This window comes from Cupressus sempervirens, chromosome 4 (assembly GCF_028749045.1).
Source record: "Cupressus sempervirens isolate cs-2001-9-10 chromosome 4, ASM2874904v1, whole genome shotgun sequence".
Classification (NCBI taxonomy): Eukaryota; Viridiplantae; Streptophyta; class Pinopsida; order Cupressales; family Cupressaceae; genus Cupressus; species Cupressus sempervirens.
This window is the reverse complement of record NC_143121.1, coordinates 368,518,830-368,663,008: the sequence shown is the minus strand read 5'-3', so window position 1 is coordinate 368,663,008 and position 144,179 is coordinate 368,518,830. Positions and strand designations below refer to the sequence as shown.

The 144,179-nt window shown below is 36.4% G+C and overlaps 1 protein-coding gene and 1 long non-coding RNA gene across 3 annotated transcripts; both read left to right on the top strand.

The window, feature by feature from the left end:
* Positions 1-27,289: 27,289 nt before the first annotated feature.
* LOC149561603 (putative glutamyl endopeptidase, chloroplastic) lies at positions 27,290-137,304 on the top strand. Of its 2 annotated transcripts, XM_089825201.1 has the most exons (15): positions 27,290-27,531; positions 27,693-27,923; positions 46,338-46,542; positions 46,716-46,826; positions 48,242-48,287; positions 48,402-48,511; positions 48,635-49,138; positions 49,400-49,525; positions 66,151-66,447; positions 66,565-67,023; positions 85,804-85,869; positions 134,850-134,910; positions 135,012-135,161; positions 135,269-135,406; positions 136,503-137,304. In XM_089825201.1, the coding sequence occupies exons 2-15, from the start codon at positions 27,818-27,820 to the stop codon at positions 136,803-136,805; spliced, it is 2,682 nt and encodes an 893-aa protein (XP_089681327.1). In that variant the 5' UTR covers positions 27,290-27,531; positions 27,693-27,817; the 3' UTR covers positions 136,806-137,304. The 2 variants fall into 2 exon arrangements, with proteins under 2 accessions (XP_089681327.1, XP_089681326.1); XM_089825200.1 differs by lacking the exon at positions 27,290-27,531 and having other exon boundaries at positions 27,597-27,923.
* Positions 114,910-118,024, top strand: LOC149561604 (uncharacterized). Its single transcript, XR_016363449.1, has 2 exons — positions 114,910-116,962; positions 117,365-118,024. It is a non-coding gene; the product is annotated as an uncharacterized LOC149561604 (long non-coding RNA).
* Positions 137,305-144,179: the final 6,875 nt, after the last annotated feature.

Genomic DNA, 144,179 nt, shown 5'->3' with positions numbered 1-144,179 from the left:
AGGTTGAAGTGAATGTGGATACTTATGATCAACAATTGCAGTAGGGTTCTTCATCAGTTGCAGGGATAGACAGTTCTTTGGGACAGGTTCTTCAGCCAGTTGAGTAGGTTTCAGAGACATCACTTATTCATGGGATTCTTTCCACACACAGCAGAAGTGTCTCATTTGTACCCTTGGCATTATTTCTTCCTAAGGGGAGGAACACCATTCTGCAGTCTTGGATCAGCTTCTTCATTGGAGCATTCACTGTTCGACATTCTTCTTTCTGGGGGGGAGCCCATCCTGTCTCTCTTCCTCTTCTCATTATTCTCTTATGTATATATTGGATGTATGTCATAATGGGGGGGTCTTGATTGCTCCATCCATCAATGCATCCTGCTTTATCTCTCTTTTTGGGGGAGGGTTTTTCCCATGAGGTTTTCCCTCTTTCCCTGCTTTATGGGAGATTGCATTTCATTATGTACATGGGTACCTAAGATGGCCTAGTAGTCGGGACCCATATTGCATTTCATCCTAGATTGCATAAGCTTAAGGGCATTCCCCTAACTTGCACTTAAGGGGGGGTGTTGGTGTAAATAAGTATTTACTTATTACACTTACTTAAGTTTTACTTAGGTTAATGCATTATTTAATTATTTTGCATTATTTTATTATTATTTTAGGTGAGACACTTAGGAGTTTGTGAACTCTCATTGAGTTACACAACTCTAATTATGCACATGGTGTCTACAACACAGGAGTATGCATCATTCACTGAGTTGTCATGATGACAACATAGTTTTCCGCACTCCTCATTTAGCACATGTTGTCTACTCCACAGATTTGTGTGCTACACCATTGTAGTCTTATCCTCACATCATCGCACTTAATCCCGTGCTTAATGGAGGATAATCCATATCTGGTGGACATGTGCCTGGTTGTATGACATATCATAGTGCTAACTTCTAGGCATTCTAGAAGCTCTCCTGAGGCCTTTATATTCAGGCACTCCTAGTGTACTCTTATGTTGGCTGTATCCAATTATTGAATGAATATTGTCATTCTAATCATACTCTGCCTATTTTGGTCTACTGTGTGCTATTGTTGAGTTCTTTAGTTCTTGGGTGAATTCTGGCCTAAGCCAAATTCTTACAGTCCTACATATCTTTTAGAACAAGTTATGGAACAAAATCTTCCATAAGAGTGGAGCCTCTAGCCCTCAATCATATAGAGACCTACACTCCTAGTCCCATAAATATGAATTGCACAATTCATGAGCTAGATGATAAAGTAACGACACATGAGCCTATTGCCTCTTTGGCAGAAGTGTATGAATACCCCTTGGATGAGTGGGCTATTTATTATCAATTTGATCTAGTACAAAAAGAAAAGGAGATAGGTCTTAGAACCTATCACATATTTGAGGATAATGCTCCTATTCCCAATCTTATAAAAGAAAAAGAAAATACAAATGAATTGAGGAATATTTTCTTTGATGGCTCGAGGAATAAAAATGCTTAGGGGCTAGTGTCATGCTCATTTCCCCTGAATTGGAGAAATGCTATTTTTCTTTTAGGCTCCAATTCAGTTGAACTAATAATGTGGTAGAGTATGAACCTCTGATCCAAAATCTCCAACTTTTGCAAAGAAGAAGCATCAAACTCTTGAAGGCATTTGGAGATAATGAGTTGGTTGTGAATCAAGTAAGGAATCAGAATGTCACAAAGAACAACCTTCTCAAGTCATACAAGCATAGAATGTGGGATATACTTGAATATTTTCAAGCTTTCAATACTTAGAATGTCCCAAGAAATAAAAATAAACATGCTGACAGGCTTGTAACCATTGGTGCTCATCATGATATACCAAAGTAGGTTACTAATGAAAAGAGGCAACAAATCAAAAAAATTGTAAGGCCTGTTGTCCCAGATAATTGCTCGAATTGGCAAGTGTTTGATTCTAATGTGCAAATTGTCAATTTCTTGCAAAATGAAGCATAATTCTCTGCTAGAAACCAGTCTAAGATGCAAAGTCGGTATGGAGACCAGATTATGAACCTAAACTCCAACAAATTGCCTAAAGATCTAGTCACCTTGGAGGGCATATTCAACTCTGATGATCAAGCAAGGGGCAAAGGTTTAAATCTTATTGTAAGGAAGGATGACTACACACTTGTCATTGTTGCTAATGGGAGGACTCTCAACTTAGGAAAGGTGTGCACTAAGATTGAACATGAAGTTTTTATTAAATTATGTCAAGAATTTAATGATTTTATTGCTTGGACATATGAAGACTTGAAGGTTTTTGACCCAAGCTTATTTCAGCATACCATATATTTAAATGATAATGCAAAGCCTATTAGAGAAAAATAGAGGACAATTAACCATAAGTTTGAACCATTAATGAGAAAAGAATTGTTAAAGCTCATACAGGCTAACATTATCATATGTGGAGATGTTAGACTAAGTGTAGACTTTAAAGACCTTAATAAGGCTTCTCTTAAAGATCATCATCCCCTTCCTTCTATGGAACAAATCCTATCCAAGGTTAGTGGTTCAAAAAGATTTTATTTCTTAGATGGGTTGTTAGGCTATACTCAAGTGTTAGTCTAGGAGTCAAATAGACATAAAACAACATTCACTACCAAATGGGGTACCTATTCTTATTGTAAGATGACATTTGGACTAACCAATGCATGTGCCACATTTTAAAAAGCAATGGACATGACCTTCAAAGGTGTGCTAGAGAGGTTTTTGTTAGTGTATCTTGATGATATAATTGTCTTCTCAAAGCATGCATTAGACCATTTTGATCACTTTAGACATGTATTCATTAGATGTAGAGAGTGTGGTGTGTCCTTGAACCCTAAGAAGTGTGTGTTTACCACTAAAAAAGGAAATCTCCTAGGACACATTGTGTCAAGAAATGGGGTAACATTAGACTCAGAGAGCAAAGAGGTAATTCTCTCTATCCCACTCCCCATCCATAAGAAGGGATTATATAGCTTCCTTTCTAGGATCAACCTTGTAAGAAGGTTCATCCTTAATCTCGCCTCCATGGTGAAACCTCTCGCAACTATGTTAAAGAAGAACCTGATGTTCACTTGGACCAAGGAAGGGAGGGACAAGTTTGATGAAATCAAGCAATCAATTGCATATACTCCCACTCTTGTCAACCCCAATTTTGACAGAGATTTCATCCTCTACTCTCTTGGAGGAGAGCTAAGCATTTCAATTATCCTCACACAATTGAACAATGAGAAATTGGAGTAGCCCATTGCTTTCTTTAGTGATGGCTTAAGGATTATGAGGGAAAATATAACTATGTTAGAGAAGTAGGTCCTTGTTGTTGTAAGGGCTCTCAAGAAATTTAGACACTTGTTGTCTCATAACAAGATCCATCTCTTGGTCCCATGTGCTAGTGTGAAGGAGTTCTTGTTGAACAAGGATATCAATGAAGAGAGAGTTGGATGGATTACTAAAGTCATGGAATATGACATTGATATCAAGATCATCAAGCTTGTTAGAGGCAAGGGACTGTGTGAGTAGATGGCTTCATCCTTTGAAACACATGAAGAGGTTTCCCTCTTAATTCAAAATGAGCAACCAACGAAGAATAAAGATCGGATTGATTGGTTGCAGGACATGACTACCTTTTTTATAGAAGGAAGATATCCCCAAGGCCTAGATAGAGCCAAGAGAAGACAATTTAGATTACAGGCTATTACCTATGTCTTGGTGGATAGGATATTATTTAGAAATGATTCAAATGGAGTTCTACTAATGTATATACAGACTAACCATATTAGCAAGTTGCTAAAAGAGTTTCATGATGGCCCTCCAGGTGGTCATTTCTCAGCCAAAATTACTGCAGTAAAAATAATGAGGGCTACCTATTATTTGCTATTGTATTCAATGATTTTCATAAGTGGGCGAGAAAATGTGAGAAATGTGCTTTCTTCTTAGGAGAGCAAAGATTGGTTTCCCTTCCTCTCCATCCCATTTAAGTTGACCAACCTTTTGCTCAATGGGGCTTGGATTTTATTGGTCCAATAAATCCACCCTCCAATGTTGGTCACAAATGGATTTTGGTTGCCACAGATTATTTTATGAGATGGATTGAGGCAGTGGTTTTGAAAGATGCAAAAGAGGTTTCAGTGGTTGAATTCGTTGATGGAATTGTGACAAGAGTTGGTGTTCCATAAACTATCATATCTAATAATGCCAAATATTTTGTTGGAGCTCATATATGCTCTTGGGCTCTAGAACATGGGATATATTTGAGCACTTCCTCAAATTATTATCCCCAAGGGAAAGGCTTGGCTGAATCCTTTAACAAGAACCTCATCAAGATCATGAAGAGGATAATTGAAGATAATCTGAGGAGTTGGCATGCTAAGTTAAAGACTGCCCATTTTGCTAACAGAATTACACCCAAGAAAGTAGTAGGGAATTCACCTTTCATGTTGGCATATGGAAGGGAAGCAAGGCTTCCTATTTCACTAGAGTTCCCCTCTCTTGAACTAGCTCATCAATTTGAGCTAGAAGAGAATGATCCTATGGCAATCTAGTTAGTAGAATTAATTGGGTTAGAAGAAAAGAGACAACAAGCTATGCATACACTTGAGGCTTGTCAACAACAAGTCAAAAGAAGTTTTGACAAGAAGGCTGCATCCAAAAAATTTAGAGAGGGAGACCTTGTTCTCAAGTGGGATGCAGATAGAGGTAACCTAGTAGGCACTCCAAATTTGATGCTATGTGGAGTGGTCCTTATGTTATCACCATTTGTAAATAGGCCAATTTTTTCCAACTATCTAGGTCTAATGGTGATATTCTACCAATTCCAGTCAATGGAATTCACCTTAAGCCTTGCTTCTAGAGAAGGTTAAGGTTTTATGTACATATTAGAAGTACCTTTCCTATTTTCAATAAGCACATGAGCACAAGCATCCTTGTAGAGGATAGCAAAGTTTTCAAAATTTTGTAGTCGCAAAGAAGAGACAAGGTTCATTTTTTGGTGACTCTAGCCCAATGGATTGCTCAAAGGTCACTGATCTCATGCTTAGCAGGAAAGCATCCCCTCTGAGTCACCAGAAATGCTCACCATTTTTGCCCCTCCTCCCAAAATCCAATTTTCAAGGTGGCAACCATGTTCATGTTCCTTGAACTATTTGTTCTCACTATGCAGGCCAATGGGATACGATAAAGTCTTTTGACTTTTCTTTTAGCCTTAAGTGTCTTAAGACTTTCATATCGAAGGAGTATTTCAATGTTGCGACAATGAGATCATTCTTCTTCCTATAGCTATAGGTAGGTAAGGGTAACTGTCAATTAAGTCATGATCATATGAAATGGTCAAAAAAAAGATAGCGCAAATTTGCAATTTGATTATCAGATGTTTAGTTTCAAGTTATGAAGGTGTGACTAACTAGTGAGAGCAACATCACAGGTGGTTAGGCCTCACCCATGGTCAAGGTTGTGATGTTGCATTTTGCTTTCATTGCTCGTTCATAGGTTTAATGCTTGAGTTAATATTTCAAGTAGCGATGTTGTGATCTTCCTCCTTTTTGTACAATCACTGATGTTTAACTCATGGTTAGGTCTGCGACATGGTGAAAGCCTCTTGTGCATGTGTTCACAAGGTTAAAGGCTAAGAATAGAGTTAGGGTCGCAACCATGTGAAAAGGTGGACACGTGTCATGGTAGGCCAAGTCAATCCCAATTATTAATTGAAAGAATGGAGAATAGTTGAATCAACTGTACTCCATCGATGAGCTCCAAAAGTTAAGTTGCGACTATGCGAAAGTCAACACCCCAATCAAACACAATTAAGAACTAACTAGCATTTAAGCTGCGAAGATGTGTTCTTCTTTGTTCACAGGTTTGTAGAGGGTTAAGATCTACCCTAGGTTAGGGTCATGATGACGCGATTATGGTTGAGAGACTACCTTTGCAGGGTTGTAGGTGTCCATGTTGCAATTCATATTTGAGTCGTGACCATGTGAAAGGCAATGTATGCAGTGAAGTTAATATTGATTACAAGGTCACAAACATTTAATGTCAGTCAAGGATTAAGCTACAAAGGGGTGACAAATAAGACTTAATTATCTTTGCACCATTACACAGTTAAAAGAGTAAAGTGGAAACAAGTTATGAATCAGTGATAAACATGACATGAAGCTTTCCTAGTTTGTAGGGTTAGATAGTTAATGAAGGAAATATGTCGCAAAGTCAGAAAACAAGGTGATGAGTATAGTGCAACAGACAATTAAATATTTGGCAAGGTGGTAGAATGCTTTAGTGTTTTTGGTCCACGTGGTAGGTTTGATAATCAAATTGATGATATATTTGATTTGACGTGTCAAAAACACTATCAAAGGCATCTCTTTGATGTCAAAATAATATTTTGATCATTTACAACTACTTTTTGATGATCTCTATGCTTGTTTGATACAAAGGATACTCCATCACCACTCTGAGTTAGCTTTCTAGCTACCTATGTAGTTATAGCCATCATTTTTGTCTCTTCTAGGTCACAATTAGTATGAAAGATATTATTTCTACATATGGCCATGCACTCAATCAAATCTTCTTTGGATTAGCAGTGATTGTTCTCTGAGAATTTAATGGTAGTAGCTGAACTTTGGCTTAAGATAGAAGTTTCTTAAACTATAAACTATAAAAGTTTGTTATGCTTAAACTATAAAAGTAAGTGTTGTAAACCCTCCAAGGGTTGGTCTTTTCTCTGATTCTATAGTAGTTGTATTCTATGCTCTACTACTACAATTTTCCTTTGCCTATGAATGAATACAATTCTCAATTGTATCTCCTTCTTCCATCAATATATCGTGCAACATCTTCTTGCCTTATATTGGTGCACTGCTTTCATTCTTTGGTTATATGTTGTGTCCATTTTATCTCTAAATGATATATAGTGAAGTTCCTTCCTTATACCATTTCATTGATTGTTGATCTATGTATGATCATTGAGTCATAGCTAAGATAGAATCTATGTATCTGAGGATTATATTGATGAACTATGCTTCCCTGAGCAAGGATAAGATTGAACAATACTATTTGGTGTATCACCCACTCATAGATTAGAATAGGTAGTTTGCTTTCATGCATTCCTTCTCCCTTTTCCTCTCAAGAAATAGTTAGGTGTGTCATGATAGTAAGGAAGTAGGCATTCTCTAGAGACTCAATCTCTAATTGAAAAGTCCCACACTTTCGAGATTGTTTCCATGTTAAGGTAAAAACTTTAGGGAAGGGTGCAAACTTTTTGTGTCAACAATAATCATCATTTTCAACAAGATATAATTTTATTTGAGATGTATCTTGAATAAAACAAGAAGTAGTGTCAAGGGTGTGATCATTAATTTCTAAGGAACTCTTAGAAGAAGGACAAACATAACTCATCAAGCCCTCATCTATAGAAGAAATTGTCGCAAATATAATAGGAGTAACTAAGAGGGGAGGGGTGAATCAGTTACCACAAAAATAAATCTCAGATCCCTTAGATGCCAATACAAATCAAAACATAAACTTTGCTAAAATTATATTTTGTTGTAATTTGGTGAACACAAAGGCACTCGGTTAGCACTAGCAATTTATTGTCACTCGGTAAGCACTAAAATATCAAATGTAACTCAATAAATATTGAGCATTAAGATCTTATGAAATTTAGTGTGATTAACCTTAATTAACTTATTTGCATACTATAAGAATTTGGCTTAGGGCAGAATTCACCTAAGACCAAGGATCTCAAACACAAGCACAACAGTAGACCAAAGAGAGAGTATGATTAGAATGACAATATATTCATTTAATATGCCATATATGCCATATAAAGAGTACACTAGGAGAGCTATATATAAAGGCCTCTGGAGACCTTCTAAAATGCATAGAAGTCAGCTTCATGATAAGTCCTACAACTAGGCATGTGTCCACCAGATATGATTTATCCTCCATTAAGCACAAAAATAAGTGTGATGATGTGAGGATAAGCCTACAATGGTGTATCACACAAATCAATGGTGTAGACAACATGTGCTAAATTAGGAGTGTGAATAACTATGTTGTCAACATGACAACTCAATGAATGATGCAAACTCTAGTATTGTAGACACCATGTGCTGAAATAGAGTTGTGTACTTCTGTGAGAGTACATAAACTCCTAAGTGTCTCACCTAAATAAATAATAAAATAATGCAAAATAATAAAATAATGCATTAACCAAGTAAACTTATGTAAGTGTAAATAATAAATACTTATTTACACCAACACCCCCCCTTAAGTGCAACTTAGGGGAATGCTCTTAAGCTTACAAAATCTAGAATGCAATACATGATGGGTCCCATCTACTAGGCCACGTTAGGTACCCATGTACATAATGATATGCAATCTCTCATAAAGTGGAGAAAGAGAGAAAACCTCATGGGAAAAACCCTCCCCCAAAAAGAGAGATGAACTGATGTATTGATGGATGGAGTAGTCAAGACCCCCCCATTATGACATAAATCTAGTATATACATAAGAGAATGATGAGAAGAGGAAGAGAGACAAAATAGGTTTCCCCACCATAAAGAAGAAGGCTGACCAATGACTACTCCAATGAAGAAGCTAATCCAAGACTACAAAATGGTGTTCCTCCCCTTAGGAAGAAATAATGCCAAAGGCACACATGAGATGCTTACACTGTGTGTGAAAAGAATCCCATGGATAAGAGATGTCTCTAAAACCTGCTCAACTAGCTCAAGAACTTGTCTCAAAGAACTGTCTGTCTTTGCAACTAATGAAGAAACCCTCTACAACTGTTGATCATAAGTATCCACAATCACTTCAATCTGTAATGACTAATTATGTAGAGAATGAGCAAGAGGGTCAAATGGATCCCTTGTGACAACTAAATAAGGTGTTGCTACATCAAGAAGAAGAGGCAAATCATCAATACTATCCCCTAAATCTATCATTGTAGTTGGACCTAGAAGACTGGATGTACCCTACTACATTGGACCTATCACTGTGGCTATGTATGCATGTGGATTGAATTGATGTAGTGACCTTTCGCTGCAACTGTCGATAGAACCCCAAGTGTCTGAATCTATTGAAGCACTATCACTTGTGTCACTATCAATTTCCACACGATATGAAGTGCAGAGAGGATTAGAGGACAAGCTTGGTAAACTTTCCTCAAAGTGTACATCCTTCTCCACAAAAATATAATGTGTCTCTAGATCCAACAGTCCATATGCCTTCACACTATCTTCATAACCAATGAAAGTGCAAGGCTAAGTTGATTGTGCCTTGCGTCCCCTTGAAGCTATCTTTGCCCATGTAGGACAACCAAAAACTTTGAAGTGTGTCACAATAGGTTTTCTGCCGCACCATGCCTCAAAAGGAGTCTTGCCATCTAAGGCTGGATGAGGAGACCTATTAAGAATGTGAGTGGCACTACTAATTGCTTTGACTTCTAATGATGGATCTAGAGACTTGGCCTTTATCATGCAACTTGTCATAGACTTAAGAGTGTGGATCCTTAATGCTACAACATCTGTCTTATGCAGACTAAATGTTGGCAGAGTTTGAAGATCAATTCCCTCGAGTCTACAAAAGTCTTTAAGTCTTCTATTCACATACATGCTTCCATTATCCATTCTTAGAACTTTGATGGCTTTCCTAGATTTCTATTCAACATGAGTCTTGAAGGCTAGAAACTTGTCCAACACTTCATTCTTATTATGAAGAAAGTAGACCCAAGTGTATCTTGAAAAGTTATCAATGAAAGTAAGTATATAGCGACCCTAGCTGACTGCAAAAGGACCTACAAATACCATGTGAACCATCTGTAGAACACTCGGTGCTCTTGAAGACTTCCCTTTTTGAAACTTCCCCTCTGGATGCATATCCACTAAATCTGTTGAACATTCATAGTGGGAAAAGTTGATTTGAGGTAGACCTTTGACCATTCTATTTATGCAAAGCTGTTGAAGATAGTAGAAGGAAATATGTCCAAACCGTTGATGCCATAATTACATTGTTGAATTGGATTGAGATAACAAAGCCAAGGCCATTGAAGGAGACTTGGGCACAAAATGGAAGAAAGAGTAAAACCTTTTGTTATGATTCACTTTCCCAACTACAACCAATGAGTCATCTTTTAGACTGTGCACCTATACTGAGTTTCAAAGGAACTCAACTCTATGTCCATCTCCGAGGTGAGTGATTTGGTAAATTGATAGGAGATTTGAACTTAGGTTTGAAACATAGAGAATATCTTGAAACTCTCCATTTTCCATTTCCATTTTTCCTTTTCCTTCAACTTCCATTTTGGTATCATCTCCCACAAAGATGTGTGGTACCTTTGATTGCTTCAATGAAGAAAAATCTTCCTTTGAAGAACCCATATGATATGAGGCACCTGAATCAAGTATCCATTCCTTTGAAGAGTTTGAATTTGCCATGAGTGCTTGCCCTTTACCCTTTGAATCTGAAGAAGACCCTTTATCCTTATGAGCATTAGGCAATGGAACATTATGTTTCTTCATGATGTTGGTTAACTCATCAATCTTTTTAAGATAACACTCATGCTCTTCATGACCCATTTTCTTGCAATAGGCACACTTTTTATTCTCCTTATTATTGTACCCCTTCTTGTTGGAGTTTGAGGAAGACTTGCCTTATTGATTGGATTGTGGTGTTGTCTTTTTTGCATCCTTTGATTTTTTCTTCCACTTCTTCTTCTTACCATTTCCTTTATTCAAAGATTGTCCAGCTAAATTTTGAGAACCCTCATTGTTGGCCACCAATGCTTTATACTTAGGTGATTTGAGAATCCCCATCGATTTCAACTTCTTTTCTTTAGTATCCAATAGATTAGCATATTCATCAAAAGTGACTTTCTTATAGGTAGACCCTAAGGTAGTCTTTGAGGTATTAAAAGAAGATACAAATGTGGAATATCCAATGGCAGCTTGTTATGTATGAGATAGATCAATCTTTGATCTTTGATAGAACTCCCACAATCAATAAGCTTTGTCCTTAGTTCATTCACCTTGATGATGAAATCTTGTATTAAATCAAATGACTTAGGATCTAAGGAGACAAGCTCATCTTCAATTTTAAAAACATCCTCTTCAAACACTTTACCATATAGGTTTTTGAGGATATCCCAAGCTTCCTTGGATGTAGAACACTTCTTAATTTGATACATGATCTTGTCATCAACCCCCAAACATATATCACCTAGGGCTTTCCTATCCATTGCTACCCAAGCTAAAATATCACTTGATGATACATAATCACCTACTAGTTTAGGAAGAGTACCATCTACATATTGTGAAAATCCATTATGCATTAAGTGATACCACATTTTGATGGACCATGTAGCATAGTTATGTGGAGTTAATTTTAGAAACTTAAAATTTCCCATAATGCAGAAAATGAAAGAAGAGTGCAGAAAAGAGAGAACACAACACCAAGAACACTCCCTACCCTTTCATTAAATCAAAAAACTCCCCCAAAAGAGATGCTTTTGGCACTTTATCAGTAGTGCGATTACAATGGCCACTTGCCAATTCTGACCTTCATGGACTTCTGATTTTGCTTGTTACAACCTCTTAATGAAATATAAATATGGAACTTTATAATGTGCTACTATTCTAAAGCAATACAAAGAAAAGAAAGACCCTATTTCTAAAAGTGACACTTTTGTCCATGCAACCCTACAATCTAATTTCAGATCTGGAAAGTAAATAAAAAATAATGCACTTTCAAAAAAAAAGAACCTTATTTTGACTCCAGATGTGCTTGTACGAAGCATTTGAAGTTGCAAATTACAGGATTATATAGGTACAATTGCCAAAAAAATGCAATTTTTAAACAATCCGTGCACCAAAACTAGAAAAGAGTTGCACCACTAAAAAGTTTAGAAAATTCTACCCAATTTCAAAAAAAATTACACCTGATTTGGAGTCTGGATGACTGAGATATGGCCTCTCGAAGCCAGACTACAAAATCTAAAATCAATCTAGAGAGGGGCTGCATCAGTAAAAGACGAGGTTAAATTTGAGGGTCATGCAATCATCATAGTAGTTCAAATTGGCCATGCAAGGATGGTCAAACAATAGTCAAATTTAGACCAGTGTATTGATGACATCAACACACCTTCAAGCTTCTGATGATGTCATTCGTATGGATGATGATGGCATTGTACAGATCCATACGGTCATATTGTACTGACTATACAACCATGCACAACAAAAAAAGACATGGCAGGCCTATGTGTACTGCTGACTCGGTGCCACGTAATGCTGACATGTACGACAACTGGGTACTGATTGGGAAAATGATTCAATGCTGACATGGTGTTGTGTCGGCAAGAGTGACACATGGTGATTTATCCTTGGTCCATGTAAACTTTAACAGTGAATGGAGGGCGGCCGCATGTAAACAATTTGAAGCACTGCATGGCGCAGGCTGGTGGAGGAGACTTGCTGCAGGCAGGGTCTATATCTACCACGTGTACTCCGTAGTCTACATGGTGCAATCCATGTAGCTTTTGCATGGATTCAAAATGCACTGGAAACTTTTTTCTATGGAGCCTGATATTAAAGTCTGTGGTTGTCGAATTTGAAATGTAAGCCAAGATTCCTTGCCATCGCTAGAAGTTTTTATGTAGTGGTCAAGTTTTCAAACGATGGTCAGATTTGTGTGGGTTTAGTCCCACATGTTGCGTGGGACTTCACTCATCATAACACTATATAAATAGCAAAGCTCACAATAAGAAAATAAAATGTGTGGGCACTAGTATGGTGAGAGTCCACCGACATTCAATGTGCTTGGCCACGAGTTAGGTTCGCCAAAATGTGGTAAGGCCAGTGTAGTTTTCTGAGGGGCACAACTAGATTATAAGCTAGATTATTTGTATAGTATGGCCTAAATTTGTAGAGTAAAATGCCCGCTGATTAAATAATTAAATATACCCTACAAAATAATAAACCTCTAAAATTGTAGAGTCGGGATCTAACGACCCGATTCTGCAAAAAAAAATTCTCTGACTGGGGAAAACAGCAGAATAATTTTCCAAAAATATAATTTTGAAAAATGCAGAGAATGAAAATAATTTAAATCCAAAAATAAAATAATTAGATCAATTAAATAACCATACTCGAACTGCAAATTGGGGCCTCCGGGTTTTGATTTGCAAATTGTTTTTGCCTCACGATCAACTTTCACCCAACCTAGGCAAATTTATAGTCAATCTTCATCTAATCAATGCTTTGAACGCAATGGAAAGGTCAAATCTAGCTCTAGACACTCCCAATTTATGTAGATTCTCTAGATTCGAGTCAAGGTGTTGAAACATGAATGGTCTCGAATGGCTATGTGTAAAGAATCTCCCTCAGCTTTGATACCATGTAAGAATTTGGCTTAGGCCAAAATTCACCCAAGACCAAGGAACTCAAACACAAATCCAATAGTAGACCAAAGAGAGAGTATGATCAGAATGACAATATATTCATTCAATATGGCGTATATGCCATATCAAGAGTACACTAGGAGAGCCTTTATATAAAGGCCTCTGGAGAGCTTCTAGAATGCATAGAAGTTAGCATCATGATAAGTCCTACAACCAGGCACATGTCCACCAGATATGGGTTATCCTCTATTAAGCACAAAAATAAGTGTGATGATGTAAGGATAAGCCTACAATGGTGTATCATACAAATTAGTGGTGTAGACAACAAGTGCTAAATTAGGGGTGTGAATAATTGTGTTGTCAACATGACAACTCAGTAAATAATGCAAACTCCAATGTTGTAGACACCATGTGCTGAAATAGAGTTGCGTACTTCTGTGAGAGTACACAAACTCTTAAGTGTCTCACCTAAATAAATAATAAAATAATGCATTAACCTAAGTAAACTTAAGTAAGTGTAAATAGTAAATACTTATTTACACCAACACATACACATAAAAGAAATAGCATGAACACAAGTGAAACCAAGATTTAAAGTGGAAACCCAATTTGGAAAAAATCACCAATTGCAACTAGTTACTGTTTTTCACTCTTCTGAAGTGAGCCAACCTTATTAAAGGTTAAAAAACACACTGTTAGGTGTGACCCTATTAAAGGATTTAATCACCCTATTAGGAGTGGCCTTGTTAGAGGTCTTTAGACACTTCAATCTAGAAATGCCACCTTGTCAGAGGATTTACAAATAGTTGTTAGGCTAACTATGTTAAGATATTTGATTCAGCGCTACAATGGTTAAAGCGTAACAATGACTTGATCTAATATCTGATGCAACTATCTTTGTTGAATCAGATCTCAATTCTATATTTAATACTTGATCCTTTTTTATCAAATAAATCTTTGCAGCCCAACAAGGATATTCTGCTTATCCTTCCAATTCACTTCCTCTAAACATCTTCTTATCTGCACACACTCTCACACTTTCAATCCCACAACTTGACCTTATATTTATATCATATACATTATCAAGCCGACTTTAATACAACTTAAAATAATTAACATTCATCTCCTTAGTTGGCTAGAACCAACAAATAAATCCATTAAACTCAATATGCCAAAACAAGAATTTTTTTTGTTAGTAGACCTTGCTTGGTAGACACTAATTAAAATAGATTTTCCAATGTTAACTAAGTGAACTTGATTAACACTGCAACTTCATAAACTTTCTTTGGTAACCAAGTGACCTCGATTAACATTGGTTACATGCCAACTTTACTTTGTCTCCCGAGTAAACTTAGTAGACATTGTCTTCTGCAAATTATCTTTGGTAACCGAGTGAGCTCGGTTAACACTCGTTACTTGCCATCTTTCCTTTGTCTCCCAAGTGAACTTGGTAGACTGTCTTCTAAACGTGGCAAAAACCAGAATGCTTTATAGACACTGACTAGTGAATATATGACATTTTGTGTAACATCAAAGACAATATAAAATTGATCAATTGTTTTCAACAATCTCCCTCTTTGTCATTGATGGCAACACATCATGTCATAATACAATGAATTTTTAGATAAAAGTACAAGTAAGGATAGTATCCTTAGTTTGATTTTGATTCTCCTTCATGAGAACTCTCTCTATCAATGTGAGCTCCCTCTTACATCAATCTCTCCCTCTAGAATGATTCTGTAATTTTAGTTTCTCCCTCTATCAACAAACTCTCTAACTTTACACTTCATCAAACTCTTCCTTTTTAACATCTTCACAGCAACCTTTCTCTTTACAATATATAAGTGATATGACATCAATCTCTCCCTCTTTGACATCCTATGCCAAAGACAATATTTAGTAAATTTTAATATACCTAATGTATACATTCATATACAATATGCCCTTTCAATACTACATCAACTTGGCTAATCTTCAAGAATACTCAATTGATGCACCACTAAAATTTGTTTTTAAGCTTCAAACAGGGGAATGACCCCTAGCTTACCTCATAGATACAAAAAGGCATCCTTATGTAATGGCTTGGTGAATATGTTTGCAATTTGTTTTTTAATATCCACATATTCCAATCTCACCTCTTTGTCTTACACCAATTCTCTGAGGAAGTGATATTCATTGCAATGTGCTTGGTCTTGATATGTATCATAGGATTCTTTGATATGTTAATTGAATTGGTGTTATCATAGAAGATAACCATTGAATTCTTGATTTCTACCTTCATGTATGTTAACAATTGCTTGAACCAAACAATATTGGAATAATTGACTACTGCTACAACATATTCTACCTCTATTGTAGACTAAGAGATGCAATTCTTCTTTTTACTTGTCCAAGACACTAGTCTCTTACCAAGAAAGAATGCCCCACCATTGGTGCTCTTCCATCCATCAATGCTTCTTATCAAATCAACATTAGTAGAGGCTTTCAAATCAAAGTTACCTCCTTTCTTGTACCATAATCCATAATCTTCAGTACCTTTTAGATATCTCATGATTCTCTTTATTTCCATCATATTATTTTCTTTAGGATTAGCTAAAAATTTTGCCACCATATTAACTATAAGAGCAATATCAGGCCTAGTCTGTACTACATCCTGCAATTTTCCAATCATAGATCTATATGTGATCTGATCCACCTCTTTGTAATCATCATTTTTTGAAAGCTTATGTCCATAGACATAGGTGTTCCAACTAGTCTTGAGTCCTCCATTCCAAACTTCTTTAGTATCTCCTTGATATACTTAGATTGAGTAATGTAGATACCATCTTTCTTCTAGTAAATTTGCAAGCCAACAAAGAATTTGATCCCTCCAAACATTGACATCTCAAATTCCTTACTCATTTCCTTAGAAAAGGATTTACTCATCATCTGCAAAGATTTCTGCCAGTCCTTCTTTGATGTAAAGATAGTTGTTATCATTTTTCCTTTGAAAACAATCTTGATCAAATAACTATGAAGTCTTTCATACCAAGCTCTAGGAGCTTGTTTGAGACCATATAATGCTTTGTGTAGTTTATAGACCATATCCTTTTTGCTAGGATCTACAAAACCTTCAGGTTGTTCAATGTAGACTTCCTCTTCTAGAATTCCATTCAAGAATGTAGATTTCACATCCATTTAATACACTTTAAATCCTTTATGTACAACATAAGAAAGTAAAGTCCTAACACCCAATCTTGCAACAGGGGCAAAATTTTCACCATAATCAATACCTTCCTCTTGAGAGTAACCTTTGCATACTAACCTTGTTTTATTTCTTAAAACCTCTCCATCTTCATTCAACTTGTTTATGAATACCCACTTTGTGCCAATCACATTCTTATCCTTGGGTCTAGGATCAAGAGTCCAAGTCTTATTCCTTTCTATTTGTTCAATCTTTTTATTCATCACTTCAGTCCAACTTTCATTGTCTAAAGCATCTTTAACAATTCTAAGTTCAAGTTTAGTAAGCAACATGTACATTTCAATTTGTTCCCTGTCATTGTACCTTCTGACTTGTCTTTAATAATATGCTTAGGTGCATGGTGCTTTTTGACATATCTTGAAAGTGTAGATACTTTAGATTTAGAGCTTATTCCACTCACCTCACCATGATCTTTTACATCATGCTCAGGTCCCATTATCTGTGACTTGGGTCCTTCACATTTTGACTCAAGTTGCACTGGCTGCAACTTGAGTGCTTCTAGAGATTTTGGGGACTCAAGAGGTGAAGTTTTCTAACTTCTAATTGGATTAGGCAATGTATTAAGTTCAAAGCAAACAAATTTTATGTAGTCTTTAGGTTATTTATTGCTCTCTTCTTCACTCTTTTCTGCAAACTCATCAATCTTCACATGTGCACTTTCTATGATTTTATGAGTGGACAAATTCAAACATTTATATGCTTTACTTCTACAGGAGTACCATAGGAATATGCCTTCATCATTTTTGACATGAAATTTACTTTTCCTAGACTCCTTCAAGATATAACATTTGCTATGAAATACTTCTGGAAGTAACTTGCATCGGGTTTATAGCCATACCATAGTTCATAAGGTGTTTGATGTGAGTCTTTCCTCAGCTATACTATGTTTAAGGTATGAATTATTATATTGATTGCTTCCTTCCAGTATTTGATTGCAACATTATTTTCTATCATCAAGGTTCTTGCACAATCCATGATAGATATGTTCCTTCTTTCTGCTATGTCATTCTACTGAGGTGTACTAGGGGTTGATGCTTGTCTTTTGATTCATTTCTCAATGCATAATTCATTGAATTCATTTGAGTGGAATTCACCTCCTCTATCTAACCTTAGACACTTTAGTTTCTTTCCTGTCTATTTCTCAACTCTAGCCAAATACCATTTGAACTTTTGAAAAGCTTCATATTTATATTTCAAATACATTACTATCATTATTCTAGAATAATCATCAACAAATTAAATGAAATACTTATCTCCACTATAGCTGTCTATGCCAATGGGTCCACAAAGGTCTATATGAACCAACTCAAAGACTTCTTTATAATGATAGTTCTTGCTTTTGAAACTAGTCTTTCCCATCTTTCCAATTTGACAATTTTTACACATGCCCATATCAGGTTTCCTCAGACTAGGAATACCTCTCACTCTTTAGTTTTTTCTTATCTTGCCCAGGTTATCAAAGTTCACATGACACAATCTTTTATGCCATAACCAACTTTCTTCTACTTGAGCAATGAGACATGAACTTTCACTTAGATCTAGGTAGAATAAGTTACCTTTTGTTTGATTACCAAACCCAACTAGATTTCCTTTTCCATCTAGCATCTTGGTATTCCCATTCATGAATTCTACCTTGAACCCAATGTCATTCAACTGTGCCACACTCAGTAGATTATGCTTCATTTCTTCAACCTAGTAGGCATTATCACATTTGAGTTCATTGGTTAGTGAAATACAACCTTTTCCTTTTATGCAACAAGGTTCATTATTTCCAAATCTAAGACTCCCACCATCATAATGTTCCATATGTTCAAAATTTGATTTATCACTGGAGTCATATGGTGAGAACAACCACTATCAATAATCTATGTATCACTTTTGCTAACATGAGAAATAAGTGCCATCTTATCATCTTCATCATCAGATCCATCTTTTAGAGCAATATAAGCCATTTCATCATTATCACTACTACCATAATCCTTAGTCATGAAACATGACTTCTTACCTTTATCTTTGTAGTCTTTGAAGCTTTTGAAATCCTTCTTGCCTTTGAACTTGCACTTTTATTTTATTCTTTGCATTCTCGGTTTGGACACCTTGCAGCAATGTGACCAACTTCTTCACAAGAAAAATAGATTAGAGGAATTTTACTTTTGTACTTTACTTTGCCTTTGGGGTATTTCCTTGCAAGAAGGGCTTCAATGACTTAAAGATCACTATCAAAACTTTTCTTCTTCACTTTCAAATTGTTTTCCTTTTGATTTTCCACCTTTCTTCTTGAGTGAAAGCTTGGCTTCAAATGCAGACTCAATGCTTTTGGAATTTGGAACATAGTTGTCATAGTTATCTAACTCAAAGGTTGTCAACCTTCCCACTAGAGCATCCAAAAATATATTACTATTGGGATTAGATCTTATCTCTTCTAGTGTAGATATTCTAATTGTGTAAATAGGAATAAGGGTTCTGAGTACCTTGTTAACCACTGTCGCATCATTAATTTCTCCTGGAGAGGCTTTGATTGCACTTACACTTGCTTTGATTCTTTTAAAATATTTCATAATATTTTCATTCTCTCTCATCTTCATCTAATCAAACTAGCCTCTAAAACTTTATGTTTTGGCTCTCATCACATTGTCATCTCCTCCATAGACATCCTTTAGTTTGAACCACATTTCATGAGTAGTAGCACAATCTTTGACCTCATCAAAATCAGCATAGTTAAGATTAGATTCAATGTCAATCATCATAATGCTATGGTTCTTCTTTTCAACAATCTCTTCCATAGTCAAATTTTCAGTAGGAGCTTTATACTTGGCATTCAAATACTTCAGATCTTTATCACTAATGGTTGCCATATATAGCTTCATAAGTTCCTATCATGCCTCAAAGTTATCTTTGTTCAACTTGGGAATCTCTCTCTTGTAAGACATCTTGATCTTTAGCTTAGGTCCTTGAAACCTTCTCTACAAGCAACAAATGCTCTAATACCAATTGTTGGAAATATAAGAGGAGTAACTGAGAGGAGAGGGGTGAATCAGTTACTACAAAAATAAATCCTAGATCCCTTAGATGCTAATATAAATCAAAATATAAACTCTGGTAAATTTTTTTTTTTTTAAAACTCAAGTTAACATAGAGGCACTCAGTTAACACTAGTAATTTACTATCACTCAACAAGCATTGAAATATCAACTACAGCTTGGTAACTATTGAACATTCAAATCTTATGATATTTAGTGTGATTAGCATTAAAAGAAATAACATGAACACAACTAACACCAAGATTTAACGAGGAAACTCAATTTGAGAGAAACCACCAATTGCAACTAGTTATTGTTTTTCACTCTTATGAAGTGAGCCCTGTTAGGAGCCAACTCTATTGAAGGTTAAAAAATACACTGTTAGGTGCGACCATGTTAAAGGATTTAATCACCCTATTAGAAGTGGCCTTGTTAGAGGTCTTTAGACACTTCAATCTAGAAATGCCACCTTGTTAGAGGATTTACAAATAGTTGTTAGGCTAACTCTATTAAGATATTTGATTCACTGCTACAATGGTTAGAGAGAAACAATGACTTGACTTGATTTATAATGCAACAATCTTTGTTGATTCATATCTTAATCCTGGCTTGAATACTTGATCCTTCTTGATTAGATAATTCTTTGCAACCCACAAAGGATTTTCTGCTTATCCTTCCAATTCACTTCCTCTAAGCATCTTTTTATCTTCACAGACTCTCACACTTTCAATCCCACAACTTGACCTTATATTTATATCATATAAATTATCAAGTTGGCTTGAATACAACTTAAAACAATTAATATTTATCTCCTCAGTTGGCTAGAACCAACAAACAAATCCATTAAACTCAATATGCCAAAACAAGAAAATCCTCTGTTAGTTGACCCTGCTTGGCAGACACTAACCAATATAGATTTTCTTGTGTTAATCGAGTGAACTTGGTTAACACTGTAACTTTGTACACATCCTTTGGTAATTGAGTGAGCTCAGTTAACACTAGTTCCATGCCAACTTTACTTTATCTCTTGAGTAAACTCGGTAGACACTCTCTTCTGCAAATTCTTTTTGGTAACCGAGTGAGCTCGGTTAACACTCATTACTTGTCACCTTTCCTTTGTTTCCAGAGTGAACTCCGTAGACACTGTCTTCTGAATTTGGAAAACACTAGAATGCTTAGTAGACACTAACTAGTAAATATATGGCATTTTGTGTAACATCAAAGACAGTATACAATCGATCAATTGTTTTCAACAGGAATATCAATTAAATGCATAGGAAAGTGGTTGATCATTAGAATCAATAACTATGTCATCATCTAATGGTATATAGGTTTCTTCACGAGGAAGGGAGTAATTTTTGTCCTTATCCAAGGTTTTATTCTAAATATTAGGATTATCCATGTTAGGAACATCATTACTCACTAGGGCTTGATCAACATTATCTTTAAAAGGATGAGTCTTAATAAAAGAACACATTGAAGTGCCATCATATGCATGAAATAGATCATCTTGATGATCATGAAGAAAGCTTGAAAATAAAGATAACCAAACCATGGAAAGGAAATGCAAGGACTATGAAAGAAATGAAATCTAATAATGTAGGATGCAATATTTTTTTATATTTTCACAATACAAATTATATTAAATTCAATCTATACAAAAACAATGAAATACAAAAGGAGATATAAATGCCACTAATGCATACAAAGCATACAAAGTAAATCTAGATGCATAGAGAAGCAATACAACCCTAAAATCAAACAAAGGAGAGAAAGTTTTAGGTTCACCAAAAATTTTAGTGGTGAAATAGAAGTGGTCAATAGGACATAGCCACCATTTTACATTGACATTCAATACAAGAGAAAGAGGGGTTTCCAAACATAACTCTCAATATAACTCAAGTTAGACAAGCAAAACCCAAATGTAGAAAGGGATACCAATGCTAAACCCAAATTACATCAAGGAAGTATGCAACCAATTCCTCTTTCATGAAATCTAAAGTTTGACTAAGGATGTATAGATGTAAATATAAAATTGAACTAATTGATTAAATGAGAAGTGTAAGCTAGATCTAGGTGTTAGGATTAAACCACGGACAAAAAATAACAATTACATGCAAATATAACCAATAATAGAAAATAATAGATCACATAGAAAAGAACACAAGGCACCAAGATTTAACGTGGTTCACCCAATCCCTAGGCTACGTCCACCAAATATCAAGTACAATATTATTACAATCCAGTGATTACAACCTGATTACAATTCATAATCCCTTATAGCTCAATACCACCGCAAGAACCTATTTCGCATCACCACTATGAAACAACCCTAACCCTAAGCCCTTTTATACAAGTATTAAACCGCTTTAGGGTTACTACATGTCGGCCATAAATTAGCCATTACTTTAGTGGCAAATCTACGAATAGTACCAAATTAATTTTTTTTTGGGTGATGAGCCCCAAAGAATTTATGAAGTATGTACAGTACTTTCCTGATCAGTCACCACATACTAACACTAGGTGCTAAACATATGCAATCATCCCAATTAAGATATAGAAATAGGTATAGACTAAAATGTGAAATGAATAATAAATGCTCTCCTCAAAATGTGCAAGTGAATAAAACTTTTCAATCCAAAAATCATGGATCTAAACTTGTGATAAAAATTTTGACTATGGATTCATGATCACAACAAAAAACCTAGAAAATGTTATTTTTCAGGCCTTCAAGAAGATGTCGACTTGGTAGTAAAGTATCTAGACACTTTATGACAAAGTCACCATGTCTCTAGGACACAATAGAAAAGTTGACCCAACATTTTTAGAAAGTCTCAGGGATTAGTTTCTAGATCTGTGGTCACAATCTAGTTGTCCTACTTTTGCACATAGTAAAACTTGGTTTTTAGTTTGGTATGATGAGGGTTTGCCTTGGTCAAGCCTTATATCAAGGAATTAACCTTGAAATTGAGATGTAAAAGTAATGATAAAGGAAATGCTAACATGTATTAGGATTGAATATATCAAATGAAAGATACTTATGCCTTTGTAGATGCAATGAGATTTATTATGTGATCAAGTATGCAAGTGTAATAGTCTTGACTCAAAGAAACTAAAGAAGCCAAAACCTCATGAATAGGATTGTATATTACATTCCATGTTGAAGATTGAAAGAACAGGAATTCTTTGAATGATAGATCTCCTCCTTAGAAGGCAAACTACACTACCACCTGGAAGGAAAAAACTTGTTGAAAGAAGGGAATGCTTGAACTCGATGAATGCTTGAAGATGCTTGTTTGAAGTCTCATGAGTACATGTATTCTTACTCTTGATTACTTGTGAAATGATGATACATCTTTATGTGTGAAAATGAAGAGCTCCAAGCCTCCTTATCTACTATTTTTTGGGGATAAAAAACAAAGTAGGCCAATTGGGGAGCAAGAGTAAATAATTTAGAAACTTGAGACACTTTGAGATCAAAAATTAAAAATCCTTAAAGAATAGGTCAACATATTCACAAGGAAGCCTTAAAATAAAGGTCCTCGAGGTCTCTGAGAAGGTATAGAAAGAATCTTAAAAAGTTGAAATTGTAGGTAGTTATGAGAAAAATGTGACAAAATAGCACCTAAAGGATCATGTTGGAAGATGAGAGAGAACTAAGAAATGTGAGAAAGATTAGAAAGAAAAAAGAGAGACCAAAATCACACTAAATAGGGCTAATAGGTCTCAAAATGAAGTGCTTCCATTTTAAGATGATACAATTACAATTACAAATTTGTATAAGGATTTTAATATGGTGACATAATGGTTTTGTTTTCTTCTTTCATGAACTTACGGGAGCATTTCAAATGTGCATGTAATCAAGGAAGAGTAGAAATGAATTTATTTATGTGTTTTACCTATGAGTAGAAACTAGATTAATTCTTGGACAAGTGTACATGCATATTTACTTTTATATACCAATTTATGATTCATCTCCCATATACATTAGTGTTAGTTCTATATTGTCATATATGAGATATAATTGTTTCATTGTTGCAACAAATCCATCTGATCCACTAGTTTTGAGCAACTAGCCTTCTTGCACTGGGTCGACATGCTCTACATGTCAGGTTGAGCCCCAGGGGAGAAAACCACTCTATTGCTGGGCAAAAAAATAATTATGGACCACACTCACATCTCGATATAGAAGACGAAAATATGTTCAATGACATAAGGAGACATGGATATCATAGTTCATATTTTTATATCATATATTCATGACTCAACCTTTGGTACTTATTATATTCAAAGATGTAAATTGTCATTCTATTTGTTGTATATTTTGCACTTGATAATTGACTAATAGGTTGACACTCTGTTTAGTTCCTTGATGTAATTTAAACTAATGCTACTTGCAATCATGTACTTAAGGTGTATTTAACAATTTTGGTCAACAACTCAAATATTTTATCATACCTTGTGTTTAAACATATATTTGACATGTAAGTAGAAAAATGTATTTTATTATCATGAATTAAATGATGAAATTTCTTTGATTAGCCAATATGTTGATTTAATAATTGACTTGATTGATCAACTTTTCCATGTTTTTAGCTAAATGAGTTTATGTGGAAAATGTTGTAGAAAACAAATCTTTACAATATTAATATTTTGATTATAGGAAAACTAGTTTTGAAGGGACTATAAGCCCTACAATAGTTTTAAAAAAAAAATTTAGCTAAATATTTTAGAAGCTAACTATCAACAAAAAAACAACTAAAATTTATAACAGAAATAGGGAAATCAAGCCCCAGATAACTTACAAAATCTTTACCAAACTATGATTATTTTACATGGTTTCCTTATTAATAGTACAAACCTTATTGACTATGCTATCAATTGAGGTAATCACCCTATCTTTTCTCCTTAATTTGGTCATAGGTACAAACATAGATGCCATCTCTTTCTCCTTTCTAGCTTTACCTTTGTTGTCTACAATGTCTCTATCCTTCTTTAACACACCTTTGTTAATGACTTGAGCTTTCTTGGCCAACTTCACACTGACAAAGGGAGATGCATTTGCTCCTTTAGATATAACCTATAAATCTTCCACCTATTTGTTCTTGAGGCCCCCAATGGTATTATCCACAACCAAATTACCAACAATAATAACATCTCTTAGCTTTTCCTTAATCACCCTAATGGTATCCTCCAACTTTTGAATGCACTCCTCGTGATCTTCCTTAAGATATTTGATCCCCTTAGCTAAAGCTTGGTTAGTAGACATTGTCTATACTTTAATTCAAAAGAGTCAAATTAACTTCATCTTTCAAGTCATTAATATAAATGTTATATATAAAAGAAGTTATTATTATTAATAACAAGCATTATATTTTCGAAGCTAAAATACAATACAATAAAATAATTTTTAAGTATGTGTATCATTAATCTTATTTGATTTATCATTGAGTGTCTATACATCTTACAAGCTAAAAAGTAAAACAAAAAAGTTCATAAGTGAATACAATATTAACATTATACCATTTTGTTCATCTTTGAATGTTCATGCATCTTAGTAATTGTTTTCAAATAAAAAACATACTCACTTGTTTATAAACTTATTCATAATGTTTGAACTTACAGTAAAACCAATCATTACAATTAAATGGAGAGACATAATTGATGACAAATGAAAAATGAAATTGATATTTTAATGAAATCAAGGATGAAATCGCATCATTTTAAATGTAAGTTTGACAAGTGGAAGATACCCAAGGAAGTTAGAGCCCGATTGGTTGCTGGAATACAACTAGAATAGTCATTGAAAATTAGAATATTTGATTGTATTATTTGTTTGGTGCATGGAATGAGAATTGGGAATAGGAATACGTATTCCATTTTAGCCCCAAAATGAGTATATGTCCATTCCCAAAAATACATATTATTGGAATGGATAATAGGAATATCTAGGGTTGCTCCAACTGTAGATATGCCATTGTCCCACCTCGTAGTAATTTCTCACGAGTTGTAGCAGTAGGCTTTCCAGATCCGTTTTCTCACTATTCCTGATGACCTACCTTCTAACCATGGGCGAGTAGAAGTGATCACTGAGATTTTTTAATATAAATTATTTTTTTTCTTTTTTTTGTTTGTGCAGCCAAGAAGCAATGAGCAATTCAAATAATTGAACTAGGACATCTACCCACACAACAATATAGAAGTGTTGTTTCTAGTTCTACGTGTAACAAAACATTGAAAACTTCAAATGACACAAGCTCTAATGGAGGTTCTATGTGAGAGTTGCTTGAATTCTTGCCAAGTTGTTGATATATGTAATGCCCTTTTCTATATCTGTTGCATGCAATTATACAGGTTTCTTTCCATTATTTGTCAAATATTACCTTTTATGGCCAAGATGATTTGTACCTATTTACATACTTTCATTCTTGTTTGACAAGCCAGTGGTTTTTTAGTTTTCCAAGTTTGACAAGAAGAGAAGTTTGGCATTTTTTTGAGTTGTAGCAATAGTATTTCTAGATCCACTTTCTCACTATTCCGGACGACCTCCCTCCTGACCATGGATGAGTAGAAGTGATTGTTGAGTTTTTAAAACTAAAATTGATGGTTTTGGGGGCGAGCTACTATGCTTATTGGTAGTTTTGTGCTTGTGGAGGGAAGCCATTTTATGCAAGTGTTTCTTGAGGGATTTACAAAACCAATTGGGGATCGGGGAAGGATTGTGCAGCAGGCGCCTTAGTTGAAAGTTTTATCTCATCCCTTTGTATGAATTCCCAAATACATTTTAGGAGAATCAAACAAGAATGGGATTGTCATTTTCCATTCTCATTCTCCACTCTCACTCCCATTCCTATTTTCCATTCTAATTTTCTATTCCTATGCTTGTAACCAAATGAGCCCTTAGGGAAGAGAGAAGTTGCATATAATGTGATAAGGATGTGGTGGAGACGGAATGCCACTTTACCGTGGAATGCATAACTTACGAGGATATTTAAATTCAATATGAAAACAATTGTATGTTGACAACATGCACCATTTATTTGATAAAGATAAGATTAATTAGACAACTACCTTCCTTGTTAAGATCCATATCAAACAATTGACATTAAATGGAATTTTAAAATTAATTTAAGATTGACATTTCTTGATCTCTTAAACCATTAAGTCTTGTGAGCATTATTAAAACCATTCATCCATTCAATAGAAAATTAACTTATAATACTAATGAAACATCATAATACATTTGTAATTACTAGATGTATATGAAAAATAGACACAATTATTAAAACATATTAAATTATCTTTTAAAATGATAATCAATAATTAATTATATCTTTTTAATGTAACTTTTTAATAGTTTATATTTTTAACAAACACAATCTACCATCTTATAACTATTTAACATGTTAAAGGATAACTTCTTGACTTATATATAGACTTAGGTATCATATTATAATTTGTTTATTTAAAGTCAATAATAGATCTCTACATGTAATCCAATTATTTTTATTAAAAAAAAAAAAAAACAAATTTGACAAAGCTAAGACTCTCCCTCGAGCACTAAATGACAACCACATTGTGGAAGATTTAGAGGCTATATATACATGCATTAATATTAGATGATCATAATATTCATAATAAAACGAAGGAGCTGCTGTGAGATAGCCGCCAAAAGCAAAAAGGTCAAAATACATTAGAAATCAGTGCTTATCTAACAATAATTTGATTGAATAAAAAATGATATCTATTTATAAGGGTAATTTTCTTATTAGAAGGTTATTTAGTTTTGATATAAATTTATACCGGCTAACTCGTGGTCTGCAATCCCGTGGGAATTGGCAACATTTTGGTGCATCACACGTCAATAAGGTAAGGAATTCTTAAAGTCACCATCTGCACATTCCCAATATAGGCTTATTCCCTTACGGAAAGATAAAGACTCAGTATATAGTAACATTCCCAAATGCTGGCACCAAAGGTGTACAGATTCTCAGTCCGCTCATGCTCCTATCCACTATCTCCTGTAACAGGATCTTGGATTGGAGGGATATCCACTTTACAAAGACAGGCTTTGGCCTTCACAAGGTTTAGTGGGCCTCCCTTGAAGCTGAGAAAGTCTATACATCCTTTACCAGGCTGGTCAAGAGAGGACAGGATGGATTCCTCCAGGGTACGTTCCATGCACAGCCTTGTGCCCATTTCAGGTATTGAGGATGCAAAGGATGGAAACGGACGTGCAGCCCCATCTTTGGAAGAATCAGGTAAGAGTCTATTGTGCAGAATCTAATTAATTGTTTCTCTGACGGATGGTTTTTGCAAGAATACATTCCAATTTTTGCTGGTTCTCTTGATTTAACGTCACCTGAGTTAGGTTATTACAGTAGATAAAGATAAATGTGTAATTAATGTAATTTTGCAGGGGACACGGTAGAAGGAAATATGATTAATTGTTGCTTCATCTAAGCTAATCATCTAACAGTCGTGTCTTTTTCTTTTTAGAAGGCTTCGATTTCATTATGTCGTTCTTGACAGCCGATTCCTAATTTTACAATTGTTTTCTAGCTCTTCTGGTTTGAATGCTCTTAGGCGTTTTGTAGGCTTATGGACCATGGCTTTCTTCATTAATTTGTTTTTCCAATTATGGTTACGGCTTTGTTGAATATTATTAGTTTATCAGGCCTACATAGATTATCCAAGCATTCCTTAGGCTTTCATCAGATTTCTAGTATTGCATAGGCAGTGAAAACAATCATTTTTGACCCGCTTTGTTTTATAATTCTTTTTATAATAAAGATGAAATTCATCGGTCCGTGATAAAGTTACCACAAGAAAGAGGCCTTTAGATCCTCTTTAGGAGGAGACAGTATAGAGTCAAAGTGGCAAAAATCTCAAAGGCAAAACCTCTTAACAAAATGTGAGAAAATCTTTAGTTATGTTGAGTTATTCTGGAAACTGACTGTGACCTGGAATCAAAGTGGGCATTAGATTTAGAAGAGTGATCAGATCGTTATGTCACTGTATGGCTTACACGGAGTACACCACGGCAGGTAAACCATGTTGTACCAAGATTCAGAAATGGGTGCTTAGAAATTTTGCAAACACTTGCATCTGTAATTGGAGAAAGTAAAAGCTTTCCTTTAGACTTTTTAAGGAAACAACAAGAACTGGAATTGGAAACGGTTGAAGCTTGTAGAGAAACTTTTGTAAGTGGCACAAGAAATTTTTACAAATTCCTTTAAAAATAATACTGAAAAGTACTGGAATTCTCAGGAAACCTTAGTTCTTGGATGGAAAAATGTATTGAAAACCTGGACATGTGTATCTAACCTGCTGGAAATGTCTTTGAGTAGATAAATAAGTTAGACATCATTCTTAGTCAGGCTTTTTCTCTGGAGTCCGCTAGAAATCCTCTTGTAAGGGAACAAAAAGAGAAAAAGTTCTTTTCAGTTGGGATGAATGAATAGAATGGCTACCTAAGTATAAGTAGCAAATGAGAGGCACTGAAATCATTCGTGAATGAATCAAAACCTTAATGAAATGAGGTATGTTGTCACTGCCAACTGAAAGGATATTCTTTGTTTTTGCTCTTTATCTTTCAAGAGGATAACTCTAGAATTAAGCAAATTTTCTTTTCTCTGGTAAATGAATAGGCTAGCTATGGAAAGCAGATTGTGAACATTGTCTGTTATTCCATTTAAAAGGTGGGCATCCCAAGCCCAAGTAAATTGATCTGTTCAAAATACAGTTGATGCTATTCGTAAGCAGCAAGCAATTGAAACCATGCAAGTGACACAGACTGTTAAACAGTCAGACGACTTGGAACAGATTGTTCTGAGTGAGAAGACAGAGTCCAATGGAAAATTAAAGAAGTTCACTTTTCCAGATTCCCAGGCTGATGTGGCTATTCTTCTTGTAATCATGGAAATCTTGTTCCTAACCCATCAGGAACAATAAAATGTAATGTTTGTAACATCTTGTTAGGACTCCCTTCATCATAGGAGAACCCAGTACAACACACTGTGCCTACTTGTCTGCATGCACATTTCTTCAAGTTGGTGGATGGCACAATTTAGTGTGATAATTATGGTTATAGTCAGTTCCTCCTTGTCACATAGCCATGATGCTTTCTGGACACCAAACACCATTCACTAGTCCAGATATCACTGACGAAACAGATACAGAGGTACCAATTTCCTCTGTAACTTCACTTATTCTAGGACGTATTCCACCATGGAAGGACTTTATCCACTTTGATCCAGAAGTCACATTCAAAATTGAGTATTGGCCACAACATGCCTCTACAATAGGCCAAATCGATGCTCCTAATCCGAGTGATTGCTCAATCTGGCAAATCTTTCTATCCACTAGGCGATGTTGATTCAAGCTGATGCTGTCCAACAGCAGACACGGGAATGCCTTGCTCAAGCACAGTTTCATGCCTCCCAACAGCAAAATAGCCATGATATTCTGTAAAATCCTGGATTTTATAGGACAAATTCCAATATTGTTCTAGGATCAATTTCTAACTCTGATGTAATTACCAGTAATTAACCCCAGACAGAATTTATAAATTCAAAAATACAGATTTATCAGATACAGTCAATTGAATCCTGAATATGTATTAAATTGATTTATATAATTGATCTTACATATTAACTCAGAAATATGCACCTGGAGAATCACACAAATACGTTGGAAGTGCCAGATAGTACAAGGTTGCTGTCCTGTCCTTCTATGTTATGGCTTCTTTTTGACGAAATAGGGTTGTCCTTACCATGGTCCCAGGAGCAGGTATTCTTGTTGACACCAATGCTCTAAATGCACTCGGAAGTATCCTGGAAACTTATCCGCCAGCTTTCTCCAGTTCAATATCAAAGGCCGTTTTACTGCTTCAGATTTCTATTACCGGACATTCAATCAATACATGCTCAAGCTCTTTGATTCTCTGATTACTCATCTCTCAGGCTATTAGATTTCTGCGATCATGGTGTGTCTCCATCTGAATTTCTCAACGTATGATGAATTGACTGCTCCTGTCAAAAGCCTTCAAAACACAATATTGTATATGTATCCATCACCATTGCGGAGACTATGAAACTTCGTGGCACTATGCTGACATGGATTCTACTTCCACAGTTATGTTTCTTATTCCATCCTAGCATATGTCCTGAACCAAAACATCGGACAGAGGTATTTCTATACCAATGGCACCAAACTCTTAATTTCTGGTTCACCGGCCCGATACATACACTGGCAATAGAATTGTTCTGTCACTGTTCACCAATCTTCGTAATCCTTGACTGTTAATAAATACTTCTCACCCGTCTGTCTCCACTAGGCCAGACATAAATACTCTGATGAAAGGAGTTATTTGTTTCTTGGCCACTGACCAACTTTGATGAAACACTCAATTCTTCTCTTTTCTGCCTTTCCTTTCGGGGATTGTCTTATTTAAAGTTTAGAATTTGCGTGGAAATCCCGTAAACTGCACAACTTCCATCTTAAGTAAAACAAATTTTATTAAATAAAAGTAAAACAACTTAACTTAATTAATAATTCTATATTAGTTTTAATTATTTTATACTAATATAAAATAATTAATATATGCAACTTTATTAATTGTCTTTATTAAGACAATCTGGAGGGATATTACATATTCTTACTTTTCTCACTACTCTTGAGAAACATCTGTCGAGACTCCAGTAACTGGAAAAAACAGTTACATACAGATTATGCAGCCTTCATGCTAACTATAATCAATTCAAATCTTCAGCAGAAATATGGTGGGTGTTCAAGCCCAATTACACCGATCTGTTCAAAATACAGTTGATGCTATTCGTAAGCAGCAAACAATAGAAACCATGCAATTAATATAGTCTGTTACTCAAACAGTTAGACAACTTAAACAGGTTGTTCTGAGTGAGAAGACAGAATCCAAAGGAAAATAATAAAAGTTTACTTTTCCAGATTCCCAGGCTGATTTGGATAGATATAAAAGCAAGCATGATAACTAGGGGTTACACATGAGATTTCCACCAGCCAAAGAAAGGAGTTTGATCCTACAACTGGTACATGATATGATTCCTCCATTAATATGGTCAAGAAAGAAGGTAGCAGTTCAGGTGAACTTCAGCCTTTCTTATCAATGACACACCATCAATGGTTAGTTATGATGTGCACAACCTGTTTGGAAATAGAAGAAACAACCGCTTTCAGAAAATATATTCCAGAAGAAAGCGGTTATAACTCACCTGTAACACAATCTTTGTTCTCATACCAAATTTACAAGCTGTGGGAATTAGAACACAAATTACACAACAGATTGGTTGTTTGACTCATACATCACACACTATAAAGATTCTGGGTCTGATTTCTGATAATCCTGAAAGGATTAGAGCATACTCTCTACCAGAATGCTGTCCTCGATCTTATGTACTTAAGAACTGAATGCCTAAAGACTGAATGTTTTCTTAGAAAGATGAGTTCTCCTTTTATAACCTCCTGGGCGGATTTCATCTTGTTTTTAGATTAAGATCATTTTGAAGTCCATCGTTGGATTTTGGACATATAGACTTTAACTTTTAAGAGAATAAGGCACAGTTATTAAAGTGACTGCCCACGCAAATCTTAGAAAGGATTAAAAATTCAATCCTCAAGTTATACTGTGCATGTGCATGCTATTACAATGAAAATAATGTTATAAGTTAGAAACATTGATAAATTAAATGTTAGAACTTTAATAATAAATCCAACAATTTCTTATTTCATTGTCAGTGTGGACCAATCATCATCAAGGAGTTTTTGTTTTATACTTCTTTTAGTTTCGCTTGCATTTGACCATCTACCCTTCTCTAAATTAACCATCACTAGTTGTAAGGCCTCCTGGACATTATTCATCCTCTATTATGAAATGAAGTAGTTGGCATATGCAGTATCTACAGACTTGAGGAATTCCTTTCCTGAAAAATTCCTAAACAAACAAGTGAAGAATGACAGTTGCAAATGAACATCTACACATCTCTAGTCTCTAACAACACCGCTTTCACCCAATCAATTTTCCTGATGCCCTTATATGTATTGTTCAATGGATGAACACAATGTAGAGCCTATAGAAAGTTGCTTGTAAGCACCTTCCACCATCAAGTTGACTAACTTACACACATGGATATCAGTTTGAAATGATTTTGGTTGTCTTGGTCATTTCCAGAGGTTTTGCAGAGTTAGGGAGGGTCTCAACAACAACCTTATTTCATAAAATGTTCTGAAGAGAGTGGGGAAACCTTCTATATAGTTGTGACTAAAAGATGTGCAAATCATGTCTCCTGTAGGTTTGTTAGCACGATGACCATTGAATAAGGGTATTAAAATATTGTAATGTTTCTGTAATGGCAATCTTAGTTGGTATAGTTCATTTCTGATTCCAGCTTCTGTTGACGAATGTTTCATTTAGACACATTGTCATGTAACATCTTGTAAATAGAGCCTTTTGACTCTATTTTTAATATCAATTTATAATAACACACAGTTAACCTTAGAATATTCTCAATCAAGGAATTGGTGTGTAGCTATTAGTCTTTATGCGGAACAAATGAGGGACCAACAACTATCACATCCTTGAACCCTTGTTTAAAATAGAGAAAATGCACCACATGAAATGCTATGGCATAAGCATAAAAAACTAGCATTGGAAGACTCGACCACCTCTCTTGATTGTGTGTTAAAAATATTTGCAATATTAGTTGTTCTTTACTTTCCCTTGGAAGAAGTTGAATTCTCCCCACTTGAATCCCAACACATGGTTCTTAAGGCAATGCCACTAGTTTGCATGCTCTCCAATGGAATTCCCCTCTTTCTTGCTTCCCCTTTCATATGCAATGTGGTTGGCTCAATCTTCTCAGCTGGATTTATAGCCATAGTTAAAAAGTTCAACTTGACAATAACTCAACTAGCCCAAAATTTTGAAAACTTGGGACTCGCTGAAAACTCAGAAAAAAAATGGTATAAATCAGCACTTTTATTGAACATTTGAAAATATGTAATTTCTTAAAATATTCTTAAAAATACACACATATGCACCGAATTTGTAGAAGATATACTGATATGATATTTTCATCATATATAAGTCAAAGTTCTGAGTTAAATGCATAGCAATATGAATTTAGCAAATTAGTGTAGAGTCATAGACCAAAAAAAGTGCAACATTTGAATAAATTGAGTTTATTACACATCAAAGTCTAGCTCCGCAAAGCAATTGCAACCTCTAAATATGTATTAATTTCAACTTTCAGTATTAATGAAAACTTGAAATCACAAGCTGCATCTATGGCTAAAGCTCAAAAGAGATTTTTGGTGCTGGGTGGGTAGTGCTGGAGTAGTTGCAACATCCCTAATAGGTGTCTCAACAGATACCTCATTCATAGCAATAGGTACCTCAGCAGGAGCTTGTGTTGGATGACCAATCTCACATTCCTCCTTATGTGCTGCCACTTTTGCATCCCAATCATCTAGCTCCATATTTGACTCAGCTTGGTGGTCATCAGTAAAGAAAGGATTCACATCCACATCATCACCATTAGGAGCAGAAACCCAATCTGCTGATTATGAATCAATGCCATCCAAGTAAAGTTCTTTATGTGAAGCCTGCCCTTGTAGCTTCTTTTCATGCAATCAAAGGTTATATTGCAGATACACAAGGTCATTCAAGTGTTGTTGAGTTAATGTATTGTGCTGTTTTGTGTGAATGGCCTAGAAAATGCTCCAGTTGCACTCACAACCAGAAGCACTTCAAGGTTGTGATAATATGCAGATGGCAACCTTTTGAATATTAGGCGCTATGGCCCCATAATCTTCCCACCACAAATTTGCAAGGATAAAATGCCATTTATAACCTGGTAAAGATTTCAAAGTGAAATAAAATTAAACACATGTTCTTTTTTACTTGGTTGCAGGGTGTCTAACCAATGTTAGCAATCAGGTGAAGAAAAGAATGGTTCCTCGACCTTCTATAGCTCTCTTTTTAACTCATCAAGTACTAGATCTCGAAGTTGCTTATCATAAACTAATCTTAAAATAGATGTGTCCAGGCTAACCTCATAACCTCTGCATCTGCTCTGAAACTTTTGGAGAAAAAGCTAGGGGTCAAGTAGTAGGCAGTAGCACGAATAGTTCAGAGTTGTACAAGTGCTGAATGGCCTCTTTTGGCCCTATTTATGGCCTCATAGATACCCCACATGTTTTTTATCCCCATCCACCATTCACAAAATTCTCACCAATGCTTCCGACACCTAGATGTAAAATTTTTAACAAAATCAGTGAATTGCAATATTAGAAAATTAAATATTAAATCACCAATTGAGGTTTGAATTTTACATTGATGATCTCCATCATCTTGGGAAATCTAACATCAAAAATGGCCTTTACGACCTTCTCTTGTTCATGGTTCTTGACTTTTGGAGAAAAAGCTAGGAGGTCAAGTAGTAGGCAGTAGCACGAATAAGTCAGAGTTGTCGGTTCTACCTATGATTGACTTTACCCATACAGGTGCTGAATGGCCTCTTTTGGCCCTATTTATGGCCTCGTAGATACCACACATTTTTTTAATCCCCATCCACCATTCACAAAACCCTCACCAATGCTTCTGACACCTAGATGTAATTTTTTTTACAAAATCAGTGAATTGCAGTATTAGAAAATTAAATAATAAATCACTAATTGAGGTTTGAATTTTACATTGATGATCTCCATCATCTTGGGAAATCTAACATCAAAAGTGGCCTTTACGACCTTCTCTTGTTCATGGTTCTTGACGTAAGGACTCTCTAACCATCTTTTCTTACAATCATTTGCTTTAGGTTGGGCATTGTAGCTAATATGCTGTGCAAGGTGAGAAACTAGTAGCAAAGCGTGACCCTTGGTCAAACATATCATTACCATCAGTGTGTTCTTTCATAAGAGTTAGGACCTCTGTGTGGTTGTAGATGTACTTAGTGATATTTCTATTATCTTCAACCACCTTCTTCATCCAACTTAGTTTTCCTATGTCCTTAAGGAGCAAGTCAAGACAATGGGCAACACAAGAGCTCCAAAATAAAGTTGAGTGCCTAGCCATTAGAATTTTTCTGGCTGTCACATATGTTGTTGCATTATCAGTCACAATCTGGATGACATTATGCATTCCAACTGCCATCTTCACCTTATCCAACATGTTGCACAAAGTCTCTATGTTTTTCACTTGATTAGAGTCATAAACTGATTTTAAGAATACTAACTGTCCACTTGAAGTAGTTAAAAAGTTGATGAGTGTCATATTCTTGCTGTCTGTCCACCCATTGGATATAATGGTGCAACCACTCTCTCCCCAAATTCTCCCTTGGTCTTCTACAAGTCAGTGAGTGTTTTGGATCTCATCTTGTATCAACCCCTTACTCACTCATAACGATTTTGGGCCTTGAACTCCTTACGTGACACAGTCATTGCAGTGACCAGTTGATCCCAATATGGACTACAGAAAGTATTGAAGGGAATATTGTAGTGCCAAAATCTGGCAACCACCAGCTTTGCCTCATGCTGCATCTCTCTTGTTCCATGCAGTGCCTTGCAATCAAGAGTGAGCACTGAGAGTGTTACTTAGAATCCTTCAGGTATATTGATGCAACCATTCTTTTCCCAAATTCTGCTTTGGTCTTCTACAAGTCAATGAGTTTTTGACATCTCATCTTGCAGCAATGACCCACTCACCTCATAACGATTTAGGGCCTTGAACTTCTTACCTGACACAGTCATTGCAGTGATAAATTGGTCCCAATACGGACTACATAAAACATTGAAGGTAATATTGTTGTAGCACCAAACTCTAGCAATTGCGGACTTTTCTTCATGTTGCATCTCTTTGTTCCATGCAATGTGTTGCAATCTAGGGTGAGCACCAAGAGTTTTATGTAGAACCCAAAACATTGACATAGTTTGCCCACATTTCCAATCCTCATATCAATGGCCCAAGGGAAGAAGAAGCCTCCGCACCCATTTGCAACCCTATAGAACTGAAATCTGCTATTGGGGCTGCCTTTGCCTCAGCTATCCTTTTTTTCCCCTCTTCTTTTGCGCATATGTTTGAAAGGCTTGCTAATGCTGCCCTTGTAGTTTCTCCGGGACAGCTGTTATATGGTATAATATCATGACATTTGATCTTAGCAAGTTAATATTTGAGCCGACTTATGCTCCCAGTCATCTGTTTAGTGCAATGGTTACAATTGACTTCTTCTCGATTTGCTCATGGTGTCCCATGTTTCCAACAAATGTCCTGCTTTCTGCCATCAGCCATCTTCTTTTACTAAAATAGGTAGAGAACCTAGCAAAAGTGAGACAAGGTAAATAATTAGAGAATATGAATAATATTCAGTAATATTTAATATGATAAAAAATCTAGACAAATAAAATGAATACATTTTTAGACAAGATTGTCATGAACTACTCCCAAACCTGAACTAAGAATACATATTTTAGACATGATAATCATCTACCTGGCAAGTTGACATTTCATGTAAACAAATTGTAGTCGTAGTTCTTCTCTAACAAGGTCAAAGATTTTAAATAGCAAATTTTACTTTCTTTACTGATTTTAAATGGTGTTTTTTATGTAAAACAATTGTCTTTACTTTATCTAATGATTATGAACAGTATTTACTGACGTACATATTTATGTTTATTATTTAAATATGTAGCAAAAAAAATGATATCTATCCCATTTGCATCACAGAACTATTTGAAATTGTGTACCCGATGTTCATGAATTTTGACAGAGAACAAGCTCTGGATTTGTTTTTGACAATTGGTATATAAAAGCGATGGAAAGCAGCAGTTGAAACGTAGAAATTTCTTCCAGTTTACATTGGCATCTTTCCTATTGCTCTGGTTGCTCCTGTAGTGCTCTTTTCTTTCTCTGTTGCAGCCTCCAAAAGTGAAACATGTTGCTAAACATAACTAGAGCCCTAAAAAACACATCTATCACTTTGTGTCCCTTATATTTTGTTTACTGCTGATTTTCAAAGAGAATATTAACAAATTTAGCTTTTTTTTTCCCTCAAAAATGATACCGCGATGTTTATGAAATATTGGCCTTGATAAATTTTGTGATTAAATCTTTTGACCTGGTGATTTGCAATAAATTGTGATATCTGTGATTTTTTCTATGTTCCATTCCTCAAAATAAATAAACTCAAGTATAGCAGCCATTCCCTGCTCCCCTTTAATTTTTGTTTTTTTTTCTTATCTTTGCATGTTCATGATGCAAATTGTAGTTTTTGGGGTTACATGGGCCTTGTGCATAATTGAGGACTTTAAAGGGCATTTAAACATGTTAGTTGAACTTGCTGGTCTTGCTACACTCCTACTCCCAAAAGGATTCCACATGGCAGTGATATTTGAAGAGCACATGGTTATAGTGGGGGAATGGGGAAGGTGTGGGTAAGGGGAGGTCAATCAGTATAACAATGAATTTTACCAGTTTAACCTTTTATTTCTCACAATAGCACTAGTTGGTAAAATTGACAATTATGAACATGAGAACACAATAACACAAGTTTACATAGAAATCCAATGCAGGAGAAAACCACGGCAAATAGTTGCTTTTATATAATTTTTCGTTTACAATGTTCCTAGGCACCAACCCCTAAGTTTATGAGCACCAACTCACTGGAAAAAGCCACTCCCACAATTTGTAGGCACTAACCTACTGGAAGCACCAGCTTCAACAACTGTTAGAGGCACCAAACTTTTATTCAAATTTCCACCTTAGTAATGTTTCTTCTCTAACAGATGATGGATATCTTTTCATTCACAACTTCTCTTCTTCAATCTGTTATTATGCTGATAAAAAAAAGTCACAATACTGATCACAATCTCCTCATAAATCTGTCTATGCAGGCCTTCATAAATCTGTTCATACAAGCCTTCATAAATATTCAATATAAATCTGCTTGATGTTTTCTTTAAGACTTCACTTTCTCATTTCAAATCGGCACCTGTTGTCAAATCTGCGGTTATTTCTCTCTATAAAATTCTGTCACAGATTGTTATAGATCTGCATGTAATATATCTGTTGGTGCATTTGATATTTCTCTATCACACTCACACACTTGTTTCTTATTTACCCATATCTACACCTGCTCTCTTCTTCAAACACAATCTATATTTATGCCTTTATCTCCTAATAGTCATGCCTTTTCGGAATAGACATTTCATTAAGAAAGTCTTTTAATCCTCATACTCACTCTACTTTTCCACACACACCTTTCTCTGAATGATTCCCAAGCTCTATATAGCATTTATGTCAAACGGTCACACCCTTTAAATAAATGACATGATTTCTTATTTCATTGCGTCTCTGTTTTAAATCACATCTCTGAAAAGCATTACTAATATTTAAGAAATCATAGTTTGTTTTAGAATGTTTAGTGAATACAGTATCAAACGTCTTGGCCGATTAATTATCAACCAGTTATCTTCAATATTAATTCCTGCTTATATTTTTATGCAATTATTGTTGTCCTTGATTGCTACCGTAAGACACTCAAATAAACCACTTCACAGTACTTGACTATGCTTCTGCATTTTGCATACACGTCAACCAAAACAGAAACCACACCACCCTGCTTGCTTAATATTAAAGAAATTGTAGTTTGTTTTAGAATGTTTAGTAAATACAGTATCAAACGTGTTGGCTGATTAATTATCAATTAGTTATCTTCAATATTAATCGCTGTTTATATTTTTATGCAATTATTGTTGTCCTTGATTGCTACCATAAGACACTCAAATAAACCACTTCACTGTACTTGACTATGCTTCTGCATTTGTATCGCTGCCTTTTGACTTGTATAATTGGTTATTATTTGCCATCATAAATCCCTGTTCTTAAATATTAATTTGACTAACATCACCTTGAGGCATTGTCACATGTTTTCCTTTTCTAATATTTGTTAGTTTCCTTGTAATTACTGTGATTAATATAAGCCTTTACAAATTGGATTGCTGTTATTAAGAAAGTCTCCATTATCATAATCATTCAGGGAGTTACTTCTTTACTGTCTTGACATTGGAATGAATTGGTCTTCTCCACAGTTTGATCACTGGCATTGTAATTCTTTAAGGTGTAGCTAACTTGTCTAATTGGCACTTTATTTCCATTGCATATAATCCCCACTTCTTTATTAAATTAATCAATGTCTTTCGTAACTCCCTCACTGTTAATATTTCTTTTTTCTCAAATAACTGCTTCCTTCATTGTGTGGCTGACTGAGAACACTGTTGAGTTGACTATTAGATTTATGATGCTGCAACACACTCACTGACTTTATCAGTATTGCTGCTCTTTTATTTATCTGCTATCGTTGCTTTCCTTAAGTCTTCTTTTATGTTTGGAAGATCGCTGCAAATGTTTTGGCACTGCCTGTATGGTATGTCTGTTTCAAGTGCAAATCTGAATGTATATATGTAGGAGTAGAAGAGACATGTCTCGTGAAGAGACTTGTCTCTGTGTTAATCAATATTGGTTATTGTAAGTTATTTTCATTAGACAATATCAACAACTACACACACACACATACATGTACGTACATACATACATACATACATACGTACATACATATATATGTCTAATTGACGGTTAATTAGATGTAACAATGTTTACCCAATAAACATGGAGGGATCGTCTCTAGATTAATTCAATTTGGCTTAAGGTACAACATCAACACTTCCTCTTAGCTAGGGAGGATAAACACATGGTTAGATATTACCTCAATGTAATATCAAGTTGGCATGATTAAGAATATCTTTGATTAGAAGAAACTCACAATTTAGATATCATCTCATGATATCAGGAATAATGGCCTTAGGATATCAACTATCAAGTGACATGATATTCACCAAGTACTTTGAGTAATGGCCTCAAAATATCAAGTCACATTGAGCACTAAAAAAAGTTCATAGATAATGTATCCTCAATAATACTTACGATAGAAACATTCATGGTCTGTATAAGGAACTAAATACACCATGCAAGCTATCATCTATCATGATCTGCTTAGACATCATAAGATGTCCATCACAATAGAAGGCCATGATATGTTTAAGGAGCTTAATCCATCATGCAAGTTATAATCCATCATGATCTACTTCAACATCATAAGATGTCTATCATAATGGAAGATAAAGTTATTGAAAGATTGTCATCTTTAACTTATGCAAATACAAGTGATAATCATTTGGAAGTCATCACTTCCTCATGATGTACATAAAATCAGGTAGTCACACACATGGATATTCATACTCTCTCTAAATATCAATCTTTTGAGCTCCTCATCCAATGTTGCCTTTGATGAAGTGTTAAGACTCCCCCTGAATTTGATATCAATCTTCCTTTTCTAGCAATAACATCCCTAGAGAGAGAAAAAGATCAAGGCAAATAGCTCTTATAGTATTTATAGAAATAAAAAGAGAGAGACTACAATGAGTAGATAAATGAAATACTTAAGGATAAAAATACTTATCTACGCATCCTTAACATGAGTTGCTCCAAAGTTGGTCCATATGCTTCAAATTGTTATCCACCTTTATTTCATTTTACCATCTAGTATTTGTTTTAGATACTCCCGTCTTATTAATAAATTCACACTATTACATTATTACCAAAACAAAATTTATAAACTTATTATTAATATCTCATTGACCTTTTGGTCCTTATAACTTAGCCCTTTATTATTAATTCTTCTCACATTCATTATTGTTAGATCTCAATATTATTTGTTAGACTCCCTATTTATTCCTATGTTGTGTTATGGGGATTTCAATACCTTTATCCTTTTCTTATACACTCCTTCCGTCTTCGATGATAGTGACAAAATATATTATGGGGTCAAACTATTTCATTCGCCGTGCTTAATGGGTCTGATGATCAATGTGGTTGACGGGTTTGAATTTCTTTTATAAATCTTTCTTCCTTGCTAGTGGTAATGTTAACACTTGTCTATTTATTATGCAGAGTAGCATTTGTTTAATTTTACACTCTTCTTTAATTTCTTCCATTGTCCCATGCAATGACACTTGACCTGACACTTTCAATTCTTACAATATATATATCCAACCATGTGACTCTTTTCTTAAATAGTTGATTGTTAACTTTATTCTCTGAAGGACCCTTGTCTTATGTGGCAGCTGGTCTAAGAATTATTCGCTGCCTTTTCCTCCTTTTACTGCCCACTATGTGTTTGTGTTTACAATAGGTACCTCAATATTATAGTTCACATGTGACTACTCTTAGTTGTGAACGTGTTGTTTTAATGGTCAATAGGTAGTTCACCCATGATATCATCAACTACCGTCTCAGAAGCATGCCAAAGAGAGAGAAGGTAAAAACCTAGAGTAAGATCACCAAGGCTCTATTTGTGCATTTCAATATTACTTCGACGCAAACTTGTAGCGATTTTTACAAGAGAGAGAATGCTTGCAGGATCAGGTGTATTATTGGTTTTATAGACTGATATAATGTATCGTCCCTTTTGTTTGGATAACAATCTACTTTTTGCTTGATGTTGATTACAATCTGCTAATAGATAAAGTTTTTGTAATCTTTGATTTCTTTGATCCTTCTTTCTCACATTTGCAGCTTGGCTCTGATACCATGTTGAGGAGGATCACTACAAATTTATTGGCACTGCTTGTACGATATGTGTTTTCAAGTGCAGATCTGAATGTAAATATATAGGAGTAGAATAGACATGTCTCTATGTTAATCAATATTGGTTATTGTAAATTAATTTTTAGTAGACAATATTAACAACAATATATATGTGTGTGTGTGTGTGTGTGTAATTGTTGATTAATCAAATGCAACAATGTTTACCCAATAACTATAGAGGGATTGTCTCTAGATCATTTCAATCCGATTGAAGCTACAACATCAGCAGTTCTTAAGCGGTTACAAATCTTGTATTAATCGCTTTTCTTTTAATACTTTTCAAAAATCATAGATTGATTTATTAAAGACATTCCTTTGTTTATCGATGGCTCCCATATGTCATTGTTGTTCATCCATATTACACGTTGTTTGAAAGACCAATCTTTGTCTTTTTTTCTATCTTGTCCTTTGAATCATAACAAAAAGGAATCACATCCTTGTATTATGCTGATGTTTTGTGTAAACTTGTGATCACTCATTTTATTGCTGCCTTTTTTTTGTCATTTTCTTTCCCCAAGGGACATATTTGAATGGATAATATGGGTCAAAGGGGTCATAGGGTGACTTATGACCCCCTTTGACCCATTAAACGACGACATATGTCCCTATGGGTCCTAGGACCCCTAAGGACATATTCGAATCGTTCATATCGGTCAAAAGGGGTCATAGGGTGACTTATGACCTCCTGTCATGTTACTCGTTTTCTATTGCTCTGGAAATACTTGCTCACATAAGCTTTATGAGTTGCTGTAGAGGTGCACTTCAATTGATACATTGTTTCCAAACATGAATCACTGTTCAAGTACATTGTTCTTTCTGCGTCTTCAAACCACCGTGGCTGATCATGGGCTTGAATTTATCTTAGTTAATTAGTAATTATCATAAGCACAATTTTATAAGAACATTTCCATGCATATTGCTATCATATTCAATATTGTTGTTTAATGCTTGATTATTTATAAAGAAATCATTTCTAAGTCCGCTCTTTCACATACTTTGTCTTACTCTTATGAACTACGTCGATTACTATCTATCTTAATCAAAGTAACGAGAATCAGAATCGGATCGGAATCAGCAAGGCCGAATCGAATTGCGAATTGGCCATGAAATGACAAATTAAAAAAACCCTTGAAATTTAGAGATTTTAACAATTTAAAACTTATTTCATGCACCCTTTATTGAATATAACTTAAACACACTATAACATCATCAAGTAGAAGCTAACATACATAAACATGGAACATAAATGATAAATCCATCACATGTGTAACTAAGTTACATGTAAAATGTAAATTGTAGCTGAAGTAAACAGAAATCATAGGATCATAATGAGTCAAATCATAGAATATATGTAAGATGAAGATTCATAAGACATCGAATCATAAATGTATGTAAGATGAATATCCATGAAACATATGTCTATTAGTATCTGTAAACAAAATGAAAAAACAAGGCTCTAGCTCAAGCCTCCTCATCATCCTCAAGCTCGGCTGGTTTTTCACGATTCACAAAGGTGATTTTGGCAATTTATTGCATGAATTGCATGGATTGGCAGTTCATGCGATGAAATTGCTGATCTGGTTCACCGATTAAAAAAAAATCAGAAACCATGAATTGAATCACCAAACTGGCGATTCAGGCAATTTCATGGCGATTCTCATTACTACGATCTTAGTACTTTGACGTTGCCTTCTTAAAAATAAGTTCAACTCTCTTAAATCCTTGTTTGCTCAAGACAATGTGCATCATTGTTGACTCTAATTTATATAGATATAAAGCTCTTTGGTACTCACTTTGACTTCACTGATTTGCAGTCTTGGTTTTGTATGTGATCAAGCTATTGAGATGCAATTAATGTAACATTCTTCGTCATTAAACTTGGACAAATACAGTCCTTAACTGATCTTCCTACCTTTGACATCAATGACATTATTTCCAACATTTGATGGCTTTTAGTCTAGTTCATTGTTGTATTTGAACTTCGATCTCTTCACTCTCACTACTCCCATTGCTGCTCATTGTTTGTTTTTGTTAAGAATTTAAAACACAGCTGCAAGTTCCAATAGAAGGAAAACAAATCAGAATGTCCTCCCTCTGTGTATTAAAAAAAATGCAAAAGGAACTGAACAAACAAATGGTGAATGAAGAATTTACCTTAAATCTTGTGGATTTGATGCTCTAGTCACTATTCTTTTCCTTATTCACTGATGTTCTTCTCTTCCTGCTCTTCTACACAAGTCTTAGAATGTAAAAATGAGATTTTTTTTTTGGAAAGATCGTGTTTTTGAATTTAGTTCTTTTGAGGGTTCTATTATGTTAAAGGCTTTGTTGCAAGGGTTGAGAAGGTCCTTGTGGGTCTACCGATCCCTTTTTAATTTAGAAGTTTTTTTTTTTAAATGCACTTGAAATTTTGTGTAATGATCCCTTTTTATATACTTGTCATATTATCATAATAATTGCCAATTAGGGATATTTGTGGTATGGGATCATTAAACATGTTATCAAATTTGAATTTTAATCATTTGACTTATGCGAAAATCCCATTACTTCCTCTAATTACTAAGGTCATTCTTAGATGGTAAATTTAGTGTGCGAAGGTCGGGTGAAATAAACTACATGCAACATCTGTCAAGGCCTAACCATAGTATTGGGATAATCTACCATGTGCCCAAAATTACTTTGCCTTTACCCTACACACACTACGTATCTAAAAATACCTTAGTACAGAGTAAGAGAGAATTTTCATATTAAAACAAATATAAACTAATTCCATATAATTTCAAATTCTTATAATTTACATTTTATATATAATTGCATATAGGTTGGATATCAACTAGATTCATTATTAAACTTGGTCAAAACTGATTGCCAAAGGGGATGTATGCATACCTACTGATGTAGGCAGCTTTAGTTAATAAACTGTCTTCCTTAATGGGCTGCCACACTTGTCGTTGCCACATGATTGACTTGCACTTTCAAAGGTTTTCCAAACTTCTTCCAATTCGCTGGTCAAGACCCTTGCCTCGTGCTACGAAATTGATTTTTTGGTAAAGCAGTTTTAACCTTGCTTATTTATTTCCACGTTGTCCTGTATTTCAATTTTCGATGCCTTTGATGTAACTATTTTCGGGTATTAATATGTGCTGACGTGCCCTTCCCATATCGACGTGACCTCTAATTTGGATGTTTAATATAATATTAATATTGTTGATTGCTTAGCTTATGTGGTTTTATTTAGTGATTAGAGATTATTATGTTATTTAGGAGTTATTAGTAATTGTGTATAATCTATGTGTAATAATAAGCAATTGTTTATCAATTACTTATAATAATATGTTTAGTAATTATTTTATTATTTTAATGATGATGTCAATATAATTGAATACGACTTGTTTCTTATTAGTTATTCATATTGTCCATCTAATGCTAATTGATTATATTCCATAACCTATTGATGCACATGTTCATAAATGTATTCTTTTGAGTAATTTATTTTATAATTTATTCGTATGTGTACAAATTACATGGTATGCTTAATAATAATTAAACAAGTATACATGCATTAATATCTTAATTATTGTCTCGTGACATGCTGTTGGGTTGTAGGGTGGTTAGCTGTACCCCAGCATCTCCTAGGAAAATAAGGGCATCCTTGGAACATTTTCTTTCCTTTTCTCACATGGGGACTGGTGGGGGAATGTTTCCTATCTGTCCTTAAAATGTTCCCTATAGGGGTTGGGGCAATTATTTCAGGGGATGCATCTCTGGCGAAGTTATTCTTTTGATATCTCTTAAAGAAATGAAGTATGAGTATAAATATCTTTGGATATTTTCATTGAATTCTTTTCTTTTTTCCTCCTATGCCATCAATGTTTTTTAGATTTACTATATAGTTTGGATTATGTTTTAGTTGTGATTTCCTATATTCATTTACTTTGTGCAGAGTCCTCTGGCTATCGTCTTCCTCCAGCAGATCTAAGAAAGATTGTTGATGCACCCCCAACACCTGCTCTGTCTTTTTCTCCACAGAGAGATAAGATTTTATTTCTCAAGCGCAGATCTTTACCTCCTCTCTCAGATCTTGCAAGACCAGAAGAGAAGCTTGCTGGAGTTCGTATTGATGGCAATTACAATGCAAGAAGCCGCATGTGAGTTATTTTGTACTCACTCTTTCTAAGAATACAATCTTTTCTGCTTGCATTAGGTTTGTGAAGATAGGGTAATATTATCTAATCAACAAGCAATTCTACATTCTTGATTAACCCTGGCTTTTGATATTTTATCATCACTGTTGCTGTTTATTGTACAAACTTTATTTCAGGTCATTTTATACTGGGATAGGAATCCATAAACTGATGGATGATGACACTCTAGGACCAGAGGTAGAAGTCTTTGGCTTCCCAGATGGTGCAAAAATAAATTTTGTTAGTTGGTAAGAGATTAATGGTTTCAATTTTTCCACTCTTTTTGTTTCAAGAACTTCTACCTATTACAGTGAATGCCATTGTAGAGTTTCCTTCTACCTCATTTTTCGCTGTATGTTATTCTAGGGTCTTACTATGATAAATATTTCTATGTATGATGTGTCATAGACGGAAGCAAATATTCACATGGGATAGACATGGAAGTTATCACACAGTAATACATTTTGTTGATAAATATACACTGGATTTTAAAGGGAACAATGCTTACATTTGCATCTGACACACATCAATCACAAAGTAGAGTATTGTCAGTGAGACAATTCAGATTAGTATCTTGGTTTTATTGCATCTGTGTAGCTAAATTGAGGCAAGTAGCTTTTAATAGAAACATGATTGTGTTGTTTGATAGTAAGAGTAGGACTGTGCATAGAGTTGACATTTATTTCTTGTTACATGGAGTATACATCTGTCATTCTCAAAAAAATACCTTGAATTTATTTGGATATTTTAGCTTTTTATTACTTGAAGTTTGAAACTCATTTCCAACATAAGTTGCAATGTAACTTTACCTCCTTCCATACATATCACAACGGAAAGTGCCCAAGCAGGTTTACATTCAAGTAGGCTTTACAAAAATACATGTAACAGTTATGATGCATCTTGTTTATGTTATATATAGTAGAATCTTTTGTATCTTGGACAAGCTTTCCTGTGTGTGACTAATATTTTAGTCTGACATTGTTATAAGTCTTGGATTGTTGGAATTCAATTATATATTTTACACGGTAATATGCCCAAGCTCAGAATATATTCAAATTTGTTTATCATATATATACATTAGAATCTTCTATATCTTGGACAAACATTCCTGTATGACTAATATTCTAGTCTGATGTCATTCTCAATTTTAGTTTATTGGAATATGATTATATATTTCGCACGAGTGTAACCATACATACAAGCATGTCTTACAAGAAAATATGTAACAGTGGAGATGTATCCATTTAAAAAAAAACTTCTACAGAATATTCTGTATCTTGGACAATTTTCCCTCTGTGTGACTAATACTCTTTTCTGATATTGTTATCAATTTTAGTTTATTGAATTGTCATCATCTATTGTTAGTTAAATCTAATCAAGGAAAGAAGATTTCTAGAGTGAATATTTCATAAGTTGATTGGTGCATTTGAACAATAACGATTGTCTTTTTTTCCTTCGAAATCTTAATCTCATCAGCCTTGTTAATAAGGTCGTATGATGATGTGATGTTTGTGAAAGTGAAGTGAAGCATAAAGATGATTGTAATTGTTAAAGAAATTGAAAGTTTTAATTGGTGATAAGTACAAATTTAAAGGGGATTCAAAGCATATTAATAATTTAAGATACTTTTCTCTTATTTTGTGCATTTACCTCTCTTTCATAGGTCACGAGATGGGAAACATCTATCTTTCAGTATTCGGTTTGATCAGGTCGAAAACATTTACTTTTGCAAGCTTATGTGCTTTCAGATTTCCTTTACATTTCTATTTACCTGCTAATGCAGATTATGGGCTTTTATCTTAATGTCTGAATGTGTTTTAAAGGAGGATAATACAAGCAGTAAGTTAAGCCTTTGGGTTGCAAATGTAGAGACTGGCCAAGCCAGGCCTTTAACTGGCACAACCAAATTCAACATAAATGCCGTTTTTGACAAGTAAGTCTTCATTAAGCAGGCATTAATCAACTTATTTAACAGTGTTTTCTATGATGTTGTCAATAGGCTAGTTAATTGTGTTAAAGACTAATTATGACAAGCCTGATCCTTTTCATGTTTCAGCTTTGTGTGGATTGATGACTCTACACTAGTTGTATGTACGATACCTTCAACTCGCGGAGAACCTCCAAAAAAGCCGTTGATTCCATCGGGTCCAAAGATACAATCTAATGAGGAAGAAAGTATAATACAAGTGAGAACATATCAAGACCTTTTGAAAGATGAGTATGATGCAGATCTGTTTGATTACTATTCAACATCGCAGTTACTTTGGGTCAAATTAGACGGGACAACAAAAGCTATAGGACCACCAGCTGTGTATACTTCAATAGATCCTTCACCTGATGGGAAATATTTAATGATCTCCTCCATCCATAGGCCTTACTCATTTATCGTACCTTGTGGAAGATTCCCAAAGAGAATTGAAATATGGACTTCAGATGGGAAATTTGTTAGGGAAATATGCGATCTTCCTCTTGCAGAAGACATTCCCATTGCTTTCAACAGTGTTCGGAAAGGCATGAGGTCTGTCCATTGGCGGCCTGATAAGCCTTCGTCACTTTACTGGTATTTTCACAATCTTTACTTTATCTGTACAATTCTTTCACTTTTTCTGTGAAAAGATATCTAGTTTTCTGTGTTACTGTCTTCTTGATAACAGGTACTTTCATCTAGGAGAAACCGGTGTAATTCTCTTTTTCCTTTTTTTCTTTTTTAAATTTCATCATGGAGAAACAGGGGTGTAATTCCCTTTTTTTTGTTCAAGTTTTGCATCATACAAAATGTCAAAGTTTCTTGTGTAGCTCTTGATTTTTCGTCTTTCAACAGGGCAGAGACACAAGATGGGGGTGATGCAAAGGTTGAGGTCTCTCCTCGTGATATTGTCTACACACAAACTGCTGAACCACTGTCTGGGGAACCTGAGGTTCTTCATAAGCTTGATCTCCGTTATGGGTGCTTACATGATCCCTTATTTTACTCATTCATTCGTACAAGCTTGTTTATAAATTTCTAATCAGTATTTTCTTCTATTGGAAAAATATTGAAGGCTTAGTTATGGAAAGAAACACAATACATAATCATATATGATCAAGCATGTATTTCCCTTTGCTCTTGGCATTATATCAATTGGAATAAACTCTTGATTCCAAAACATCAATAATATACAGAATTTGGACAATGTTTGCTTGCCTCTTGGTTATGAATGGTTTTGTGTTCTTAAATTCCGTGTTTATTGGATAAATTATTCTCAATATCAAGATGGCTGGAAGATTATGTGAGCCATAAGCAGGCATTGATGTGCACTTTGTACAGGACTTATTTTTTTTGAAGTGAGATTTCCAGAAAAAACTGTAAAATACTGCATGTCCAATGATTGGCTTGGAGTTTGAGAGAAAAAGTTGTGGCACTAGATCATCCTCAATATCAAGAATACTTAGTAGTGTTTTGTATGCAATTACCACAAATGCTTTCTACAAATCAAACTATTTATTAACCTAACATATATTAACCTAACATATTGTACACAACCTTACAACAAAATAGTAATGAAGTAGACAATTAAGAAGGCTCATGGAATGAAAGTCTCATACATGGAGTTATCTCAGCATACAGAAAAAGGTCTACATGACCATCTGAAAATATACCCCCTTTCAATTTTCTAGGGTGCAGATTAGCAATGAGGAGACTGATTAAGTTAAAGGGAAGGTATTAAACAAAGTAATTAATAAACCTCTCTCTTGTAATTAATAACCACAGGGTGCAGGCTCCAGGGATAACTTTTAGAAACCCCCCTTTGGAAAAATGTATAAAATTTTGGCGAATCAAATATTAGTTCAGGGGAAAATAGTTAATTTATATTGGCGAATTAATTTTTTTGAGTAGGAAAGCAATTAATTTTATTAGCGATTTGTTTTCAACTGTATGAAAATTCTATAAAATCTTGACGAATCTTTCATTATTGACGAAAATCATGGACAAACGTATACATACCTAGAAACTGTGATTTTATTATTATTATTATATGGATCCTAATTGATTATCAAACTTGAAGGTTAAATTTGTTAATTCTATTTAACTGTGATAACATACTGACCTGAACAGCAGATTGTACAAGATCATGTCAAGTATGGATATCCTTATGTAGGATTTGCCTCTTTTAGAACCCTATATAATTAACCTTATTGGCGGCTTATTTAGGAGCATTTATTAATGTTCAGTTTGCATAGTTGTTAGTATAATCACTATCTAATTATACTTCCTAAGAGACGCCAATCTTGGAAGATTATTATTTGTTTGTTCATAAGGGCCGACCTAGAAGAGTCATGTCCTTTTTAAGGACATGCCTCTTAGGTGCAATATAGAGATGAGGTAAGAATGAGAATAGAGGACACACAAGATACAATTAAGTCTGCTCCTCTACATTACTGCCTTGTACGATTTATTGCAGGGATAAGAATATTTCCAGAATAATTATTATATTATTAGTTACACTTCATATACAGGTCTGTATATTCAAGACCATCTTCAGCACTTAAGAAACGTATCATCACAGTCTGATTTATAGCAGAATTTGCAGAAACTTTACATGTTATCAGAGCCTAGTTGTCTAACTTAGGCTCTGCAAATTAACAATCAGACCCGAGGACAGGTTTGATGGAAAATAACACTTAGTTGCTTGGAAATTCAGAATCATCATGATTCTTGAAGACAATGACGTAAAATAATATGTTGATAAAGAATCCAAGTAACCTGATGTTGATCCTCATAAAACTATCTGGAGTAAAGGAAACAAGAAAGCCATCCAAATCATATTAGATGGAGTGAAAAATGAAATATTACCTATGCTAATGGAACATCAAACAACATTTAATATGATGAAGGCATTATTAAATGCATATGAGGTTAACAATGCAACTAGAACCCTTGCTTAAAAGAAGCAACTAAATCATATACAGAATCATAGATAAAGAAGGGAGAATCTATGAATTCATACTTTGTAAGGGTGGCTAGTCTAAGAGATGAACTTTCAAGTATAGGGACCATAATTGAAGACAAAGAGCTAACACTTAAGGCTATAGATGGGTTACCGGATTCATGAGAAACATTCTCACAAGGAGTAAGTGCTAGAGACTGTTGTGAGGTTTTCACACATCGCCCCAAAATCTTGGGGACCCCCTTTTTTAATCGCCTTTAGGGCCAGTGGAGAAGGTTAGATGTATTTTTCACCCGGTTTCAACTTGATTTTCTAGAGCTATCAGTTCTATCCTTAGGCCGAATAAGTTCAAAATTGATTTCAACTTGGCAGGATAAGATTGTGAATTTTGTACTTAGACGATTTCTTTTGAAAATTTGGATTTAATTGTAAATTTGAATGATTTTCAAATAAGGAAATTTTTTGTTAGACTTAGGTTCTTGGAAAATCTTATTTTTTTTTGGTGAAATAAAATTTAATTTTGTAAGATGAGGTTAAATTGCAAAATCGATTTTTACTCTAGAGGCAATTTTATTTTTTGTCATAAAATTTTAATTATTTAGCAAAATCGATTTAGAGGAAAATTGCAAAAATTGGCTTTAATAGATTAAATTTGCCTTGAAAGCTTTTGGTGTTTAATGAAATTGGTAAATTAATATTAAGAAATGGCTTTTGGTTAGCCAAAATTCAACTTCAAGGATGTATTAATTAGCAAACCCTCATTAAATAGAAATTTTTAGCATCCCCAAGGCACCATTCAATTTCGTTTTGCAATTTGTGGTTAATTAGTAAATTAAAAGTGCAGTTTTCATTTTAGAAAATTAAAATTTTGGCAAAGTATTTAAAGTGGGCCACTAACTTAGCTTTAATTTTGGTTTTTTTTTTCTATAGGACCAAGTCGGCCAGCCTGGGAGGAAGGTGAAAGCTGCTATAAAGGGAGTCCCCTCCCATTTCATTTTCATCAATTCATTTGCTCCTCATGCTTGGGCGAATTTGAAGCAAGGGCAGATTTCCAGACTTGGGCGAAATTGGTGGAAGGCAGTTTTTTGGCGATTTTTGGGCAATTTCTCCATTGCCATTGTTGGGCGATTTGTCTAAGGGCCAGATTTTTTGCGTTTTTGGGGTTTTTTGCTCCACTTTGTGGGCTGCGATTTGTGCCCTAGGTGGCAGATTTTACAGATTTTGCTCTTTCTTTGCTTGGGCGAATTTTGTGGAAGGGCAGATTTTTTTTCATGCTTAGCCGAATTTTGTGGGGGCCGAAATTTGTGGAAGACAAAATTCTGATTTTCTAGAGGGGCTGCAATTTTTATATCAGATTTGGGCAATTTTGTTGGGAGAAGAGATACATATGAAAGTTTGATTTTTGCATAGAAGGCAAGTGTTGGATAAGCTTAGAGGTTTGTTTTCTAATTTGCAAAGGGATCTGTAATTCTTTGATGTCATATCCCGGGTTCCGAAAAGTTGCTGTAAGATTATTAGTTAAGGTGAAAGTCATCATCTAGAGTTGCAAGGAGTGCTTAAGCTGACATCCATTCTTTCGCTCTTTTCTAAGAATTGCACTACTTGGTTCTTCTTGCCTTTTGGTCCACCACTCTACCATCCCGTAATAGGGTGACGAGCATGGAGGATGATAGTGCAAGTAAGAATCCCAAGCGGGCAAACGCTAAGAAAGACAAAGAGGATATGACGCCCAAAACTTCCTTCTTCTCAAAAATGAAGAAAATAACCGATACTAATATCGCTACAGTGGACATGATACGGATGAGGGACAGACTAAAGGAAGGACAATCCCCCTTGGCGAAGAGGATATAGAAGAGCGGAATTGTACATGCAGCAGCTTTTCCTCCTACTTTGCCTTGTCCAGAATTGATTATGGAGTGTGCATCCAGATTTGATCTAGACAGTAAATCCATCATTTTTGGCGAAGGGAAGAGAGTGTTGGCCAACATTGGCGAACAAGCAATTGAAGAGACATTTAATATTCCCCAGAGCAAGGGCATGACAGTTGTAATGGTGGATCAGGCGGCCAAATCATTTCAAGGTAACCAAGAGGCCTACTTCTCACATCTAAAGCGGAATTGGATACACGAAGGAAGGAAAGGAGTTAACAAATCAACAAGGCTTACAGTGGCAGATTTCAAGCCGGAATATGGCGATCTCATTGTTCTTCTCAGCCGGATCATGGGCCTAGCTCAAGCTATGCAATTCGAAAACTGGATGTACTTCTTCATTGATGAAATTGAAAAGGGAAAAGGAAAATTTGATTGGGCTAGGATCATAAGTGAAAATTTAGAGTTGCAACTTAGAACAGTTCAAAACCAAAGGCAATTCTACATGGGATCCTATCTGTTTTACTTAATTGCTAGATTGTATGAGAGTCCGGGACTTAGGGCCTTAGGAGAGATTGGTAATGGGCCGGGGCAATATTTGGTGCATGAATGCTATCCGCAGCTTCATTTGCACAATAACAAGGATTACAAGATGTTTTGCGATGCATTTGCCATGAAGACAGTAAGGGTATTACAAGGGGCGCCTGCTAAGAGACTTTCATCGGAAGCAGAAGCAAGGATTAAGAATTTTGGGAGTTGGTTCATCCAATTCCCGCAATTCACATACATTAAAGTGGCAGGAAGTACAGTTTGTCCCAAGAGGCTTCCAACATACCCGCCCGACAAGGTAGTTTTGATGGAATTGGCTAGGCAGCTTGAGCACTATGATAGAGTAATGAGGAATGAGGGGAAAACAGGCGTTTCCTTCTCAATTATAATTGGCAATGATAGTTGCCCAAATCGGGCCACCTTTGAGGCTGCGGAAAAGGAATTGGAGTGGTATCATCTAGGATGGTACAGAGCAAGGCAAGGATTCGACCCTGTTGGTCTTATCAAGGCATCTCATGGAAGCGAATTTAAGCATGTTCCCACTATAGAGGACTTTTGGGCCAATGCAAAGGATGATTTTCACGTGAGAAAGCTAGCTTTCTCGAGATTGTCGGTGAACATGATGAGAGATATCAGATGGAGAGGCCTTGATATTCCCGATCAATTGGAGGATGATCGTAGTGTGTTGAGAGAAGACTATGAGACAGTAGTTGGAACAGAGTTGAATCCAATGGATTGGGATGATCATCAGGATCCTTCCTTGGAGGCAGTCACAAGGACAGTAGATTTGCATACCGAGTCGTGGTATAATGCCAAGTTGAGAAAGCTACAAAGACAAAAGATTCTCCTTACTTATGAGATGATGAAACCGAAGGAAGGTCTAGTAGAATCAATCAGACAGAAGGGTGAAGGAAGTGGTCGGCAATCGGAGACAGTTAGAAATAGCAAGAAGAGGGCTTTGGAGGTAGAGAAAAGCCAAGAACGTTCGGAACCTCCAGCCAAGAGACAGCGGGCAGCGCCGTCAAGGGAGAGTATAACTAAGGCTAGAAGCCAAGAGGTCAATTCGAGTGATAAAGGGGCAGCAGTGGAGGTGAGCTCTGATTCGGAATCAAGTGGCTACAGTGAAAGTACGGAGTACTCCCCTCTCTCAGAGAACCAGCAAGGAAATATGGCAGAAACTAGTAGAGAAGAAGATGGGCCGATTGATATTGAAGAGATAAGTCAGGCGTCTAAGGCCGTTGGTGATGCTTTGTTGGTCGAACCGAATCCGGATTTGGGGAGATGCACTGCACCACTATGGTTAAGGCAAATGCTTATGCCGAGAGGCGAGGTGGTAATGGCTCACGCAGTTGATGATATCCAAGGACTAATAGAAAAGGATGATAGCGAGAACTAAAAACAGATGGCAAATACGGTGGCAAGGGTAATCAGAAGCGACAGTGATGGTCACCGAAGGGTTCAGATTGCTATACCAACAGTCAATAAGGCAGCGGATGAGATTGCAGCCCAGGAGTACGAAATAGTAGAACATAATTTGGGAAGAAATACAGATGATATGGAATGTGAGGAGGTTCAGGAAGGCATAGCATCAATCAGAGAAAGATTGAGGAAGGCAAACGAAAGGATAGTAAAGTTGGAGGCCGAAAACAAATATTGGAGAGATTACCAACCAATCCAACAGCTGCATCAGGCAGCCCTTCCTCAAGACAGCGGGAGCAATTCAGAAGAGGTATCAGCTCAGTTACATGAAGTAAGGGGTTGGATCTATGATACAATCCAAGATGGGCGAAATTTCTTGCCCTCCTTCATCTCAACATTCCAGTCATTGGTGACTGTTAGAAACAAATTCAGATTATTTGAAGAGGAATGGAAGAATTTTCTTCCCATCAAGGATTTGGTTATTCCTAGGCTGCAGGCATTCATTAGGCTACCGGAGGCATATTTGGAAAGAGCCCGGTTGGTTGATGAGAGAGGATTGAGCATAGTTGAATCTTGGTATGTCGCATTGACTACCAGATTTAGAACACTTGAAGAAATTCATGATGAGATTGCACAACACGGCCCGAGCGTCGACACTTCCATTTCGACCATGATGAGCGACGTTGGGGTGGCGCTTGATTTTGAGGGTATTAGAGAGGAGGATGTCAGTGAGACAGGATTTGGATCGAGATTGGATGAGTTAGGAAAGGCTGCCGTCAAAAGGAAACATCTGAACACCCTTTCCTCACTCAATGCTTTTATTGGGTTTGCAAAGGAATATGAGAAGGATCACGAAAGGATACTACAAGCAGCAAACAGCGTGGCAAAGTCAGCAGAACTCCGAGCGAAGCACACACCTTGTCCTCCTATGGAAGAAGTTAACAAAAGGCTAGCTAAGTTCATTGCCTTAGCTAAAAGAACAAAAGAAAAAGGAAGAATTATATTAGAAGATCATCTTATGTAAGCCCAAGTGGCAACTTTCTCTTTCTTCTAGAATAGGACAAGTGTTTGTTTCTGATTGGCCACCATTTTGGTGCCTTCTCATTGGTTGCCACTTTTGCACTTTTTTCATTGGTCCATTGATGAGGTGGCATCTTCTCATTGGCCGATGGGGTGGCAACCCTAATTAGGGTTTTTGGATCCAATCTGGATCGTCGATCTTGTTTTGATCTCTACCGTCCATTGTATTTTGGACCTCTATATAAGGCCATTGGCTCTCATTTGTAAAGAGTGGGGGTTGGAGAAATTGTTGCGAAAATAATACCAAAGTGCTCTCTTTTTCATTGCATGTTGACTAAGAACATTGGGTGTTATTGCATGTTTTCTACTTCCACATAGTTAAATTTTTCTTTTCAAGTTGAAGCAATTTCATTTCAAGTTGTTAGAGTAAGAGTAAAATAAAATGGATAGTTGCATGGTAGCTTTGGTAGATGTTTGATAGGGGTCAACACTAGGCCACTAGCATCCTAGCGGCTGGTTGGGAGGCTTTGTGTGGTGATCTAGTTTACTTTCCTTTGAAGCGTTGCATCTATGGAGGTAGGGCCGCTGGTTAGCCTTCATTAGATTCGATCCCCGTCCATCTGCTAACCTTCCATTCTTAGGAGTAGGAGTAGTTGAGCAGCCAAATTTCATGCTTAGAAGAGGTTAGTTAGAGAAGTAAACCAAAACATCGGCATTCTCACCTTCCATCGCTATTCACCCTACATTGCCGTCATCGCGCCATCAACATCATCTAGCATTCACACCGAACCACCATCTCCATTTTCTCACCAAGATCCAAATTTTTCTCAAACAAGAAAACGTAAGGCCGCCTACGTGATTACCAACAAATCACATTGATAAAACTGAGCGAGTATCCAACGGTGTAAGGAACATTGGAGTTATACTCATGTCCCATGAGAGAACTTTTCAAGAGAGGAATTGTGCATTTGATATTCTGTATCAAGCATCCAATTACTAATATGTTATGTAGTGACACAAAACTCGCATCAACAGAGACAATCTTCTAAAGTTCAATACACTTAAATGAGATCGCTTTCAAGAAGAATCTAAGAAACTTAAGAAAGGAGGAAACTTGAAAATTGAAGATGAAGAACTTCAAGTTCTCAACACAAATTCCTAGAAAGGTAAGAAGAAGCACTCCAAGAAGAAGGGTAATCAAAGAAATGACAAACCTAAGAAATATTTATCCAAAATAAAATGCTTCAAATGTGAAAAATTTGGACACTATAGATCTAATTGCCTTGAAAAAACAAAGTAGCAAGTAAATTGTATAAACGTTACCAAGAAAGAAGAAAAGTATGATCCCGAGAATCGTGTATTGTACTTTGCACTATCAAATGAAGTATCAAGCAAAGCATGGGTAATTGATAGTGGATCATCTCGACACATTATAGGATACAAAGAAGTATTGGATTCAATATCAGAAGAAGTTGATGATGAAGTTACCATCAGTAATAATTCCTCTCATTCAGTCAAAGGAATTGGGAACTACACCTTGAAACTAAAGTCAGGTATTTCTCTACATCTCAAAAGAGTATTCTATGTACTAGGAATATAGAGGAATCTAATCTTTGTTACAACACTTGAAGATGATGGACATAATGTTGCATTCATGGAAGGTAAAGTAATGACCTGGTCTAAGAACTCTTCATTTAAGAAATCAAAGTTGATTGGTCAAAGAAAGGGATTCTTGTATGGATTAAATATAGAACCTAGTCAACCTATTCAAGCTTTAATTCATGAACCTGCTAATATAAACAAAATATGGCACAGAAGGTTAGGATATCTAAATTTCAAAGCCTTATCAAATATGGAGAAGATGGTTACAGGTTTACTTAAGTTGAATAAAGATCATTCAAGCATATGCAAAGGATGCACTCTGGGTAAGAACACCAAAATTCCATTTCATTATAGCATTAGAAAAACTAACAATATTTTGGAATTAGTCCACTCAGATTAATGTGGACCTATGTTTGTTCCTTCTCTTGGAGGATTCTGGTACTATATACTTTTTATAGATGACTTCTCTAGGAAAACTTGGATTTACTTCTTAAAATGTAAAGAATCAAAAGAAATTCTTAAGAGATTTAAATAATTCAAAAGCTTAACTAAAAACTTATCAAGCCACAAAATTAAAACTCTTAGGATTGATAATGGAGGGGAATATACTTCAAATTTGTTTAAAGAGTGTTGTAAAGAAGCAGGAATTAAGAGGGAGTATATTGTTTCTTATAACCCACAACAAAACGGGGTAGCAGAAAGGAAGAATAAAACAATTATAGAAGCAACAAGAGCTATGATATTTGATCAAAATTTAAAATATTAACTTTGGGTAGAAGCCTCTTGATTGCTGTCTAAATTCAAAACAAAAGTCCTCACTCCTACCTTAGAGATAAAATTCCTGAAGAAGTCTTTACTAAAGTTGAACCTAATATAAGCTATCTTAGAATATTTGGGTGCCTAGTATATATACATGTTCCAAAAGAAAAGAGAACTAAATTAGATTCCTGCAGGAGGAAAGGTATTTTTTGTTGGGTATACTAAAACATTTAAAGCATTTAGGATTTTCATATCTGGTCAGGAAAAACATTAAACTTAGTAGGGATGTAATATTTGAAGAAGATTTAACATTCAAAAGAGCCCTAAGTTTTGAAGGCCCCTCTCATTTACCTAGTTCTAAAGAAAATCAGGAGTCTGAGTTTCAGAGGGAGAACATTGAAGAAATTGAAGATGAAATTCAAAATCTTAATCTTGAGGAAACTCAAAATTCTAAGAAAAGACCACTTTGGCTTATTAAGTCTATAGAGGAAGCACAAGACTTCGCTGCACCATCTAGAACCTTCAGAGAAAACAAAAGACCCAAAATATTTTCTAGTTATGCAACAAATATGAGTGATTTATCTAAATCAAAACTAACCAATGTTTTAGATGCTATTAAACATACAACTTGGAAAGATGCTATGACGGAAGAATACCAATCCATTATTAAGAATGATGTTTTGGAAATTGTTCTAAGGCCTAAAGGAAAATTTGTTGTTTCTTCTAAATGGATATTTAAAATCAAACATGCTGCTGACGATAGCATTGAAAAATATAAAAGCCAGATTTGTAACCAGGGGATTCTTTCAGAAAGAGGGAATTGATTATGAAGAAACTATTGTCACATAGGTTTGCACCCTTGTCCAAGGCCTATGCGCGAGGACAACCTAGTGAAACATGGAAACAACCTCCAAGCTGTGGGACTTGAACTGCGAGTTTGAGTCTCCGGAGAAGGCCGGCTTCCTCTTACTGTCAGGGCGCACCTATCTATTCTCAGAAGGGAAAGGGAGAAAGAGAGCACTAAAGCAAATCTACCTAGTCTAATCAAAGGTGGAGATGCACCAAAACAGAGTGTTCAGGCTCATTTCTGCCCATATATGCACTACGGAACTAGGGTAACGTTCAAGGTCATACATTCATTCAGACTTATATCGACCAATAGCCACATACAGATCAGGAGACCAATTGAATAACACCAGGAACAGAAGATTTCACTTGTATATTATTCCATAGGCCAAAGATAGATACAGTATGCAGACCACTGATCTCAACAATACATCAATGAGAGGCAAAACGCTACACATACATGTTGATGGCTGAAAGAGATGATACAGGATGTTTTATCTAGCTCAGAGACAAAGGGATTTTTACACTGCAAGTCTGCAAGCAGTAGCAGAGAAAATCAGGAAGAGTCGACCCTAAGAACAGATCACCAAATTGCCTTTATAGATTAGGCATAACTGAAGATTTCTGCATTACATTCACTTCTCACCTACTGGCATTAACTTTCTATCCTGAGAATCCAATCAAAGATCTGATTGATCATGGCCTGCATACCAAGAAATCTGATATCCCTCTGAGAAAGAGCCTGGAGAAGTCAGGAACGGCGCCACAACATTCTCTGACATGGTAGACGGATCGACCAGATGGATGGAGTGTCTTCCTGCTCTTGGTATTCATTCCGAGTTGGTAGCAATTAATCCCACTATCAGATCGTGGCAAAACCCGGATTTCTCATCATTCATGATTTGTGTACCCATCAGAATCGATCAGTCAAACAGGCTCGACGAGCCAACTGGGCCATGCAGGCCAATCACACCTTCGATCTCGCCACCCTGGCAGTCTCTTATGTTTGACTGGGCGCTTACCACCTTTTCCGTGCGACTGGGCGCTATGTCGCTATCGAAAAAGCCTTCGAAGATCTCGATAGCGCCATAGCGCCTAAGGGTTTCATCTTGACTGCGCCACCTTTCATCACCTTGCCGTAACCTTACGTTAACTGTCACGTCGATTGCGACGATTGCAATGACCGCCAACCGCCAACCGCCAACCGTTTTACTTACTGCGCTTCCAAATCCGGGCCCACGAGGACACGCGGCGCACGGGCGCTAACCCGCTATCATAAAACTCGCGCGGCTTCTCCATGGCGAGATAGCGCCCGCCGCTGATCTCCGTAGATCTGACGGTCACAAAACTTGACCTCTCGCGACCCTCTATTGATTCGCCGGGCCCGCTGATACGTGGCGTCTCCTTGTTGGTCTGTTGGTCACTTAAATCTGACTGCACTGGCGGCATGAAATGTGGCCCCGCCAGGACACGTGGCGCACGGGCGCTATGTCGCCGACGTTAACTCCCGGGCAGTTCTCGATAGCGAGACAGCGCCAGTCGTAGATCCCTGCGGATCCGATGATCGTGAAGACTCGCCATTCGTGCTGAGACTACTGGACCCGCTGTACGCTATGCACTGACTCATACACATGGCACCTCCCTATTTGGTTCGACGAAACACTAGCTGGCAACCCAAGACCTGATCTGCAGAGCGACCACGTGTTAGCTAGGCGCCATGTCGCTATGCGGAAATCGAGACCAAGTTCCCATAGTGCCATAGCGCCCACTGACAGCGTGCCCTGAGATTTACACGTGTCCCCATCCGATTTGCCACGTCGACTGCGCTTGCATGGCACCCGTTGGGACCTATCCGTCTGATCATTCCTTGCCACGGTGAACTTTCCGTTTGGGCGCTATGTCGCCATCGAAAAACGCATGGGTTTTCTGTTGGCGCCATGGCGCCTCGCCGTTTTTTGAAACCTCCGGGCTGTGAAACTTGTTTGCCCGCCGCCATGAAACTTTTGACCTGACGTACTCTGCGATCTGCAACCGGACCCATCCCACTCGGCGCCATGTCTGCAACTGCACCGCACTCTGGATGACACCTGGCAATCCTTGGTGAGACTTGGTCCTGTCGATCCACGTGGCGGATGGTCGCTATGTCGCCATGATGAAATCCGTGCATCTCCGCCATAGCGAGATGGCGCCATCCGTTGATGCGACCCAATCCGACGATCGTGAGGACTCGTCATACCTCGTGCTTCCGCCCTCCATGTCGATACACCTAGCATCGTCTTGAGACATGGCCCCACCTGACGCGTGTCACTAGGGCGCGATGTCGCTGTCATAACCCTCGCGCAACTCTATAGCGCGATGGCGCTTACCGTTGATCCGAGCTGATCCGATGGTGGTGAACGTAAGCCCCGACTGTGTTAGCCGTGCTGACAGGAACTCTGACTTGGCACACGTGGTTCCTTCTGATTTGTCGCCACAACACCTGATTCTGCCGGTCGTTGAAACTCGCCGTCGTGACTATTTCCGTCGGGCGCTATGGAGATTTTCAGGCCGATATGCGATAGCGACATAGCGCCAAGGGCGTCAAGAACCTTTTCCGACCCGTGGAACGTCGGACCCACCCCTGCAACGTGTCGTCAGGGCATCATTGCGCTATAATAAATATCGTGCATTTCCCTTATAGCGCGATGGCGCCAACCGTCAGTACCGCTTAGATCTGACGGCCAAAAACTTGCAGGTCGTAACATTTAAAATACTAATTCGAGACTAACCGTTGCACGAGCCACGCTTTCAAAATTTAAATCCTTGGCGGTAAAACCAGAGGTAACAGAAACCTTTGCTCGAGTTGCCATATACACCTCTGTAAGAGCAGTCCTAGCTATTGCAACATCGAAGGGATGGAAAGTACATCAGATGGATGTAAAAACAACATTTCTGAATGGAAAAATTAAAGAAGAGGTATATCTGGAACAACTTGAAGGATTTGAAACTTATAACCCTAAAGTCTTTGTTTGTAGGCTCAAGAAAACTCTCTATGGGCTTAAACAAGCTCCTAGGGCATGGTATGAAAAAATTGATAAGTATCTCTCTAGTTTAGGATTCTCCAAGAATGAAGCTGATCCAAATCTCTATTATAAAAAGGATAAAGATGATATGATAATTTTGATACTATATGTTGATGATTTACTAATAATAGGTGATGATCATCTTATAGATCAATGCATGAAAGATCTAATCAATGCATGATCATCTTATAGATCAATGCATGAAAGATCTAATCAAAGAATCTGAAACGAAAGATTTAGGACTCCATTACTTCCTAGGATTGGAACTATGGTAGAATTCTGATAGCATCATACTTAATCAAGGGAAGTATACATTAGGCATCTTGAAGAGATTTAGAATGTGGAATTGCAGACCTATGTCTTCTCCAATGGAGACTAATCTACACAAACTTAAGGAAGCAGCTGTAGAATCACCCTCCATAGATTCTACTCGTTACAGATAGATGATTGGGTCTCTTATGTACTTGGTAAATACAAGACCTGATATTTGCTATGCTGCTAATGCCTTAAGTCAGTTTATGTGTGAGCCAAAGGAGATTCACCTAGTTGTAGTCAAACACATTATGAGATACTTACAAGGCACTCTTAACCTTGAATTCAAGTATGAGAAAGTTGACTTGGACTTACATGGGTACACAAACTCAGATTGGGCTGGAAGTGTTACTGATAGGAAAAACACTTCAGGATGTTGTTTAAGTTTAGGCTCAACAATGATATCTTGGATATGTAGAAAGCATGCATCAGTAGCACAGAGTTCCACAGAAGCTGAATACATTGGCTCTCTTGGGATGCAGTTTGGCTTAGAAAGTTACTTGTGGGATTATTTGGTCAACTCATGAATCCTACTATTATTCATTATGATAATTAGAGTTCCATCAAGCTTTTTGTGAATGCAATTTTCCATGATAGGTCCAAGCATATTGAAATTCCTTACCATTATGTAAGAGATATGGTAGACAGGATTACTGTAAAATTATAATACATTTTCACTGTAGATTAGACAATAGATATTCTTACCAAACCTCTTTCTCGAGTGAAGATAGATCACTTCAGGAAAAGACTTGGTATGGTTGAATTATAATACATTTGTATTCTTTAATTATTAATGAAATAATATCGAGTTAAAATTATTATTGTCTGGCTATTGACTATTATGGGCTCCACCATTTGTATTCATTATTTAAGAGGTGACGATCTCTAAGATAATGAACACTTGTATAAAAGACATTATGAGAGATGACGATCTCTTAGATAATGTGCTGAACAATAGAGAACCACTGTTAGATCTGGATGAATTCAAGATCACATTGTGATATAGACATTTCCATGCCTATAAGTCACAGCTTGGATAAACGAAGAATTTAATTATTCTTCAGATTTTATCATGTAAATTGGTAGATCTTAACTCAGGATCATATTGTGATATAGGCCTGCCAGTACCTATGAGTCACAACTTGGATAAAGGAAGAATTTAATCATTATCCAGATTTTATCCTGTATATTGCATTCCATGCAATACCATTATCACAAGTGATAAGTCATATCACAGGTATAGTAATATGACATAGTATCATGTGTTCAATGATACCACACGCTTAGAAGATTCAAATATATATAGAGTATCAATTTATGCTCATTCATCTTGATTGATGGTGCTAGATATGTTATTTGTCGGTCTGATTATCAAGTTAAGAGGTAGTGTTAATTTTATGTAACTGCGATAACATACTGATCTAAACAATAGATCGTACAAGATCATGTAAAGCATGGATATCCTTATGTAGGATTTGCCTCTTTTAGAACCCTATGTAATTAACCTTATCGGCAGTTTATTTAGGAGCATTTTTTAATGTTCAGTGTGCATAGTTGTTAGTATAATCACTATCTAATTATACTTCCTAAGAGATGCCGATCTTGGAAGATTATTATATGTTTATTCATAAGGGCCAACCTAGAAGAGTCATGTCCTTTGTAAGGACATGCCTCTTGGGTGCAATATAAAGATGAGGTAAGAATGAGAATAGAGGACACACAAAATACAATTAAGTCTGCTCCTCTACATTACTGCCTTGTACGATTTATTGCAGGGATAAGTACATTTCCAGAATAATTATTATATTATTAGTTACACTCCATGTACAGGTCTGTATAATCAAGACCATCTTCAGCACTTAAGAAAGGTATTATCACAGTCTGATTTATAGCAGAATTTGCAGAAACCTTACAAAATTTATCCCACTTACACCATTATAGTTTCCCTCCAATTTATTGAATGGTGGTATGGAGGATCCTAAATCAATGCCTAAATTCTATTTCGGGCCAAATTTTTAAAAGATTACCTAGTTTTAAAGAATGTCCCAAAAGTAAAGACAAATTTTCGAAATCAAATCTATTTTGGGCCAAAGTGAGAAAGGATAAGAAGTTTCATGGAAAGAATTTGGAATAGAGATGCATGTGGAATCTAAATACTTAAGCTGTAACCTAACTTAAATTTTTGCCAAATATTAGCTAATATGGCATCAATTAAGATAAGAATTGGAAATTGTAGGCGAATATATATAATTTACTGCATGGAAAAAATAGATTGCACTAACGAAGTCATCACTAAAATACAAATACTTAAGTATTATTATTGCCAATTGGCCTAACCATGGGACTCATTTTTTGTAAAGTTTAGGCGACATGGCAACCCCAAAAATGCAAAAAAATAAGCCAAGTTCAGTGTTCCTGATCAGTGAGATTAGCCAATTGGTGAATATTAGCCACTAAAGTTATTATTGGACCGTGCAGCTATTCATGTCACTGGTGACAAATGGCTGTGCTTTTGATTTTGATATGTATTTCCAGTTCCCCAAAACCATTTGCAGGATCATCAAGCCAATCTTGTTACTCTTATAATTACCTGCAGGTCCACCTTGAACCCAGTTAGCATTTATCTTGTCTGACATCAATTTAGGGCTTAAATAACATCTTTTTTCAGGGTTTCAGTGAGGGAGTTTCTCGTAAGTTTCAGTGCCTTCTGGCCATTCCTTGCAAATCTTCTTGATTTTCTGCAAGTTCCGATATTGTCAACAACTAGGATTGTAGGTTTAGGTCAGCTGAACAAAGAAAAGCTGATTTCTATGATAGAAAAAGCTGCAGATTCAGGTCAGAGAAAATTTGAAGATTTTGACATTTGGATGCTATTTAGATGTAAGTGATTGTGGCACTGTTTACTTATGGGAACAGTTTTGACAACTTTTAGATAACTAGTTCTTTTATAATTTTCTTTTGAGGCTTTGAGATCTTTATAGATCAGGTGAATGAACAGTTGATCACTAGATCAGAATTTCTGGTTCTTGAGGGTAGATTCCAGTGTTTTTCTATATCTTATTAAATAAACAAATGTGCAGTTAGGTTTTCCAGAATTTAATAATTTGTTTCTAATTCTAAGTTGTATTCTCTTTAAATGTATGCTTACAGTTGACTTACTTATTTGTTTTACTGTAGTGTTTCTCTGAAGTCTTTTTTCATTTATAGGGGAATATCTTGGAGTGATGATTCCTTGGCTTTGGTTTACGAGTCATGGTATAAAACAAGGCGTACTCGGACATGGATAATCTCTCCAGAAAATAGAGAACAAGGGGCTCGTATACTATTTGACAGGTCATCAGAAGATGTTTATTCTGATCCAGGCTCACCAATGCTTCGGCGAACATCAGCTGGAACTTATGTTCTTGCAAAGATAAGAAAGGCAGATGGAAGTACATTCCTTTTGTTGAATGGCAGTGGGGCAACACCAGAAGGAAATGTTCCTTTTCTTGATCTTTTAGACATGTGAGATTTTCAATTTATTTATTTGGATGTTTTAACTAGCTAGGTAGTTAATTGTTGAGTTTTCCCAGAACCTCCTTGTTGAATTTCTTAAATAGTGATGTCGCTGCATGCAATCAGAAACACAGGCAAAAAGGAGCGTATATGGGAAAGTGACAAGGAAACATATTACCAGGCAGTTGCTGCTTTAATGTCTGATCAGTCTGATGATGATCTGGATCTTGATAAACTCAAAATTCTTTTTTCAAAAGAGTCAAAAACAGAAAATCCACAGTACTTTTTGCAGTCTTGGCCAGATAAACGAATTAGTCAAATTACTAATTTCCCACACCCATATCCCCAACTCTCCAAATTGCAGAAAGAGATGATTAGATATGAACGCAAGGATGGGGTGCAGTTGACTGCAACCTTGTATTTGCCTCCTGGTTATGATGCTTCAAGGGATGGACCTCTTCCAACATTAGTATGGTCTTATCCAGGAGAATTTAAGAGTAAAGAAGCAGCTGGCCAAGTACGTGGTTCTCCCAATGAATTTGCAGGAATAGGATCAACATCACCCCTGCTTTGGTTGGCTAGAGGGTAAGTAGCACATTCTTTACTGTGTATGTTGAGTTCCAGTGCTTACTTTGACAAGTTATATATGAACTGGTTATTACAATGGGGAGTAATTTATTTATTATAATTACTTTTTCACTTAAAACGAGAGAAATGGATTTATTAGGCCAATGAAAATAAATAAATGTAGTAGATGCAAAAAACATTATTTTCCTTTTTTGACTATTGGTAAAAGGGCAGATCTATTAGTATCCTCGCCCAAGAGAAAAACAACCAGCAATGCTCCAATAATAACCAGCAGCTTTAACTGGGAACTATCAATTAAAGGACTACACATTCCTTAATTACATGTGAACAGAAAAATAGATACAACCAGTCCCCAGCGACAAAAAATGGGCCATTAACAGGCTAGAAACTGGCCACCTCTGCCCTAAGGGATTGGCATTGTAGTGTTTTGCAGACTGTACTACCATTGACACCCTTCTTATACTCTGCTCCTCTTGGACCTTGCATCTCTCTCCTGACCACCTTGTTGAATTTGCTTCTGTTGGCCTCTTCACTGATGATCATGCTGGGTCTGAGCACTAACCTTTTGATTGCTCAAAATCTTCTATAATAAGCATTGGCTTTGTGACATTGTTCGATACACCCAAACAATCATTACAGTGCACCATATGAAAACTGTCTCCATAAATTGAGAAGCCATGTCAGAATTGGTCCAGACCTGCTATCCCTTCTGCAGACAGCTATCTCAGCTACGGTGGAAGATGAATTCCTTTGCTTTTTTTCGCCTTCCAGGTGGAAAAACCCCGAGTCCTCATCTTTTGATGAAATTTTTTTCTTCTTCCTGCAATTGTGAGTGGATCAACTATTCATGTGTAAAGTTTCTACAAATTTTATTATAAATCAGACTTAGTTTATACCTTCTTCTTGTACTTGCTGAGGATAATCTTCAGTGTCCAGACTTGAGTGAATTGATAAATATAATTCTGAAGATGATTTTATTTTCTGTGAATTGTCTTTAGGGCAGTATTTATCAAGGAGCAGACTTCTAATAATTGTGTATCCTTAACCTTCAACCACACCCTACATAAATGCCAAATCCAAAGGGCATGTCCCTTGAAGGGATATGACCCTATCTAGGTTGGCCCATACACGTCTTCTTATAATCGGCGATCTTAAGAAGGTAATATTTGAGAATTACTTAACTAAGATTTATTTAAGATAATACTTGTACATAGTTGTCTTAAGAACCCTGCCGATCATGTTTAGACAAGAACTAATAGGCTTTGATAAGGCATTTCAGAATGATAAGCTCTGTGCTATTTGCACATTCAGATTAGTATGGTGATCAAAGTTACGAATTTAACACTCCTCTTAAATTGATAATTATACTGAGAGATAACATATTTAGCATCATCAATTACGATGATTAAGCATAGATTGATACTCTATATCTATCTAGATCTTCTGAGCATGTGGTATCATTGAACACATGATACTACATCATATTACCATCTTGTGATATGACTTATCACTTATACTAGTGATGACAGTATTTCATGGAATGCAACACACAGGATAAAATCCAAAGAATGATTAAATTCTTCATTTATCCAAGTTGTGACTCATAGGTACTTGCAATCCTATATTACAACATGATCCTGAGTTAAGATCTACTAGCTACTAGAACACAGGATAAAGATTGAAGAATAAATTCTTCCTTTATCCAAGTTGTGACTTGTAGGCATAGAAATTTCTATGTTACAAATGATCTTGAACTCATCTAGATTTGATAGTAGTTCTCTATTGTTCAACACATTATCTAAGAGATCGTCATCTCTCATAATGTCTTTTATACAAGTGTTCATTATCTCAGAGATCGTGACATTTTAAGCAATGAATACAAATGGTGGAGCCCATAACAGTCAATGGCCCGACAATAAAATTATTCTATTAATAATTTAAAAAATACAATATGTTTCATAATTCAACCATACCAAGTCTTTTCTTGAAGTGATCTATCTTTACTCGAGAGAGGGGTTTGCTAAGAATATCTACTGTCTGATTTGCAATGCAAATGTATTCTAATTTTACAGTATTTCTGTTTACCATATCTCTAAGATAATGGTAAAGAATTTCAATATGCTTGGACCTGTCATGAAAAACTGGATTCACAGAAAGCTTGATGGAACTTTTGTTATCACAATGAATAATTGTAGGACTTAGGGCTTGACTAGATAATCTCACAAGTAACTTTTTAAGCCAAACTGCTTCTCGAGAGGCCATTGCTGATGCATTGTATTCAACTTCTATAGAACTTTGTGCTATTGACGACTACTTTTTGCATATCTATCATATCATCGCTGATCCTAAACTGAAACAACATCCTGAAGTACTTTTCCTATTCTTAACACTTCCACCCCAATCTGAGTCTGTGAATCCAAGTAAATCCAAGTCAACTTTTTCATATTTGACTCCAAGGTTAAAAGTGCCTTGTAAGTATCTCATAATGTGTTTGACTGCAACTAGGTGAATCTCCTTTGGCTCACACATTAACTGACTTAAGACATTAACAACATAGCAAATATAAGGTCTTGTATTTACCAAGTACATAAGGGACCCAATCATTTGCCTGAAGAGAGTAGAATCTATGGAAGGTGATTCTGCTGTTGCTTCTTTAAGTTTATGTAGATTAGTCTCCATTGGAGAAGACATAGACTTGTAGTTCCACATTCCAAATCTCTTCAAGATATCTAATGTATACTTTCCTTGATTAAATATGATGTTGTCAGAATTCTGCCATACTTCTAGTCCTAGGAAATAATGAAGGAGTCCTAAATCTTTCATCTCAAATTCTCTGATTAGATCTTTCTTGCATCGATCTATGAGATGATCATCACCTGTTATTAGTCAATCATCAACATACAATATCAGAATTACCATATCATCTTTATCCCTTTTATAATATAGATTTGGATCAGCTTCATTTTTAGAGAATCCTAAGTTAGTGAGATACTTATCAATTCATTCATACCATGCCCTTGGAGCTTGTTTAAGCCCATAGAGGTTTCTTGAGCCTGCAAATGAAATTTTTAGGGTCATGAGTTTCAAATCCTTCAAGTTGCTCCAAATATACCTCTTCTATAATCTTTCCATTCACAAGATGCTGTTTTTACATCCATCTGATGTACGTTCCATCCTTTTGATGCTGCAATAGCTAGGACTGCTCTTAAAGAGGTATATCTGGCAATAGGAGCAAAGGTTTCTTCATAATCAATCCCTTCTTTCTGAGAGAATCCCTTGGCTATGAATCTGGCTTTATTTTTTTCAATGCTACCGTCAACAGCATGCTTGATTTTAAATATTCACTTGGAAGAAACAAATTTTTTTCCTTTAGGTCTCGATAACAATTTCCCAAACATCATTCTTCATAATGGATTGGTATTCCTCCATCATAGCATCCTTCCAAGATGTATGTTTAAGAGCTTTTGAAACATTGGTTGGTTCTGATTTAGACAAATCATTCATGTTTGTTGCATAACTAGAAAATCTTTTGGGTCTTTTGCTTTATCTGACTGTGTCAAATGCTGCAGCGAAGTCTTGTGCTTCCTCTACTCTCTTAATGGCCCAAAGTGGTCTTTTCTTAGAATTTTTTTTCTTCAGGATTGAGATTTTGAATTTCATCTTCAATTTCTTTAATGTTTTCCCTCCAAGACTTAGATTCAGTATTTTTTTAGAACTAAGTAAGGGGGAGGGATCTCTAGAACTTAGGGCTTTTTTGAATGCTAAATCTTCTTCAAATATTACATCCCTACTAAGTTCAATATTTTTCTGACTAGGTATGAAAATCCTATATGCTTTAGATGTTTCAATATACCCAACAAAAATACCTTTCCTCTTGGAGGGTTCTAACTTAGTGCTCTTTTCTTTCGGAACATGTATATATATTGGGCACCCAAAAATCGTAAGATGACTTATATTGGGTTTAACCTTAGTAAAGACTTCTTCAGGAGTTTTATCTCTAAGGTAGGAGTGAAAACTTCTATTTTGAATATAGATAGCAGTACACAAGGCTTCTATCCAAAGATAATATTCTAGATTTTGATCAAATATCATAGCTCTTGCAGCTTCTATAATTGTTTTATTTTTCCTTTCTACTACCCCATTTTGTTGTGGGTTATAGGGAACAAAATACTCCTTCTTAAGTCCTGTTTCTTTATAAAACTCTTCAAACAAATTTGAGGTATATTCCCCCTCCAAAATCAGCTTTTAAGAGTTTTAATGTTATGTCCTGATAAGTTTTCAATTAAGGTTTTAAATTCTTTAAAGCTCTTAAGGATTTCTTCTGATTCTTTATATTTTAAGAAGTAAATACAAGTTTTTCTAGAGAAGTCATCTATAAAAATTATATAGTACCAGAATCCTCCAAGAGAAGGAACAGACATAGATCCACATAAATTTGAGTGGATTAACTCCAAAACATTGTTAGTTTTTCTAGTGCTATCATGATATGGACTTTTGGTGTTCTTACCCAGAGTGCATCTTTTGCATATGCTTGAGTGATCTTTATTCAATTTAGGTAAACCAGTAACCATCTTCTCTATAGTTGATAAGGTTTTGAAATTTAGATGTCCTAACCTTTTGTGCCATATTTCGTTTATATCAACATCTTCATGAATTAAGGCTTGAATAGGTCGACTAAGTTCTGAATTTAATTCATACAAGTACCCCTTTCTTTGACCAATCAATTTTGCTTTCTTAAATGAGGAGTTCTTTGCCCAGATGATTGCTTTACCGTCCATAAATGCAAAATTATGTCAATCATCTTCAAGTGCTGTAACCAAGATTAGATTCCTTTTTATTCCTGGTACATAGAGTACTCCTTTGAGAAGAAGAGAACTACTTGACTTTAGTTTCAAGGTGCAATTTCCAATTCCTTTGAGGGAATGTGCAAAATTATCACCGATAGTGATTTCACCATTATTTTTTTTCTGATATAGAGTCTAGTGCTTCTTTGTACCCTGTAATATGTTGAGATGATCCACTATCAATCACCCATGCCTTACTTGAGACTTCATTTGATAGTGCTGAATACAATACACAATTCTCATGATCATAGTCATCTTCTTCCCTAGTAATGTTTAAATAGTTTACTTGTTGTTTAGAATTCTTAGGACAATTAGATCTATATTGTCCAAACTATTTGCATTTGAAGCATTTTATTTTGGATAGACCTTTCTTAGGTTTGTCATTCTTTTGATTACCTTTCTTCTGCTTGAAGTGCTTCTTCTTATCTTTATAGGAATTTGTGTTGAGAACATGAAGTTCTTCATCTTTAGTTTTCAACTTTCCCCCTTACTTAAGTTTTTTGGATTCTTCCTAAAGACAATCTCCGTTACGCCTGTTGAAGTCAGGAAGATTATCTCTAGCACTAACTCCTTGTGCGAATGTTTCTAGTGAATCTAGCAATCCATCTATAGCCATCAATGTTGATTCTTTGTCATCAATTATGGTTCCTATACTTGCAAGTTCATCTCTTAGATTGGCAACCCTTAGGAAGTAAGAATTCATCGATTCTCCCTTCTTTATCTATATGTGATTTAGTTGGCTTTTTAGTACGAGGATTTTGGTTGCATTGTTAACCTCATATGCATTCAATAATGCATTCATCATATTGAATGTTGTTTGATGTTTCGTTAACATGGGTACTATTTTATTTTTTACTCTATCTAATATGATCTGCATGGCTTTCCTGTTTCCTTTACTCCAAACAGTTTTATTAGGTTTAGTATCAGGTAACTTGAATGTTTTATCAACTGTTTCACATCATTTTCTTCAAGAAGCATCATGATTCTGAATTCCCAAGCATCGAAGTGTTCTTTCCCATCAAACTTGTCCTCGGGTCTGATTGTGTATGCCATTGAAGACTGATGCTAGATATGTAAAGTCTAATCATTTAATTTGTAGATCCTAGGTGTGACTACTAGAGCTCTAATACCATGTAAAGTTTCTACAAATTCTGTTAAATATTAGACTTAGTTTATACCTTCTTCTTGTACTTGCCGAGGATAATCTTCAATGTTCAGACTTGAGTGAATTAATAAATATAATTCTGAAGATGATTTTATTTTCTGCAAATTGTCTTTAGGGCAATATTGATCAAGGAGCAAACTTCTAATAATTGTATGTCCTTAACTTTCAACCACACTCTACATAAATACCAAATCCAAAGGGCATGTCCCTTCCACACCCTACATAAATACCGAATCCAAAGGGCATGTCCCTTGAAGGGACATGACCCTATCTAGGTCAGCCATACACGTCTTCTCATAATCGGCGATCTTAAGAAGGTAATATTTGAGAATTACTTAAGATTTAGTTAAGATAATACTTGTACATAGTTGTCTTAAGAACCCTGTTGATTGTGTTTAGACAAGGACTAATAGGCCTTTATAAGGCATTTCAGAATGATAAGCTCTGTGCGATCTGCACAATCAGATCAGTATGGTGATCAGAGTTATGAATTTAACATCATGCATAATCACTTCCTAGAGCATAACAACTGATAACTTGGAATTTTCAAGTAATTGATGCTCTGGTCCACCTTTCCTCTATGTTTCCACAATCAGTGATCTGTAATTTCATCGAAAGAGTTGTAGGAATTGTTGAAATACCAAATTTGTTACTGTCATACTTGCTTGATCAGAAATGGCAGTTGATGAGAGAAAAATGCTGTGTTAGAAAATAGAGAGGCCATAATTTTTATCTAGGTTAATCCCTTATAGAGGCAGAAACCAACTGCTAATGGAATTTACTCAACTAGCTTTTGATCATAATTATCAACAATTCAAGTCCCACTAACAGAGAATGACAGAAGGAAAACTCCAATAATATCAGACTCTAATTTTCTAGATTCAACCCACTACAATCCTCAACACAATGCTATTCTCCAAAGCAATAGTAGCACAGAAATGGAGATTCAACCACAATCCAATTAAATCACTAACCTCAGCAGTGATTCAATACACTTCTCAGCTATTAACCCTTATACTTCATCAAGGGCACAAAAATCAACCACCTCGAAAAGCTCTTCACAAGCAACAATAAGAAAACAGACAATTTGATGCTTTTTTTTTTTACAATAGGTGCATATTTATAATCTCCAAAAGACACTTGTTTCCCAAACGAAGTCCACTTTAGAAGCTTCACCAACACAACATCACTTTGTAACATAAAATGATAATAAAGTGCCCTTATACTAATATAAACTTCAATAACTAATTAATAAATATGAGCTCACGCAATAAATAGCCTCATTCAATGGAGGTGATGACCGACTGCCAACCTCACCAACCGCATTACCAAATATTGCAATTGCCCGAATAAGACTTACTAAAAATAGTAAGTCCACAACTGTGACCCCCAAATCACCTTGCTAGCTCATGAGGGTTGCTATAATGAATTGACTCAATCAACTAGGGAGCTCGCCAAAATGAGGACGTTACAGTCTTGCCTCTGCAAGATTGCTTGTCCTCGAGCAATCCAACAACACATATTGAAACCTCCACCAGGATCCCATAAGAAGCAAGTGACATCCTTGTCATCATTGAACCAACTATATGCCAACATCATCAAAACCAACAACATAATCTGCAATACTTGCGCTGCTGATGTAGAAGGTACCACTACAACACAACTCTGTCGGAGATTTGAACACTCTCCCTCAATATGTCTACCCCACCATCCTGCAAACAATTTGGCTTAGGCACAGACCAATTTTGCACCCAATTCAAATTCCGAACATGTGAGTCGAATACAAGACTGTAAGTAATAATCATAGTATAAACTATATTGCCACTATGATCATCCCCATCGCCATCCTCCTACTGTTGTGATGACTCTCCCTCAAATATATCAGTATAAACCCACATGACGCGGTTTGCTGCCCCCTTCAGCCTCAATGCACAAGTAAGACCTTTAGAGAAAGGCTCTTTGCACCAATTGCAAAGCCGTCTTCTCCTAAGGTCCTCTCTATATGTATCATCAAACTTCCTCGTTGATTTCCTCTTGTCCTCAACAACTAGTAGGGACTCCTTATCAATAGGCGGGGGAACAAAAGATCTCGAAGCAACATTGCTCGAGAAGATGACTGTAGGTCTCGTGCCTTCTTGATTGCCTCCTGTAAGGAAGATGGGTCCAATGAATTCATCCATCCACGGAGTGGCTTAATAAATCCCTCCATAAAAAACATCACATGTCTGTGCTCTGATATATCATAAACCATAACTGATAGCATCTAAAATTCACTGATATATCCCTCTAAACCACCAAACTGCCTCACTTGAGCCAACTCACGAACACCTTGGGATCCTTTGTTTAACGTATGGGGTAAATAGTTTAATGCATGCAGGCAATAGACAAGAACATGTAACACAGAAGTGCTCCTTTTATTATTCGCATGTATAATTTGCTCCTTTTATTGATACAATTGCTTACAATGATGCTCAAAGTCCATTTCGGACAGTGTACATATACCTTTCGAAGGGTGACTCAACCGTCACGCCCGTTCGGATACAATTCTACTCGTCGGCTACAACATAGAATTTACTAACTATAACATGATAGATCTTTTTCCGTCACATCACATTCACATTTCTCCCATGCCTGCACCAAATTGGTCTCCAAAACAAGTTGCATCTATAGCATCTTGTTAACACAACACTGTCACCTTAGCCAATTTGACCTTGATAGCCTCCCGTGCTGCTTTCTATGCTTCCAACGCCTAGGTATGCTGAGCTAAGTGTCAGTATGCTACCTCTAACTAGATGGTTAGCTCCTCCAAAGCTCTCTATGTATCCACCAAGACAACCTCACATCCAACACCTACTCTGAGTGCCTTAATGCGTAGCACCCTTTTCGAAAAGCTTGCTCCAGTGCTCTCTCCACCTCTAGCACACAGACACTCTATGCCTACAACAGCTCCAGGTTTCATCAACTGGTCACACTTCCCACGACTGATAACTGAACTGACTGGGGCTCTAGGGGGTATCACCCCCAGCGAGGCCGCCACCAAGACCATATTGGCACTTCAAAGCCACACAAAACTCCATGGAACACACCATTTTTGTGATTTTCTTTAGATCCCACACTCTTTCTGGAAACCGCTTATGTTTTACTACCTGTTTATGCCTTTCCCTTCCCTTGGGCATCATACGTTATTCATTTTGAATTACGTGGTCAAGATTGCTTGTTATGGTTGTACAACATGTTCGACCTGTTCTGCATCTTGTATAGACTATGCGTTTTGGCTTCCCTTCGTCCGTATGGTAGCTCTTTTGAAATCCGTACGGTGCATGGTTTAAACTCAATATTCTTGAATTTCATACGGGTTGTAGGATGCCTTCTTATTTTCTGTCTGTTTGTATAGTGCCTGCATGTATTCCTTTCCTAAATCCGTACGCCGTACGGTCTATTGTCCCCTTCCTTGCTTTCCGTATGGTGTGCACAGGTACTGGTGATTCCGTACGGTTTCCTTTCTGCCTTATAGTGATCAATTTGCCCTTTTCTTAAATTGCCGTACAGTGTACGATCTTCTCCTGCTCTCTCCAGTGTACGGTTTTCTTAAATTGCCGTACATTGTTTTAATGGGCTGACGGTGTCCTTATAACCGGTTTCTTTTTTCTTTTTTTAAAAATTTTTATTTTTTATTTTTTCTTTTTATTTTTTTCATTCTTCAATTGTTTGTCGATGGGGGAGTATTCTTTTCATGATAGATTTTTAGCTTTGACCCATTCACCGTGTCCAATACTTCCTTCCTGTTGAGCGTCCATAACTTGATCGCCCCGTTATCACCAACTTCCCGTATTTTGTATGGTCTGACCTATCTAACTTTAAACTTTCCTAGCCTGATCTCATTCCACCCATTATATTTCAGTACTAACTGGCCTAGTTGAAACTTATTTAATTTTATGTGTTTACCATGCCATGCTTTGCACCTATTCAGTGTCACCTCCACGGTCCATTGTGCCTGCAATCATCGCTCGTCAAGTTTATTTAAGTTACATGATCTCTCCCTCAGGTTTTTTGTATCGCTCAGTTTGTTCAGTACCATGAATTCCGTCAGCTACTACTCCTTGCCGTTAATAACTGTATTCTTGATTCTAAATCCTTGATTCCGTACTACTGAAGTTTTTATTAAGCCTTTCCTCTTTGTTTCCTGTGCAGACCATACAATGTGTTTTCCTTGCTGCCAACACCTTTTTACTATATCCGTGGTTCGATGTAACATTTTCTTTCTGTGCGCTCCGTTTATTGTGTACCGTACGGTGGAATTTTTCCTTTTCTTGGGTTCGTACTGTATGTTCTTCTCTTCAGCTTCAGCTGTAACCACCTTTCCTTCTTCCGCTTCTCTGTATTCCTTTGGACATTCATTTTCCTCTTCTTTCTCACCTTCATTGACCCTTAGCATATTACAGGTCGGAAAGAGTTCGTGGTCCTCTATCTGCCAATGGAGTACGTCGTTCACCGAGTCCAAGTCATCATCATTAGACCTTCCTTCCAATCTCAATACTCCCTCTTTATCAGGTTCCATTCTCTTCTTTCCTTCGTCATTCTCGCTTTTACCTTCTGAGTCTGACAACGCTGCCTCCTTGCCTACCATTTGTGTGTGTAGGTTCGTTATGAATCTTCTGCCTCCATGCTCCATTGATAGGGTATTTTGTTTCCAGTCATGTTTTACGTTTGCTTGTACCAACCAACTCCGTCCAAGAATAGCATCATATCCTCTTCTTTTCAATGGAATGACCATGAAATCCAATAAAAATGGTTGCGTTCCAATAGTTACTGGTTGCGCCATCAAGGTTCTCAAATAGTTTGATCCCGTGCTGGTCTGCTGTGAGCAACTGGAATGTTGGTGGCCACAGCATAGGTTGCCCTAACTTTTTCCATACATCTTCTGGTAACACATTCACGCTTGACCCTCGGTCCACAATTGTGTTTGTCAGAATAGTTCCCAGAATGCCCATCTCGATTACTGCCGGATGTCTTCCCATCGTGAGTGCCTGTAGCATTGGGTCTGCTGCCGTTGTTCCACTACCATTTCTTCTTATTTCCTCTGTCGCTTTCGGAAGTGGTGTCATATTCAGAATGGCCGTCCGTAGCTGGGGCATTATGAGGAGAAGGTCACTTAATTTGATTGGGACTTTCATTTGCATCACCTGCATTATTATGTTTTGCTCAGCCAGGTTCCTCTTCGAGGTGTTGGTAGTGTCTTTTACTTGCAACTTTCTGATTTCCATTTGTTTTTCCAACTCTGTCCATGCTTGTTGCGATCTCTTCTTTTCTTCCTCTGTATCTGGGTACCTTGCCTTCTTTGCTTGCTCACGTGTGATGGCTAGTATTTTCTCATCGCATGCTTCAATGCTTAACAAATTCACCCCCTTCTTCGGGCATTTTGAATCGTCGTGGTCTCCCAGACCACACCATTTGCACAATAGTTGTGGTGTCTCCTTTGTGGTACAATCTTTGGTGAAGTGTCCCCAGAGGTTGCACGCACGACATTGTATCATCGGCCGTCCATTCGCGTCATATTGTATTTGACTTTGACCCTCATTATTATTGTTATTATTGTTGTTGGTGTTGTTGTTTTGTCCCCTTGTGTTGTTTCCGTTCCCTCTTGACGTGGAAGCTTCCTGTGTTAGGAGCACTTGTTGATGCCCCCATGTCTTCATATTGAACGGACATTCCTTTGTGGAATGTCCCATAATTTGGCAGATATCACATAATTGATTCTTCGGACAAGATCCCTTTGTGTAACCTTCTGTCTTGCATTCTGTGCACCATAGCTTGTTTTCCTTAGTCTGGCTATTCTCTTTCTGCATATTCTAAAACTCTTTCATCATTCTGATCATATCCTTTTGGAGAGCTCTGACGTTCTTACTGTCCTTTTGGTCACCACTGCTATCTTCTTCTGAAGACGATTCATCTTAGTTAGATGGGCTACTTTTCTTCTTCTTTTTTGTTTTTTGTACACTCTCTAAGTCCATCGCCCGATTGTATGCTTCGGTGTATGATGATTGTGGCACAATCTTCATTTTCCTCTTTAACTTCGGGTATAGTCCTTCAATGAACCATCTCTTTTTCAGCCCATTTGCTGGCTTACTTTCCATTTTATTTACTAATTCTTTTAGTTTTCTGGCATATACACAGTCTGTTTCATCTTTCCATTGCTTTGTGGTGTAGATTTCTGCTACTATCTCATTGTCGTCTTGCAGTAATTGAAACTCGGTGATAAACTCCTTTTAAACTCCCACCCATGTAGTCAGTTTTTGAGGATCGGCATCTGAAAACCAATCAATTGCCACACCCCATATGGTTGCTAGGAACTGTCTAACCCAATCATCCTTGTTCGTCACGCCATTTGCTGTCCATATGGTTTCGCACATTTTGCAATGTCTGATTGGATTTGCCATTCCATCACCATTAAACTTCAGTAATTTTTCTTTGGGACCTGCCATCGCTACTTTCTTTTGATTCTTAGGTACTTGCTGAGCTCCCACGCTATTTTAAGCACCCGCGCTGTTTTGAGCACCCACGCTGTTTTGAGTACCCACGCTGTTTTGAGTACCCACGTTGTTCTGAGCACTCGTGCTATTCTGCACAACAACCGCACTGTTTTGCACAACACCCACGTTGTTCTGCACACCTGCACTATTCTGTACAATCGCACTACTTCGGACAACCATCCTACTTTTGACAATCGCATTACTTGGTGAAAAAGGATCTTCCTCAAGCGAAGTTGTTCGTTCGGGAGGTGTATCGCGGACGAAGTGTTCACTCCACGCTCGTGCTCCCACTATACTCCGTGCTATGTGAGTTACTTCCCTTCTGTCTGGATTCTCTTCCCTTGACATATACAAGTCAAGGAATTCCTCCCTTGTTTCTTCCACCAAATTCAACTACTGTCGAATCTTTTCTAGCAATTCCTCGGTGCTCCTTTGTTTGCTAAGTGAATGCACTCCCTTTGTCTGTGCCCTTTCACCATCGCCGTGTCCATCGACAATCTACCAAAACCTCCGTCTGTGCTTGGCCTGTTTTGCTAAAATAAAATTCTCTCGTGCGGTACATATTTCATCTTTTTCCTTTATCTTATTCTTATTCTTGTTAAGATGATTCAACATTAGTCTTCATTCTTCTGCCTTTGTTCTAGGTCCATGGGGCAACACTGCCAAATGTTTACCGTATGGGGTAAATAGTTTAATGCATGTAGGTAATAGACAAGAACATGTAACACAGAAGTACTCCTTTTATTATTTGCATGTATACCGAAGAGATTACATATTGATACAATTGCTTAAAATGATGCTCAAAGTCCATTTCAGACGGTGTACATATACCTTCCCGAAGGGTGATTCAATCGTCGCACCCGTTCGGATACAATTCTACCTGTCGGCTACAACATAGAATTTACTGACAACATCCTTCCTATTAAACCTCTCAATCAGACGATCAACGAACTCTTGGTAGGAAGTGATCTGATCATGCCGCAAAGAAACTAACCCATGGTACCACCAATCATGTGCAACTCCATCCAAGTGTAATAATACTCCAAACCTGATAGCGTCCACCTCAAATATAGGATGCAAAGCCAATTAAGTGTTGAGCTAATGGATCAAAGCTCAAGTTCTAACTCTCTCATTGCCATTGAAGTGTTCTAGTGTCATCTTACTAGCAACCTCTCTGAAATCAGTCTGTCGAGGCCTCTGTCTCTCAAGTGCCAGCCTCACTTTGGAATGCTCTTGCTTCAGAGTCAGGAACCTATCAGAATTCAAATGTTGCTTTATTGCCTGCAGTAAAGCATCCCACTTTGCAAATTGTGTCACCATGTCATCAACAAAAGGAGCAGCCTTAGGCTCTAATTGCATTGACTTCGGGTCTCAGAAACGTGGTCCTCTGCAGCCTATCATACATGCTAGTCAGTCAGTTAGCTTTGTTAGATCTCCATCCCTGTATTTGTCACCATCTCGGGATATATCATCAACTCAAGATTTATGAGAACCAACAGAAACATCTCAAGCCCTCTCCCTACTCCATCCCTGAGGGAGTGTTATTCTCTGTATACGAAGTGTTAGAAAGCTGCTGCAACACACTTGCCATTTGGTTCTGTCCTGCAGCCAAGTCCTAGAATGTAGCCCGAACCTCTATATCTACCTCGGAACTTGTCCTAGCAACCTTGTAACCTGTACCAACAGAACCACTTGGACTATCAACTCCACCGTCACCCACTGTACGCCATCTCTAGGTGGAGAAGTGCGACCTCTCTGGGTGTAATGCATACCAAACCTCTTGTCACCATCCATAATGTTGAAAACCAAATCTATGAATAAAGAAAACTAAGCCCAATTCCTGTAGGTTGGCATGAAACCACTTTGATACCACTGTAATAACCCTCGGTTATAGTTCAATAATGTAGCTTTAACATATCTATTTCCTTAACTTATCAAAAGTTTGACATTTTGTCAAACACTTGGCAAACAAACTCTCCAGCAAAGTAATTGGAATTGCGAATATATTTAATGTCCTTTGATGTAGCCAAAATGTATGTACCTTCCCTCTTGTTTGTGCTTGATACTTTTTTTGATTTCTTTTCTGAATTTATATATATTTGTCTCTTTTCCATATCATATAAAACGCTGAAACAATGGTGAAATGGAACTATGCAAACCAATAATTTTCTCAAATGAAACTTAACACTAGAATTCACTTTAAAATTCACAACCAATTAACAAACTTGGAAGATTAAAACCTGTTTATGATAACAGTAGCAGAATGTCTATCTATAGCAGATTCAAATAGCAGTGCAACAGTCTTATTTAGAAGCCCCTGTGCCTTGCAAAGTCGTCCCTCCAGCTGGTCGCTGTAATGCTCATGTAGGTGCCGTTAGCAGCCTCAGACTTCCTGGCTGAATGTGCAGCAGGCCCCTTATGAATGGCGCTGATCCCTTGCAGCAGGAATATATCAGCCCAGTTGTCTGTTTTAACCAGAGAACACGCCTAGCATTTGGGCATCTAAACGCACGGCAGGGTGAGATAATTTCTCCATACTACCACGATTGATTAAACTCCCTAATTGCAGCAATGGCGGCATGGATAAATACAGAAACAGATCGCCAGTATATATGCAGACCCTTGATGTTATGAGAAGAATTGAACTTCCTTATGGCAAATGAATTCACAATCAATTTCTCAGAGCACGCAGATCAAACTCCTCTTTGTGCAGGTAGCAATGCAATTCAAACTTCAACAATGGTGCTTGCCAGAAACAGATAATGACAGAAGGAAAACTCCAATAATATCAGACTCTAATTTTCCAGATTCAACCCATGACAATTCTCAACACAATGCTATTTTCCAAAGCAAACAGTAGAACAAAAATTGAGATTCAACCACAATCCATTTAAATCGCTATACCTCAGCAGTATTCAATACACTTCTCAACTATAAAGTTATAAACCCTTATACTTCAGCAAGGGCACATAAATCAACATCCTCTGAAAACACTTCGCAAGCAACAAAAAACAAATAGATAATCGGGTGCTTTTTGCTTCACAATGGGCCCATATATATAATCTCCAAAAGACACTTGTTTCCCAAACAATTTCCACTTAAGAAGCTTCACCAACACAACATCACTTTATAATATATATTATTAATAATAATAAAGTGCCATTATAATTTTATAAACTTCAATAATTAATTAATAAATATGAGCTCGTGCAATAAATAGCCTCATTTGATTTAGGTGATGACTCACTGCCAACACAACTCATTGCACTGCCAAATATGACAACTGCCCCAATTTAACTTGCTTAAAATAGCTAGTCCACAAGTGAGATCCCCAAATCACCTTGTTAGCTCACGAGGGTCGCTAATGAACTGACTCAATCAAGGACAGGGGCTTGCCAAAAACGGGGACATTATAGAGTAGGAGGGAATGGATCTCCATATTTACTGAACTGTACCTACAAAGCTCTTTGTTTCTATCGCATTTTTGGGTTTTGGCAAATTTGTGCTAGCTTCCACCTTTGTGGTATCCACTATGTGCCCAAACAAACCAAACCTTGCTTGCCAAATTCACATTTCTATATTTTGAATAAAAACTGTTTTTCATCCGCATTTGCACTACTTGCTTGAAATGAATAAAATATTCTTTTCATCTTGCATTGACAACTAGAATATTATCTAGATACACTATCAAGTATATATCTATGAAATCTTTTGAAACACCATTCATTAGTCTCATAAAAGGAGATTGTGTTTTATACAAACCCAAAAGAAAGATCTAACCTTTCTTAAAGGTCTTGCTTGATCTTGAAAGCAATCTTCTACCTATCCTGCATATGAACTTGATGATAACCACAATAAACATCCAACTTAGGTAAGCAGCCTAGATGTTGAAGTTGGTCCAACAAGTCATCTATTAGGAGAGGATAGTTCTTAGTGATTATCTTATTTAGAGACCTGTAATCTATGGTTATTTTCCAAGAGCTGTCTTTTTTTCTTACCATGGCTATGGATGATTGGGTGAATTTTATCCTCGTCATATGGTTCATCCATTATGTTCATTATATTGATTTTAGAAAGCCATTATATTCCTATTATATGACTGACTTCCGACAACTTTTTATGGTAAATCAATGAACTTGTTATTATATTCAACTATCTACAAACCAAAAACTCACTGCATGCCCCCTCATGCTTCTGAAAAGTCTAGCAATGAAAAGATGATTTTCATGCAATTAATTTTCTCTGAACAAGAAGCTAGTTTGGGACATTAGATGTCCTCACGCCTCCATTTCCTCCAATCTCCAATCAAACTTATTACAATTTGTCCATTAGATGTCACAGTGATCTCTTCCACAACATAATAATGTGAATTTGAAATCTTTGCCAAATACAATATTGTACAAGCAACCAGGATCTTTGATCCAAAATCGATAAAATACTGAAATTATAATGCAGTAATCTTTTCTAGGAAATGTTCACATAGTCATTTAGCCCGCAATCCTTATTCACAACATAAATGGTTTTTCAAACTGCCTCAATAGATATTGTCCTATCTTTGCTGCATTGTTCCTTTGTGAGTGAAGTTATTCTTTTTGAATATTTGATTGATGTAAAGGTTCTGATTTTAAGAAGTTTACAAAGCAGAAACTTCCAATTATTATTTTCATCAGTTGCATGTTTTCTTTCTTTGCCTGGAGGAGGACAATGACTTGATCGAACAGATTGTGCAGAAGTGCCTGGAGCATTCTGTCTGACGCAGGTTCTGATCTTTTCATCCCTGGCAAAAGGAATCTAAGCTGCTCCTATTCTCTCATTTTCTCAGATCAAAGGCACATAAATGGTTTGCATTTTGATACCAATATAGAACAACAAAACAAAATAACAGTATCAAAAATTACATTGCTAACAAATAGATAGTTATTATTATTATTGTCATTTGGTTCATCCGTTACCTTCAATGTATTGGCTTTTTAAAGCTATTATTTTCCTGTAATGGAAATAACTTCCCACTTAACCGACATAGATTATAAAATGCAAACCTTATATTCCTAACAAGGGTGGTGATTCTTAACTTCTTAGTGATTATCTTATTTACAGCTCTGTAATCTGTGGTTTCTCCAAGAGCCATTCTTTCTTTCTTACCATGACTATGGGGGATTGGGTGAATAACCTCTCTGCTAATAATTCTTGGAGCTGTTTTTAATCTCATAACTTTCGAAAAGTGGTTATCTATACAATCCAACCTAAAGAAAAGGTGATCCAATGCTTTACCTATCTTGTTGGTGGCAATCCCTTGAGCTCATGAAAGTTTGAAACACTTCTTAAAAGGATGCCAAGAGCAAAATTGCCCGGTCTAATAAATCTATCTTATAGCTTGGTGGAAACTTACTATTGCTACTTTTGCACTGCGGTGTCCCTTCATGATGATTTTCTTGGCTTCATTCTTAATGAATCTATTTTATAGCTTGGTGGAAACTTATCATTGCTGCGTTTGTGCTGCAGTGTCTCTTGATGATGTACTTGGGTCATTCTTGGCTCATGGGTACTTGTTGGTCCTTGCCATGAAAAAAGCTTCTACCATACAAATATGGACTCCCAAGCACTGTAAAAAGCATCAATTGAAATCACATGTACATCCACTTTATCAATGAACTTTGGACTTATACCAAACTGAAATATTCTCCTCTTAGAACTTGAATTTCCACTCCTTATCACCTAAACCAATTGGCATGGATGATGATGCTCATATATTTTTATCTAAGCTTTCTAACAAGATCAGCTGAAATCAAAATGCATTCAGAATTGAGATCAACAGCTGAATCCTAAAACTCCATTTCTTGACACTTTGACAATTATTAGTGCTTTTTGAAGTGATCATATTGTGTAAAATAAAGAGTCTGCTAACAAATGCTTACTAATACTAATCGTCTGTGCATTCAGCATCTTTACCAATTTTAGCTGAAAATCAATGTTTGTTGAGAGTGGATCAGAATAGAGGTCAATAGTGGAAGATAATTAGATAATTTTAAAATATTGTAAATAACTGACATGGCATTTCTATGCTAGTCTCTTGTGAAAACAATAATCTTAAATCTTAATAGATGAATCATGATTATATGAAATATTAGAGTACAATTTAAACTTCTACTGTCTGAATTGCGTCTAGAACTTTTTAAAAATTTGTATGGTCTACTTCAGATTAGACTGCATATTTAAATGCTTGGTTTCTATTTAACAGGTTTGCTATTTTGTCTGGGCCAACTATTCCAATCATTGGAGAAGGAGATGAGGAGGCAAATGACAGGTATGGCCACTAAATTGTTTACATTATCTACTAGAATTTTTCAGGAGCAAAATTAGTTTGTAATTCTTAGTCAAATAAGATGAGATGAGCTGTATAAATATCTGAAGTCTGATTTCTTATACCAGGATGGTCTCTTAGATCAATCTCCTCTATCAAATGGAGTTCCTCTGCACAGTCTGCTCTTAGAATCTGAATAATATTCTTGTTGTTTTTATCCTCCTTTTTTGCTTGGAACGAAATCTCCTTTATTGGTGTAAGGGTCACGACCTTTTATTAGAATTGAGTCACCACTTTTCATTGTTGCCTTTGAGAATAATGTATTATTCCCCAGATTACTCTTCGTTGGATGTCCCCTCAAATGAAACATTGTCTACTTTATATCTTGCAGTGTCTGGGACAGTTACGCCTCTTTGTCATGGCTGTCCTTTACAAAGGTCACAACCTCCCACAATTATAATCCTCTGAATGTGTCACAATCCTTCATCATTTATGTGCCTTGAAAGAGTCAATGGCTGTCCTTTGCAAAGGTCACAACCTCCCACAATTATCATCCTTTGAATGTGTCACAACCCTTCATCATTCATGTGCCTTGAAAGAGTCACAAACCTGCATAATCACCACATTTTTTAAGAGTCAAAACCCTTCATAACTTTTGCCCCTTGAAGAGTTACTTCCTTATTCTTTCTTATTTGATTTTTTCTCTTCTATTAATTATTTCTTGCTTCACTCCTTCACTTGTCTCTTCCTTCCCCTCTTCTCCTTTCAAGCGAAGTTCTCTTCTCCCTCTCATGTTTGAGGGAGCTGCAACTTTTCGATTCATGCCTTTTGACCCTTCATTAACTTATCTGAATTTAATATGTTATATTTTAATTTATAATTAAATATATTAAATTGAAATTTTATTTTAATTCTTTTATATTGTAATTTTATTATTATTATTATTTATTATTAAATACTATTTTAGAAAGGGGACATTACATTTACAAACATTTTAACCTCAACTAAGCTATTTTCATTATCCCATTATACTACAATGCCAACTCACTCAATTTAGGCCCATAGAATGGATGAGAATGTCACAATTTCATATTACTTTCTGTTGCCAATCATGCCTGTCGTTTAAGCATGCTCAATTACTTTCAAGCTTGACATTTTATTTGAATATTTATATTTTAATTGCTGCATCTTGTCTATATTAGCTGGCTTTACTGTTGAAAGAATGGCATATTTGTACAACCTATTTATCAGTATTTTAAACAAAAATTTGGATCTACAGAACTTTCTTCCACCTTACTTTGACCTGCTTTTTCTTTTGCTTCAACTCTTACTGCTGTCCTATTTTATCCCTCATTTGTTGTCCCAAAATACTAAATAGGCATCATCTTACTTCACCATAGTTATATATGGGAGCTCTAGTATACAATCCAAACACATTTTTTTAACTTGATGATGGATCATGAAATGTGATTTGCAATGTTTATTTGAATCTATGACACAAGTTTCCAAGATGGGAATGGCAGAGAATGGGAGGAAAATATTTTTGACATAGATTTTTTGGAATATCATTTTTAGGAGATGGGAAGGGATACCCATTAAAAAAAGGGAAAATTCTAAGATTTAAGAAATTTAGTATTTATATGATAATCATAACATTAAGGCATTTGTAGTATATGCTAGGACCTTAATACATAACATAGGGTCGAATTAACAAGAAAATTAACAAAATTTGATTTGTCAATGTGCATATATATTTATATATTAAAAATTGCAACAAAATACCCAAATGCTGCAACTTTCAATTATAAAATGAGAACAAATTAAAAAAAAATTCTCTGATCAGCACTTTCTAACATGACACCAAAATCAAAATTTGATTTGTCAATGTGCATATATATTCATATATTAAAAATTGCAACAAAATACCCAAATGCTGCAACTTTCAATTATAAAATGAGAACAAACTAAATTTTTTTTTCTTTGATCAGCACTTTCTAACACGACACCAAAATCAAAGTGTGAATTTGAGTCATTGCTGATAGAAGGTGTTGTTTTATTCAATGGAATCCCAACCAACCCCTCTTGTGCCTCCTCATCAGCCTATGTGGCATCTTTAAGATGTCTCCCTTTTGGGATTCCCCTCAATCTTGCCCAGAATGTTATTGCTCAATGGTTTGATCTTTCTTGATTGATGCCTTGAGGTATGGGTGAGCATTGATTGATAAGTTCCCTTCAATGCTTGGAATTAATCTTCCTTTATTGGAGGGATCACCATCTTCCATAAGGATTCAGTCACCACTTCTTTTTTTTGCCTTCAAAAATAATATCGTAATCCCAAAATCAATCTCCCCTTCATATCCTACTCAAATGAAATCTTCTCCCCTTTGTATCCTCTAATATGAGGGAGAGTCAACCTCTTCTTAATGGTCACAACCTATAATTACTACCCTTCAAAAGGATCACAACCCTTCATCATTGGTGATGCTTTGAAAGGGTCACTTCCTTATCTTCTTCCCATTCCTTTCTTCTTCCGTTAATGCTTCCATATATTCTTTTGCTCCATTCTTCCTTTTTCCATGTATCCCCTTCAAATAAAGTTCCCTTTTCTCCCTTTATATCTCATGCTTGAGGGAGACAACTTTTCATTCATGCCTTTTGACTTTTCATTAAATTTCAAGGTTGCATGGGGACAAGTGTACTTGGGTATTTCGGGTACGGACACAACTATTTTAAAATAGGGGACGGGGGTACTTTGGTGTGTCAATTTTTTTTATATGATTCAATATTTTTATAGAAAATCTGAAAATGTGAGTCATGACAGTGAGTTACAAAACAAGAACAGTCATAGAGTTTGCAGATGTAATGTATTATTTTCAGTTTCAGATTCGCAATATGTTTGTAATAGTAATATATGCTAAATGTTGAGATGCATAACAGAGAAGACAAACTGTAAACACGAATAAGAAGATCATAAATAATATAACAATGAGATGCAAGCGATATCTTTCTGACTCCTACAGTGATAAAGTTTATTGTTGATCAATATTGTACCAAAGTTTCAAACTGATTACATATTGAATTAAGCTTGATAAACAACAAGCTGATATGCAAACAAAAAACTGAAACAAAAATCAGAAATCTTAATCAAGGTTCTTAGCTATGATGCTCTCCATTGAGTACCCACTGAATATTGGGTGCTTTGGTACATGTACCAATACCTGGTACGTGTCGTAGGGCTATTGGTACAAGGCCTATGCAACTATGCTAAACTTAACTAAATTTTGATTATATTAATTTTATTTTATTTTTTATATTTAAATTTCTTCTTATTATTTATTAATAATTACTATATCAACAAGGGTACATTACAATCTGCCTTTCCCAAGATTTCTTGTCCTCAAGTGATGTAGGTTTTGTATGAATTGGACTATGAATATCCTAAAACAATTGTTGGATAGTTATATTCCTTATTTAATTTGGTTGACCTTGTTATGGCTCACGAAGGAACCCTTGGAAATGAGGGTTAAATATGCACCAGATATCTTTATTTTTTGATACATATAGTGAACATAACATATCAAGTACATCAGATTACGGAAACATAAACACGATACAACACGCAAGAGATAATCATCACAATCACTACTTGATCGCACACAAGTAGAAGACTTTACAACTCTTCCAAAGATTCCCAAGCAATCTAATACTCAAGTGAACGGATTAGGCGCATTCAAGCTCTCTTGTGGGAGTTTGGACCTCATCCATGAACCTCACAGAACATTATCAGACCTCCATCAATGGTTTCTCATTGAGGAGGTGGCTACATCTTCAGGAGAATCAATACAAGAAGCCAAAAATGCACAGGGGGTAAGCATAACCAACCTATTCGAAGCCCAATTGCCTTGACTAAGAAGGCCTTTCGGGAATAAAGGGTACCCAAAAGTGTAATTATTTTTCTAATAGACCTTTGGAAGTGTCATTGTTTTGAATGTGTTAATTCAAATTTCATATGCATTGAAATGAAATGAAAGATTTTTAATGACGTGCACAAGACCACCGGTCTGTGGGACCAAAAGAACCCTTAGTTAATCTGCTGTGATTTCTCCAATCTGTCCTTTTTGCTGTGGATCTGCATAAGTGAGATGGCCCTCTTGCAAAGTCTCGTCCCTTCAAAAAGCTCTTTTATGTTGGTCACCTGTAAGTGTCCTTTTGCTGGTTGTGAATGTCCTCATATGTAGTGCAATCTTTCACATAATGCCTTTCCTTTTCTATCACTCCTGTGCAAAACCTACAAATTCTGTCCTCCCACTCTTCTTTAGGGACCTCCCATCTGCCAGTTTCACATCTCAACCGGTGCGATCCGTACCTCAGTTGGGCAAGTAAATTTTTTTTCTTTTTCTCTGATCTCAGCCCCTAAATATTTTTTGTCGCCGTGTTCACATGTGGGATTAAATTCTTTGACATAATGAGCCTTTTTTCTTCCTAACTGATTTGTCCACATGGCAGACCTGATTTTTTCTACCACCCATTTTTTTCTAGGTTGGATTCCGGGCATTCTTGGCAATCGATGTTCTATTGGTTAGCCATTTGCTGTTTTGTTTCTTCCATGTTGTCTTCCAACAGTCAAACTCCTTGTCAGCTGCCATTCTAGGCCAATGATATGTATCCATTTTATCCACTTTTTTTAGGTAGCTCAGTAGTCGAATAAGTGCTGTCATCTCCACCGGGAACATGCCTGCCTCCGCAAAAAGCATCTCGTAGGGAATTGTTGACTTGACTTTGAGGTTAGTGGTGATGAAATGCTTTTGTATTCTTTCAATTTGCCACCATTTGTGGTTTGATACGCTGCTCCCCTAGACTTTGCTGCCATAAAGAACAACCGGAATCACCAACAGCCCAAAGAGGGTTTTCCTAGTCTTCCAATCCCATAACTCTGCTTTCCTGCATCTGTTCTGTAGAAGGTAAGAGGCCTTCCACCCTCCCTGTATTCTTTTTGATTTGCATGTCTCCCAACCTAGTCAGTAATGGAAATCTATCCCCAGATACTTGTATTCTTCCACAATTTCTAAAGCATTACCTTTGAATATGAAAGTAACTTGTTTTCTTTTCTTCAAGGAAAAGACCATGATCTTGGTCTTTGAATGTGTTGACTTCCATCCCGACCTCCATACAAAATGTTTCTAAATTACTTAGAATAAGTGTAGGTGTTGAAAGTCCTTGCACATACACTAATTTGAAAGTTTGAAGTGCAAATCCTTGGCACTTAACTAGAGGTTAGAAATGTTGACCTGTGGTGCAAATGCACTAATCTATATAGTAGAAACACTAACATGTGAGTTAGATGCTCTAGTTTGTGGGATAGAGGTGCTAAACTGAAATCAGGAATGTAATAAGGCCTAAAAACATGAAATGAATGGGGTGCCTCAATTCTATGGTTAGGTAGGCTTATCAATATCATGTGACATAAAATGTAGGTTTGCTCCACACTGGGGAGTATTGGATACACACAAATTGAGGCATTACTAACTTGTTTTTAATCACATATAATTAAATGAACTACACTATGAGCATAAGCATCCATACGTGCATCAAGGTCAAGTACATGTATATGAAGGAATCTATCCAAGTACATAACTGAAAGAGCATAAATGAACATACAACCATGAACTAGGTGAGTCATTGCAGGGAGCACTCAATGCTTAAAGTCTTTGAATATGGAGGAAGCCTGCCACCTATACTCTGATCCCCAACAGTGGTAAAGTGCAATGACACCCTACCAAGCGAAACCCTTAGACCTACCCCACTGTGCTCATAGAGATATTAATTTGACCATAGACACAATGCAAACATGCAAGCAAGGAGTGACCAACGCACTCACCAAGTCGATGCATAATCTCATAGGACATCACAAAGGTCCAATGCAAAACACAAGGATGCAAAATGCTAGAATACATGAAGAACACTCAACATGAGGACTAATGTCCCAAGCACACTCGTAAAAATACATATCAGAACTCATAAAGGTGCACACATGTAATATCCTTCCCGATAGATATCGAAATGATGTTGAGTTTGTAACCACAAAATTTTATCAAACAGTTGGCAAACGCAATTTTGCTGTTTATTAATGACTCGCTAAATCTTGGTTAATGACCGTATGCCAATCCAACTGGACTAGATATTCTTTGATAGATCAGATTCGTAGCTTCCTTTCCTTGGTCTCAATCACCTCTGCTGGCTCCAAAAGAAGTCTACCCTCCTCGTCAAGTGGAGGCAAGCCCTCTAACGGTACAATCTGCTGACCAATTGCCTTCTTGAGGCATGAGACGTGAAATACGTGGATTCAACTGTCACCAGGTAAATCCAACTCGTAAGCAACCACCAACCCTTTTGGTGATGCAATAATGTCTATAAAATCTGGGCTAAAGATTTTCAGACCCACTTTTCTTCAGGGATCTTTGTCTATAAGGCTGGAGACAAAGATAAACTATGTCAGCTATCTTGAAGCTCTGCCCAATATGATGTTGATCAACATATAACTCTTGTTGGTTCTGTGCCTGCTGAATATTATCCCTAAGAGATCTGAGAATATCCTGTTGATCCAGAATCCAATCTTTGACTAAGGGAGCCTTGCTGTCCTGTAAGGCCAAATCAATGAAGGAGAGGGGTTCATAGCCATAAATAGCGCGGAAAGGAGTCATCCAAATGGACATATGATATGTGGAGTTATAGCAATACTCCCCCAAATACAACTAATTAACCTAAGCTCTTTGCTGACCTGCAATGTAGTTTCTCAAATACCCTTCCACCCATTTTTTTACTATTTCGGTCTGACCATTCGTCTGCGGGTTATAGCTAGTATTGGGTCTCAACTCGATACGTGCCAATCTAAAAACCTCCTACCAAAAGGTGCTGAGAAACTTGCTGTCTCTATCATTCATGATAGTCCTGGGTAATCCATGAAGACGAAAAACCTCTCGAAAGAACAACTATGCCACCTGAGACACTGACCAGTCTGTTGCAATAGCAAAGAAGTGCGCGAACTTAGTCAATTTGTCTACCACCACAAAAATGTAGTCCCTGCCCTGGACCCTTGGGAACCTTGTAATAAAATCCATGGAGATACTCTCCCACCTTTGAGTTGGAATAGGAAGAGGTTGAAGTAAACCTGCTGGGAAACCCTGTTCAGCAGAACAAGTTTGGCACTCTCTAACATGCTACAATACATCATCTTTAAGCCCCTTCCATGAGAATCTCTCTCTAATCTGCCTATAGGTTTTGAAAAAACTTGGGTGGTTTGCTGTAGGTGCATCATGTATAGTGTGCATAATATTCATTTTAAGTTTAGATTCTGGTACTAGCTAAATTCTATCCTTATAATATATGATATCATTCATTACCTTGTACCGATCATCCCGAAGTAGACCATCCATAATTTGACAAGCATGAGTATTTTTAGAGTACTCAACTAGCAGTTGGGACCTCCAATCTACTAAAAGCTCGGAAATGGCGCAACACTCCATCATTGGGGGTCTCCTCGAAAGTGCATCAGCAAGTATATTATTTTTACCTTTGACATATTCAATGTCAAAATTATATGCTTGAACCTTGCTGACCCATTTTTGTTGTCTTTCATTCAACTTCATCTGTTCCAAAAAGTAACACAGGTTGTTATGATCAGTCTTTACTGTGAACTTACTTCCTACCAAGAACTGTCTAAACTTGGCTAAAGCGTGCATTATGGCTAGCATCTTTTTATCATAAGCAGAATATAATAGTTTGTTGCCCCTAAGTTTCCTGCTCTCAAAAGCTATGGGATGTTGGCTTGCATCAAAACTGCCTCGATTTTGCTTCCTGAAGCATCACACTCCAAAACAAAGGGTCTAGAAAAATCAGGAATTGCCAAAACCGAACACGTGCTCTTCACCTCTTTCAATCTATCAAAGACTGCCTCTGAATCCTTTGTCCATCTAAATGCCTTTTTCCGTGTCAAATCAGTAAGGGGTGCTACTACTTGGGGAAAACCTTTAGCGAATTGCCTATAATAAGAGCAAAGGCCAAGGAAGCCTTGCAATTCATATACATCTCTCGGTGGTGGCCAATCAAGGATTGCTTGTATCTTTTCTTGATGTACCTTATTTCCCTTTGCTCCAATTACGTGACCAAGATAAAGAATCTCAGTTAGTGTAGAAACCCACAACAACTCTAGTACACCTTGTGCAAGGTGGATAGACAAAATAAACTAAAATGGAAAAATACTCAATGTGCTATGGCACTAATATACTTCATTAACCATTTTGTCCATGTCAATAATAGTACAAGATGCCTCTATTTATAGAGGTCTTTGATTGTTTTCGAAAACATCTAAATTAGCCAATATAGGACAAATAGACTTTTCTAGAACTATCTAAACATAAATAACTTCTAGAACTTTACAAACCTAAATATTAATTTGACCTAACCCTATTCGGTAATTTAGGAATTTCTAGAATCCTCTATTATGCTTTTGCATTTCATTTGAGGGTGAAATTACACATTCCAACACTCCCCCCAATTTCAACCTCAAATGTTGTTGTATACAAATCCAAATCTCTTCTTTTGCACTAATATATTTCATTAACCATTTTGTCCATGTCAATAACATTACAAGATGCCTCTATTTGTAGAGGTATTTGATTGTTTCCTGAAACATCTAAATTAGCCAATATAGGACAAATAGACTCTTCTAGAACTATCTAAACATAAATAACTTCTAGAACTTTACAAACCTAAATATCAATTTGACCTAACCCTATTCGGTAATCTAGGAATTTCTAGAATCCTCTATTATGCTTTTGCATTTCATTTGAGGGGGCAATTACACATTCCAACAGTTAGTCCAAATTTGCACTTAGAATCCTTTGCAAATAAAGTGTTCTTCCATGAGGCGAAGGATCTCATCTAGGTGTTGCAAATGTTCCTCCCAAGTCCTGCTAAAGATCAAGATGTCATCAAAGAAGACCAGCACACTCTTTCATAGCTGCTTTTTAAAGATGTGGTTCATGCATGACTAAAAAGTAGTTGATGCGTTAGTGAGCACAAATAGCATCACCAAAAACTCATAGTGTCTGTAGTGGCATCTGAAAGCTATCTTATGCATATCCTCCTCTCGGATTCGTATCTGATGGTATCCCGATCGAAGATCTATCTTTGAGAAATAAATAGCTCCATGAAGCTCATCCAATAACTCATCAATGCGAGGAATACGATACCTGTTTTTAATGGTCCTCTTATTAAGGGTGCGGTAATCAATACACATTCGAAGAGTGTCATCCTTTTTTTTAACCAACACCACTGAAGAGGCAAAAGAGTTGGAGCTAGGCCTGATATGTCCCATATCTAGTTGTTCCTTAATTGTCTTCTCTATCTCTTCCTTGTAATGCCTGGGGTGACGATAAGGAGTGGTAATGACAAGTTTGACACCTCTAGCTCAATGATATGCTCAAACCCTCCATTTGGTGGAATACCTGAGGGTAAATCCTCAAATACCCTCCTATGTTTGTCAAGCACCGTCTGGATGTTACAATGATATTGCTGTTTTATACTTTGTGTTTCGTTAGAAGAGATGAAACACCGTTTCGCCCATTCGATATCATTGTGCCTCAAAATGGCTTCCATCCTGTGAGTTGTTATCTCCCCTTCTGGCATAGGCTTGAGGATCACCTGTTGGCCATCCTGTAAGAACTCCAACTGCATCTTCTCATGATCAATCATATATTTGCCTATGGTTTGTAACTACTGTCTCCCCAACATGGCATCTAGTCCATCTAAATCCACCACATAAAAATCTGCCTCAAGAAGGAAATCATCAAAATGAATCGGAAGTCCTGACACCTTCCTTGCGCATCTCAATCTCTCACCTCCTACCACCCTAACCTCAAACTCAAGTATGTTAACAGTCTGTAACCTCCTCTTGGTAACCCCGTCGTGAGATTATGAAGTTATGTGAGGCGCTCTTATCCAAGAGACATATAATACGCTGTCCTCTAACACTTCCTTTCAAACGAAAGGGGTGTCCCGTGGGATCACTAGAAAGTGATGTTGTGATAGAAGGCTGCCCTTGGGTACCTTCTTTCTTCCTCCCTCTAGGTGGTGAATCCTCGTTCTCCTCTTCATCACTGCCACCAACATCGCTGCCCTTCTGCTGCTCATCCTCCTCCTCTGAAAGCACCTCTATATAATGTATCTTGCCTTGGTCAAGGCCTCTATGATCCGGTGTCCATGGCTCTCTGTGAGTGAAGCATAGCTTCTTCCACCTGAGTTCATTCTATGTCTCAAAGTCCATCCTAGGAGGTGTAGTCTTATGCTGGTTTTTGTGCTTTTGGAAAGAAGTGGTCCCCTTATACGTCTTCTTAGGGGGCTGTAATATCGAAGAGGGTGACTCTAGATCGTGTGTGATCTTAATAGCATCATCCAAAGTGTTTGGTTTAGGTACCTTAACCAAACCTCAATATCTATCCTGTAAGCCCTTGGTAAACAACATTATCTTATGTTGTTTTTTGTCATGTCAGGAACCATCACCGAGATCCGCTGAAACTTGTCAATAAAATCATCTAGAGATCCACCCTGTGTAGCTGTGCCAAATCCTTGTAATAGACCTCTATATCCTTCCTGTCAAAGCGAGTAATCAGCTTAGAGCTGAAAGTCTCATATGATGTAATGAGACCATGATCCTGGATAACCGACGTGTGGTGCCACCAATCATAAGCCGCTCCCTCTAAGTGCATTGCAGCAAATATGATGGCTTTCGTCTCTGACATAGGTTTAAGTGTTAGATACATGTTTAGCTTGTGAATCCAAGCTCTCGCAGATGTCTTACTGCTGCCATCAAAAGGAGGGAGAGATAATTTGTTCAGAACATGCTTTAAGTCTCTGTTTGGTGCTCTAGGCCTCCTATCTTGCTGCTATCTCTCTGACTGCCTATTCTGATTTAGATATTGGACAAAGAACATATTTTGTTTAATAGGATTAGGAAACAAATCCCATTCATCATACATTGCCATAACATTGTCCGGTAGTAAATTTGGTGCTGCTAGTGGTGCTGCCTCTTCCTTTGCATTAAAGACTGGCATTAAAGGCCTGTCACTATTTCTTGTGGGAGCCCCAATAGCTCAGGGTGATCCTACTACTCTACTACCACCACTGTGATGGCTCGGAGCTCTCTTGTTAACAGGGGCTAATTGCTGTATATTAACTGCAAGTTGCGAAAGAGCATCAGCTATGTTATTCTACCCATCTCTAATAGCCCGCAATGTCTCCCTAACTTCCTTGTTCGGTTCAGTTTCATTACGTGCCATTTGAATGCTGTTTACCTGTTTTGCTTGTTCGAAATGATCAACCTGTTTAGTTTGTTCAGCTTGCTCACCTATTCCAAAAACCAATTCCTCATCCAATGAATAACTATCTTCTATATCATTTTGTTCAGAAGACCCTACTTGTTCCAGTTGGAGGTGACTGAAATTATAAAGTTTTTTCTTCATACCCAACTGTCATTTTACTTTTTGTTTAACTGACAAGATGGTAGGACCTGTAGCTTTGATACTACTATAGTATCCTTCCCTACAAATATTGAAATGACGTTGAGTTTCTAACCATAGAATTTTATCAAATAGTTGGCAAATGTAATTCTTTTTTTTATTAATGACTTACCGAATCTTGGTTAATGACCATATACCAATCCAACCTTCAGATGTCGAGCTCCTTGTTTTAATGTTTGCAAATGCTCACAGTATTGATATATTAGATACGTAAAATTGCAAGACAGAGTTATAGTAAAATGAGAATGCAACAAACTCAATAATATTTGATTTCTAGATGGTTTCTTATGTGTTATTGAAAATCATACCGAGTCCACTCAGAAGTTTAAGAAATCTGTGGAGATATAACATCAGACTGAATTACAATAAATAAGCAACATGATTAATTTGGTAATGAAATACCCGTTTTGGTTGGAAATGTAATCCTGTGTAAAACTAGGGAATTATCAATGTTGCCGACAGGAAGGTGGCTGTTGAATTAGATACGTAAAATTGCAAGACAGAGTTATAGTAAAATGAGAATGCAACAAACTCAATAATATTTGATTTCTAGATGGTTTCTTATGTGTTATTGAAAATCATACCGAGTCCACTCAGAAGTTTAAGAAATCTGTGGAGATATAACATCAGACTGAATTACAATAAATAAGCAACATGATTAATTTGGTAATGAAATACCCGTTTTGGTTGGAAATGTAATCCTGTGTAAAACTAGGGAATTATCAATGTTGCCGACAGGAAGGTGGCTGTTGAACTAACTAGAAGTTTGTGAGTGTTCTCAGACTTCCGTCCCAATGTTGGATGTCAAGCCCGGTTTTTGCTACCCCTTCTCAATGTGTATTGCGGCTGAGTAACCTGACACAGAAATGTAGCTAGGTGTCATCCTACATACTTGTCTTCATGTTGCTTGCCAGATATATAGTAACTATGGCCTTAGACCCGAGTTTATCTGCTAATACCCCATCCCGTGACCTTTTGCTATTCCCTTCTTGGCTGCAGTCAAACTTCTCTTACTTTATGCTGCTCGTACATGGACTGTCTATTGATGTGTTGTGCAATAATTGACTCTCCTCTAATATACTCCTTGTGACTTCTTGTGGCAGACGATTGGTATCAAACAAAGTTCAGATGTTATGCGAGTTGCTCAAGATCAAAAGATGTGCCTCTACCATTGCGCTGGCTACTTCCTTAGTTTTGAATGTATCATCTGTTATTTCCACCGCCAAAGAACACCAGAATACCACTACTGGATTTATACGTACCAGCTCCTTGAAGTAACTGCCAATATCTATGCTTACTGTATTGCTGAACTTCCACTTATTGTAAACCTTCAATGCATCAATCTGGAACTATAGTTCTGAAGTGTAAATGTGAGATACTAGGTTTGCCTCTAGTTTCACTCTTTTCCTCAAGGGGTTTCATCCTTAGGAAATATCTAGTCACATTTAAGCAACCTTTAGGATTTCTAAAAATAACATATATTCGTGGTGTTCTTTCCCAAGATGGAGTCTCATATTTATAACCTCAAAGTGAGGGAAAAGTGTTGGAATAAGAGATTTGGGATAAAACACCAATTTCGTCTACTAGTCATTTAAGTCACTTTATAAAGTGAATGACTTTTAAAACATAAAGTAATTTTATTAAAGTACTTTAATACATTAAATGACGAACTTAAGACAAATCCTCCCTTGTGGCTGGCAGGCATCCTTACTAGTAATGCCATTAATCTATCCGGATGTGGAGGTAGATTAACCAGGTGCCAAAAGAACTAGCACGAAAGAGGGGACGTGTCAACACAATACTATTGGACCTAGACTCAAGGGGTACTAACCATAAGGGTCAATCCTAATAGTTGGGGAGCAATTACCATCTACCACCCACGCAAGGGTCAATTCTGATAGTTGATGTGCAATGGTTTCCATTCCCATACAAGACTCAAACCTAACATTCGAGTAATACTAGTCTTGTTTAATGTTTTAACCCAACTTTTTATTATCTTACCACTTTTTAGTAAACTCCTAAATGCCTCCACTACAACCACTTCCAGGCCATGGTTGGTATAAGGAGCTACTCCCTATTACTACTCGATGTATCTAGTCCAAGGCTCAACATCCCAAGACTAAGACCAACAAAAAGAATGTCAACTCAATCTACACAAGGACAAACAAGCTCTTTGTCAATATGGCTACCCAAGGATGGTTATAGGGACTTCATCTACTTGTTTTCTTGAGGATGGTATGACTTGAGGATTGTCCACTTGTTTACACGAGCTCACAAACAATGCATCATTATCATGGTTCACACCGACAGAAATCAACATAAGCATCCACAAAAAGGAAGCAAGAAAAGACACTCAAGTCAAAATGCAAAAAGGAACAAGATAAACTCAAATGGCCTCAATCAAAGTGTATGGGTCACTTGGACCTCGACATAGGAGCATAGCTCAACTACATGCTTGGATACAGTCTTAACACCTACATCAACATGTCACAGGCGAGCTCTTCTTAAGCATGGAAGACGTTGATTTGAAAGACGAGCAACCCCAACAAAGGCAACGCGAGGGTAACTCAACTCCAAAAGCACTCAAGGCAAAAAACCGAGTAAAATCCATGAAAGGCACAACAAAAAATAGCTCAATCAACCACTATGCCAAGAGTACAAATTCTCATGAAATCCAACATACACCTCGCTAGAACACAAGGAAGGCTCAGTAAGCAATATTTGGAGGATAAGGTACTACCAAATATTCAAGGCGCCAAAACTGACTGAAATCGTGAAAAGCCCAAAAGCTAAACTACTCAATTGGTCACTATGCCAAGAGTTCGGATTCTGAGGGAATCCATCATACATTTCATGAGAATGTGAGGAAAGCTCACAAATCCTAAAAACCACTTAAATCGCAAATTTTGGCAAAATCCAACAAGGTAAGAAAATCAACAATTTGACATCAAAGGGCCAAGTTCGGATTTCCATAATAAATTCTTGAAATTTCCTCTATCCATTTTGATGACATAATGCTCAAGTAATCCTAGGACACTGCTAAGTTCAACTTCCCAATTGCGCCAAAATATGGTGACACACAAATTCGGGCTAAACGAGGAAAACCCCAAAATGATGAAAATTCAAACAACTTGGAATTCAATGAAATTAAAAACCCATTGGTCTAAATCCACCCAATAACACTTTTCTCAAATAAAATTCTATTTTCGGGCACATAATGAAAATTCAACAACATAACATGTCTAAAATCCCAGAAATCACATGGCAAAACAATAAAATGCTCACACCTGTTCAATTGGGTGGAGGAATCAAACACAAACATTGGGGAATACTAATTCTTAGCCCACGATAATATTGCATATTTTTTCATTTGAAAAGATAAAGCAAAATGAAAGACATAAATGCCAAATTTAAATGAAGGGAAAGAAAATAAAAACTCCACTAAGTTGAATAAATCGTTAGGCAAAGTGGAGCAATTTTGGTATGATTCCAACGAGTTGTTCCATGCAAAAGTCCAACAAGCGAATCAGACACAACGAGCAAATTGCTGAGTTTTTCCAATGCAAATTGAAGAAAAATCTTCATTTCCCAAAAACATCAATGTGGAAATGAACTTTTTCCCACAATATAAAGTCACCTTCCCAAAGTGACTTTCAAGTAATTTATTTAAATAATTAAATAAACCATTTACCTTTTCCCCAAATTATAACAAAGCTGGTAAATAAAATATAAAATTCCTCGAGCACATTAAAATAAGCATTTAATTAAATGAGCCACAACAGTTGTGGAAACATCTAAATACTGAGCCACGCTCATGGGTTTGATACAATGTGCAATATGAATCCGGATTTTACCAACATGTACTAGAGGGATAATAGTCAATTACAGATACACTTTCCATACAGGGACAATATTGGCTCAAATATGAAAAGGGGCTAAAACTACTATCTCCTATATCACTGTGCAAATAGTCGAAGCACATAAAATACATGATAACAAACAACGAAGGAGAGCGATACATCATGTAGGTCTCAGGAATGAGTGACTACAACTTTGTCTCACTTCATACTGACAGAAAGGGCATAATGCATAGCAATTGGGCAATATAGTAGTGAAGGTCATATCATTGAATTAATGTTGAATTTTAATATAAAGCATTTAAATAAATCATTTTTAGGCATATGTGCATTATTAATGAAAGTAAATAACTGAAATATCCAACCGCATATAAGGCACAATTACCAGATATCCATGATAATTATCATAACATATTATCTCAAAGTATAATGATGCCGATATGACCAAAACAATAATTACCACATAATTTAACAGATGAATCACCAATATCGTAGTAACCAAAAATAAAAGTACAATAATGAAATGCATCACACAGTGCAATCACTAATCACGTCACATGGATACTCGTGGAATAATGTTGTGATACAATCAAAATCCAATAGCCATTGGCACAAACCTTGGTGACCTCATCAAATGAAATCAAAAGCCAAACAAGGTAGATACTTATCATATCCACAACAGCAATCACAGAATGAACACAAGAATCAATTGTATTAGGTTCATCTCACAATGCCAATATAAAGAGCATGATACATGAATAGTCATAGAATCACAAGATCATCTCAACCAATCACATATTACAATAATAGATAGTTTCTATTATCTCTGCTTAGTATCTAATGGTTATCTATTGTAAATATTAGAATGTTTCTAATATTTAGTTAGCTGTAGTTATCTGTTAGCTTTTTTCGCTTTCTTTTAGCTAGAATAGAATATTTTTATTCTTTATGATCATTTTCTAAGGAAACATCGCTTTATTCTTTTGCATATATAGACCTCTCGGTCTTTGTTAATAACAAACAAGTATTTTACCAATCACTTCATAATATGGTATTAGAGCTAATACTTTGAAGCTTTTTGAAAATAATTATAATTTCTTGGTTGAAATTACATGCCTTTATTTTTTGAAATTATTTACATGCATATTTGCTTCCAACTCTCTCTATAACCTGACTAGGGTTTTTGTTCTGTGAGATTTGAATCCGACGACTTTTGGTTCGGTTATGTAACCCATTTTTGTCAATATGCATTTGTTTTATCTACACATTTCTACCATTTTTTGTGGTTTTTTGCAGCAGGGCCATTTTTGTTCAAAACCCTAATTTTTCGGGTTTGGATTTTTTTTTGATTCTAGATTCTTGGGGGGTTTTTTGAGAGCTCAACTGGATTGTCATCAGATTTTTTTGGGGGCCTTGATTTTTGTGCCTCAATTTTTGAGCCAGCCAATCCAGAAACCGACAACATATTCTTTTTGGATTTTTCGAGCTCTCTTCTAGTTCACCCTTGAAATTTTTTGGGTCTCTACCTTTTGAGGGTTGTATGTACTTGCATGTTGTTTGCATGTGCTACTTTACCATGCAAAGTCTCGTGTTTTGCTTTCCTAAAAAATTCTGGTGGGTTTTCATTTTTTTTTCCTCAAAAAAAAATTCTGATGAGTTTTCATTTTTTTCCCTAAAAAAAATTTCTTATGGGTTTCTATAAATTTTACCTTAAAAATTTCTGATTCTGTAATTCGCAAAGTTGTGTGAAATTCCTCTGTTGAGTTTGTAATTTTTTCCTCAAAAGTTATCTATTGGGTTTTACCGTTTTTTCTAAAAAAATGAAGCTTTGTATTGTGAGGTTTTGATTGCTTTTCACCACAAAAATCATGTTGGATTTTGATTGATTTTTCACCACAAAAATCATGTTGGGTTTTGATTGTTTTTTCACCTCAAAAATCATGTTGGGTTTTGATTGATTTTTCACCTAAAAAATTATGGCTTTTTGTAGTTTGTTTTGGAGCATTATGCCTCTGCAAAGTTTTGGAGCATTATTCAAAGTACCATCAGTACTCTTCTCAATAGACATCCTTTGCTCCAGATTCAGAAGGCTCCCGAAAGAAAAACATTCAATGCAACTATTGCTTCAAGTTTGGGCACATGAAGGTTGAATGTCGGAAACGCTTAATTGCCCTATCTAAGCAGTCTGGTTCATAGCCCACAACAACTAGTGTAGAGCATCTTGAGCAAATAGTATTTGCCTTTTATGCTTTTTGATAGCTTTGTGCTCTAGATAGATTAACTATTAAGGGAGGGTATTACAATAATAGATAGTTTCTATTATTTATTAGAATGTTTCTAATATTTAGCTAGTTGTAGTTATCTATTAGCTCTTTTAGCTTTCTTTCGGCTAGAATAGAGTATTTCTATTCTTTATGATCATTTCCTAAGGAAACACTGCTTTATTCTTTTGTATATATAGACCTCTCGATCTCTATTAATAACAAGCAAGTATTTTACCAATTACTTTGTAATATCACATAGGAACAATAATAATCACCAAAGCCAAAGCAAGGCAGCACAAATCAGATATACATCCAACCATAGCACAATGGTTCTCACAACTAGGTATAAAGCATATACAACTTGTTGATGGAATGACAAATATCATATCACCCCGAAGGTACAAACCTCACATAGGTCCAACATGATCACACAGGACAAGCATGAAAGGTCAAAGTCACATCCATTAGGATGTCATACAAAAATACAAATAGGAGAGGTACTACAAACCCAATGTTTGCACAATATCCTAGATATATTTGTGTTAAAAAGGGCGATTTCGTCGACTTGGTGGTAAACACCTCCTTGGGCACTTGTGACATGGCTTAATTGTCTCCCATGGGTTGAGTTAAAGTTGGCATTTGTTTTGAGCATTGATAGTTCAAGCTTTTGGTGCAATGCCAAATGATTCCAGCAATTATAGAGCCTTAGGTCATGGGTTTAAGTCTCCCTTCAGTGGGTGTTGAAGGCTTAGTCGATGTCGAGGGGGAGATTGTGGACTTGGTGGTTAACACCAAAGTCACAAGGTTACAGTTCGAGTTCAATGACTATGAAGTTCGACAAGGTCTAAAAAAAAACAAAAATCAACATTAAAATTACCTTTTAGAATTTAAAAAAAATATAAAAATAAATAATATATTAATCAATAAATAAATTATAAATAAATAAACATACTAAATATTAATATTTTACTACTAAACAAGGTAAATAAAGCATACATAAAATGCTAATGGTTTTCTAATTAAAAAATAAACATAAAAATGTTTCACTATTAATAAAGAAATAAAAATAATATACATTATAATAAAGTTATAAACTATTAAAACCTAAAAATGAAATGCAAAACTACTAAAACTTATAAACGAAATGCGAAACTTTGTAAGTTGTTGCCCGAACTTGGTAATGGTCACTGTCGTCGGAAGATTGCTCACAACAGGTGAGAGATGTTGGGTTGCAACTGCCTTCCAACCACTTTACAGGGACCAACAGCCACCGGATGATGAACAGGGAGGATTTTAGACGGCAGATGCAGATGATTTGAAATGGAAGATGCCTCGTCCCTCTATTGATGATAGCAAACGATTTCTAGGGTGCAACAAACAATTTGCCCAAGCCATCCTACATAATGATTTTTCGAAAATTGATGAGTTTTTAGTAAGTGAAGTTTGTTTATAAGGTTTTTATTGAGCTGAAAACCTTTAAAAATGCTGTACGAATTCTTGCCGAATTTCAGTAAATTTATATATTTATTTTTGGGTATGCCAAATTTCTAACTTGGAGCCGAAAATTTGGTGAACTTTGTGACTCAGGTTAGCAGTTTTTTGGGCATTTGTGACATGACTTAATCGCCTCTTGTGGGTTGCGTTAAATATGGCGTTTATAACAGGCATTGATACTTTGAGCTTTTGGTGCAATGACAAATGATTCCAACAATTTTAACATATATTAAGATAAGGATTAAAAGCATGATGCACATCTATTACCTCAAATGCAATTCATATCTTTTTGGTTCCCTCTAGTTATTCTTGTATCTAGAACATATTAGTTATGAATCACATGGAGTAGAAACACAGTCTTTGAATAGACAAATGCAAACACAACATACACAAAAAACACAAAGCATACACATGAATACATGCAGACACAAAGCATACACATATTAACATGAAGTATATGTTACATCCCAAATTTTGCCCTAATTTTTGATTTCATCATAACTGTTGGTTTAACGAATTATTCATGTTCATGTGAAACAAGTTAGTTAATTATATACGTTGTATCAACTGCTAACAGATTATTCCTTTTTCCTAGTCATGTGAAACAAGTTAGTTAATTATATACGTTGTATCAACTGCTAATAGATTATTCCTTTTTCCTAGTCATGTGAAACAAGTTCGTTAAATTATATACGTTGTATCAACTGTTAACAAATTGTTTCTTTTCCCTGATCATGCGAAACGAGTTAGTTAATTAAATATTTCTTTCATATTCATGTGAAATGAGTTAGTTAATATAGATGTTGAGGAAAATAATCAAGCAACCTATAACTGTCATTAGATGATTGACAATTATTTTGATTAGAATTAACGATAAATATATTTTTGAATTAATGTTTTGGTGAGAATGTATTGTTTGGGCAATTGCAGGAAAAAGACTGAGGAGAGGGGAAGCATTGCTAAACAGGATCATCGGAAGGGAATGGTCGATGGGTTCAATCATCAGGATCGATAGGGATGACCTAAGACTACCTTTGAAAGGATACAAAGACTTGACCACAGATTGCATTATAGGACCGCATGAGCTATTAGGAAAACAATAAAATAAAAACTTTAAATAAAATATAAATCATACCTTGGAAGATTTATTTTTGACAATCTCTTATTTAATCATTATCATAAACTCTTATATATATATATATATATATATATATAAAGATGAAGTGGCACCAATAAATTATAATTATATAATCTATTGATGTCATTTCATCAATACACATATATAAATGTACATAAGGGCCTATAATAAAAAAAAAGAAAAGTTTGAACCCTTCGACTTTTAATTCTTTTTCCCTCCTTATTTCTTCTTTTCAAAATTCGAATTTATGAAGAAATCAAAAGAAAAGTTTCTCGATAACCAATGGTAGCCTAAAGGCCACGCCTAACCATTGAAATCCCATCCTTGAGATCGTTGAAAGCACCCTTTTCCATTCTGCATTTTTCTTTATTCTCCCAAGAATTTGCTATGATTTTATTCTGAGTATTCCATCCCATGTTAAACCATATCTATCCCTACAAACCCAGAACTATTCCTCTGATTATTCATTTAAAACCACAATAATAGAATCGCATCAAGGCTATACACGGCGGGAGTCAAGTTTCCAGTTGGCGGAGAGAGAAACTAGTGTTGGAGATTAGGTTTTGCTTCTATGTTTTAATTTATTGGTCGTATCTCCTTATCATACAATCTGATAACTTCCAGAGATATGTAGAAGTTGAAAATTGTCTTTGATATTGTAAATGCTATAGAGTCAAATTAATAGTTTAGTTGAACTGTCCAAAGTCATGTTTATTGTCTTACATCTGCATATGGAAGACTGAGAATGTGAATATGCAGTAGTCAATATTTATTCTCATGCATAATCCAGTTACCTTAATTCTTCTTTCTCAATCTAAAATGATTTAACCTCCTCAATTGATTAAGACTGTAATAGTAGAGATAATCCACCATACCATTTGCTGATATATATTGGAGTATTCATGTTTTTGTCAAATAACATTAATACCTTGAGTTCACACCAGTGATTTAGTTTTATTTTGAACTTGGATAATTTGGAAGGTATCCAAATGTTGCAAAGCTTAATCAAGCTACCTTGCATGGAATTGGATTATAGTGACACCAAGGAAATTCACCTGGTAGAAAGGCCAATGATTGGTGAAGTGGTGTAAAATCTAACCTGCAAACAAAATCAAGATTGAAATCAAATAACTAAGAAATAAAATACATATAATAGCTCATGCATGTCCTAATGATGAAACTTGTTGTCAAGTTGAGAGGTGGAGATCATGTTTACGAACCCAATTTGAAATCCCTTGCCAAGGTAGAAATAGGTAGATGTGCCGATGATGAGATCTTTTTTTGTTTGTCCAGATGCTTCAGTTATTTAGTAATAACTGATGGGACACTCAAACCACCAGATGGCTCAGATGGCTTGACTCAAGAACATCCCAAACCCGATTCCGAGGTAGGGAGGGCCGTTCTATTAAGATTGGATGTGAGGTTAAGCCTATGTCATTACTTCTCCTCTCACCAATGCTGATGCTTGGACAACAAGATAAAGTGAACACTCCATTTCTGTATGTTACTTTACCTTTGAAAACGTAGAAGCAAATGGTTTAGAATCATATGTAGGAATATATTAAATTTTCAATCTTATAGTCGCTACTTTATTTATAGATGAACATGTTAGATTGATAGTAATGTAATCATTTATTATTTCCTTTACATTCGTAGATTTTAAAACTACCAATAGTTAAAGTAGCAGTTATTTCTTACTAGTTATAATTAGTTAATGGTAGTCATTGTCATATGATTGGGATTAGTTTTATAGTTAAATATTTATTTTACAACAGTTATAAAAATTGGTATGTTACAGTATACAACATGTATATATTATATATGCAAATACAAAGCATGTTGAAGATTGTAGCTGTGATAGAGATCTTTATCTCTGTTTTTTAGAATTTTTTTTGTAAAGATCTGTAGATTCTGATAACAGATCAGACTTCAAATCTAAAGACTAGATAGGCACAAGAATAACCTTCAGCAATAACACCTATATTCAGTTTTAATATATCCGGGTACAAGTGCGAACTGGAGTATTAAGAGTTGTAGATGAACTTGTGAGCGTATGCAGACTTGGAGATCAAACTGTTTGTTTTTTGTATATCCCCATACTGTCTTCACAGCCTGTATATATATCCATTCAGAGGGTATGTCCCTTAAGGGACATAACCCTCAGCATCTAATTAGTAATTACATTGCTCTAAGTCGGCATCTATATAATAATTGTTAGTCTGTCCTAACTAACGTTTAGTTAAGATACAAAACTAAAATTATTATGCCCAGATCACCAGCACCCATAGGACTAATATAAGTAATTACACAATGCCATTTTCAATGGAATATATGACAAGAAGAGTAATACGTAGACCTGTGGATTATCCAGGTTATTTTCTTAACACTCCCTCTTAACCTAATAATCCAACAGAGAGATATTATATCTAGCAACATCAATGCAGATGTTAAGCAAGAATTAATACTCTATATCTGTCTATCTCTTCTTAATAAATAGTATCATAAAACATATGATACAAAGTCATAGTACGAAGTTTGTGATATGACAAATCATTGCTACTAGTGTTAAAACACAAGTTGTGACTCATAGAAGCGGGTACTTCTAAATCACACTTAGATCTTGAATTTTAAGATTTACCAGAATACAAGATAAACCTGAAGAATTTCTAGAATTCTTTCTTTATCCAATTTGTGACCCATGAACATGTCAATGTCACAAGACGATCTAAAAATTCACCTGGATCTTACAGTAAAATCTATTGTTAGGACATTATCTAAGAGATCGTCACCTCTCATAATGCCTATTGTACAAGTATTCATTATTTCAGAGATCGTCACCTCTTAAATGATGATTACATATGGTGGAGCCCATAACAGTCAATAGCCTGACAAAATAAAATTTATCATTTTATTAATAATCAAAATAGTACAAAATAAATTACAACTCAACCATACCAAGTCTCGTTCTGAAATGTTCTATCTTTACTCTGGATAGAGGTTTGGTGAGTATATCTGCTGTTTGATCTGCAGTACAGATGTATTCCAATTTCACAGAATTCCTGTCTACCATATCTCTTACATAATGGTAAGGAATTTCAATATGTTTGGATCTATCATGGAAAATTGGATTCACTGAGAGCTTGATGGAACTCTGGTTATCACAATGAATTACCGTAGGATTCATGGCTTGCCCAAATAATCCCACAAGTAACTTCCTCAACCATACTGCTTCTCGAGAGGCCATTGCTGCAGTAATGTATTCAGCTTTTGTGGAGCTCTGAGCTACTGAAGACTGCTTTCTGCATATCCATGAAATCATAGTTGATCCTAAATTGAAATAGCATCCTGAAGTACTTTTCCTGTCTTTAACACTTCCACCCCAATCTAAATCGGTGAATCCATGCAAATCTAAAGCAACTCTTTCATATTTGAGTCCACAATTAAGAGTACCTTGAAGGTATCTCATAATGTGTTTAACAACAACTAGGTGAATTTCCTTAAGTTCACACATAAATTGACTTAAAGCATGAACTGCATAGCAAATATCAGGTCTTGTATTTACTAGGTACATCAGGGACCCAATTATCTGCCCGTAGAGAGTAGAGTCTATAGGAGGTGATTTTGCAGCCGCTTCTTTAAGTTTATGCAAATTGGTCTCCATTGGAGAAGACATGGGCTTGCAATTCCATATTCTGAATTTCTTCAAGATATCTGAAGTATACTTCCTTTGATTCAATATGATATTATCAGCATTTTGTTGCACTTCCAATCCTAGGAAGTAATGGAGAAGACCCAAGTCTTTCATCTTGAATTCTTTGATAAGATCTTTCTTGCACTGATCTATAAGATGATCATCACTAGTGATTAATAAATCATCAACATACAATATCAATATTACCATACCATCTTTATCTCTCTTATAATACAAGTTCGGATCAGCTTCATTCTTAAAGAATCCTAAACCAGTGAGATATTTATCAATCCTTTCATACCAGGCCTTGGGAGCCTGTTTAAGCCCATAAAGAGTTTTCTTGAGTTGGCACACAAAAGCTTTTGGATCATGGGTTTCAAATCCTTTTGGTTGCTCTATATAGATTTCTTCAAAAATCTTCCCATTGAGAAATGCTGTCTTTATATCCATTTGATGTACCTTCCATCCCTTAGAGGTGGCAATTGCTAAGACAGCTCTAACGGTAGTATATCTGGCAACAGGAGCAAACGTTTCTTCATAATCAATTCCTTCTTTTTGAGAAAAACCTCTGGCTACAAATCTAGCTTTATATTTCTCAATACTTCCATCTGCAGCATGCTTTATTTTGAATATCCATTTTGAAGAAACAATGGATTTTCCTTTCGGCCTTGGAAATATTTCCCAAACATCATTTTTCATAATTGATTGATATTCTTCTGTCATAGCTTCTTTCCAGGCGTGATGTTTAATAACATTAGAAGGATTGGTTGGCTCTGTTTTGGATAAATCAATCATATTTGCTGTGTAACTAGAGAATCTTTTAGGTCTTTTACTTTCTCTTACTGATCCTGAAGGTGCAGCAAAATCTTGAGCTGCTTCAACTGTTTTTATAGCCCAAAGTGGCCTTTTCTTTGAACTTTCTTCAAGGTTTACTTCATCTTCGACCTCTTCTAATTTTTCCCTCAGGGATTCAAACTTAGTTATTCTTTCAAAATTTGATACAGGAGAGGGCTTGTGGGAATTTTTTGCCCTTTTAAATGCAAGATCTTCCTCAAAGACTACATCCTTGCTAAGTTCAATAGTTTTATGTCCAGGTATGAAAATTCTATATGCTTTAGAGGTTTCACTATACCCTACAAAGATACCCTTCCTTCTAGATGGTTCCAATTTGGTTCTCTTTTCTTTTGGCACATGTATGTATACAGGACATCCAAAGATTCTGAGATGACTTATATTAGGTTTTATTTTAGTAAATACTTCTTCAGGAGTCTTATCTTTAAGATAGGAGTGAGGACTTTTGTTTTGGATGTATACAGCAGTACAAGAGGCTTCTGCCCATAGATAGTATTCTAGATTTTGGTCAAAAATCATAGCTTTAGCAGCTTCTATAATAGTCTTGTTTTTTCTTTCAGCTACCCCATTTTGTTCAGGGTTATAAGGAACAATATACTCCCTCTTGATCCCTGATTCTTTACAAATTTTTTTAAACAAATCTGAGGTATATTCTCCTCCATTATCTGTTCTAAGGGTTTTTATTTTATGTCCTGAAGAATTTTCAGTTAATGCTTTGAATTCCTTAAATCTTTGTAGGATTTCTTCTGATTCTTTGCATTTAGAAAAATAAATCCATGTTTTCCTAGAGAACTCGTCTATAAACAAGACATAATACCAGAATCCTCCAAGGGAGGGAACAGACATGGGTCCACATAAATCTGAATGAATTAATTCTAGTACATTATTTGTTTTTCTAGTACTATCATGAAAAGGTCTTCTAGTACTTTTATTTAGGGCACATCCTTTGCAAATACTAGGGTGATCTTGTTTTAATTTTGGTAATCTGGTAACCATCTTCTCCATAGTAGATAGGGTTTTAAAGTTTAGGTGCCCTAATCTTTTGTGCCATATTTCATTTGAATCTTCTGCTTTGTGAACAAGGGCTTGAATGGGTTCTATATTTAGTTCATACAAATATCCCTTTCTTTGATCAATTACTTTGGCTTTCTTGATGGAAGAATTCTTAGCCCAAGTTAATACTTTGCCATCCATGAATGCAATGTTGTGTCCATCATCTTCTAATGCTGTAATTGATATTAGGTTCCTTTTTATCCCTAGTACATATAATACATCTTTTAGAAGGAGAGTATTCCTTATTTTTAGCTTCAAAGTGCAGCTACCAATTCCTTTAACTGAATGTGCTGAGTTATCACCAATAGTAACTTCACCATTAACTTTCTCGGAGAAGAAATCTAGAGTTTCTTTGTATCTCGTTATATGCCTGGAGGATCTACTATCTATTACCCATGCCTTATTTGAGATTTCATTTGATAAGGAGGAATGCAAAACAAGATTCTCCGGATCATAAGTTTCTTCTTCTCTAACAATATTTGTGCAATTCACTTGTTGTTTGGAGTTTTCTGGACAGTTTGATCTAAAGTGTCCAAATTTTTCACATTTGAAACATTTTATTTTTGATAGGTCTTTCTTGGACTTTCCGTTCTTTTGATTTCCTTTATTTTTGTTGAAATGTTTTTTCTTGCCTTTATAAGAGTTGGGATTAAGAATGTGAAGTTTTTCATCTTCCATTTTAGGTTTTCCTCTTTTCTTTAGTTTTCTTGATTCTTCTTGAAGACAATCATTCTTAAGTCTGTTAAAATTTGGAAGTTGATCTCTAGCACATATTCCTTGTGCAAATGTTTCCCATGATTTTGGTAGTCCATCTAAGACCATGAGCGTTAATTCGGTGTCATTTATGATGGTTCCTATGCTTGCCAATTCATCTCTAATACCAGTGACTCTTAGAAAATAGGAGTTTATTGATTCTCCTTTCTTTATTTGGATGTGATTTAGTTGTCTCTTTAGTGCAAGGACCCTCATTGCATTATTCACTTCAAATGCATTTCATAATGCATTCATCATATCATAGGCAGTTAGGTGTTTTGTAAGCATAGGTATGATGTCATTCTTAACTCCATCCAAGATGATTTGAATGGCTTTCCTGTTTCCATTGGATCATATGGATTTGTGAGGTTTAACAGGTGACTGCTTGGATGCTCCATCAACAAACTGTCAAACATTATTTTCTTCGAGAATCATCAAGATTCTGAATTTCCATGCTTCAAAATGTTCCTTTCCATCAAATCTGTCCTCAGGCTTGATTGTATATGCCATTGGGAATGAAGAATAACAACTGGATATGAACAGGTCTGATATGTGACAATTTGCGGAGCCCTAGATCTAATAACCTGTCTCTGATACCATGTAAAGATCTGCAAATTCTGATAACCGATCAGACTTCAAATCTAAAGACTAGATAGGCACAAGAATGACCTTTAGCAATAACACCTATATTCAGTTTTAATATATCCTGGTACAAGTACAAACTGGAGTAGTAAGAGTTGCAGAGGAACTTGTGAGCGTATGCAGACTTGGAGATCAAACTGTTTGTTTTCTGTATATCCCCATATTGTCTTCATAGCCCGTATATATATCCATTCAGAGGGTATGTCCCTTAAGGGACATAACCCTCAGCATCTAATTAGTAATTACTTTGCTCTAAGTCGGCATCTATATAGCAATTGTTAGGCTGTCCTAACTAACATTTAGTTAAGATACAAAACTAAAATTATTATGCCTAGATCGCTGACACCTATAGGACTAATATAAGTAATTATAGAATGCCATTTTCAATGGAATATATGACAAGAAGACTAATACGTAGACCTGTGGATTATCCAGGTTATTTTCTTAACATTTTCATTATAACTATTATGGTCATCTATAGCTGAAGAAGACATTGGCGATAATAATTGAGATAATATTAAATATAAAGACATGTGTCATACGTCATGCATAAAGGCATGTATTTGGAATACGAAGAGTTATGTTTTGGGAAATTTGAAGAGACCTTTGGTTGTAATGTGAAGAGTTTCTCTATTTGTTATATATATCGCATCAAGTGAAAAATATTGTACACTCGAACATTTTTATTATCAATAGAGTAATATTTTGTTGTGTGGCTGGGTTTTTCCCTTCAAGTGGAAGAGTTTTCTCAGGATAGTCTTGTGTGTCTCTTGTATCTATTTTGCTCTCCCTTATTAATGTTTATCTTATATTTTTTGGGCTAAACTTAACATGGTATTAGAGCCAAGTTGATAACAACAAATGAGGGAATCTCTGTATTCTTTCGGCTTTTAAAGTATCTTAGTTGAGTTACATCTATTATTTTCACGATATTTTGGGATGTTAAAATCTTGTGTAGTTGCAAGTTAGATCTTATCTTATCCTTGTTCTGCAATTTTGGTTTATGGTCTTTGGATCTTCTTGGGTTACCAATGATAGGTTCATTTGCATTTGATATACCTTTTAACTTTTGATGAGAACTTTTATATCGTGATGTGAATATCAGGATTTAACTGTGTGATTTTGAGTCAAACTCGATGACCCATGTTTCATGAGTAGTGATTCAACATGAATCCATCTCTCATGAGAATAAATGGAACACTTAGCACTCATTGGATCTAGGTGATGCTCACAGAGGTGAAGCACCGGGACTTCCCGGGAGGTCACCCATCCCAGTACTACTCCAGCCTGAGCGCGCTTAACTACGAAGTTTCCTCCATAGTTAAACCCAAAGCTTGCAAATGGGGTTGCAAGCTTTGGGTTTAACTATGGAGGAAACTTCGTAGTTAAGCGCGCTCAGGCTGGAGTAGTACTGGGATGGGTGACCTCCCGGGAAGTCCCGGTGCTTCACCTCTGTGAGCATCACCTAGATCCAATGAGTGCTAAGTGTTCCATTTATTCTCATGAGAGATGGATTCATGTTGAATCACTACTCATGAAACATGGGTCATCGAGTTTGACTCAAAATCACACAGTTAAATCCTGATATTCACATCACAATTTGACTAGCTGTGGAAATCATCTCCTACTTATCAACTTTTATATCCTTCCACTCATCCGGGCCCCTGGAGGTTCAAGACTGATTTTTAGCTTGCGGGGTCCAATGCCTCTTTCTTCACTTCTAGATATGATAGTGGAATCACCTCTAAAGGATGGAGGAAGTTACTTCTTGATAAGGAATTCCTCGATATTTGTCTTGCAATATATGCAGTTTACCTAGGTGTTTAGGAGAGTCAAGGCCAGTCTTTTGTATCAAAGTATTTCAATGTTGTTGATCCATTATGTATAAGTAATAATCTTCGATGCAGTGTAAGCAAAGAACGTTGACGAGAGTTTTGCCAAACTTTAAATACTTTGTTTTCCATCTAGTGCCTACAAAACATTTTTGTCTACCATAGAAGAATTAGTTTCTTGAGGAACTCTGACCCCGAACAATAGTAATCATTTTTATATAGAGAGGTCTAAGGTAAACAATTGCATCTATGAGCGACTTAGGCCTCTCAGTGCAAGAGAAATTTAGAGAGAAGGAATCATGTCAAATGACTCGACAAAGATGAAATGTGCAGGGTTGTGTTATGTTTGCCAGTGTCTTTATCATTATTCGAAGTCTCTCTATTATGATGGTCCGTTCATGATGGCTCACCAATTCACATTCTTGTGTAACCGTTTTCTCTCATTACTCATCAATTCATATTATGATGGGTGAAGTCTATCGAGTGGAAGCTGTCAACATTGATATCGCTCGCATTGAATGTGGATGAAATATCTTCTTGTAGTAGGTAGAGTTTTATAGTTTACTTAGATTGTTTTTTAGTTGGCATTTTGGTACCTATGTGAAGTTCATTTTTTTAGGCATTCGTGGACTCCATTTTTTGTTGTCATGACTATTTGGAAGTTATAGAGAGCATTCTGATTGTGTTTAGAGCGATTGTTCTATCTCAGCTCTAACCAATGGAGAAATTCGAGGCTAGACTGATACGTTGGGAAAATTCCTTCTCGGAAGACTTTGATCTAGAGAAAGGGGGTACTTTCTAAGCAACTTGTTGCTCTTTCATCATGAGTTATCTATTGTGACGATTTGCCTTCTTTGTCTTGTTTGTAGCCCAATCTGTGATGTAGAGGCCAACTTTGAGCGGGTTGATGCAGGCCAGGGTTTGATTGCCCACACTTTGCTCTAAGGACTATGATATTGATAAGTTAGACGGATCTTGCCACAAAAATGTTATCTTGCTCCAGCAACAATGAGGGGCTCTGTTGATAAATTTTTCAAATTTTAATTCTCAAAGGTATTGACTTTGTCAGGACTTGATTGCCTTGAGCCTCTGCATGGTCACTTTTTACGGGTCTTCTCCGTCGATTACAAGGTTGACAATATAATTATCGTTTTTTGTGATATGCAGAGGTCTTGAGATGTGTTGTTCGATCGTTCTGATAAAAGTTGAACCGAAGTCTCATTATATACACGATCTCATTTTTTGTGAGAAAAGTTTTTTTGTAAGATATTCTTTGGTGGTATTAATCAAATATTATGTATCTCTCTTTGTTGTTTTTTGTCAGAGAGATACTTGTCATGCCCAAAATATCGGGGCAAAAACACAACAATTTAAAAAGAAAAAGTAATAAAGACTATATTTAATACATAATAACATCAAATACGATGCGGAAAGATCACGACAAGATTAGTTTCGAGTTATAAGGTTTTGCAATTAGTTTAAAAAGTTATAGGATTTCAGTCTCTGATTAGAACCTCGATTAGGGTAATGGTAAGTTGAAGTACTCATAGAGGATTTCATTCTTTGTTTCAAGAGTTAGACAATCATTTGATCTTCAATTACATTTTATAAGGATATAGGGTCGGTATCCAATCATACTACATGAACTTGAAACCCATAAATCAAGTGCTACAGAACTTATGCATCTCTCTTGTTGTTTTTTGTCTGAGAGATACCATTTAGATTGTTGTTTTCTGTGTGTGATTCAATGGTGTCTAATCAAGTAGAAAACAATGTACTATCTACTTCTTCCTGTCAATCTACATTCTAACAGAGCATTTGATAGTCACAAGTGCAAGGAAGTTACCTTATATCTGGAATTGTGTTCGTAGGCAATTTTTGGGTTATTAGAGTTCCAAAAGATGTTTTATGGGTTGCAGCATGGAGTCATCATTCTGCAGCAAGGTATGTGTGATTGCTCGTTATCTTTGTCAAAATTTTCATATATTTTCAGTCTGCAATTATGTGTCGCTCTGTAGGTTATTATTTTCTAGATCGTAGTTTTGGGATGGACCTATTCAGGTTTGATAGTCCAGTCTCAAGTTTAAGATATTTTGTATGTTTTTATCTCTGTCTGATCATATATGATCTCAAGATTTAAAAGGTACATGTATAAGGACAGATCAGATGCATTGTTTGGAATGGTTGACTGATAATTCCTTTAACTATGATTGATCAGTTGAGGAAAACTGAACTAGAAAGAGACAAGTATCTCTGTAAATCATGAATTCTTGTTGTATCCCTAGGAATAGTGTGTGATTTTAACATTGATCTGTATGATGAGTATTTTATCTCTCTTGGTTGCAGGGTGCAACAAGAAGCAATGGGATGAGTATGCTGCTTTAATGATACATATTCAGAGGGAGGTTTCAAATGCTGTTTTCTTGTGATGAGCAAAGTTGTTCTTGTTGAGAGGGAGACTTTATGGAATCTCTATCATTCTTATACATGTTAATGAGCTAATTGTACTGTAGAATTTGAGACTTGTTGGAAACGAGTCTCAGCTGTAATTTTCCTTCTTGTTGATTATGAGTTCTTATACTAGTAAAGTTGTAAGGACAATTATGAAATTTTTTTCCACTTGTTTGGGAAACAATAGTGAGTATCATGTAGAGAGAGTCCATGATGTCATCATGTTGAGAGATTCTGCGATGAGAGTTGGATGTCATGTTGAGAGATTCCATGACATCATATTGAGAGAGTCCATGATGCAAGCTGGCTGTGAGCCTCATAGGCTTGTCATGTTGAGAGATTCTATGACATGTTGAGAGAATCCGTGATGTAAGAGCCTCACATGCTTGTCATGTTGAGGGATTCCATGACAAACATCACTTTTGAGAGAGTCTGTGATGGAAGTTGATTGTGATCCTTGCAAGTCTTTCATGTTGAGTGATTCTATGAATTATTTTATGCTGAGATAACATGTTTTTTTATATGACAATCTATGTGATTAGAATTTATTATTAACATTTTTGTTGCAGCTATGGGTGACTGCTATGCTAAAGATCTCTCTCTTGCTAAGAGGAAGAGTTGAAGATTGTAGCTACAATAGAGATCTTTATCACTGTTTTTAAGAAATGTATTCTTTATAACCATTATGGTCATCTTCAGCTGAAGAAGACATTGGTGATAATAATTGAAATGATATTAAATATAAAGACATGTGTCATACGTCATGCGTAGAGGCAGGCATTTGGACTATGAAGTCATGTTTTCAAACAATTGAAGAGACCTTCGGTTGTAATGTGAAGAGTCTCTCAATTTGTTACATATATCACATCAAGCGGAAAACATTATACACTTGAACACGTTTTTATTATCAATAAAGTGATATTTTGTTGTGTGGCTGGATTTTTCCCTTCAACTAGAATGGTTTTCTTAGGATAATCTTGCGTCTCTTGTATCTATATTGCTCTCTCTTATTGGCATTTATCTTATATTTTTTGGGCTAAACTTAACAAAGGATGCACACAAGTTCACATGATTTTAGATCCATTAATTTTTTGAACCTAAAAGTGGGCCTAACCCCAGTTTTGCTGCTCATTCTATTTCTAGCTAGAAAGTGGGCATAATCCTTAATTCTTGATTATAATCCATTTCAAGCCAGAAAGTGGGCCTAACCCATCTTTCTGCTCATTATCTATTTTGAGCCGAAAGGTGAGCGTAACCCCAATCTTGCTACTCATAGTCCATTACGAGTAAGAAAGTGGGCCCGATCCCAATCTTGCTGCTCATAAGCCATTTTCAAGCCAAAAAATGGGCTTAACCTCATCTTGCTTCTCATAAGCCTTCTAGAGATAGGAGGTGGGCCTAACTTCATCTTGTTGCTTGCCAATTATAGTGAGAAATGGGCCTGGCCCCTCTTGCTGCTCCCATATGGTCATAAATTTTCTCTAGTTTGCTTCAAGGATCTACTTATGAAGTCCCTTTGGATTTTCTTATAACCCTCTTTGTTTGAGACTCTTGCATGATGTCAAATGACTAAATGTCAATTGTGATTTTGAGCAATGATCTGCACAACGACTCTTGTCATTTCTTGCCACTTGTTCTTGATGACTATCTTTAGACACATCGCATTTTGTTGTTCTCATATGTTGGTAGAATCTTTGAGATAATACCAATTGTATTATCTCCCTTTTGGGAGGTCGCCTATTTCTTTAACTCTTTGTTATTAACAATTTGTTAGAAATAGGAAATACTGAGAGGGGGAGGGGGGAGGGGGTGGGGGGGGGGCGTGTTGAATCAGTATTTCACAATCTTTTATCTTTACAACCTTAAAACATTCACATTTGATTAAACTGAAAAGTAAACACAACAATAACACAATGGAACTCATAACACCATTATTTGTTGACTAGGGAAACCTTGGCCAAGGGAAAACCTTGGTGAGGACGGTACCCACAAAATGATACACTAATCAATAGTATCTTGTGAAAGATATTGACCCAGCTAGGACTCTATTACATCCGTAGAGTGTCTCTGTCCTTGTTCGAAGCCTCAACACTGTTAGGAGTTGGTATAACAATTACAAAAGTATGCAAGATGAGCCCGCTTCTCAAACATGCAATTACAATGATGTATATTGTACACAAAAAGTATAGATACAAAAACCTTTTGACAATGCTGATATATGTAGTATCTTATTTGTCCTTTGTAGCTCTCTATACATAACTTCGTATATATTGTCCTTTATATGCTCTAACATAAAGTTCGCATCATATAGCAGGTATATTGCAATGTCCAAAGACATCACACAACTTCGCATATACTAATCTTTCCTTTATACCCTTCTGTTTTGTCTTGTCGGCCTTCATGTCTTCATACGTGTCGCAAAACACAACATTGAGTTTTGCTAAGTTAGGGTTAACATTTAGGATGTTGTCCCTAATTAGTTAAAGTAATTATTTTGGTAAAACAAATTAATTCCTTAACACATTACCATTTCCTTGTGTCTGCTCTGTTCTTCCTGTACATGATTGCAACTAATAAAACATTAATAACTCTATCTGTACAACCCATAATGACATGTGCTTTTACATATAGGATCATCATTCCCTGTTGTATCTTTCCTCAAGTGCGCATGTGCCAATTCGCTGTTTATGAACTTTGCAAACCAAAAAGGTGTCTACTAATTTTTATTCTTTACAACACTCATACAATTTTTAAAGTCTTCAAACCAAAACTTTGTCTTCACAACTTGCTGACTTAATATAGATGATATGTTGCCATAAATGACAACCTCAATTTATTTCCATATTCACCTCTTAGCTAAATTGCCAACAAAATCAGGATTGAACCTTCAGATTTTTTGTTTTGTATTCACTTCGAATGTATTCTATATCTTAGCTCTGCTCTTATGGGGTGTCTTATCCCAATAGATAAATTCCTCCTTTGCGCGCGCGCGCGCACACACACACACACACACACACAATTCCTTGCTTGATTCCATGAGTTACGGTGAGTGATTGGTACGTCCCCTCCAATGCTTGCAATGAATCGTCCTTTATAATTTATTGGTGGATTGGTCTTCAGCTTTCAGAAGGATTGGGAACCACTTTTCATTGTTGCCTTTGAGAATGATATATTATTCTCTAACTTGATCTTTCTACAATGTCCTCACATGAAACCTTCTCCCATTTATATTGTTCAATGTGGGGGAGAGTTACACCTCTTCATAATGCTCATAACCTTACACCCTTACGTCTCCTTTAAAAAGGGTAACAATCCTTATCATTACTGCCCCTTTGAAAGAGTCACTTCCTTATCTTCTTCGCATTGCTTTCTTCTTCCATTAATGCTTTATTAATTCCTTTTGCTCCATTCTTTCTTTCTTCCTCCATATACCCCTCTTCAAACAAAGTTCTCTTCTCTCCCTTTATATCTCATGCTTGAGGGAGTCGCAACTTTTTATTTCATGCCTTTTGACCATTCACTAAAATTAACTAAACCTTGATTAAATTAAATTAAATTTCAGTTTCTTATAATTTATTAATAAATCCTATTTCAGCAAGGGGACATGATAGTTTGACTTAGAGTCTATTGAACCTAAAGTCACAAGGCATTATGCTTGACAATAGATTTCTCTAGTTGTCAAGAGGTAAGCCTATTCCTCTTGACTAATTGAATGAAGTATGTGAATCAATTCTTCTCTATGACACATGATTTGCCAGCTTGTGAAAAGAGGTGGTGAGCTGAAAGCATTTTTAACTTTGATGCATCTTTTCCATGCCATGCCCACTATACAATAAGTCATTTTGAGCTAATGGTAGCTCTGTTCATCCTTATTTGTAGTTTTTTGGATGTTGGACTATGGAGATTCATATAGTCTAGGCATTGCATTTGGAGTAAGGTGGACTCATTATTGTTATACATCCTTCAAATGGCTTTAATGAGCCCTTCTTTCAACTTTTCACATTTGATACCATTTGGCTTTTAGAGCATAGATTGTGATATGAAGCTGGAAGTTCATAGTGTTAGTGTTCCCCTGCTATACCACAATGGTCTTGATATGCTAACTCATACATTACAAATTAGGATGCCAACTACGAATGACTTGCTTTATTTGCTCAAACATGCTTCAAAATTCTCATGAATCTCTCAAACATGCTTCAATTTCTCATGCATCTCTCCAGGACTAGGGGACCTATATTAGAATATATTACGACTTGCACAACATGTGAGATGAATGAGCAAACATATCTGTAAACAAATCATAATTTTTTTCTTCAGAAAGGGTTATAATGCTTTACAAGTTAGGAACATTAATACTTTGATAATAGAATTAGCAATGTTTTTACCTCATTGTGAACTACCAATTACTATCAAGGAAATGCTTTTTTTTACCTCTTTTCTAACCACCAATTATCATCAAGGATTTTTCGTTTCACACATTTTCCTTCACGTATGTTTACCTCTAGCCATCTACTCAATTAGTATTAATCATCTTTAATTGTAGAGGCACCACAAGCATCCTCTTTAATAAGATTAAGTAATTGGCATAGCTAGTATTTAGTGGCTTTAAAAATTCATTCCTCAAATATGTTATGATTTTAAGTCAGGTTTGATGGTTGCAAAGTAGCATCGAGATGTCTCTAGCTTTTGATGCCACTTTTTTCGCCAAATCTATCTTCTCAATGTTTTTCAACACATTGTTTAACATATGAACACTACACGAGGCTCAAAAATTATGCTTGTAAGCATTCTCTACCACTGCGCTAATTGCTTTACGTTCACAAGAACAACATCAAGCAGGCAAAAGATTACCCATGGAGCCATTCCACCCCTACAACACCATCATGGCAATAATGGAAGTTGCAAAATCCATTGATTATTAGACTCTAGAAAAAGAGATGTATGCTGGCCACATAAAAAAACTGATAATCATACTGCACCAGCAATCTGAAAGTTGTCAAAAAATATATTAATGTGAAGCTAGTGGAGTATATTTATTACCTCTCTTGTCTGAGATGCTTGATTGAGATTCTTTATTAAACTTGACCATTTATTGCCTTTTTGCTATGCTCCACGGGGACGCGTTTCTTAGGGTTTTACCCTCGTACCCGTACCGGGGACGAAACGGGGACGGATTTTGGCCGTCCCTTGAGTCGTCCCCTTTTTGAAAAATTCAGAAACGTCCCCGAAACGGCCAATTTTTTTTGGTAGGAAACTTGGGGACGGCCAGCAGTTTCGGAGACGGATAGGGGAATCTGTCCCCGAAACTGCTGGCCGTCCCCTTTTTTCCAGTCAATCTGGTAAAGGCAAACTATCCCCAAAAAAATATTTTTTTCTAATTTTTGTTGTTCGTGTGGCCCCTAGTCATCTTAAAGACATAATAACAATATGCAACCTATATTTGGTCCATTAAAACACTAACTCTTCTACTCATTTTTCGATTTAACATACTTGCTAAGAGGAAGGAAAAAAACATAAGAGCAGTAGCAGCAATGAGCAAAGATTGTGTTTAGTGAGGAAAGATTGCGTTTGGTATTTACTATTTACTAACTATTTTAGTTGGACTTCTCTTTATTTCATTCTGATTTCAGCATGATACTTGAAGCCTTTAGGCATTTTAATTTTTGCTATATATGTATGTGATATTGTTATAATGGAAGCACTTAGTATTTGCCATTTGATAATATTCCATGTATTTATCTTCTAAAATGTCTATGGTGAATGGTTTATCAATGTTATGATATGCATATTTGAATTTTATCTCTATATTAAAAAAAATCCCCTATGTTTTTAATTGCTGTCCTCTGATGTCCCGTCCCCTAAATTTTGGCTTCAACCCGTACCTGTACCGGAAACACGTCCCCGTCCCCTAAAACGTCCCCGTCTCAGAAACTCCGTGGAACATAGCCTTTTTGTTATGGGTTTCCCCAATTTTATATCTTAGATGAGCTTTCCTACGCTCCATCCTAAGGTCAGGGATTATAGCTTTTGTAAAAAGGCATCTCTTAGCTTAATAGTGAAACAATTGTCCTCAATAAAAAATATTTGGTGTTGAGTTTGTATTGAGTTCCACCTGACCTTCAAGGTTGTAATATTTGTGACTTAAAAGTTACTTTAATTGATTGTTTATTTTGAATAGTTATTTCTTAGTTAATAATCCGTGGCAAAAAAATGTTATAATGACATAATTATCTATGCTGTATTAATTCAGCTATAGGTTTGCTTTGTTGAACTGTCAACTACGAGAACATTGCTGTAAAGCTTATAATTTCTGTAATCAAGAAATGTTCTGAACTTCAAATATAAAGAATATGAATGTTGTAGTGTTTCTATGCCATCCTGTCTTTGTCATTAAGATTTCTCTGCATTATTCTTCGGGAATGGAATTTCTTTTCTCACTTAGGTTTAGTTTTTAGGTCAAAGTGCCAATGTTAGTGTTGGCCATTTTTGCCCTCCATTCAACCTATTATCAATAACCGATTAGAGAGATCTTCAATGGGCTAGATTCTTTGCTGTGGGTTAACATGCGATTTGGTTGGGGTTAACATTTGATGTTAACTTGGTCTCTTCATGAGCCGAGTTAGTTCACTTTGTTCATTGTCCGAGTGAGCTCGGTTTTCTCTTTTGCCGAGTTGTGGGTTAACACGCGCATTCGCGGGGGTTAACATTTTGTGTTATCCCATTTCATCTTTTTGCTGAAATTCTTTGGATTAGACGACCCTCGAATTTTTTGCATCTTTGCTTGGGCCTTTTGCAAGGATGCAATAGCCGTTGGATTTAGATGCATCTTTGGGAGATTTCTTGCTTCATCTTGACCATCCATTTGTTATAAAGAAAATCTTGATCTAAGGTTGTGTTATAATCTTGCGTTGGGGATTCTCTTGCAGCATCTGGGCTGTCCATATTCAAATGAAGATCTACATCAACGGGTCAAATCATTTCTAGGTAGATCAGATTTATTCCACGCGGGTCAACTCTGCATTTTTGTGGCGGGTTAACATTGCGTGTTAACCTACCCTACGTTTTTTGACAACGGCGCTTCATCTGTTGTAGCCATAACATGTTTCAAGGATTGTTCCTTTATTGCAGAATGACATCTAAAGCCTTGTTCCACGACATTAATGCATCTGCATGCCTCATTAATTATTGTAATGATCAAATCCATGGGATTTGATTTTTTACGGCTGGATGCGTTGTTTTTGGGTTTCTTCCTGTCACTTCTACAACATATTGTATTTGATGATCAAATCTCACTCCGACTCTTTAGTTATTGCTGCTCTTTGCAACTTGACTTCACCTTGGGTTGGGGTTTGAACTTCATGGTTAAATCCAAGTTATGCCTGAACTGTTTAAAAGGCAATTGTAACTACTTTTTCTAGGTTCTCTGTTTGTATTTTGTAGCAGCATTATGCTCTGCAACTTTTGCCTTCCATTAATGAAACTCACCAGTTTTACCTCTTCTTTCCATTCTGCTATCTTGTGCATGTTACTTGCCTTGTGAAGAATGTTTCCTTCGTAGTTTCTTAGATTTGCATGTTGTGTTTGATTTGTTGATGAAGTGTTGTGTTGTGAAGTTTTCTTTCCTTTCAACATCTAATCGATTTCAACCTACATGTGGGTTCTTAGAAGATAGGTTGGAGCTTAGAACTGTTATTATTCATGTTTTGTGTAGTCACGGGCAGAGTTGTAACCGTGTTTCAATCTAGTACATCACCCCCCTTTAACTTCATCATTTTAATTTCTTGCATTCCTTCTCCCTTTTCCTGTCAAGTGGTAGTGTAGGTGCATCCTGATTGTAGGGAAGCCGACATCCTGATTGTAAGGAAGCTAGCCTTCTCCAGAGATTCGACCTCAAAGCGCAAGTCTCACACTTGGAGGTTGTTTCCATGTTACACAAGGTCACTTGAGGGTCATACCTCAAGAAAGGGTGCAGACTTTGTGTCAACAGTTTCTAGCACGCTCAGTAGGACGACAGATTCAGATCCATAAGTCTGCTGGTTATCCAGTTTGAATATCCATTCACTAAGAAATTGGGTGTTTATCTCAGTGCCATCAACCTTTGGAGGCACTCATTCAACACCATGGTGATTCTATGCATCTACCTGTTTCAATAGACCAAGTGCTGGTATGATTTTCAGTTTTTATATTTCTTCAAGATTTCTATGAAGGCCCTTGTTTAAATGCTTTATCACGGATCACCTTCATAGAGATGCCTCCCACTTTCCCCTCTATTATGAAGAGGCTATTCCTCAGCCCTCCCATCCTCTATATCAGCCACAACTTGGTTATGACCAACAAGATTACCCAAATCACCAGGAGGCTAATTTTACTCCAACCCATCATGTCATCTATGGCCATGAATATGTGAAAATTTCCCCCACCAAGTTCATCACAGTTGAAGAGTTCTAGGAGCTGCGAGAGAAGAGGATCCAATCGGACCTCAGTTCAAAGCTTTTTTGAGCTTCATGAGCGTTTAGATAGTTTGGGATCCGAGTTTGTTGAACTTTTCGAGATTTTTAGCTATGTTGAAAATATTACAAGGTAATTGGTAAATACTTGCTTATTAATAACAGAGACCGAAAGGTCAATTTATACAAAAGGAAGAGACGATGTTTCCTTAGGAAACGATCATAAAGAATAGAAACATTCTATTCCAGAGAAAGCAAAAAACGAAAGCAAACTAAAGCTAAAGATATTTACAAGATAACCATTAACTAATAATAGACGTCTTATCTATTATTGTAATACCCTCCCTTAATGGTTAATCTATCTAACACACCAAGCTGTCCTCTGAATTTGACAAACTTATCAGGACCAAGAGGCTTGGTGAGAATGTCTGCAGTTTGATCTAAGGTAGGAACATACTGCAGATCTATAGTCCCATCTTCAACCAGCTGTCGTATGTAATGACAATGAACATCCACATGCTTGGTTCGTTCATGGAAGACTGGATTCCGTGCTAACTTGATAACGCCTTCGTTATCAACAAACAGAGTAGTCGGTCCTACTGGTGACATCTGCATATCCCCAAGCATCCGACGAAGCCAGACAACTTCACATCCTGCCTTAACAGTCCCTCTATATTCAGCCTCTGTAGAAGAGAGAGAAACTGCCTGCTGCTTCTTGCTGGTCCATGTGACTGCACCGGATCCCAAACTGAACACATATCCAGATGTTGACTTTTTATCATCAACAGAGCCTGCCCAATCTGAATCTGTGAACCCACTGAGTTTAGGATTAGAACTCCGAGAATACAAAAGTCCATAATCAGAAGTGCCTTTCACATAACGAAGCACACGCTTTGCTGCCATCCAATGATCAGCCTTAGGAGCTGTCATAAAGCGTGAAATATAGCTGACTGCGAAGCTGATATCAGGCCTAGTAGCAGATAGGTAGATGAGGCTGCCTACTAGTTGCCTATACGTAGTATCATCAATGGAAGGAGAATCAGACTTGGTTGATAACTTGAGACCTTTCTCCATAGGTGTAGATGCAGGTTTGCAATCCTGCATTCGGAATTTGTCTAACAAGGCTCTGGCATATTTGGACTGAGAGATGAATATACCAGAAGACTGTTGCCAAACTTCAACACCTAAGCAATAATGCATGAGCCCAAGGTCAGTCATATCAAAAGACTGGCATAAGTGTTGTTTGATTCCCTGAATCAAAGATGCCGAACTGCCAGTGATGATTAGATCATCCACATAGATAATCAGAAGGATGATGTCACTGTCAGTAGTCTTGATGTATAGATTTGAGTCTGAAGAACTCCTCTTGAAGCCTTGATCACTGAGGTACGTATCAATCTTGATATACCATGCCCGAGGGGCCTGCTTCAAACCATAGAGAGCTTTTACCAATCCGAGAACCTGATGGTCTTTACCAGCAACCTTGAAACCAGGAGGCTGCGTCATGTAGACCTCTTCATGGAGATCACCATTCAGGAAAGCACTCTTTACGTCCATTTGATGGACCTTCCAGCCAAACTGTGCTGCCATGGCTAAGACTAATTTGATGGTGCTCATCTTTGCAGTAGGAGCAAAGGTCTCCTCATAATCAATGCCCTGACGCTGAGAAAAGCCCTTTGCCACTAAACGAGCTTTGTACTTATCCAAAGTACCATCTGATTTATATTTGATTTTGTAGACCCATTTGCAGCTAATGGGTTTCTTCCCTGGGGGAAGATCAGAAAGGACCCAAGTGTTGTTCTTCAACAGGCTCTGGTGTTCAGATTGCATGGCCTGTTCCCACTCTGGAATTCCTTTAGCCTCGGAATATGTTTGAGGTTCAAACACACTGTGAATGTTGGCCATAAGAGCAAAGTTAACAGAATCTATAGTTTTGCTCTTTTTTCGAGTAGTTCTCCCATCAATGAGCTCATCATCATGAAGATCAGCAAGTGTCTTAGCCCACCACTTAGGCCGGAGAGGAGAATGACCAACAGTAGTACTAGGAGATGCTTGATCAGCAGGATCCTGATCAGAAGAATCTGGATCAAACTCAGGTGAAGCATCTTCAAAACGAGGTGATCCTGCAGGAGAAGCCGGAGGTGGCTGTACAGGTATCACTGGCAGGACTGGAGCTGTAGGAGCTACTGGAGCCCTCCCATCAGGTGGACCTAATGGAAGCCGAACTCCCAAATCATGAACCTGCATAGGCTGGTCTGCTGGATCAGGAATAGGAGAAACAGGCATGAATGGTCCTCGCTGCTCATCAAAGACTACATCGCGGTTGTATATGAGACGAGAAGTCTCAACATCAATAAGGCGGTAGGCTTTGTGAAGACTGCTATATCCAGCAAGCATCAGTTTCTGACTCTTGGCATCCAACTTGGTGCGCGAAGCATCAGGGATCCAAACAAAAGCAAGAGAGCCAAAAACCTTCAGGTGACTGATTCTGGGCTTGCGACCTGACCAGGCCTCTTCCGGAGTTTTACCTTTGACCGCCACTGTGGGTGACCGGTTCAACAGATAAACTGCAGTGTTAACTGCTTCTGCCCAAAAACGCTTCGGAACATGTCTGTGTTCGAGCATGGAACGAGCCATCTCGGTAATTGTCCTGTTCCGACGTTCAACTACATTGTTCTGTTGTGGCGTGTGGGGTGTGGTGAACTGGCGTTGGATGCCATGTGTATCCAAGAAGCTGGAGAAAACATTAGAACAAAATTCCCCCCCATTGTCTGATCTAAGAGTAATAATAGATTTCCCAGACTCTTTTTCAACTAAGGGTTTAAACTTCTGAAATACAATAAATGCATCGGATTTCTTTTTAAGGAAATACACCCACATTTTTCTACTGAAATCATCTACAAACAACAGAAAATACTTGTACCCAAGAATAGAAGGAGTGGCCATAGGGCCGCAGATATCAGCATGAACAAGCTGAAGTACTTGAGAAACTCGCCAAGAATCGCCACTGGGGAAAGGTGTGCAATGTTGCTTCCCAGCCTGACATGCGTCACAAACTCCAAGGTGTTGGGTTTGAATCTCTGGCAAACCAAGAACAAGCTCATCTCGAGCAAGTTGTGAGAGATAATACACATTTAAGTGCCCATATCGCTGATGCCAAAGTGAGCTGATGGAAGATCGCCGAGCAGCCATAGCTAAGTCCTGAGAATCACCAGAATCAGTAAGTCTGAAAAGACCATGATCCTCAAGACCAACTGCAATAGTAGACTTAGTCGCCCGATCAGTGATGGTGCACTGATGTGAACTGAAGGTGACTGCCAAGTGTGGAGAATGTTGCAGCAATTGACTGACCGAGAGTAGATTTAGTTCCATCCCTGGAACGTAGTACACATCAAGGAATATGAGCTTCCTCCCAATAGACTGAATTTGAATGTTGCCTTTACCAACAACCGTGTACTCTTCTCCACCACCAAAGATAACAGAATCTGAATAAGGCTGGTAGTCAGTAAACCAGTCTCTGCGGTGAGTGAAATGTCGAGAGGCACCTGAATCAATGTACCAGGCAGATGACTATACATGATCTGCGGGTCTTTTAGCCATGAAGGCATAAAAGGCAGATTCCACCTGCTCAGTGTGCTCTGCACTGTTCGCTTTGGGTTGCGAACCTGATTGCTTAGACTGGGCAGCTAAGCGTTTCCGACATGCAACCTTCATGTGACCATACTTGTGGCAATAGTTGCATTGAATGTTCTTCTTTTTGGTACCATCGGATGTTGGAGCAGAAGACTTCTGCTGAGATGGTTGCTGAAACTTGCCCTTATCCTTCTGAAAGGATTTCGCAGCAAAGGCTTGCTCAGTGGAGTTGGAACTGGAGCTGCTACCGAACTGTTGTTTCCACCGATCTTGCTGAAGTAGCAGGGTGCAGAGATCAGTGAACTTTAGATCAACACTAGTAGATGTGATGTTGAGAGTCTCAATAAAATGCTCATAGGAATTTGGTAAACTCCGAAGAGTGATTACCACAATATCCTCTTCCTCCATCTTGCGACCGATGGCAAGTAACTGATCACGGATTTCTTGAATCCGATTCAGGTGTGCCTGGAGCGAGGTGCGCTCATCCATGACAATAGAAAACAGAGTGTTTTTCAGAAAGAAGGCTCTGCTCTTGTCGGAAGTCTCATGAAGACCTTTTAGATGTGTCCAGATTTCGGCCGCTGTCTTGCTGGATGGAATCTGAGAAAGCTGGTCATCAGCTACGGATAGTTTGAGAAGCATTACTGCCTCTCGATTGTTCAGATCCCATGTATCTTGATCAGGACCCGGAGAAGTCGGACACTGCTTAACACCCAGAACAAGTTGATTGGTGTTTCGATATTTGAAGATTGCAATGATGCGCTGCTTCCAGGTTCCATAATTGCGACCATTGAATTTGGAATTATTCTCGAGTAGAATATTTGTCAGAGATGCCATGGCACGTTTTTCATGAAAAACTGTGAAAATCTGTGAAGGCACATTCTTCGAGGCAAAAATACGGAAGACCTAGAAGAATCAGAGAATGACCCAAAAGAGAGCTCGAAAAACCCAGAAGGAATCTGCTGTCGTTTTCTGAATCCGCTGGCTCGAAAATCGAGGCACCCAAAAAAAACGGACAACCCAGTTGAGCTCTCGAAAAACCCACCAAGAATCTGCAAACAAAAAATTTTTTCGACCGCAAAAATTAGGGTTTCGAAAAAAAAAGGCCCTAGCTGAAAAAAGCTTGAAAAAACTTCAGATTTCTTGATGAAAAATGGTCGAATCTGCTTCCCAGAGCACGATGACAGACTGAGACGGCTAAGAGCATGAAGATTTGATACAGAAACATGCAGATTTTCACCCCAAAAATGCGAGTCTTCAAAAAATGGCCACGATTTCCACGCGATTTGCAGACCCGTAATTCGGGAATTTCTCCAAGCAGAAAAATCCTAGGTGGGTTTTGGAGAAATTAGCTGAAATAATTTTGGAAAAATATAAACAAATAATTTCAAGAAGAAATTATAAATTTTTCCGAAAAAATTTAAGTATTTAGCTTTGATACCATATTACAAGGTAATTGGTAAATACTTGCTTATTAATAACAGAGACCGAAAGGTCAATTTATACAAAAGGAAGAGACGATGTTTCCTTAGGAAACGATCATAAAGAATAGAAACATTCTATTCCAGAGAAAGAAAAAAACGAAAGCAAACTAAAGCTAAAGATATTTACAAGATAACCATTAACTAATAATAGACGTCTTATCTATTATTGTAATAGAAAATCCATACCAGGATACAGATTGTGGGAATTTTTCTTTTGTTATGCTTCTTACGTCTTCTTGGGTTAAGGAGTTACTTGATGATAGGGAGATGTGGGAGAATGACCCTTATGTTTGCAGCATGGTGTTTGACGTATTTGACATTTCTAATGAGGCTCTCCAGGTCTTCCAAGGTTGCAGCAGAAGGAAGATTTAAAACAGAAGAAATTTGAGGAAGAGGGAAGACTCAAGCTTGCCCAAATGCAAAGAGCTGAAGTGCAAGAGCCTCCAAGGAGGAAGTTTGCTAGCTTCAGACAATGCAGTCATCCTTAGATTTCTATTTCAAGCTGCCTTGAACCTCAGCCTACAGTTCAGACACCCCCACATGTTGATGATGGTGAGCCCACATATGATTATTGTCCCTTCTTCATTGTTGATGAAGTGAACATGCCTTTCCCCACATCAGAGATAACATGAGAGCAACTGCCAATTGAAGAACGTGTGCTGCAGCAGGAGGTCAAGGAGGAGAAGAATAATGAGGTTGTTCTTATTCTTGAGGAACAAAATTTTTCTTTTGAGCCTATGGTGGAACCTAAGGGCCCGCTGCAAGAAGAAGAAAAGCCAAACCATGTGTTGCAGCAGGAGGTCTCCCATGATATGGCGGAGAAAGAAATATTGCCTAGGATGCCCCAAGTACACGAGGTACAAGTTGCTGCTTATGAGCCAACTCATACTCTAGAGGGAGAAATATTGTTGCAATAGCTAGAAGCACACCGAAGGCAGTTTGAGGCAGAGCTTGCAAAGCGGTTGGAAGCCCAACAACAAGAGCATGAGGAAATTCTTGCAAGGGAGTTGGCTGCACAAAAAGAAAGGTGTGAGAAAGAATTGCAAGTGAAGTTGATGAGCATGCAGTTTGCTACAACAAAGACACAAAAGGAGGCACATCCAGCTCTTTCTTCCACATCACAAGAGTCTGCACAAGTGCAGGAGGTGCAACCTCTTGTTTGCAAGGATTCACATGGGCTTGAGGAGGAACATATGTTGCAGCCGCAACATGAAGAAACACACACACAACCAGCTTTTGTTGGCCAAGAGGATTTGGAGATTGCAGAGCACACTACGGTCAAGGCTAATTGCCTAGACCTAGCACCATCAAGAGGATGCCCCATTAAGCATCTAGCTTTGCAACAATGCATGTTGCCCCCGGTCATGCTTACTCTTGAGCATGAGGGTGAAGATCACAAGGAAGAGCAAGCATGTCTTGCTCAAGAACGTAATGCCCCAGTGTTGAAAAGCTTCATTGTTTTCAGCATTGGGAGGAAGACGTTCCATGCAACAATATGCTTGTCATACTTGCTGATTCACTTGACTGCCCTTATGCATGGAAGAAGAAATCAGCTCGTGAGGAAGGGCAACTATTTCAACAAGCCAGTCAATGGCTTTGTTTGATCTTTTTGTATTGTAAATATTTGTACATAGTAGAGTAGATTTCCAGCTTTCCAAGAAGTGCATGTGCATAGCTTTTTGGAGCTCTCCGCAGTTTTCTGGAGCTCTTTGAAGCTTTTTTGTTTTTTTCTGGTTGTAGATTTTGAAAAGTTGCAGGTGGGATAACGTGTCATTCTTCTAGTAACTCCATGCCTAATGGATTGCTTACAGCCACTAATCTATGCTTAGCAAGCAAGCATCCCATTGAGTCGCCAAGAATGTTGGCCATTTTTGCCTCCCATTCAGCCCATCATCAATAGCTGATCAGAGGGATCTTCAATGGGCTAGATTCTTTGCTGTGGGTTAAGATGGGATTTGGTTGGGGTTAACATTTTGTGTTAACTCAGTGTCTTCATGAACTAAGCTAGTTCAATTTGTTCATTGACCGAGTGAGCTCGGTTTGCTCTTTTGCCGAGTTGTGGGTTAACACGCGCATCCGCGGGGGTTAACATTTTGTGTTATCCCATTTCATCTTTTTGTTGAGATTCTTTGGATCGAATGACCCTTCATTTTCGCATCTTTGCTTGGGCCTTTTGCGAGGATGGGATAGCCATCGGATTTAGATGCATCTTTGGGAGATTCCTTGCTTCATCCCAACCGTCCATTTGAGATAAAGAAAATCTTGATCTACGATTGTGTTATAATCTTGCGTTGGGGGATTCTCTTGCAACATCTGGGCCATCCATATTCAAATGAAGATCTACACTGATGGTTCAAATCATTTATGGGCAGATCAGATTTATTCCATGCTAGTCAACTTTGCATTTTTGCGGCGAGTTAACATTGCGTGTTAACCCATCTCGCGTTTTTTGACAGCGGTGCAAATTCATCTGTTGCGGCCATGACACGTTACAAGGACCATTCCTTTATTGCAGAGTGACATCTAGGGCCTTGTTCCAAGACGTTAATGCATCTGCATGCCTCATTAATGATTGTAATGATCAAATCTCAGGGGATTTGATTTCTTACGGTTGGATGCGTTGTTTTTGGGTTTCTTCCTGTTACTTCTACAACAGATTGTATTTCATGATCAGATCTCACTCTAACTCTTCAGTTATTGCTGCTCTTTGCAACTTGACTCTAGCTTGGGTTGGGGTTTGAACTTCATGGTTAAATCTGAGTTATGCCCGAACTCTTTAAAGGGCAGTTGTAAATACTTTTTCCGGGTTCTTCTCTATTTTTATTTTGCAGCAACATTATGCTCTACAACTTTTGCCTTCCATTAATGAAACTTACCAGTTTTACCTCTTCTTTCCATTCTACCATCTTGTGCATGTTACTTGCCTTCTGAAGAATGTATCCCTTCTAGTTTCTTAGATTTGCATGTTGTGTTTGATTTGTTGATGAAGTGTTGTGTTGTGAAGTTTCCCTTCCTTTCAACATCTAATCGATTTTAACCTGCATCTGGGTTCTTAGAAGATAGGTTGGAGCTTAGAATTGTGTATTTGGGAGCTTTATTCATATATTTTGTGGTCACGAGCAGAGTTGTAAACGTGTTTCAATTTGGTGCATCACCCCCCTTTCCCTTCATCATTTTAATTTCTTGCATTCCTTCTCCCTTTTCCTCTCAAGTTGTAGTGTAGGTGCATCCTTATTGTAAGGAAGCTGGCCTTCTCCAGAGATTCAACCTCAAAGCGCAAGTCCAACACTTGGAGGTCGTTTCCATGTTACGCAAGGTCACTCTAGGATCATACCTCAAGCAAGGGTGCAGACTTTTGTGTCAACAGGTAGAATTCTTTTTATGTACATAAATCTCCAATTACTATCATTTTTATTCTTTCCACGGAATGACATAAGCTATTGCTTCATAACTTTCATTTCTGGGGTATCCCCTACTGTCTGAGCTAATCATGGTGTAGATTTGGGTTCTTGTCATCTTTCTAACCATGGAAGCATTGAACAAGATAACATACAAACTCATGGTTAGCTGAAAACTAGCAACAGCTTTTGTGGTATTGTTTGACCAGTTTTCCAGAACTTGCCAAATTTTACAAAAGCTAGTAGATACCTTTTCTAAAGGTGCTTCTAGTCTAGCACATTTTCAGTCCTCGTTTCCTTTTTTCATATAGATTCACTTTTATGTATTAATTTTGTCTCACCCATATAATTTCATTATAAATCAATCAACTGATATTACCCTCACACTGACAGCTTCTATTTGTTTTCAATTTCACAGGTATGTTGAACAGTTGGTGGCTAGTGCCGAGGCTGCAGTTGAAGAAGTCGTAAGACGAGGGGTAAGCTTTACTGAATTGAATTGAGTTGCTGCTGGTCACCTATTGAACTTAACAACTATGCCTGAATTCGTTACATACCAGCTAAAAGAATTTGTGTACAGGTTGCTCATCCAAACAAGATAGCCATCGGTGGTCACTCCTATGGAGCATTCATGACAGCAAACCTCCTGGCACACGCACCTCATCTTTTTTGTTGTGGGGTTGCTCGCTCAGGTGCCTATAATAGGACACTCACTCCCTTTGGATTTCAGGTGAGCTTTATTCCTATGAGAGTTCAAGTTGGTACTTTTGAACTCGTATTGTTTATTAAGTTTCACTATAATGCGTTTATTAATATTGATGATAATTTGTTTTTCAGAATGAAGAGAGGACACTGTGGGAAGCAACTAGTGTGTATGTGGAAATGAGTCCATTTATGTTAGCTAATAAAATAAAGAAGCCTCTTCTACTTATACATGGAGAAGAGGATAACAATCCTGGAACACTAACTATGCAGGTGTGCAATCTATCATATGACATATTGCATCTATTTTTCTTTTCATGTTTGATGTGCTCTTATGTTTGTCTTTTTACTTGCACACTTAGTGATTTATCAAATATCATTTGCCTGTTGAATTTTTTTGTATTTTGAAATTCTGTGATCACTTTTCTGTCCATACCATTAACTTCTGATTCTAGACAGTTTTTTCTTGATATTCTTGATGTACCCATGTTGATCATGATTTTATTAATTTCCTTCACTGTCATGATATTGGTTTTCCAGAAGGCTTGCACAAGTACCATTCATTTGCTGATCCTTTTCCGTCAGTTTTCCCATGCCACTATGTGTGGACTTGAAAGTTGAAACTAGTTGTATATGCTATTTCAGAACGAGTTAAATAATGGGCCTAGTTTATTTATGAACATAAACTAACATTGTGGGAATACAAAATGTTTGGCTGTATAATGTTTTGGATAAATTTATCCCGCTGTTTCCAAAATGGTGTCCATAAAAAACTAGTCAGTCTTATAAATCATTAATCATTTTCATTTGAAAACATTGATTGTCAAGTAGAAGTGATTTTTCAATGTGTCAATTTATGATGCTTAATGCTCTAAAATTTGTCCAGAAATACTTCAGTATGGGTTACCTTGAAAAAAAGTTCATCTAACAACTAGTATGCAGTTGCCATTACACTACTGACCTATATTAGGTACACACAACATGAGAGGCTTCTTGCTATAGGTAATTGTAGCCAGTGATAAAACCTGTCTTCTTAGCTCTCCAAGGGGCTTCAGAACCACCTCTCGTTGTTTGTTTGTAATATGTAGTGGTTCATCTTGATTTGGTCTTCATGCCTATTCACCTTTATGGATGGTGCCTTCATTGGTTGGCTTTCTTTGGGTGTGGCATTGATATGAATTATACTTTTCTACAATGGGAGCAAACTATAAAGAGTTTGATTAAAATTGCTACTCATTACAATGCTACATGTGTGTGTTATGTATTTTGTTGTGTGTGTGTTTGTATGTAAATTTGAAAAACAATGGGTTTGTGTGTAAATTTGAAAAAAGACTTACCGGATTCTTTCTTGACTGTTTAAATATTGCAGTCTGAGCGATTCTTTAATGCTCTAAAAGGACACGGTTCTCTCTGCCGTCTTGTGCTTCTTCCATTTGAAAGCCATGGATACAGTGCACGTGAAAGCATAATGCATTTACTTTGGGAGAGTGACAGGTGGCTACAGAAGTTTTGTGTAAATTCCCCTGACAATGCCCATGACTCTAAGATTTCTGGCCAAAAGGAAAATGTTGGAGGGGAAAAGTATGCAACTGCTTCAACAGGAGGGGATAGCATCCAAGAAAAAGATTGTGAACAAAATTCATTCTATTCAATGCAGAGGTCATCATTATGACAAAATTTCCATACAATATATATGATGCCAAATTGTTAAAATAAAAATTGCTTTCTGAATGTTAATATTATCTGCAAGAGGATAAGTCCCCTATATTATTTGAAAGACGATAAGTCCCCTTCTTTTTAGTTGATTTGCATCGTGTTGGCAAATACAATATCTATGAATTTATGTGACACATCTTTCTATGGTGATAGCTTGAAGATAAGGCCTTCTACAAGCATAGAGATGGAATTCTTTGCAGGTATAATAACAGTATGCTAATCCCCACTGAGGTCTGGCACAGAAGTGATGATCTTTTCCAGATTTAAAAGAACCAAGAGATTAAATCTTTATCCAATCCCTACTTTATAAATGAGAATTTCCTTGATAAACTTTTGAAATGTAGATCGATTAAGTGGAGTTTCTCTTAGGGCAATTATTATCTGCTGCCAATTAAAATTGTAATTTACCAAGGGATTGCATGAACATAATAACAGAATTGATTTCACTACTACAATTGTATGTTACAATTCTATTGCTTTAGAGACAAGAGAGTGCATAATTTTTTCTAACTAATGTTTTTTAATTTAAGCATTTCATTTATTTATTTAGTTCACATAAATGTTTAAACTAAAGCTTTGGATTATGTGGAGGTCCATAATTTGCTGTAGAAATTTTCAATATACAAGCTATAAAACAAGTTGAATAATTAGGTCCAAGGTGTTGGATTTATTACATTAAATTAGGTTAGTTTCTAAGATTAGATTAAATAAATAAATTAGTTTAATATTTCGTTGCTGGGAAGTTATTCTTGTAAGTAGTTTTTTAAGGGAATATAAGGCTATATAAAGCTATTCAGATATCAATGTGATCATTCAGTATCAATTCAGTTTGTATCTGAATGTATCTAATGAAAATTTGAATCAATAATATCAATATTTTATATTTTAGCTCTTTCATTTGGTATTAGAGTGGGTTGATCAATTGGGAGGAGTTCTTTGAATCGATTTTAGATGACCAGACTCAAACTTTTGCGGATGAGATTTTCTACAATTTTTAATTGAAGATAGGAGGTTGGAGACAATGGAAGTTGGAGGATTTTTATCATCTTGAGCTAGTTTCTTGCTTAGAGATGATTATTGCATGGGAAGCAACTATTTGTGTCCTTGTAAAGCTGGGGCTTGACATATTCATCCCTAAAGAGAAGAGGGGACTTGATAGATTTGTGTCTTTGAAGAAAAGAGGGGGCTTGGCTACATGATTGTCCTTCTATGGAGTGAGGTGGGGGTAGCATTTGAAAAATGGCATTTAGAGACACTTAGAGGAAAGGTGTCCATGTACAGACATATCAATGGTGATTGTTTCTACGACACTTGTGGAGGTGCCAAACACACTCGAAGGAGATGTGGACTTCGGAGAAAAGGCATCTCATGTGCAACACCAAAGGAGGCATTAGACACACTCCAAGGAGATGTGAAATTTTGGAGGAACTATGTCTCAATGTGCAAGGGAGGTGGAAACAATCTTGTTATGAGGCCAACTTCAGGATTTGCAATCTGAAGTTGGGATATGAAATCTACTTATGTGGGCAACTTTAGGATTGGAGGATTTGTAATCTAAAGTTGCAGAGAGAAAAACATTGGTGAAGGAGCTTCATCAAAGTTTTCAAAGGGTTGGGTTAAAACCTTTACAACTTTCATTCCTGTTGGATTAAAGTAATAAGGGGGGAATGTTGGATTTATTACATTAAATTAGGCTAGTTTCTAAGATTAGATTAAATAAATAAATTAGTTTAATATTTCATTGTTGGGAAGTTATTCTTGTAAGTAGTTTTTAAAGGGAATATAAGACTATATAAAGCTATTCAGATATCAATGTGATTCTTCAGTATCAATTCAGTTTGTATCTGAATGTATCTAATGAAAATTTGAATCAATAATAACAATCTTTTATATTTTAACTCTTTCACAAGGGGTGATGGTATAATGATCAAGTGATGCACTTGTAAAGAAAGTGAATTTAAGTTTAAATTCTGATTATGTTGAAGACTATCATACATGGGGATTGAAGATAATACATGGGGATGTGATCCTTGGTTCTTTGTAGGCTTACCCGTATTTAGGATGCCTTAGAAGTTTCTGTTGCTGCCCCTAAACTTTCCACTTTGTTTAGAAATGTCTTGGAAACGATGCAAAATTTGGGGATGACTGGCTGTCCCAAGGATGATTTGGTATTTCAATGATACCCGTTGATTGTCTTGAGGATGGCTAGTAATCCTCACCTCAAAACAATAAAAAAATGTACAAAAAAATTGCAAGAAATCCTACGAACAATATATAAGACCATATAAACATGAATTGTTGAGGGAATTTATCAGCAAACCTAACGAGAAGAATTTTTCGAAAAAATAGGAGAAAAATTGGCAAAAAAATTGAATTCACAAAAAAATGTGAAAAATTGAAGGAAAATAGTTAATAACTACATTTATTATAGGGCATTTCCCTAACATAGATATATTGAGAGCAAATAAAATATAGAGTTAAACCTAATAATTTTAGAAAATAGATTTTGATTGTTTATATTTATATTGCTGCTATAAATGTATATTGTGTGTATAGTGCAAAATACATACATATAATATTTACAGGATTCTACAAATATTTGCAAACGTACTATGCATAATATTATTTTCTCTATAAATTTATCTATAATATATTGAATATACATAATATCTATAAGTTTTTCAATAATACATCTTGAATATACAAATTTGATAAACAAAATACAAACAAATGTAAATAGAAATTACATACATAAAACAAATTTGATATATACTAGATAAATTTGGGAAATACTTCTTTTTTAGCATATATAGGTAGTTTGATAATAATAAATTAGAAGAATACCATAATGTTGTCCATGTATGGCTGTTCCTATTTCTAGTGTGTGTGATTATGAGTTTTGTGTGTGGTGTAAGACACAATGGAGCTTGTTTAGTGCATTTTAGGGTTTGTGGAGTCCTCTTTTCACGTAGTTTAGGGTTTATGATGGTAACTAAACCTGCTTTAATCCAAATTTAAACTTGATTTCATCTTATTTTTTGCCAAAAAAATTGTTGATTAGAATATATTCAGTTTACTCTTGAAGGTCACCAAATAGTTGTCTTAGTGTCAGCTCAAGTATTAGCTACATCTATGAAGTACCTTAGATCAAAATCATTTATAGAAAACATTTTTTATTCATTTATAATTGTATTGTTGATTACATAGGCAAAAATACCGAGTTTTTTAAGAGGACAATCATCAAATAGATATCTAATATTGAGATCAAATATTAGCCAAATCTATGAAATAATTGAGATCAAAGCTTATCAAACTTTTGAAGAGTATGATTTCCAAATAGTTGTCTAAGTTTGAGATCAAATATTAGCTTAAGTCTACAAAGTGTCTCGGATCAAAATTGATTAGATAACAATCTACCTACTGCTAGAAATTTACAAAATGTAGAATATATTAGAAGTGGAAACCATTTTGTAGTGATCAAAGAATGTCATTATGATTGAGGCAAGAAGTTTTGTAGGGGTAGTTCAATATTTGAGAAAACTCAAATCATATTCAACAATTGTAATGCCTTATATATCATAATGAAAATTGGTTAAGTCCTTAATATGAGGTAGTATTTCACCAAAGACGTGTTTGGTTGAAGTAATAGATTAGCAAACCACTAGTTTTGGTAACTAGTATTGTACATGGAGACCAAAGCCAATGATACATTAAATATATTAATTAAATTCAATGGTTACACACACACACACACACACACACACACACACACACACAGATATATATACATATACATATGTGTGTGTGTGTGTGTAAACATAGATATAGATATATAAACATATAAATATCTATGTTTACACGCACGCACGCGCGCGCGCGCGCGCACACACACACACACAATAATAATAATAATTTAAAATTCAAAATTAATTTATAACATCAATTAGGAATTATAGGGGTTCATTGCTTCCCATTTAATGGGCTATCTATAATAGTGCATAATATTCATAATTCTAAAAGTAGTGTATAATAATTTTTATATATTTTATCTCATCAGAAACTATGGAGTGAGGCATGCCAAGAGCAAGGGTCATATCAAAATTATGATTTAGAACAAATTCATGAGTTGCTTTAAAACTATCTCACATACCCCCACAATTTAGGATGGTTGAGGCCCTTTCAAATTTTTGTTGATGATTGACATTGTTCCTCTCACTCATTGTTTAGGATTTTCTAGAGGTTGGAAAGACAATTGAAGGTAAAAAAATACAAATTGTTTCCATGCCAATTTCATGTTGACTTCACTTCCACTTTGGAATCAACCATATTTCTGAGTGTTTCTTCAATTTTGTGAGATTTTTGTAGGATTTGATAGGTTTTTACAATGTTTCTATTCATAGTTTGTTTGGCATTTCTAGGGACTTATAATTTGATGTGCTTTAAATGCAAAGAGATCATTGAAAATTGAGCCAATCATTGGTCAATAATTTTTTATGAATTGATATTTTTCAAGGAAAAAATAACTAGCTCTAGGTTTTAGAATTAATTAGGTATAATTGGAATTTTTTCGTAGATTTATGCTTCTATGCATGATAGAATAAAGAATGGCTAGGAATTTAGGCTTGTGTGTTTGTGTTGATATTCAAGGTTTTTTCTATGCTATGGGTTGGTTCTAAACTTCAATTCTAGATGTGTAAAATCTCCAATAAAATTATTAAAAATGCCTTGTAGCTTTAAGGCTTGTCTTTTCAAATGTTGAGCTGCTTGTTTTTGGATTTGATTGCATAATTTTTTTGGCATCAACGTTTTAGATCACACTACGATCCATCATTAGGATGAACATGAAATAGAGCACAAGGAGTAAGTGAATAAAGTAGTAGACTTAACTACTAAAAAGATGGATCAAGAAGGAAGAGGAAAGATAGGGAGTAGGGTGGGCATGAGATCCAAGAAGGGACAAAAATAATAAGAAAATATAGCTTGGGATCAACATAATGAACAAGACTATGAAGGTCTTCCTTTCATATGCATGATTTGCTTCAATATTGGCCATGTCACGGCTAAGTGTGAGAAAGTCAAATATAAGAAATTCTCCTCATGGTGGAAGGGTGCTTTGCTGCAACATTATTCGGTGTCCAAGTTGCCTTCATCCTATGGGGAAGTTCTCTTAGAGGCTAATCGCTTGTTGGATGATGGTTCAGGATAGAAGTATGTTGCTGTTGTGGTCCTTCTTGTGGTTGACTCTACTTGTTAATTCGTTGGTGTTACTTTAGATGTTGTTGTTGTATTTGATCCTATTCATGAAGCTACTTGTGCTACGTTAGCTATTGATGTTGATCAGAATAATGTTGTTGATTCAATCCAACATGATGTTGAGCCTACTGTTGGCTATGTTACTGCTGGCTCAATTAGTGATGGTGCTAAGTTGACAAATTGGTTCCCTTTGCGGATTTGTTGGCCTGATACTTTGTTACTACCTATATTGAGGAGGGATGGATTATGGTTAAAGGAAAACATTCAAAGAAGTTTCAATCCCATTGTTCTCCTAAAGCCCACAAGTTGGGGGTGAAGGGGAAATCTTAATTCTAGTATCATTTTGTTCTTGTAGGATGATCAATTTATTTAGGGCTTTATCTTTTCTTGACCATCAGTTTGTCTGGGTGGGGGTTATGGGGTATTTTGCTCCCCACCTTTTTTGACTTTGGTCTATTGTGTCTATGTCCTATTTCTTTGTGAAGAGCATATTGTATATATTTCGGTTTGATTGGCAGGTAGTCTATTTGGGTACCTGCATTATTTTTGGATTTCAAGGTCCCTTCAAAACCCGTTTTATAAATAAAAAACATAATGAACAAGAAATAACTCATGAACACTTAAAATAAAATGATAAGCTTGATTAATCACACTCAAAGAATTAAAAATAATGAAAATTAAACTTAAAAGAGGAAAAGGAAATTGAGAGTAAGAATAAAGAGTAGATAAAATAAATAAGGTTAATATATAGAAAAATAAATTGAAAATGAAAATTACTAACCCAAATATAAAAGCACGAGGATGAATGCAGTGCTAATAAAAAAAATGAAAACTATATATATATATATATATATATAGTGTGAAAATATGTATGTATGGACATGTATATATGTATATATATATATATATATATATATATATATATATATATATATATGCACACATACATTTATGTATATATATGTACATATATACATATAGATACACACACATATACATATACACACATACACACACATATATACATATACACACACATGTTAGAAAAGTAAAACCACCAAGATAACTATGGTAGGGATGGGGTGGGGGGTGAATCAGGTATCCAATTAAAAAAACTCTCAATAACCTTATTAATTCCAAAACATGTAAACGATAGATGCAATAACCATAGAAAGATCACCATACACAATAACCCCAGATTTGTTAACTAGGGAAACCCTTGATAAGAGGAAAAACCCTGGTGAGGGTGACACCCACAAAATGACGTACTAATATAAAAGTTCCTTGTAAGAGGACATATCCTATTAGGAGTCAAGAAAATACATTCAGTACATATCTGTCCCTAAGGAGATTCCAACCCCATTAGGAGTTGTGAAAGGAAGAAGGACCCATTTTCCAAACAACTTTAGGGAAAGAACACCAAATTCACTATCCAACTGGCCTTAGTACCATCCTTCTCAAATAATACAAGTATATACTATCCAATAACAATTTTTTTGCTAAATACAGTCTCTTTGTAAGCTCATCATGCTCCAGTTGCACTAAACACTTCTTTGATCAAAAGATATTTGTTATCAAGTTCACTGGATCTCACATAAAAGTTTGCATACTTGCATTACACAAAAACCACAATATACCACAAGGAAAACATCTTTCCTTTATACCAAGTCCTAGAATTAGTTATTGATTCAACCAACCTTAGGGCTTTCTCAATTTACAATAATAATATAGGACCATCTTAAGATATTATATTTACATTTTACATTACAATATTATAATTTTCACAATTACAAGAAAAACTATTGACTCTCAATATTCATAACTCTTCACATGTGTAACATTTGACTTTGATTATTTAAACAGGCCATCTTCAACATGTCTTCTTCCTCTGTACAACCTTTCTTAACTAGATTCTAGCTTTGTTAGGAGATATAATCAAAACATCAACAACCACTTAACTAGTAGCTCTATCTAAACCCTATCTTCAATAAATCTCAAATAACTCTACACTGTCTTCATATTTTTGCATGCCTTCTTAACCATAGTATTAGGACACTTTTTAGAACATTATCCAAAG

Bases quoted from the DNA above. Each gene is read 5' to 3' on its own strand.
- LOC149561603 (XM_089825200.1), top strand. From the start codon at position 27,626: ATGCTGGCACCAAAGGTGTACAGATTCTCAGTCCGCTCATGCTCCTAT. The intron at 67,024-85,803 runs GTAAGTAGCACA...TCTATTTAACAG, and splicing joins CTGCTTTGGTTGGCTAGAGG to GTTTGCTATTTTGTCTGGGC. The intron at 135,162-135,268 runs GTGAGCTTTATT...TTTGTTTTTCAG, and splicing joins TCACTCCCTTTGGATTTCAG to AATGAAGAGAGGACACTGTG.